Source organism: Triturus cristatus, chromosome 9, assembly GCF_964204655.1.
Source record: "Triturus cristatus chromosome 9, aTriCri1.1, whole genome shotgun sequence".
In the NCBI taxonomy this organism is placed as follows: domain Eukaryota; kingdom Metazoa; phylum Chordata; class Amphibia; order Caudata; family Salamandridae; genus Triturus; species Triturus cristatus.
The window spans coordinates 1,101,838,892-1,101,983,070 of NC_140592.1; positions in this window are offsets into that span (position 1 = coordinate 1,101,838,892).

Here is a 144,179-nt window from a genome sequence, read left to right on the forward strand (position 1 = left end):
TCGTCATGCAGTAACCACAATCATAGTGAGGTTAACTCACAAACACGCCCTAAATTAACCTATGCTCACCCTCTGGTAGCTTGGCACAGAACAGTCAGGTTTAATTTAAGAGGCAATGTGTAAAGTATTTGTACAAACACTTCAAACAGTAAAACTATGAAAACACCACACAAGAAGATTCCACACCAAGTTAGAAAAATAGCTCTTCATTTAATGAAAAAACAAGACCAAAACAAAAAAAATATTAATAAGTAGAACCTGGAGTTATGATTTTTTAAAGAATAAACAGAAATATAGTGCCTAAAAGCATAAAAGTGCCAAGTGAGGATATCTGGTTGCGCTAGGCCGGGTCAAATCCAAAAGCTTGGGCTGACCTTAATGGGGCACGGTTCGGAAACAGTGTCATATTAGTCCCGCAGAAGGTTTATCTTCTCAAGTTTTGTGGCAAGAGTCCCATTCGCAGGGTGAAGGTTGCCAGGAACAAGGAGAGCGTCACTGGCGGTGGTCGGCGTGGCACGAAGAGCAGGCCAGGCATCGCGGATGGGCAGGCTAGAGCCTCGCGGTGGCGATCTACACTGGCAGACAACACTTGCTGTGCGAAGAGACAAACTTGCGGCGGCTCACCCTGTTTCTTTGTGCGAGTGGTGTGCTTCTGGGACGAATGGGGTCTGTTCGCTTTGGCAAAGAAATCAAAGACTTGATTTAGGGATCCAAAACCACTTCCAAGGGCCGAGGGCCTTAGAAGCGCCTCTTGGGGGACAGGAGCTCATTGAAGACGGATCCAGGAGCTGTAGGGAGTCTGTTATGTCCCTGAGGCTCAGATCATGAGGCCAGCAGACTATCCCTATTAGTCATTTTGGGGTCCTGGGATCAAAATGGAGGTTGCAGGTCTAGTTCTTCTTCCCCAGGCAAGGAGGGCAGCAGCTCAGCACAGCAAGAAAGCAGTTGTTCCAGAGCACCATTCCAGCAGAGTGGGAATCCTACAGCTGCACAGCAGTCCTTCTTCCTCGCATAGTATCAACAGGGCCAGAAGTGTACTCAAGTGGTAGGGTCTTAGGTCCAGTTCTTATACCCAGGGAGGCTTTGAAGTGGGGGCGACTTAAATAAAGGGGCTTTGAAGTACACAGAGGTCATCCCTTCCTCCTCTGGCTCTAGACTCACTACAGGGGGGTATGCAGCTCTTTGTGTGGGGACAGGACAACGCCTATTCAGGTGTAAGTGTGAGGCTGTGCAGAGCTCCTCCCTCCCAGGATGGCCCATCAAGTTACACCTAGTTCCCATTGTGTGCGGTAGTCTAGGGCGAATGCACAAAGTCCATCTGTCACCCTCCCCAGACATTTATTAGAGACAGGCTGCAGGCACACATGGCTAAGGGCAGAAAAATGCCGTCTTTCCAAGAGTGGCATTTTTAAAATTGTAATGATGAACTAGACTTTGCCATTAAAGAGGATATATCATTAGAATTCCAAAAGTATTGAACATGACAGATCTAGGTGCTTACATTTGATAATTACAGCTTATTAGATGTCACAAGGAATCAACAACGTTAACCCCGTGGGAGAGGTAGACCACTCAGTAGTAAAAAACTAATTTGGGAGCTTTTCACTACCAGGACATGTAAGACTTAAAAGTACATGTCCTACCTTTTACTTGAACTGCACCCTGCCCTATGGGCTGCATTGGGCCTACCTTAAAGGTGACTTATATGTAATAAAGGGGGATTTCAAAGCTTGGCAAGGGGTTTTAAATAATAAGTCGACATGTCAGTGTAACCCCTCATTCAGGCTGTAATGGCAGGCCTGGGACATGTTTTAGAGGGCTACTTAAGTGGATGAAACAATGAGTGCTGCAGGCTCACAGGCAGCCTTTACTATATAGGCCCTGGGTATATGGTATGCCAATCTACAAAGGACTTACAAGTAAATTAAATGGGCCAAACAAATGGAAACATATTTTACCCAGCGGCACCTCCTCCGTAATTGCAGAGGAGTGCTTTCCCACTCAAAGCCAGCAGCTTAAAAATAAAATGATAATAAAACAATTTTATTATCATTTTATTTTTTAAGTGACTGACTGAGCCATGTATGTGTACTGAGGGGCGTTGCTGGGCTGGGCCATGGAAGGAAGGAAGATTGGTGGGCACTGTAAGTGCGCATGTCAATTTGGCCAGCCGTCTTAGGCCTGCCAAACAGACATGCGCACTTAGGTTTCTCCAACCAGTGTGTATTCTACAGCCAGGTGGAGAAACTGTACAGACTCCCTGTGCCTGAGCGAGCGTCAAACTAGACCGCTCAGTCCAATCCTGGTGCTGCTCTTATAGCATGAGAGCAGCATCTGGATTGGATTGGGGTCTCTCCCAGGGACTGCGGGTAGCAACAGGAGAGCAGAGGAGCACCGAGGGGTGAGGCGACCGGCAGCATAAGGTAAGTTTTTTCAAAAATGTCTTATTAATCCCTCTGTACCCCCCTGCACCCACAGCCCCACCACTGAATAACTGCAGCAGACACGCCTGACTATACCAGGTTTAGGGAGAGAGCACAAGCACTTTAACACTGGTTAGAAGTCGTAATGTGCACCGAGTCCTAAAGCCAACAAAAAATATTTCAGCAAAACGTAGAGGGACGAAGGCAAAAATGTTTGGGGGGACCATGCAGATAGGGCAATTTACAACTAAGCTAAATTAATTGGTTTATTAGTTTTTCTGCTTTCAAATGAGCTTCTATGAATTGGAAATCTGCTAGTGATATATCCTCAAATTCCTGGTGGAATTGCATACTATATATGAGAAATGGAATTGAATTCTTTTTTAATAATAAGAAGCCACTTTTTATTACGTCTTTAATTTGGAAGACACTGGATACATTTCTTAATATTAGCTAATATATTAAATAAAATAAGACTGTAATACTGTATTAGACAATTTTATATAGATAGTCCTATGTATTTTTAAATTTTTATGCTTTATGTTTTATATAGAATGCTAGTAAAGGCATTTTTACGTACTTTTGTATCAGGTATATTCTTAGATGGATGGATAACGTCTCTGGTCTCAGGGACTGCTGCTCAAGAGTCAACAATGATTCTATTTTATTAACCCAATGTCTTCCGTCTCACGGACCGCCGTGCAACAATGACAATATGTGCAACAGTTTCTGTCAAGTTCCCTTATGTAACTGAATCATGAGTAAAATAATTCATCAATCCACTTTAAGTGCACTGCTCTGGTTATCCAAAATGTTATTCGTAATGCTTGATCCTCACGATGCGTAAATTGTTACTGTCACATTGTGGAGGAAGAAACACATGGTGCGAAACCTTTCATGAGCGTACACACTGACAAGAGCTGCCTTCACGCCTTTCTGACTTATGATGAGTAAAATCACTGACCATTTGTTGTTGGTTCTTACGAATTATCTCTGAAACCAATCTCTGTCTTTCTTTCTTTGGTTGCAGGATATGAGGAGACGAGCCTGTCAAGCCTGAGAAACACGGAGTCGGGCGTGGCACAGGAACCGGGAGCTGCAAATTAGGATCGTATGTGTTGACTCATGAGTAGAAGTCTTCTCAGACCCAGAGATGAAGTCAGGCATGTGTGTGGGGCCGGCGGTCATGTAAGCTGGTTAAAGTCTCGCGGGATCTCGTGAGATCGCGCGGCAGCTGTGAAAATAATTTGGAAGGACAGGCCTGTGTTCAAGTTTTAACTGGGGGTCACAGAGATCGTGAAATAAACTGCTGATGAGCCTTAAAACCAACTAACGTAGAGGGGCAATACCAGGAACGTGTGCATGGGGGAAACACCAGGGTTTGGGCATCAAGGAGCAAAGGAGACCTGGAAGGAGGGTGCTGGTCTGGGTCGGAACAATTATAAAACTCACTAAAATATTTCGAAACCTTAATTGTCGTATGTAAAATCATGTACATTGATTTACACACTTTTATGATTTATTGTCAATGTATAATGCTTGTGTGTGTGTGTGTGAAGTACAGTGCTCTGACACCCTACATTGGGATGAGTAGTTCTATAGAAGAATTAAATAAAAAAAAACAAAAAAAGTGCTATTTGAATTATTATTTGTTAAAATACTCCTACAGGCCGTTACATCTGCCAGTCTTACAGTGCATGCATATCTTTTATATACGAAGATTGAACAAAGTCAAAAGCCTGTCTTTAAATTGTAGTTTCTCTTAAGTTACTAGTGAAGTGATAAAGGCCTGTGTGCCTCTGTTTCCCCTTCCTAGGTGTTAGGCTCCAAATAGCTCCCAGACAGGATTATACTAGATCAAAAGAAGGGCTGATAGCCCTTTAAAATCAACCTTTGTTTTGAACTCAACTGCAATCATAAATAAGAAAGCCCCCTCGCCTCCGGAGCGTTGCTGTTCCGAAGAGAAAGCAGACAACATGCAGGTGCTGCTGAATTGTATCCTGGTGTTAGAGAAATACACCATGACAAATTCAGCTTATTGTTCTGGGGCCAGGCAGATCCCCTATCTAACTCAGTAATAGCTCATGGATCCTACTAGATTCTCCTTCATTCCAGCACTAATCACCAGCAAAGAAAAACAGAACCATGTCCTGTGTCACACGGCACCTACGACTAATGCAAACACACGCTCCTTCATCCTGATGCCAGCCGCGGGATTAGTAATTATTAAGAAAAGCTGCCTGAGCACACAGACTAGGGTGATGTGTGTTCCTGAATGCTAACTCTGTGCCGTATTTTAGCTGTGCTTCACAGACATGCCACGTTGGCGACGAGGAGGTCTTATGAAGCTCACAGCCATATTAGCCAAGCGGTGGAGGCTCCAAGCTTACTGCAATCATGCGTCGTGCGCAGGCATGGACTAGAAACCCACCTGTCTTGCAGGCCCAGTTTGCCACCCTACCTAGAAAAAAATGCACCAGTAATTTGCTTATGTTTTGCAATTCTAGAACAGCTGAGCGCTGGTAGATGAAAAATAATGTGTATAAAATTGTCAGGATTAATTTTTAACATGACAATTATCCATCTGCTAACTCTAAGAATCATTCTGAAATGATTAATCAGATACTTTTAAATTGATTTCCTTATCTGTATACTGTTCTAGGTTTATGGCTCTGATGGGAAAAAATACTGTATTCCACTGCTTTGCCAAATATTTTTACCAGCAGGCACTTAAAAATACAGGCCAGACCGGTAAAAAACAGCTAGGTGGCAACAGCCATAAGGAATTGGAAGGAAAATAAAGAAAAGAAAATTGCATTTAAAGAAAAAGGTCTGCAAGTGAGTGCAGTGAGGTCTACCACAAAAGCCGGTAGCCTTGTTTTCAGCACACTGCAAGTGGCCATTTCTTCTACACATCATTTTATGCTCCATTTCTATGTTTCATCTGATTCTACCTCCAGCCCTGAGACTGTAATGGGTCAGAATGATCATGATGGGGTAGTAAATCTAATGGCATATGCCCAGGGCATGGACCTGCATCTTCCCTTGCACCACCAGAAGACAATGGCAGGAGACCTCAGAGTCAGACAGTACATCATGTAGGCAGCACCAGCAACCCACTTTAACCCTTCAGCCAGCTGGCAACACCTGTAGAGGCCGTGCTTAGATGCCGGCTGTGGATACTTTGCCTGAACAATTACTTCAAATCCACCAAAGAGCCCAACCAGGACATGATATCACTGTTGCTGCATTATGCTGGCAAATGCATTTTTCAGCTGTTTCAGAATCTCATTAATAGTGACAGGGAACATGGCTATGACTAGGCAGTGGCCACCATGGATGAATATTTCAACCCCTCCACTCAATCGTATCTGTGAGTGATTCACACTGAGACAGGCCTACCAAAAGAGGGTGAGTCCATTAATGGTTTCTATGCATCGGTTGAGGGAGCTTGTGGGTACATGCACCGAATACAACCTGACAAAAGAGGTGAGGGTACAGCTCATGCCGGTGTATTGGGTTTCTGAGCTGAGCAGGCAAATTATCATGCATCCCAAAATGAAGCTGTCTGCCTTTCTTACTCTGGTCATGTTACATGAGCTCTTGTACACATGTGCAGAAGAGATGGAATTAGCATGTGCCAAGGTTGTGATCAAAGAAGAGCCCATGGATCAATAACACGGTGGAAACAAGCAATGCTATTAGGGAGGCAGACGTCACGGGGCCCTGATCGATGATTCAGAGACTCCCAAACTGATAAGAACATCAATGAATACTACTAGATAACTGTGGCTGAGTGCCATGCACAGGGCTGGACATGAGTAAATTGCTGCAAGGCTAGTCATTTTGTGAGGTTGTACAGAGGAGAATGTTGGCCGATGGGTCCCCGAGTACAGCGCAGTTCCAATAACAACCGGTGCATGTTTGCGGATACAAATGACCATGATAAGTCCAAGAAAGGCAGACATTGAGAATGATAACAAAGGTGGCTTCCTGATCTCGTTTGCCGACAAATCAGCTTGCAAAATATGACATGAGCTGAAGTGCCATTTACAAATGCAAGCTGTAGGAAATTAGGTTATTGGTTGAGAGGGTTGAAGCCCTGCTCAAGCAACAACCAGAATCCATATCGGGGTGAGTTACAAACAATCACTAAATTACCCTGTGCTTAAACCACTGGTAGCTTGGCAAAAATCATTCAGGCTTAAATTAGAGGTAATGTGTAAAGCATTTATGCATCACAAAACAGCAATAAATTTAAAACACAACACAAGAGAAAGTCCAAACCAATTTAGAAAAATAGAGTTAATTTTTGTAAATAAAATTATACAAGAACAACAATAATCCAATCAGTAGAACAGGAGATAATCAATTGAAAATTGTTTAAGTAAGAAACACACAAAAATATGCAAAGTGCCAAATATGGTTATCTGGTTACTCTGGACCGGGACAAAGTCACATGTTCAGACTGACCATGATGAAGTGCAGTTCAGGCCCAGAATCGAGTGTGTCAAAAGATCACAAAGAAACACCTGCCTAGGTTAAATAGTCATAGGCCTAAAACATAGGTCCATTGATATTAAATCACTAACTGGAGCTGAACCCAATTGATATTCAAGCCAAGAGACCACAACCTTGGTTAACAAAAGAACATATTTCTTTGTATTAACATAGTTTTACAAGGGAAATTTTTCTTGCGAACAAGGACAATACATGGTAACATAAAAAAGAACATACACAATATTTTTCAGTGTCCCACACATCACTACTTTCATACAAATATGCATTCATTCCAACAACAACCACAATATCACACATCGGTCATGATGGTACAACTGCCAAATGATGTTAAATGGAAGGTTTATCCATGCGTCATCCTGCTGGAAAATAGGGGTAACATGGAGGGAGATACGCAGAAAATTCAAACGCTTACGCTCGTTTCGGTGTCAGACCCAACACAGGGCCCCACCTTCATCAGGGCCAAGACCGGTAGACAGTGGGGGGGACACAGAACACACCTAAGATCAATCAGAAAACATGTATATAAAATAAACATAAATTTAAATATACATATATTATATCATTAATAGTTTAGGCTTTCAAAAGATCAGCTTTAGTAGTGGACAATAAGATATGGGTTTAAGAGAATAAAAGACAAAATGCAGAATAGGTGCGCAGAACAGGAGGAGCTCAGAGGGAGTCCTTGTCAAGAGAATAGACCACACCCGTGTTGGAAAAAAAGAAAGAAAAGATTTGTGTGGATAAGATTCAGAAATAGATAGAACCCGAGATATATATCACCAGTGTTCAAGGCAACAATAAGTGAAAACAGACTAAAACGATCATAATTCACAAATGAATCCAGAATCGAGGGTGGCCTGGTGGGAGTTGCATCTTATGCCCTTGAAGTGAGGTCTACGCGGCAGTGCTTTACGAGGCTTCACATCGCTCTGCTTTGATTCAGGTGAAGCTTTCAACCGCGCAGAGAAGCTTTGCGTTGCTCTGCGTCAATTCTGATGAAGCTTTCCGTTGTGGGGTGAGTCATTGTGGGGCTTTGTGTTGCTCAGCTTTTGTTCCAATGAGGCTTTCAGCTGTGTGACAATGCTTTACATTGCTCAGCGTGGATTCCAGTGAAGCTCTCAGCTGTGCAGCAAGGCTTTGGTGGGTTTGGCATTGCTCTGCCTTGGGTCTGATTAAACTGTCAGCTGTGTGGCAAGGTTTTGTGGGGCTGGATCTGATGGAACCTTAACTGAGGCAAGGAAGTGTTCTCTCTGATGCCAGCCAAGGGGCAAGGACCTAGGTACACTTTTTAGGGATTAGGACTCGGGGATTAGGACTCGCTACATCAGAAACTAGCAGCAGGGCTCAGTCAGGCCCAGTTGCAGCAGGTCAGCTGGGCAGTTGCAGGTTGGCTTCTGAAGATTGTTGTGTCCCTGTAGCTCACACAGGAGATCAGCTAACTGACCCTTTGAGTCACTCTGAGTAGCCTGAGATGAAGGCAAGCAGGTCCAGTCTTCCTTCTTAAACTGCAAGACAGTTCTCAGCAGCAGGGTAGTCCTCTAGCAGCAGGGCAGGCCTTCCTCTGTACCTTCCACAAGTCCAGGAGTGTTCTGATGAGTGGCTCTGTTTGTCTAATACTTGGACCTGGTGCCAGCCTTTATGTGTAGGGACTGACCATCCTACCCCCACATCTGGTTCTGGAAGGTTCTTCCCCTTCCTCTGTCAAGGCTTCAAACTGTCAGGGTGACAATGGATGGGCAGGCCTAGTGTCAAATTCCTTTGTGTGTGAAGGAGGCAAAGCCCTTTGAAGTGTGAGTGAGGATGGGTACAGCTCCTCCCCAGTCATCTTGCCAGGATGGCCCATCCTACCCACAACCAGGCCTCAATTGTGTCACCCTCTGGAAGGTTACAGAAACCCCCACCAGCAGAGCCATTTACAGTCATGTGATCCAGGACAATGGGAGAAGGCATAAATGGTTGAGACAAGAAAATGGCAACTTTCTAAAATTAGCATTTTCATAATTGTGACCTGAACCCCGACATTACCATCAAAAGGGATTTTAAATTGCACTTAATTTGAGTGTAAACAGTATATTTCTATCTGCCATCAATCCAAAGTTATCAATTATGAAATGCAACACAGTAACGTAGTGTTAGTTAATGGCAGCGATAGGCCTTACAAAAGTAAAAAATACCTTTAGGAGGTTTTCACTGCTGGGACATGTACAACTTAAGTACAAATGTCCCACTTTTTAAATACAATGCGCCCTGCCCTATTCATTTAATTTACAGGACCTGGGCACATTTAGGACCAGTTACTGGGGACTTACATGTAAATTAAAATGTACCAATCAGGTATTTGCCAATTGTACCAATTTTAAGCAACAGAGCAGAAGCACCTTACCGCCGGTTATCAGGGAAAACATGCACAGAGTCCTACTGTAAATGGCAGAAGAATTAGAGTGATCCATTTTGCCTGGATCTGCTGCAATGCGGTGGACCAGCTTCTAAGGGAGTTTGATCATCTCTTCATTTCATTGGATGCCTAAAAGCATCCTCTGTCCAACTGCTCATCAATCAGTCCATCAAACCAGCAGTCCTCAGATATCATCAGTTTCATTTTGACCCAAGGCCTCTAGTGGAAGCCTAGTGGAAAATTGGAAGAGTTTGGAGTTATAGTGATACGGTTAGGCATTGATATGAGGCACCCAATAAACCCATCAAGGGAGAAAGCGATCTTACAACGATCATGAATGACCTCATCAGTGATCCAAATGTAGCCCCAATGTTCTTGAAACAGGCCCTCACCGGAGGGTACCAGCAGCTCCTACTGGATGAACAGTGCCGTTATACAACAACATTCTGAACCAATGTAGAGATGCAGTGGTATAAAAGACAGAGATTCTGAATATTGTCTGTAGACAGAATGTGACCAAAGAGACAGGCCTTGAAGAGGTCCAGATTGTAACCAATAAAGTACTAGCATACATTAGGATAGATGTGGGTCATCATTGATGCCTGAGCGCAGTTTCACAGAGACATTGAGGTTAACCTTGCACTGACAGAAGTAGGAGTTTTTTAAGACTAAAGATCTATGGGTATGTACAGAACACATCAGAGGCGAGGAGCTTCCTGTAGATCTCCAGCCGGGCAACAGTATTGGAAACTCTGAGTGGACTGACTAAAGCGGAAACCAAGTGGGATTGGAGTAAAACTCAACAAGAGGTATTCTAAACCATTAAACATTAACTTCTGCATGAATGAATAGCAAAAAGGGGGGGGTGGCCAGCTACCTAAGATGGCGGCTGCTTTCTAAGTCAGCTCCGTGTCATTCCTATGTTTATCCTGCTAAATCTCCTTGATCTTTAAACTGCTCAGACCATCGGCGGCTGTAGATGTTGGCTTAGCACTGCCAGTCTCAATGATCGGGCGGATTACATCTCCAGATCCCTCTGATGAAGCGCCGCCAGAGGAGTGGCCCCATGCTACATTGGAGCCAGGACCCTGAGACTGGTGTGCTGCTACCCTGTGCCGCCCTGCCCTGTGGCCGGGGTGGAATGTGTATCTACACTGCAGAGAGTTGGGGGCAACTGCATCTTTCCCCTCCCGAGCATCCACAACCTGGAAACGTCTTGAGACTTGTGGAGCCAAACCCACACCTGATTGGAGGATCGACATGGCAAGGCTACCAGGGGCCACACCTGGGCCCTGCGTGACGACTGGTGGTGTTGCGGGGCCCTGATCTGCAGTGTCTGGCAGACCAGGCGAGCAACTAGATTCGCCTTGGGTCCACACTCTGGTCTCAGAGTGTGGCCCACCCATCCAGCTACTGAAACAGCTCGGCGACGTCGGCGTGCCTACATTTGTGGCCTGAACGACTTTGGGGCTGCCACACACCAGGCGTCTTTGCCCGGACGCCCTACGCTCTGCCCAAGCTGAGTCCTGCACCGCATGGGCCCAGCCGGAGACCCATGGATGCTGGGCGGGGCCCTAGGGGTCATTTGGGACTAGGCCCTTGCCCACGCAGCCGCTGTGACTGCAGACGGGTTCCCCCTCCCCACTGAAGCATGAAGTCACGTGGTCCCTATAGCTTCTGCCATTCTCCCGTCTCGCAGCCGCCTGCGATTTCCTATGTACAGGTTTCCACCATGTTGGGGGGTGACTCAGGGTATCGGGCCCAGGACGCCCCTTCCTTATTCGAGCACATAGCGGGGGTCAGGGGGCTGTTCGGGCCTAGGCCCCTACTTGCACAACAACCACAAGATCGCTTCAAGGGATCTCCTTTCTACTAAGGAGTGCGCAGACACTTCAACACCAGCCCAAATTTCCAAGCGGCAGGAGTCCGCAGCTCTTTCCCACAATGGCCTGCACTGCAATTGGGGGATAGGTAGAGCCTCTAAGGTCTATCGGGCCTGGGCCCCTGCTTACTTCCTGGCTGTGCTCGCTGCCAGGTCCCTTCTTCATAGCTAAGCGGAACGGTGCAGCTTTTCCAATGCCATCCATTACCTCAGCCCATAAGGATCTGCAATCCTCCTGCGCACCTTTCTTTTCCGGAATAGGTGTGATTCGGGGGTCATGCCAGACCCAGTTTGACCCTTCCTTTGCCACTTCCTACCCCCATACCTCTCCTCACTCCACTACCTTCTGCAAGATGTGACAAACACTTGAGATGATCTACATCCTCCCAACCTTGCGCTGGCCATAACCAGTTGCACCTTCAAAACCATGGCCTATGACCTACACCAGAGCCCTGCTGGCCTACCATTGTTTGTGCATTTTTAAGCTGACCCACTCTCCCATCTAGTTTGCTTGTTGGTGCGGTGTTGTGGGGGCAGCATAAGTCTCTTCTAGTGGCACCTATCTCACCTATAACTTAAAGGCTTATCACCAGCCGTGGTCACTAGATACTCGCAAAACCTGCTGGTGTCACCTAGGACATCGTTTATCCGCTCACGTATGCCCACCACCCAAAAACTTGCCATGGGCCGCCTATGATCTAGCAACCCTCACACAACAGCGCACCAAGAAACGGGAGACCCAACACAGCCAGAGGGAGATAAGCCCCAGGAGCCTCATCACTCAACACTGTCTACCACATTGGATCCCGTCCTGGCAGCTATTGAGAAAATTGGCGTGGTTTTAAACCATACACGTACATCATTCGAGTCCAATATAGACAAAGTAGTGTCAGACTTCATGCTCCTGAAGGCCGATCACCAGAAGCTTGCCAAGAAAGTCTGAGAAACTGAACTCACTCTCTCTGACCTGCAGCTTATGACCCTCGCCCACACAGCCACGCTGCAAGATTTATCAGACCGAGTATGCACCATAGAAGACAGACTAGAAAATGCCAGGGGTCGCTCATGCCACAACAATGTGAGAGTGGTTGGCCTGTCGGAGGGAGCGAAGGGTCAGGACCAGTTCGCCTACATCGACCGCTGTCTGACGGAGCTTCTTCCTTCAGGGGCATTGTCGCCTGTTTGTGGTGGCACACTCACACAGGGTGCCTGCCCGTAAGCCTCCTCCCAGAGCGAATCCACGTCCATTCTTATTCAGGGCTGTTAAATTTCAAAGACATAGACACAATCCTGAGAGAGGCCTGCAAACTCCCTGACCTCAAAGTTCAAAATGCCCCAGTCATGCTATTCCCAGACTATACCGCTCAGGTACAAAAGTGCTGAGGCTCTTTTGGGGCTGCAAAACATCAGCTCCGTGACCGTAAAATGCGCTAGTCCTTGTTGTTCCCAGCCCACTTATGGGTGGTAACAGATGGCACCACCCAATTCTTCGACACGCCCTCGGATGCCTGGGACTGGTTGGAGGAAACGGGCTGATGACCTTCCGGCACCCAAAACAAAACAGGACAGCCTGTTACAGGGGCATAGGGGGCAGATCGAACCATCGTACCCCGTTGATAACAGCACCAGACCCAGTACAAATTCTCACAGAATGTCAAGTAGCTCTTAACGCGGCAGCAACACTCTGCACCATGAAGCCTCCCTCTCAATTGGAGATTGCATCACCCAAGTTAATACTCTATACCAGAGCTTTCCAAAGTATGTGTCGCGACACGTTACTGTGTCGCCTGACCTTCGTGGGTGTGTCGCGCAACAGGAGCCTTGGCCCTCGCAGTGAGGGCTTGAAGGCAGGGGCGCAACGGAATTGAGCTCAAAGAGCTGTCTGTGTGCGCGCGCGCCCAGGCTGAGACAGCTTCCCACACACACAGACAGCTTTGAGATTATCGCAGCCGCACCCGGGTACTTCACAGGTCTTTACAAGACCATTAACGAGGCTTTGTTTTTTTTTTCACCCCTCCATCTCCACATGGCGAAAGGGACAAATCCTTTGTTTGTCACCGGTAACCTTTGCCGACTGTCCTGCTGCGTGGATATTTCCTTTTCTATGCAGTGCAGGAGAAAAGAAGTTTGTTTATTCCTGTCACCTTTCCCGACCCCTGCAGCAGTTTATCACACCAGGCTGTGACACAGTTTGACTAATAAAGTAGGTAGGAGAATTTGTCACTATTTGTTTTTCGATTTAAAATGTGCACAGGACCAGCAGGACATATACTTTGTGCGTGCTTCATTTAAACAATTTTTTTATCATTATCATGACCGATGCAGGATAAAATAAGACAACACAACATGCCCAGATAACGCTGGTGATTAATGATCCTGCTGGAGGGCAATCGTTTGTCTGTCCGTAGTTTTTAAATGCAGATCAACAGTATTTTATGTGGAAGCTCAGTGGGTTACTGCCTTTGTCACAGAGATCCTTGTGCTACTTGCAGTTCAGAAGTTACAATCCTAACATAGGACAGTGGCCAATGAACTGTCACCAAAGAGCTGCATACAAACATGAATGGTGTAGTTAGAACTTCGCTTATTTTTGTTTTGTGATATAGTTAGAACTTCCTCAGTCTTTCATTATTCTAATGTTGCTGAAATGAGTATGTTTGGGCAGATATACATTTTTATCAGTAAAGCTGACCCCCATGTAATACTCTTTAAATCCTAAAGTTGTTTCCCCACACCAAACCCTCTTAAAATATATTGCCCACCAGTATGTATGACGTGATTCATACACCTTGTAATCCTCATTGGCTTATGTGACATTCCCTGTAGACTGATTTACATACTTGTATGACTCATTGTCTCTGTATAATGTGTGCGTGGTGTAAAGTACTGACACACACTACACTGACATGAGTAGCGCTGTACAACAAATGAAATGCATATGAGAGAGGGGCTACGTAAAGATGAGGGGCACTGTTGGAGGGTGGCAGCGAGGGAATCTGAGGAGGAGGTGGTGGTGGGAGGGGCTATGGAGCAATGAGGGGCACTGTTGGAGGGCGGCAGTGAGGGAATCCGAGGAAGAGGTCATGGGGTGGAGGGGGGGAGCTAGGGAGAGACGAGGAGCACTGGTGGAGGGTGGTAGAGAGGGAGTCTGAGGAGGAGGTCATGAGGGGGAGGGGCTACAGAGAGATGAGGGGCACTGGTGGAGGGTGACAGTGATAGCTCCCAGCCTGGATACTCCAAGAAAAGGAGACCTGATGGCCCCTTAACTTCGACCTTTGTTATAGGCCCAGCTGGAATCTGATAAGCCCCTTCCCCGTCGGTACATTGCTGCTTGGAACAAAAGCAAACAATGTGCAGGCACTGTTGAATGTGTCCCGGTGTCTAAAAATTGCACCAAGACAAGTTTACCATATTTCTGTGGGGCCCAATCTCATAGCAGGGTAGACTGCGATCACCCTGTGAAAAGAGTGGATAGACTCAGTCTACCCTCAACTTGTGGCCGGTCTACTACATAGTGCCAAGAGATGCATGTGCATCTCTTGACGCTATGTAGCAGCTATTGCTCATTTTAGTAATGATGAAGTTCACCTGTGTGCCCTAATACTGAAAAGCGAGGGCAAGAGATCTTTGCAGTGTAAGTTAGTAGATAGGTACATAGTACATTTCCTTTACAACGAACCATGAAGCGGTGTTTAGGAAATTATTAATATGCTAGTTAAAACAGGTGCATTTAGAAAACTGAGGCCCAAGCTCCTAACTAGCAGGAAGGCCATTTATTTTCTTGATCTGCGCGTAAGTGGATGAGCTCAAAGGGGTAAGTACACATCACTTACCATTTTGCTGGCTCGGTGAGTGAGGTGAATAATAAAGCCGATCTACAAAGAAAACGAATCAACAGGGTTGGGGCGGGCGGGAGGAGATGGAGTGAGTGAAAACACCAGCACTCGTGTGGAGTGCTCAAAGACAAAGAAAATAGTAGCTCCTATAACGGGAGTAGTGGAAGGACGCAAGCACTTGGTCCATGTTCAGGGGGAGGGTCAAACACAGGAAGAAGCATGACGCTTTTATGCTATGGACTAACGGGAACGACGGATATGAGAGCACGATGGAGCAAACAAGTGGTAAGGCAATGGGCGGGCTGAAGCCCACAGATTGAAAACATGCTGTTCGAGACAGCATATGCGCAGCCTAGACGGGACCTAAAAAAAAAAGGACAGAATATGACAAACAAGGCCAACATGCTTAAAGTTGATTATTATATAATAGCTCACCAGCAACTTAATATTTGGCCCAATACAGGAAATAGGTTTTCTTTTGATAACGTGGCGAAACAAAAACTCCACAACCCAACCGACAGTTGATCTAATGTACTGCCTTGTTTTTTTTAACTGGGAATTATTCTAATTTGATTCACATGTTTCTTTTTAGTATTTAAGAAGGAAGAAACGTTTGCCAAAACCAACACTCCATATGCTGTGGGGGTGCCCTTTTTGTGCTGTAAATCACTGGGGCATGTGTTGATGTGTGCATGATTATATTCTTGTTTCAGGCACAAACCTAACCTTACTCCCTGTTTTGCCAGTCACTGTCTTTGTTAAAAACAGATTCACAATTGCTTTATTAAACCTTCTTGCTTTCTCCAATTGGATTGAAAATGCACCATTTGCCCACTATTTTTTAAACCCCCCCGAACACCTCTGTGGTGATTCCGGCTCACTTGCTACGCTCGCTCGCATTACCGTGTCACTAAAGCAGGAATGTCAAAAAAGTGTGTCACCAGCATGAAAAGTTTGGAAACCTGTGCTCTATACCGATGTGGTTTGGAGACTCAGACTCACCCCACCTCCTGATCATCACTCCCCAGGCCTCTGACGACATAATCTAAGAGACATAAATGCACCACATTGTCCATCGATAACCAGTTCTACAACTTACTCTTTACTGATTTTTAGGAAACAGCTGTCATCTAGTCCTTTGCATAATGTGCAAACGGGTGGCGCAGAACTGCTCTCCTGGGCGGGCTGGAACCTGCTGGGTCTCCATCTGGACACTAATCAGCTGCCATACATATAACTAACTCATTCATATCACAGAGTATCTTTGATGTTTATCCGTGCTCAAATACAGGGGGGGTCAACCAATCACAACACCCAGCGCATCACCCCCCACAATTAATCATTGATCTACACAATTGTTGCCATGGTTAGATGTTCCAGTTTAGGTAAACTCCCTTTGCGAGTTCGCTCTCATGAAGTTAATTATTATATAATCTTGATCCCCCACTTTTTCTTATAGTTCCCCATGACGCACCACTCAGCCGCCTGTTCTCTTACCACTCATTTACATTGCTATCCACCCACAGACACTCTTACTATTTCCCATGGCATGCGTAAATGACATCACCTGGAACGTGAGGGGAATACACTCCCCTGCATGCAGATATTCCATTCATTCATACTTACAGCACAGATCCACTAACATTGCCCTGCTACAGGAAACTCATCTAACAAGTCTAGAAGCAGACCGTCCACGCTGCCGCTGGAGGGGGCATGTATATAGCACTAACTACTCCTCCCAAGCTAGGGGTCCCTTAATATGGGTGAAACCGGGATTTCCATGTGAAGTAGAGGTAGAGACCGACACAGAGGGCAGATACATATTTATCAGCCAGACCCTCCTTATCTGCTCTGTCTATGCCTCTAATGTAGAACAGAGCTCTTTTCTCTGTAAATTGTCCAGGGTACTAAAGTGCTGGAGCATCATACCCTGGCTAATGGGTGGCGACTTCAACTCCATCCTTAATGTATTGCTGGACCGTTCCTTCCTGCCCCTGTTGTGCACCCCTGCGCCATTTAAGGCACAAGAACTGGCCACATGGCTTACCCACCGGTCCCTAATAAATGTATGGCACTATCGCAACTTCAACACATGCACATATTCCTTCTACTCCCCAGTACATGGACTTCATGTGCGATTAGAGTGCATGGTAGGCTCTCCCTCTCTGCTTCCTCTGATTAAAGAAATTGAATACCTGGGTTGCACGCATTCTGACCATAACCCACAACTTTTGCAGCTTAACTGGGATGTGGGGTCTCCGCTGGTCCCCACCCAGCGTCTCCAACCAGCGGCTTTCTGGGGATCCCTGGGGACAGCAATTACAGAATACATTGCCCTTAATAATGACTCTACTGGCTCCCCACTGCTACAAAGGGAAGCTCTCAAGGTAACAGAGGCACTGTCTCTGTCTCACATGGAGCATTAACAAGGAACTAAACGACTCTATCAGCGCCATTGAACACAAGCTTCTCCGACGTGAAACTAACTCCGTTACACAACTCCGTTACACAACATGGGACCATCAGACGCCTAGAGGAATTGCGTAACGAACATGTCGATCCGCTAGACAGACTGCGATGTCACAATTACCTGGCACACTCAGCGTTTACACATTCCACATCGAACAGAGCGGGTAGACTGCTAGCATGGCGATTGCTCCAGGAGCATCCTCATCAACCCATTCATGCCATATGCGATAGCATGGGCCACATGCACTATACACAGCATGACATTCACACAGCTATGACCCGACACTACGCAGCACTTTACAAATCCTCTGGCCATAGTGACCGCAGACAACTAAGTGCCTTTTTAGACTCGGTGCAAGTCCCCACGATAACCCCTGACCAATATATGGCGCTTGAATCCCTAATTACCTCTGATGAAATACGTGATGCAATCGCGGCTTTGGCAACAGGTAAAACACCTGGACCCGGTGAGTGTCCAGCAGAATTTTATGAGGCGTATGCCTCCACGCTGATCCCAGACTTACTGCATTAGAAGAATCGACTCTGCCTGCATCAATGCGTGCAGCCAGTTTAGGCTCCTTATTGAAACCTGACAGAGAACCTACAAACCTAGGCTCCTATAGACCCCTAGCCATAATGAATATTGTCTACAAAGTCCTGGTGCAAATACTTGTGGACGGCCTGGTGCACCTCATCCCTACACTAGTTCACTCGGACCAGAATGGGTTTGTCCCCTCTCGTAGCACTTCCCTCAATCTCCGATGCCTCTTTAGGGTTGAGACGTTCAAGCCACACTGCTGGCTACATTCAGGATGCTTGATATTAGACATCGAGAAAGCCTTCGACTCCCATGAGTAGGAGTACCTGTTCGCTACGATGGCCAAATATGGTCTTGGGGCAGCATTCATCACCATGATTAAACGGCTTTACAAGCATCCAACTACTAGAGCGAAGACATGTCTGTATGTTTTCAAACCTAATGCAGTGGGTCAGAGAACCCGACAGGGCTGGCCCTTATTCCCACTTATTTTTACCCTAGCTATGGAACCCTTAGCAAAAGTCATCCTTACCCAGATAGATGTAGGAAATCCCTTAGGATCTCGCTATATGCATGTGACATCCTGATGTACTTGAGAGATATTCGCTCTATCCTTTCCTCACTAGCACGGTGGTGAGGGTGTTTGCTGATATATCAGGGCTACGGGTTAACACAGTGAAATCCTGCCTATATCCCTTTAAAGATTACTGCCAGGACCCTGTTTATCCTCAATGGAGACTTCGTGCTGTGGAATGCTGACACCTTTCGCTATCTGGCATTCGCAGTTACTGACAGGCAGTAGACCTGTTCGACGACAGCATAGGTAGGGCGTTGACTGTGATCAACTCCCAAATTTCCTTCTGGGGCACCCTCCCTTTGTCTGTCTGCGGTAGGATTGCCCTCACCAAGATGGTAATCCTTCCAAGATTCCTATACTTCTTCTCAAATCTACCCCTCTATGTCCATCCTCCCTTCTTTAATACACTGGAGAAAATGATTAGGGATTTTATTTGGGGCAACTCCCGTCACTGCTGACCATCCAAAACCTTTACTTACATGCAGGCTTTGGCGGCCTCGCGGCACCTAACATGGAGCATTACTACCTGGTGGCACAACTGTAGTGGGTAGCCCGATGGCTGGCCTCCTGCCAACTTACTGACACAGCAACATCACACCTGCCCATATGGCTTGCCTTCCTACTTCACTTATTCCACCCTTGCTCAAAACCCATTGCAATTTAATCTTTACTACTTGAAGTGGCATATAGGTGCTACCGTAGATGCTTATACATCACCCGCAAAGCAACACCATATGCTCCTGCCATACCACTCCAAGGAACACCTAGGGGTCTCGGAGTCACTGCAGCAGCTCAGCAACACAACTGGGGTGAACCAAACATTCATGACGTAGGAGACCTCTACCGGGACGGGACCCTGATACCATATGCCACGCTAGTTGAGGAGGAGAGACTACACACTGGCCACTTCTGACTCCACCGCTCACTCCTGGCAGCCGTCACATCCCGTTGGTGCGACATGACCAGTGAACCCCACACACACTTAACAGTTCAATACCTACATGTAATGGGGAGTGGAAGGCACCTAACACAATGGTTTGCTCCCTCCCTCGGACAATACGCTGCAATTACATTGTAGACAGACTGCGACGTCACAATTACCTGGCACACTCAGCGTTTACACATTCCACATCGAACAGAGCGGGTAGACTGCTAGCATGGCGATTGCTCCAGGAGCATCCTCATCAACCCATTCATGCCATATGCGATAGCATCGGCCACATGCACTATACACAGCATGACATTCACACAGCTATGACCCGACACTACGCAGCACTTTACAACCCTCTGGCCATAGTGACCGCAGACAACTAAGTGCCTTTTTAGACTCAGTGCAACTACCCACGATAACCCCTGACCAATATATGGCGCTTGAATCCCTAATTACCTCCGATGAAATACGTGATGCAATCGCGGCATTGGCAACAGGTAAAACACCTGGACCCAGTGAGTTTCCAGCAGAATTTTATAAGGCGTATGCCTCCACGCTGATCCCAGACTTACCGCATTAGAAGAATCGACTCTGCCTGCGTCAATGCGTGCAGCCAGTTTAGGCTCCTTATTGAAACCTGACAGAGAACCTACAAACCTAGGCTCCTATAGACCCCTTCCCACTGGGAGGAGTACCTAGATGGCCACCTACATGCCCTGAATGGGTGGCAGTCCTTGAGAGCCCTATATGTGTTACTTGTAACCAGCACTTCCGCCATATTCAATATTATATCACGCACAGAGCATACCTTACCCCAGCTAAAATTAATAGATACTTCCACTGCTCAGATGCGGCCTGTCCTCAGTACCAACTGGTTGACAGGAATCTTTTACATATGCTGTGGAACGGCCATTACCTCAACCGGTACTGGAACACGATAGCAGAAGCCCTCACCTGATGCACAGAATGCGACATCCCCTTTAAATGGGAGGCCTAGACCCTACACCTTTATACAAGGAATAGAGACAAAAGGTTACCTCTCGCTTTCTAGACCTAGGCCTAGCAACCGCTAAAAGGTTGATCACTAAGACATGGAGGGCGTCTTTGCTACCCCATGCCTTAGATTGGCGGTGCTCCTTACGATAGGGACCACGGCAGAGAACATTGCACTACACCAAGTGGACACGTTGGGACTTCGCAGATTCCTGATGGCCTGGGACGCAATACTAGCAGATTTGCAAAGCATCCACAGTCCCAAAGTGGGTGGGCTGCCACTAAGTGATGGGTCAGTCACTGAGCATATATAAATGGACTGACGCTTGGCTTGGTAGGACTGCGATGCAATGCGATGCCTCTAACAGTTTTGTACACAATCTGTGACTAGGCATATCCCTGACCAATTACCGAATATCTACTATCTACAATGCAGACATAAGTGGGACAGGAGGGCGGACTGGGTGGACAACAATGGTGTTCCAGTTTTAAATGCTAACCCTGCATTATGTTTTTGTTGTCCCCGATTGTTGTACTCCGCCTCCCTTGTTCAGAAATTGTTGCACAGTGAACACTTATTAAATTAATTAACAAAGTGTACCCAGTGGGCCTGAGACGTAATCCTTACTTGTACCCAGCTGCAATATACTCCTGTTCTCTCTACCTCTGTAACTCTCTCGCAGTGTTCTGTATGTGCGACATACCCCCAACACCGGTACATTCAGTGCATTATACTTTACATGTCTGTTTTATTAATTGAAAATCAATAAAAACAGATTTAAAAAATGTATTAATACTGAAACACTTGGACCTGAAATGCAAAATGGAGCTTGTCATGAATGCTAGCTACATGGGTCTACCTGCAACTGTAATATAGTAACGAGAAAATGGGGAATTTGGACCCATTGCTTTTGTACAAAGAGCTGTGTCAGAGAATGAACATAGCTGCTCCCAAATCTAAAGGGAAGCATTAGTGATTAGGTAGAGCTGCACCCAGTTCAATTTCTACCTGTACTGTCAACACTTATGTGTGATCCCTGACAACAAGCCCCTCCTGTCCCTCACCCGAATCGAAAACTGGACACTCCAACTACAAAAATACAGGTGTGGTATTAAATTATAAATTAAAGCTGCCTGAGCGCACAGGTTCAGGTGGCATGTTTCCCTGACTGCAGACTCTGAGTTTTATTTGTGCTGCACCACACAGACATGCTACAAATCCTAGAGATTTAGCACCAATAAAATGATACCTTGATTGAAACATCTCACTTGACACATTTTTAAGTCTTACATTTTTAAATGATTACCATGTTTACATATAGAGATATGAATTTACTACTCAAGTCACACTTTTTGCAGAAATGTGTCCAAATCAAAGCTCACTGTCTGCTGGACAAGTACGTATATTATGTACTTGAAAGACACTTCTTTCCATAGATTTAAAAGCCTTGGATAGATTAACAAGATATGCATCAGTGACCCATTGCCCAATTGGTATACTCGACATGAGCATGAGGAATTAGACTTGGACCTATAACCAATGCAGTCATGTATTTCAAGTTGTTAAAAGCTTATTTTGAAACTGACCTATACTCATGTGTGAATATGCTTGGGTGAATGAGAAAGGAAGTATTCAATCAGAGACAGCCTAATGTAAGCATTGTCAGAAAGACTACATCATCTTTTTTTACCTTTGATCCTAATTCTGATTGTTAGTACAGATTTAAACACCAATTTACCCACGTATTGTGGCCCGCAGCTGTCATGAGATTATGCTCTTTAAGTCGTCTGAAAAAGTGGAAATATAGTTTTAGAGTTTTGCATCTCACTCCATGTAATGGGAGCAAGCATATCAGACAGGCTGCACCAAAGTTTGTTTATGTGCACATTAATTATACTAATGACTCATTTACATACTGTTGGGAGCCCAAGTTTTAAATGGCTAAGCGATTGAGTTGAAAGACTTAGTTGTGAAAATGTCTGAAAACTAGAGATTCTATAATCTCCAATTAGTTAACTGTCTGAAAGTTAAGGTCAAAGAGACCGTACAGTAACAAAAAGGTAATTTTAGCCTTGAAATCTTTCATTAATGGAGTCGAAGATGCACCATCAAATTAGTTGTTAAAATGAGAGATTAAAACTCAGGATTACCCTATTTGATTCACAAAAGGGCAAAGATAAGGTCTCCAGTTCCAAGCACTATTGAAGGTGATGCCAAGGTACTTATATTGTTACAGCACCTTAATTTTGCTACCTTTTGTGATCCTTATTCTGATTTGTCTCCTTACCCAAATGTCAAGAGTGTTCTTGATCAGGCCATAAGCTTAACTGCACTACATCAAAGCATCAACGAATCTTTTGAATCCTACAAGTGATTAATCTAGCAGTATTGAGTCGCTGGTTTAGGCAAGAAGATAGATGTTGATACCTCCCAGACGAGGGGAAAAATATTAGTCACATTAAGGTTAATTAAACAAGAAACAAGAAAGCAGCCTTTCTTAAGACCTTTTGCATTGGTGATCTTCTTGGTTAATAAACCAGGACTGTCAAGTTGAACTTGAAACCAAGTTTCTGGATGAAGAGTTCAGGTTAATGTTAAAAAGGCTGGATCAATGCCCAATTTTATAATGTTAGCCCACAATTCTGTCCTGTCCACCCCACCAATGGCACCCCTGTAGTAAACAACACAACAGTGCAGCCTTTGGTGGGTGGATAGAGCACCAGAAGCCATCAAATATAAAAAGGTCATGTCGTCAGCAGTTGATGCACCCTTGCAAAAACTGCTCTCAACAGGATGGATTATTAGCTGCAATTCAATCATCTAGGTCGAAGACTTTATTTTCTGTGTCAAATAACACAATTAGTCTGCATTTATCAGTGACGGATCTGTGGCCTTTTTGGTACTGGCACCATAATACTACTTCAGAAGTCAGAATGATCATAGAACTAATGCATCTAATACGTTTTTAAAACTTTCAAACCAGAAAGTATGGCTCAATTTTAATAGAATGTAACAATAGGTAGGGGAAGACAAGGATCAATTGTGATCCAGTAGGGCATTAATTACCATTCACAAGAGAAGGGAATGGAAGGTCCGGCCACAGTCGTAGCCCCAGATATGAAAGCAACAAAAAGAGATGACTGGGCTCTTCCTTAGGAAAGGAAAGAGGAAAGGATCACTAGGAAAAAAGGGTTAGTGCTCAATGGAGGACAACCCTAGGGTATCCAATTTGTTGGATATAATGGCCTCACACACCCTTGCGAGTGTCATGCTTCATCATCGGCAATGCTCCACGTTGGGCAGGCGGTGCAATGCCCAACGGGCTCACCTCTAAGAGGGGCTCTTTGTCGGAGATCTTTTATCCAACTGCCTATGGGTGAAGTGGGGGTGAGGGGCCAGGACAGAGTAGATAGTGTGGGTGAGGATAAAATGTGGCCTAAAGTACGGAAAGCAATTTTTATTCTGGTGGTCCTCTGCCACAAGTAAAATCAAGGATAGCCGGTGCTCATGGGGACTATGGTTTCCCGGAATGGACCAGGGCTAGAGTGCAAATGGTGTGGTCAACATGTTTCTCGCTTCTAGTACATTGACTGCGATTCTTCAGGACCTAGTAAAAAACTACAATCTACAAAACATGACCTAATGATTAGTATCAGTTTAAATACAGCACATAAGTTGCACTACCTGTATGACACTGCTCCTACCTAGAAAGTGAAGATAAAGGAGAACATTACCACAGGTAAGTAACAACATGTGACCCTGTAGTGACCGTGAACACACTGTGAAGAAGTGACATACTAGTGCAGATAGTGACTAGTATGTGATTAAAACCAAGTTAAAAACTGGTAGCATCAGTATCCATTTGAACTACTTCACGCACCCATGGAATCGTGATACTGTTACTCACCTAAGGGTTAGAGTTATAGGGTGTCAACAGTACCCGGTGGATCTGACATCAAGGGAGAAGCCATAAAGTTTCAGGCTGGGAAGAAAAGGACAAAAGTGGGATGGTATTGAGATAAGTGGTAAACTCAAATGTTGGGCGCATATGTATCCTGCTGCCTCGGTGCAGGCGTTCTGTCTACGGGGTGGAAAGCCAAATGGTGGAATATTGGCTAAGTAGTATGCATTTGAGGCGCTACACGGCACTACGTGGGAGTAATCTAAATTTCCTCTATCCAGCCAGTAATAACCCGTTAGTAGATGGTGGACTGGGCCGGGTTTGTGGACATGTTAGGTATCTAACAATGGGGAGACGCTCCCATTGTAGTTGTATTATAAAGATATTGCAAAGATAGAGTAAAAATATAGTAAAATTAGACCCGAGTCATGGGACACTAATGCGCCGCAGTGAGTACTGGTCAACAACGGATATTAATTCCTGGTCGCTGTAAAAGCGCACAATACAAAACTGCTGTTTGTTCCTCCCAGGGCCGCTATAAGAATAACAGGAAAATAGTTAGAAAATAGTCAGGCAATAGGACCCTGCAGTGCGGTAAAGAGGTTTTAGTCATAATGGGTTGGAAATCCCTGCTGGTGTAGAAGGCGGTACACTTACTTTCTACTGCTCGTGTCAGGGCCAGTCAAGCCTACCCATCTCACCGGGTCCGTATAGTGGAAAGCCGGTCGTGTCCCTCCTCATTAAGTAGCACCCAGGGTGTGTTCCACAGGATCCCAAACAGGAAGTAGGACCCGCCCGTAGATCATGTGGTTTTCCTCGCGAATCGGGCAGCCATGATGGAGTGGGGGTAGTGTACAAAAAGTCAGTGAACACATTCAGGGTTATGTCACTAAAATGGCGGTGTAGCTCAGTGATAAGTGGGAAGTGATTTGCCTTATTAAGTGTGGTACGCCAAGGCATGTGTATTGGCCATGATAACTGTTGTGAGACCAAGCCAGCGGGTGTACACTGAACTTTGCATAGTTCGCTGGGCGGATCAGGGATGTTTTGGCAGAGATGTGTTCACAGAGCACTCCACGGTATATCCTCATTCAATCCCTGGCTGTCGGTGGACAAACGATGTATCGACCTCTGTTCCTTAAGAAAAAGACTGTGCTTGGATTTGTCTGGGGAGGATTCAAGAACTAACCAGGATAATGAGTCAGCCGTGTGGTTCTGTTCTAGGTAGTGCCTGCACATCTTGGTGTTTGTTTTCTTACAACGGAAGTTGCTTCTATGTTCAGAGATGCGGATTTTCACAGGGCGGGAGGTCATGCCTACGTACTGCAGACCGCATGGGCATCTCAACAAGTAGATGCAATTAGAAGTGTTGCAATTAGTATGGCCACGCAGTTCCCAGCAGAAGGTGTCCGTCAGGGGGATAGTTTTGTATGTGCTGGTGAAAGGGCACACACTGCAGGAGCCGCACTGATAGTGCCCACGTACAGACAGTTGTTAACCCATATGCCTTGCCTAATATTGGCTACACTACAGGTAGAGGTACTTAAGGTTCCAATCTTTTCAAGTAAAGTGCTACAGATCGATTTCCAAGAGTTAAAACAAATATCAATGAGTTTTGCCATTAAACTCACAATAATTGGCCATGGTTGCTATGGTCCATTCCTCACTAAATTCTGGAAGGTTTATAGACTGCTTTATATTTAGGTTTCACCTGAAATATATTGTATTTATTATACCTTAAAAGGGGCTTACATCTCGCCTTCACTTCTTATTGGTCCATGTGAATGTCACTTTAATAACAGACATTTCTATTGGTTGTAGGCATTCTATTTCTTGTTGTTCTATGTGTGTTTCTCTCATCAGTGCAAACACAAGGAGATGATGGACCGAGCGCTTAAACATTTTTTAGACACTCACCCCCGTCACAGATCTGGGTTGAATCCATCATCGTTCTTTAGCTAACTTCACCACCCCAGTTCATACACAGCTATATGCAAATCAGTCTTGACCCTGTGCCTCATGGGAACAGTCCAGCACGGACCTTTTTAATTATCAACCTATTTCTCTGCTTCCGTTATTGGGCAAGCTCCTGGAAGGACAAATAACACTCAACTCATGGAGTGTCTTGAAACCAATATGTTGTTAGATTCATCTGAATTGGGCTTTAGACCTATGCGCAATACAGAAACAACTTTAATTGTGGTTATTGATTTAATAAGCTGCTCTTTTGACATGAACACTCCATCACTGCGTGTGCTGTTGGATTCAGCAGCATTCGATATGGTATTCCTTCCCAGATTGCTACCAAGATTGCAGGAGATAGTAATCCATGGTACAGCATTAAAATGGTCCAAGGATTTTATAACTGGCCATACCCAGACGATTAATTTGGACCCTTATAAATCACAAACTTTACAATTAGATACGGGGGCCCCACAAGGCTCTTGTTTGAGCTTCACTCTCTTTAACATCTATGTAAACCCCCCTTGCCAAAACTGCCAGAGCTTTTGGCTTTGAACCTTTATTGTATGCTGACGACACACAGTTAAGTGTCACACTTAAGTAAAGACTTGATCAATGCAAAAGTGCATTTTTCTGTTGGTCATTACCACTTGAATGACAGAAAACTGTCTACAACTGAACGCCAGTAAGACCTAGTATATGCTCTTTAGTAAGGCCCAACAGCTCTGGACACCAGACTAATGGCCCTTGGATTTGGGCGCTACACCTAATCCAAAATTGGTTGTAAAAAAGCGACTTGATCAAGCACTCACTATGAAAGAGCAGGTTGGCACCACCATAGGTACTTGTTTTCATATGTTACGCTTGTTAAGGAGAGTTTTCACTCTTCTGCCACACTATATGAGGAATACCATAGCTCAAGCATTGATTATCACCCGCTTCGATTATTGTAATGGTGTTTCAGAACACTGCAGCCCAGCTTATTACCAATCTTCCATCCAGGTCAGCTTCTTATACTCTTTTGCGCTCTCTTCATTGGATGCCAACCCACAAAAGAATTATTTTTTAAATTTTCTGTCTGACACATAAGTCCTTAAGTGGCAATGGTCCAAGCTATCTGTCTTCAAAGCTTTTTCCTTATCGGCCAAGTAGACCATTAGGATCCAATGACAAAGCCTTGCTTACAGTCCCCCGGATAAGAAATTCTTGCTCAGGTAGAAGGTCCTTTTCCTACCTAGCCATTTTTTTCTTGGAATAAGCTCTCACTTCACTTAAGTCAATTTACTGATCATTTTTAAATTCAGGAAATTTCTCAAGACTGAGCTGTTTGTGGCCTAAGAGTCTGGCCTACCTGTTTATGTCCTGAACTGCGCCGAGATACCCCTTCCGGGGTGATTCATGCTCGTCATAAATTAAATTAACATAACATCCTCCTCTTCTCTTCTGATATAGCTTCCTTTGTCTGTTGCTCTTGACCATTATTTTCCTTGTTTAGAACGTTTTGTGACCCCTTTTAAAGCAGGCATCTGGCACAGAAAAGACTGATTCAAAAATATCAAAATAATTGTCATGAAATACTGTTGAATTGTTTAATTTAAAATAGGTAAAAGAGAAATCTGGATAATTATCTTGCTTCATTGCAGGATGAGACACGGGGACACCTCTATAAAATGCTTAAATGCTCACCAAAATTAATGTTACTGCACAAAATAAATGGCTTTTTCAATAAACAAGTCATAACACTTTTACAGCGTTTCAGTAACTTATGTTGCACAACTGCTCACCAAGCTAAAACATACAACAAAAAAACCTTATTATAAATTATATAGGCGAAACCTATTGCAGTTACCAATGCTTTTTATTTATGCAAGCATAGACTCCTATTACTCAATTGCATCATATTTGGCATGATTGACCATAGTCACTGGAATAAAAAGGGTTATTAGAGAGAGAGAATGTGATTCTTCCCAAGTAATAAGTCTTAAATCTTGCCAGGTCTAACTCACAAGTTCAATAAACAGATCTGGGCTCAACCCCTGATAACCATAGCACAGAGCAGACCGGCTTAACTTAACAAAATGTGCATTAAGTAGTTAGCAACCAAAACAATAAAAATTTCAAAACGCAACACAAAAAATGATTTTTTGAAGATTTTGAGACAAAATGTGCCAAGTAAAAGTAAAGCGCCAATCAGAAGTCACTGTTTGCTTTTGACTGGGACCCAGGTGCAATATCAGACGCTTGCACTGGTACTGAGGTTGCCCATGTGTGGCATCGCGATCAAAGTTGCTATATTTTGGCATTGACTGTTTAATGGAAATTAAAATCAACGGGGCAAGGCTGTATCCAGCGAAGTCCTTTTGAAGTTGGAAAGCTGTTGAACAAAGTCCCGCTTAAGCCATTGGTTTTGGGAGGAAAAGCTCTGAGCTGGGAAATTCAAATTTTGTGCCTGCAAAAATCTTCTAGTCAATCAGACATTTTTTACGCTTTTGCCCAGATAAGATTTATTCATTTAACTAAGGGCCTGATTGAGAGTTTGGCACATGGGTTGCTCTGCCACAAACTTGATGGATATTCTGATCACTTTATTACAAGTGAATTATATCCTATGGCACTTGTAATAAGGCAAAAAGTATATACGTCATGTTTGTGATAGATTAACACATCCGTCAAACTCTAAATTAAGCCTTTAGTCCATTTTCAGAGCTTTACATCCTCAATGAGGGCAAGCATGAAAGCTGTGTCTGACAAAGTCCTCTCAGGTTTGGACACATTTGCCGCGTTGTCCCACTTGAAGTCCAAAAGTGTTATAAGTCCCAACTTTTCAGAGTTTCTGTAGCAGACCCTCTTGGACTTTTAAAAGGCTTCCAGGACTGCAAGAGCAATCCATCCCAGTTTTGCAGCACATCCTGTTTGCCTCACCGCAAACTATCCTACAGTGCACTATTCTTAATAAAATCCAATATTTATAAGCGCTTGTGTCCTTAGAGGTGGCTGGTGTTCCAGCCAGGGTTGTGTTTAGGGAAACGTACAGCTCCCTCCTTCTTCATCTCAAGAAATTAGTCTGGTACCAGCTCCCCCTTCTTCTGGGTTGGTGTAAAGCTGACTACAGTTGGCACAGGGGAAAAAAGGTTCTCTTCCCTAGGTCTCCCTTTACACTTAACTATGAATGGTCAGGCCTCACTCTTGCCTCTTCCAAATTAATGTAGTTCCTGAGACCTCTCCAACTGCCCTACCTGAGATAAGAAGAATAACAAATCTCAAACCCCGGTCTTAATACAAAATGGTTTAAGCAATTGTTTCTGATCCTGGAGCAGTTTTCACACCTTATCTGGTAGGCTAATGCTAATAAGTCACTTGAGTCCAAGGTAGCCAAAGTCTAACTGTTTAAATGTACATATCCATATGCTTATCCAAAATCCAAATTGACCACTGATTTGGATTTTTATTTAATATTAAAACCAGTGGTTGATTTCTATCTGTTGCTCATCCCAAACCAAAGTTACCAAAAATGGTATCTTAAATGCCCTTTAGTTGTCCTCATCTGCTTCCGCTCTGTACAGCGATAATAGCTTTTTGGGGCTAGTAGGAACATGCCAACACTAGAGGCCTGATTTAGAGTGTGATAGATGGGTTACTCTGTCACAAATGTGACAGATATCCCTTCCACCTTATTATAAGTGCATTAAATCCTAAAGCACCTGTAACAAGACGGACGGTATATCTGTCACAATTGTGATTGAGTAGCTATCCACCAACCTCTCAATGAGGTCTTATGTTTTTGCATGTACCACTTTTATGAACTAGATATCCTATCTTGTGGGCTTTAAGGACTATTTGAGGGTGACTTATTTAATATTGGAAAGTAGAGTTCTTTCCTGTAAAATAACCAAAAGTTATTTTGCCAGGCTAACGACCAGGGTTAAAAGCTGCGGCAGCCAGGCTAACCAGGTAGGCTTCAAGTCGTGTTTTCTTTGTCAGCCTAGTGGGCGGCACTACATGTGCAGTTGTCCACAAGTAAAATCTAATTTTGTATAGAAAACAAATCAGAAACGTCCCTTTGACACTACAGAATCTATGTCCAGGGAGAGGAGTATGCGGGATGAATCAATCTAAACTGTTCCAAATATGGTTACTTATAAGGATGAAGAAAAGGACTCAAACCTTTTACCGACCTTGTTTGGTTGCGTTATCATTGATTTGCTCCTCATCCTGACTCCATTACTGGTATTTCAGATAGGCTCCTTTGACTTGGAGGTCTTGCTGGGGATATTTTTATGTTTTTTTGTGCACAAGAATATTACTGGGCACATCATAGATATTGTTTACAGCACCAGTGGTAGGGCATGAAATTGGAAACCTTCTTCCTCTTATAGAGTGAACATCTATATTTTTACACTTGGTCAAGCCCTCCCTAGAACAATAAACTCCTTTCCACTGAGGACCACACTAGTAACTAAGTGGCGCCTGCATATAGATAGTTTTGCCGCTCAAGGTCCTATAAATAGCAGTACCAACAAACATTTAGCCCCCAGCTAATGGTGTTACCACCCGCTAGGAACCACAGTGTGGCCTTCCTTCTATTGGTATGGTGTTCTTTGAATTATGAGATGACGTATGTCACTAAGGCTTCAGCTTAACATACCCGTCCTAGATGGTGTAACTTTCCTATAATGACCGCCGTCAGTTAACAGTTTGGTCTATACAGCATGCAAATACAATTCCAGCACACCCGACCAGAACAAAATCATACCCCCATTCTGACGGCTAGTTGTCAGCAGCCCAGCTGATACAGCATACAATTTGCTGTGTTACACTTTCCAACAAGGACTTTATGACTATGCACACTCTTGTACCTGAGCAATGTGTTCATAGTATTTGGAATTCTACTGCTCAGAGACGGATCGTAGACCATTGCACACCCCATGCTTAAGCATTTGAGCACAGCATCTCACCCAGCCATGGTATACGTAAGGCACCACTGTGATAATTATTGGGTATATTACTCTTGGTGCCTTCCCCATTCTATAATCCCTTTTAGGTCTCGCCTAACAGACAGTGAAAGCTGTTTGGTTGGGAAAGACCTATTGTGAACTTACAGTGGGCTTACAGCCCTCCCACTGCTTATCATTGGCTGGCTTTATTGTCACTTTGCTTGCTTCTTACTTGATGACTTGCATTCCACTTCTTTTGTTTTCCCTCCGATGCAGCATAGCCTCTTCGCAGCCCATTTGACTTGCTGACTTGCACCCTTCCATTGCTCACATTTAGGGAACTATCCATGGCAGTGTATGTGTTTTGTAGTGGTTTCCCTCATGTGCTGCTTGCTCCCTCAAGTAACCACCCGTGCACCGTGTTGTTCCCCACCCCTCTCTGCTTGTCATTAAAAACACAGCAGACCAGGGATATTTTTGCAGGGATGTGGCTGAAGAGCAGACTTTAAGAGTTGTTTTTGTTTTACCTTCTGCATTCCACATATTGCATGAACGCACAAACTTTGGCACAAAGGCTTTTTTGGTGCTGGGGGAGGGTCATTTGCTGCGCTTGCTCAGGTGGTGTATGGACAAAAGGTGTGCTTAACATTACACAAAAATATTGCAAAACAAATGTTGTTTACAAAAATATCTCCATCCTGCACTTAATTAACAAAACACAGATATTGTTGACCAAAATAACACAGTGAAAAATATTTATTTCTACTAATATTGAAACCAAGAATATTGGAAACAAAAATATCTTTATCTTTAAATAACTAAACAAAATGTAAAAGATATCAAAATACACAAAAATGACTACAATAATATCGCAAAAAATAAAGCCAAATATTACAAAATAAATAACTTTATTTTACTTAAAACACTTTAAACAACAAATCAAATGTATCTTAACATAAATTAATAATTTGTCTAGCTGCATTATTTAAATATGACACCATTAAAATAAACTTTAGACTCATAAAATATCATTCAAATACAAACGAAAATCTCCTATAATTTGCAAATAATCAATGACTAATACAATGAATATAATTATATAAAATAAACATTAATACATAAAATGACACCTAAAAATATATCCAAAATAACGCAAAAAGTAGAAATGTATATTAAACATTAAAACAGAAACACTAATTAGTATCCATGGTAAAATGTGATAACTGATAAAAAAAATCAAACTAAACAAACACCAGCTAATGAAAACAACTGTAAAGCAAACTAACCAATACAAATATTAAAAGATTTAAAATGTAATATGAAAGGAGCAGAACATTTCAACATTTTCCACACCAAGAACACCAACACTGCAAAACATAGACACTGATGGATTGCCAATAGATAACTAAAAGAGAGTACTGGAAGAAAATATATAACTACCTTCACCAGTGAGTAACACATATAAATTAACAAAGTGGAAACCGAGGGCCTGATTTATATATTGGCGGAGAGGGCACTCCGTCACAAGGCAATGGAATTTCCTTCCCACCAATATAGTGATCCGCCCACCCCATTTACATACAGGTGTACTTTAGGGTTAATCACGATGGAGAGTACTCTGTCTCCATCGTGATTAATCCCCTTCGATGGGGAGTAATGGCCATCAGAGAAATGGCTACATGTCTGCCCCACCCAATTTAGATGGGTGGACATTTAGTGATTTTTTACTGTTCCTTCGTAAGGAACACTAAAACCATTCTAATGCTCCCCTCTCCATGGGAGGCATCGGCCAAGTTTCTTGTAGTAGGATAATATGGTAGCAATCAATAAATGAGTCCCATTCGAGATCATTAAGCTTAGCTCTTATCCCTGAAATGTTCGAAGACAATAGGTTGATGGACTCATCTGTATGAATGCTTGACATTGTGAGAGGTTGACCTTACCCTTTGAAAGTGATGGATAAACCTGAGGAGGGAATATGTTGCCTCTGCGTTCCATACCAAACCTCTTCGAAAGTGCAGAAGGAAATTTATATGATGGAATTTTTGGATCCCTTTGGCATTGTTGCAGAGGCTCTATAGGAGCTTGAGGTAGTCAGTCTACTGCAGATAAATCGCTAGGGCAAGCAGAGGGAAAGGAATTTTTGCATAACTGCAGACATGCAGTGTTCTGCAGATGTGTGCATTTGGTTGGGGAGCACTGCAGATTGTTTGCCTTTAATCTTATGTTTGAACCATTGTTTGGCCTAAATCTATACTCTAGAGCAAGGAGTCCTTCTACAAGTTCATAGTTAGCAAGTTGAACACGTTCGTAATCAGAAGATTAATGTTTATCAGTGTAGCGAGGTACATGCAGGAGGTCCTCCCTAATAATCAATCTGTAACCTCATATCTTATGGAACCAGTGGGTAGTTTTATCGATGAGAGATTTGTGGGTTTCTTTAGGCCCTTCTGGGTGTTTAGTGATATCATGTAAATGTCAGATGGATTAGAAGAATGCTTCGATAATCTTCAGGGTTTTGGATGGACATACATACTCTGACATGTCTTGCTGGATGTGTCCCAGAGAGATGGAATTTCCACTGAGGGTTTAGGAGAATGCTGTTCCTGCTCAGGGTATTCTGGGAACTCAAGGGGTGTTTGGGTGTGTGGTTAGGAAAACTCTACTGGGTTCTATACGTGAATGAGCTAGTGGTCATATGTTATGTTATGTTATGTTATGTTAGGCACATTTGTAGTGCGCTCAGCTGCCCCAGCTAAGGGGCGTCCTGGCGCATGACAAAGTAAGACATAACTAACACTCAACAGAAAAAAGAGAACAACCAGAAAGGGAAAAGTCAAAACAGAAAAGTTTTGATAGCTTTCCGAAACAATAGAAGGTCTTCCATCAAACGAATCTCAATCGGAAGAGAATTCCAAAGCCCTGCTGCTATGACCCGAAAGGACCGGCCACCAGCACGGCTAAGCTTAAACCTCAGGACCACAGCAAGCGCTTGGCCCGATGATCTCAGAGAATGGGTCGGGACACACCAAGACAAGAGATTAGAGAGGATCTGGGGAGCTGATCCCTTCAAGATCTTAAAAGCCAAACATAGGACTTTGAAATGAATTCTTGTCTTAATCGGCAGCCAATGCAAAGATCGAAGAGTGCTAGAGGCAGTGCAGGACCTGGGCAGGCCAACTATGGCTCTAGCTGCAGCATTTTGGACACGTTGAAGGCGGATGATTTCTGCCTGGTTGACCCCTACCAGGAGTGAGCTTGCATAGTCCAGGCGAGATATTACTGTTGCCTGAACCACCAGCTGCCTGGTAGGGGGGTCAAAAAACTTCAGGACAGGTCTTAAACTCCGAAGGACCCCAAAACAACAGGCCGCGGTCTTCTTAGTGTGCCCGACGAAGCTAAGAGTGGGATCCAGCCACACTCCCAAGTTTCTCAACTCAGTTACCGGAGTTGGGGACGGCCCAAGCTCCGGAGGCCACCATCTATCACCCCAGAGTTCCATCCCCTTCCCGACCACCATGACCTCGGTCTTCTTAGTGTTGAGCTGGAGACAGTTGGAATTCATCCAGCTCTCCACCGCCCTCAGTCCACTCTGGAACCGAGGGGCATCCTGCCCAGCATCCCCACTGATAGTAACCGCTAGCTGAGTGTCGTCGGCATATGAGACCATAGTCATGCCCCACTGCTTGGCGACATCAGCCAGCGGTCTCACGTAAAGATTGAATAACGTGGGACTCAGTGAGGATCCCTGCGGCACCCCCAGGCCCAGCGGATGGAATTTGGACTGATACGGTGGTATAGCAACACAGAAGGAACGCTCGTCGAGAAAGGAACGGAACCACTGTAGGGCAAGCCCAGCAATGCCTATCTCCTCCAGGCGGTGCAGAAGGATGCGGTGTGAGACAGTATCGAAGGCGGCGCTCAGATCTAATAGTACTAGAGCCGCCGTCTGTCCCACATCCAGCACCATACGCAGATGTTCAGCCATGGCGAGAAGGGCTGTCTCCGTGCTGTGCCCGGCCCGGAACCCGTTTTGAGTAGCATCCAGAATATTGGCTCGGGTAAGATGGTCAGAAAGAACCTGATTGACGTGGGCCTCCACAACTTTTGCCGTCCAAGGAAGCAAGGAAATGGGCCGGTAGCTCTCCGGTTTTAACGGATCCGGTGAGGGTTTCTTCAGAATAGGAGAAACCACTGCCCGCTTCCATTTAGCTGGAACCGTACCCGTGGCCAGCGAGATGTTAATCAAGGAGCGTACCATGGACCGTCCCACAAAAGACTGGTCCCTGAAGAGGGCAGGTCTTAACGGATCCAAGGGTGATCCAGATTTAATTTTCTGGGTCAGCCTATCAAATCCCTCAGGAAGAAGCAAGGGAAGAGAATCCAAAATAGGGAGGCCAGGGATAATATCCAGGGCCCCCGATGATGGCCCCGTGCAGGGAAAGGCCCGGTAGATGCCCTGCACTTTCTCCAGAAAGAAAGAAGCCAAGGCCTCACAGTGAGAGGTAGAAGCCGTTGCCTGGGAGGAGATTCTTTTTGCCAAAAGATCTTTAAGAGCCTTGAATATAGATTTAGATGGGTTAATACTATTGCGGAATTCTGCCGCGTAGAACGCCACACGGGCTCTACAGATAGCACGGTGATAGACCTTAACGGAAGTCAGATACAATGCTTTCTTAGCAGTATCATAAGACCTCCGCCACTCTCTCTCGGCCCGCCTACAGCTCCCTTTCAAAGCATGAAGGGCGCTGTCATACCAGGGGCTCGACTCTCTGGAGCTAAGTTTACTAACCATGATGGGAATCAGTGAGTCAAGCGCCCTGGTAATCCACTGGCAGAACTAGTCGTAACCCGTTTCCACATTGTCCAAGGGTCCTAACGGATCTACAGCCAGAACGTGATGAAGGTCTTCCAGCCTAAGTTTATTCCAGTGCCTTCTAGGGACTAATCTAACTGGGGGAGAAGAGAGGATCTCAGGCAGAGAAACCCGGATAGCCACTAAAGAGTGGTCCGTCCACCCTAAAGGTGAGATGGAAGAGACTGTAGCTTCCGTTAGATTAGTGAAAAAGGGGTCCAATATATGCCCCCCTACGTGCGTAGGTTGTGATACCTTTTGAGACAGCTGAAGGGCCTCGAATTCAGCTAGAATATTAACAACAGCCGGCAGGCTCTGATTGTCGAAATGGAGGTTGAGATCTCCCAAGATGGAGAAATTGGCGCAGCCAATTGCCAGAGAGCTAACGGCGTCAGGGAAAGCTTCTCTGAACGCAACGTCGCTGTCTGGGGGTCGATATACCACCATCCCCGAGATCGAAAACTGGGGACTGATCGAGATATTAAAAGAGGCGCTTTCGCACCCAGCAATATCTAAAGCATTCCAGCTACAGGGGAAACTAGATTTAACAGCAAGGGCAATACCCCCTCCTCTAGATGGACGATTAAGAGTAAAGATGGAATACTCAGGGGGGAAGGCCAGATTAATAATGGCTGCATCGTCTTCCTGCAACCAGGTTTCCGTGATGGCAAATATATCTGGGGTCTCATCCCGCATGAGGTCCAAGATGGCTTGATGGTGTTGCACCAAGGACCTAACATTCAGGCTAAATATATGAAGAACATGCGCCGAGCCATTATTCCGAGAGGCGATAATAGAAGGCCTCTGACGGATATGAACGGGAGGGGCAAGTGCCCAACTCCCACAGGCACACCGATAAGGGCCGCTAAGGGGATGGATCAGTGCCTGATTACACTTAGGAATAGTCAGTCCAATGGACCACAGAGTCTCCTTGGAATAAGTGATCATCACGACACCGGTTGGAAAAATGCCAAGGAATATCACGCAGCGCCTCGCGCGTCCTAAGCGCGGACGGGCGCAGACGGGCAGGACTCTGGCTAGACTCCGGCTAAGCGACGGCGTCCCACTGCGCGACCCCGCTGCGCGGGGGGAGGGGCAACTTTAAATAGGCGTCCCGTGAGGCTGACCGAGCGCAAGATCACTCAAAATGGCGCCCGCCGGGAGAAGCAGTGCCCAACCAAAGATGTCGCCCAACCAGGACTACCCCCGTGACCCGGACCCACCAAAGCGGCGGTGATTTGCAAACTTTTAAATGCAGTGTAAGGGAAAGGGAGAGCCCAGCCTGGTCCCAATAAAAACAGGGACAAATAAAGCAAATCAACACAAATAATAAACAGGAATTTTTAAAAAGTACAAAGCGCTAGCAGCAGCGCAAACGCAGCTATGCAAATACCTTGTCCGGCTGCAGCGTCGTAAAGATCGCCTTAAATAGGCGTCCCGCGAGGCTGACCGAGCGCAAGATCGCTCAAAATGGCGCCCGCCGGGAGAAGCATTGCCTGCTATTTAGCTGGCTGGACAAGCGGTTGTTCTTGTGTTGCTAATCAAAGGAGAGATCGATACTTTAGCAGTCTCCCTGGTTATGTTGAAATTTGGGGTTAGATTTGTGACTAAGGTGGTTAGATTGACCATCTCCTCAATCAGGATTTTGGAAAGTCTAGTAACATAGGGCGAGATGTACAAAGCTTTTTTTAAGTCACAAACAGCCAGATTCGGAAAATCAGGACATTTGCCACTGCAAAAATGTATTTTTGTAATGTACAAAGCCCTATTTTGTGATTTGGTATCCTATTATCGAATCACAAAATTGGTTTGCGATTCGGTATTAGGAAGTGGCTTGTTAAGGGCGTCTCTTTGGAGTACCGAATCACATAGGTATGTGTGAATGTTTCGCGAAATACGGTCAAAAAACATTAGCATTTTACCGCCTACTTCAGGTAGGTGGTAACCCATTTTCAAACAGGAAGGGGTACCCAAGGGACCCCTTACTCTTTGTGAATGTTTGTAAAAACATTTTTAAGAGCAGGCAATGCTTTATTTTTCTTTTAGACCCCAGCAGAACACCATCCCTGTGATTTTAGCGATTTCCAATGGGTCGCAAACCGAGACCTAGCTCATGAATATCAATGAGGTAGGTCTATTTGCGTCCCACTGGGAATCTCAAAATATGTCAAAGACACATTAGTACATGGGTGTTTGGGATTACAAAATAGCGAATCACAAAAATTCACTATTTGGTAAGGGCTAAGCCAAACCTATGTACATCTGTCCCATAGTCTTTTAGGCCCATTATTCTTCCTTAAGTAAATGTATTTGAATGTTAGAGTCACTCATTGTAGATGCTGCAGAAACAAGGGTATTAGATATATTAGTTGTCTGACTGTGTATGGGTCTATTATTATCTGTGCTTCCCAAAACTTTAAATCTATTTTCGCATTCCACCCCATTCCACCCCATAATATGGCTTGTTTTTACATCTGGGCTACTTTCTGGAGCTACTGTGAATAACGACAGTAGAAGCTGTAGGATCAGTGTTGATGACCACGCTGGAGTGCGTTGAATGTGCAGGAGTGAGTGGTTTAAAAAAAAGGCCTTTTTTAGGTTTCCCTTGCCACTCATTCCTGCCTTTCTCTCTTTTTCTTTCATAGTTAAAAGGTCTTCAACCTCTTCTATCAATACATCAATTTAATCTAGTGTACAATTATCAGCTGGGTGCCTCAGCTGTTTTTTGGCATTTCCCAATTCATGCAATTTATTTTGAGATTTTCGTTTCCACATACCGAGATATAGTCTCTAGATCACCAGGAGAAGTCTCTATGAAGGAATGAAGTGATCTTCTGTTATTTTGGGCTGCAACCACCAGGATGCACATTCCGATTGAATATGGAGCACGAACACAACTTGTGGGCGACACAACAGTAGTGCAAAAATGATGTACCCAATAAGGCTGAACCCAGTCGAGAGAAAACATATGATAAATACTGCAGTGGCCAATAAATTCTTAAAGGAAGATTAGCTACAAATAATTAAGAATACAACTATATTAAGGTGAGGGAAATGAATACTATAAACCATCGTTATAAAAGAGGCTCAGGGCCTGATTATGAGTTTGGCAGATGGGATACTCCGTCTCAAACATGACAGATATCCCGTCAGCCATATTACAAGTTCTATTGGATATAATGGAATTGTAATTTGGCAGATGGGATATCTTTCACGTTTGTGATGGAGTGACCCTGTCCACCAAACTCGTAATCAGGCCCATATTAAGGTCTTATTGCATTAGGTCCAAATAATAAAAACAGGCCCAGTTAGATCAAATATCAGCAATACCTAAAAAAAGAAACCAAAAAAGTAAAACAAGAGTGTACTTAATCAAAGGCAACCCCCTCTCCTGAACTGAGGAAATATGAATTTTGTGATCAGTTATGTCCCCTATCGTAGACCCCAATGGCTCCATGTGCATGCTATAAGTACATGTATGTTCCCTCCTACTCCAGTTTTGAAGACGCAAATATATGTGCGTCCACCGTCAACATGTCCTCTTTCAGATCCGCCATGAATGGGTCAGATATTCCATTCCTAAGTATGAAAGGCCACCGACTTTATGTAGTTCACTTTCCACGTTTTACAGATTCAGGCGAGTAGGCCCTGAATTCTGTCATCAAGCCTTTTCCTGCTTTCTGCCTCTGAAAGCTCCAGTCTGAGCCTGCATCTGTATCCATGAACTTTGTCCTACTCCCTGCGCGGCTAACGGTGCCTGATCCAGCATATTGCCTGCCAAAAACTGTATTTCACCTTCAAGATTATCTACTCCGCTCCTCATCCGATGCATTCCTGTCTAGCAGTTTAGGTAAACATTCCTCCAGCTACCGTGCAAAGGGGCCAGGCCTCGCTGTCCTCATGCAAGTAATTCATAGCTCCGTTACCATGGAATATTCCTACCCCCTCGCATCTCATGTAGACACTTAGACGCTTGTACACGCACTAACAGTCAGTATAGAATAGATTCTATCCTAGAGACCTTTCCTTTTGGATAACACAGTTCTTTAAACATAGGATATTAGATATGATTTGGGATTAGGTTGACATAACCCCCAGACTTCTGTCTCCACTTGTAGATCTAAATGTCAAGTCCCCTTCACCCTCTAGTTGCACGTCAATCACACGTCATGCGGCGGCGCGCGCATCTCTGCCAAATATTTCTGCTGACATTGCAGGATTCTTTTATGGATCCACCCACTTGTGACATCATGTTTAATGACGTATTTTAGTTACACCCATGTATACGCCTTTATTAGTTACGTATGCACAGTTTATCTGTATTATCAGTTGTTACGCCTCTTGCATCTGTCTCACTGTAATGTATTTTCTATAAAACTGCTTATCTGTCAATAATGTATGCCCTTCCTTCCTGAACTTTCGTGGTGATGGAATAGAAAGCCTACAATTCGAATTGTATTCCTTTGTATAGGAATAAAGCCTTTTAAAACCTCTAATACCACGGATTCTTCCTCTTATATTTACTGAGTTATTCTTAATAGACTTTACCGCATAAAAAATAGTACCGGTAATTAAATATTTACCACATAAATTGGCGCCCGAATAGGGACACTTTCTCATCTCACGCGCCGGCGGTGCGTTGCAGGCCCGGTCTCCTGCTACAGCTGAACGGACAAAAACGCGTACCTGCAGGATTTCCTGTATCTCCCTCCGGCCAAGCGGGAGCGACTGAGGCTGCGATCAACACCCAGACGAGGCGGTGAGAAGTGCGAAGTATCCCGACCAGAGCCTAGCTGAGAGAGCAAGATCCGAGGTATACAGAGGCCCACCAGGTTCCGAAGTTCCGAGTCCAGTCGAGTCGAGTCCAGTCCGGTCCAGTTTCAGTTCCGTTCCGAGGCCTTCCGTTCCGAGCTACCCGGTGAGTACCATTACCGGGGAGGCATTTTACGTGCACATAGTCTGTGCCGGTCAAGACGGGTTTGGGTACACAAATCCGGTCTGCACTGTTTCAGCAGTGTATCTGTACTGTTTAACAGTATATATAGTATGTCTTGCATATAAATAAGTATTATCTAGTATCAGTATTATGTCAGTAACTAGTTTTCTATTAGTTATCATTGTTCGTTAAAACTGTTAAATGTTAAATGTTTTAACACATTCTATACATTGTGGTGTGAATGACTGTTCATTATTGTGTTTATTTGTATTAAGTGTGTTTAAGATTAAGTAACCAGATCTAAAAATGCCACTCTTTTCGAAATTAAGACAGATCAAAACTAGAAAAGGGGTACTCGAAGAAGCTGTTCCCATTCCACCTAGGGACACTCCAGGATACTTTATGTATCATAAGCATGGCCTAGATGCCGTATTATTTCTTGATTTATGGGTGGACTACACCAAAGAATTACCAGAGAGTCAGAGATGGCCCGCAGCGGGGACCTGGGATGCAGATTGCATCATGAGAGTAGAAGAAGAATTATGGAAAAAGAAAGCCAGACAGTCACAGAAAGATGCCATTGAATTATGGCGTAAAGAATCATATAGACGTACAGAAAAAGCACTCAGACAGGAAGAGAAAGGTAGAGAGAATTCAAATAAAACTCGAGAAAATCTATTACTTGAGGAAGGTACCCGAGTAAATTCAGAACAAGTAGATAGACAAAGAAACACTCTTATGAATGGTATGTATCCTCTTCTGGCCGAAGGGTTACCTAAGGCTACCCCGGAAATACTAAAAGATTTAACTCCTCCATTACTCCCGATAAAAGTACATCCCAAAACAGCAAAGGACGTTTTCCTTTCCTCCTATTTAGATGACGTAGCTCCCGAGTATGCTAATGCCATGCCGCACGCACCGCTTGCCGATGGTGTTCAACACCAAGAGCATCCGTCTGTATCCCCGCAACTACAAACTCCTGCACAAGTTCCCACAGGTCCGTCTGTTTCTACAGTTTTTCCTGCATCTACAATATCTATCCTACGTCCAACGAATCCTTTCGTGCCTAGCGCCTCAGATGGTGCTACAGGAGGTACGACAGACATGTTTGCCACCCCGCCGCAAAATAAACAGACCCTTAGAGATTTAGCACTCCAACGTACACCCCAACTAGCGACATCCGACATGTTTAAAGAACAGCTTGTGGATTGTAGATACGATCCAGTACCAGGTAGACAGGATAAGTTGCTCATATCATCACTACGTATAAGACGAGCTACATTATATTTAATGACAATACCAGGAATGGGTGAGCACCTAGACGAAATATATCGCTTTGTCCAAACAGGGCGAGGTCCAGAAAGTATTAACGAAGCTATGGAATACCAGAAAGTGGATGTCCAAAGACAACTACTACGTTTTTTCATAAATTGTGTAATTAGGAATCAAGACAGGCCCGGGGCAGATCACGATACCATGCAAAGACTTGTCAAATGGGGTCAGAATATATCTGAAGAGAAACATGATAGACAGGCGTGTATAATCGCCATGTGTCGAAAGATCCGCAAGGAAGTAGAACGAATACATAAAGAAAGACGAGAAACAGACAGAGTAGAATCAGAAGAGGAGGAGGAGCAAGAATCAGAACAAGTAGAAACGATAGCTTATGTAGGTAGAGGAAGACCCCATAATAATAATAGAGGTTTTAATGACCCGATACGTCCAATACGTCCAGAATATAATAGACATTTTCCAAACCCTATGTTAAATACAAAGTCCCCCGAACATCTATTCCAAGCCGCTGATAAATTACTCCGAGATCGAAGGGGGTACCATATGCTCGATTCCATGGACGAACAAGAATTAGCTAGGTCAGCAGTGCAATGGGCTGACAGTCCCAGCGATTACAATGATGATGTACTTGCACACACATTTCTGAATCTTGACCCCTACGAACAGCGTTTAGCTAGTATATACATGATTCAACACCTCCTTATATTATATAAAAGCCAACACTCCGATCCAGGACCCTTACCTGACATATTGACAGAACTACTCACGAACATATGGAGAGGGTCAAGTACTGATTTAATTAAAGAAATTCTAGAATTCCGAAACCAATATTTAAATTTCGTATGCCCAGAACACGTTCCAGTTCCCATCATAGGAAGAAAAATGTATCACATAGATAGACAGAACCCGTTACGCGAAGTCCACCCAATCAGAGGTGACGGTAATAACTTTACACGCGTGTTTGTGTACACGCCTATAACTAAACTGGAATTATTAGAAATGAAGAAAGTAGTACCCAGCCATGACAAGGACCCAGCAGGTTTCCACCGTGAAATAAAAGACATGTTACTCATGGGAGAGTATACCTACCCCGACATTATGAAAATATTAAAAGTCCTATTACCCGCCGGTGTTTACGAGAAACTCAGAGAAAAGGAATGGGAGGTGGGAGACCAAAAGATAGATTGGACAGCATTAGAAAACGAAGAAAGGGCCCGAGCTGCAGGAGCAGGACTTGGGGAAAAGACTACAGCACTAGCAGGACTACTAGTTCAGGTACTGCCACGTTTATTAACTACGAAAAAGGAAGACTGGGGTGCAATCTCAGCCTGTAAACAAAAGCCAGATGAAGACACTAGTGATTTCTATTCCCGATTTGAAAAATGTTTTGGTATAAATAGTGGTATAAAAGCCAGTAGTGAGTCATATCCACATCTGTTTGTGACAAAATTAGTTGAAAATTCTCTGCTACAAGTTAAGAATAGAGTATTGAAATTCGAAAGTACCTGGCAAGGTAATACCCCATCACAGATGTTACAGATGTTACAATATCATCACAATAGAATTAGAGAAGAACAAGAACACGAACAAAGACGTATGAAAGATACCAAAATGAAAATGCTTGTTGCTCAGTCAGTTCCAGCTGATGGTCATCAAAAGGGTAATTCCGCAGGTCCTATGAAAGGGACATGCAACTATTGTAAACAACAAGGTCATTATATACACAATTGTCCAGTCCTGAAATATAATATTGCTACAGGTAGAACCCAGGAGAGACCACGTCCACCTAGACAGGATCAGAATCAACAACAAATCCCTCAGCATGCCCAACCTAGGTTAGCTCCGCAACAACTAGCTCCGCAACAGGGAGCTCCACAACAGACCATAGCACCACCACAAGCGCAGCCTATTGCTGCAACACAAGCAACGACACAACAGATGTATCAGTATGCACAAGCAGATTATCCCGATTATCAGCGATATACATGACATAGCCTAGAGAGGGAAGTTGGCTTACCCCTTATTGAGGTTCCTGTAGACCAAGAGGGACCTTATGTACATAGTGAACTATTAGGGGAAGACAGAAAGTTTTTACTTGATACAGGGGCAAGCAGAACGACTATACGACGCAGTGAAGTTCCAGGGGCACCCCTCTCAGGCTCACAAAATATTTCCCTTGGATTCTCAGGAAAACCTATAATAAATGACGTAACACAACCTCTTCCACTTACAATTGGTCCGTTGACACGTACTACAGATTTATTGCTTACTAAATCATGTCCAGAAAACTTGTTAGGTATAAAAACATTGAAAGCTCTAGGAGCTATAATATGTTGTTCTCCGGAAGGAGTACGACTATTTCTACGTGACTTCAAAGGTCACTACGTGTCCAGAGACATGGATCACCGACTGCAGAATTTACCTACACATTTATGGGCACAAGGCCCCACTGATGTTGGTTGCATGAATATTACACCATATCGTGTCACACTAAAAACAGGAGTAATACTACCACGAATACGACAATACAAGTTACCACCCGATGCTGTTGTGGCTTTGCTGCAAATCATTGACGAGCTCATTGCACAAGGAGTAGTTGTCGAAACGGACTCCAATGTATGTAATTCCCCGATAATTCCGATTCTTAAAAGAACGGATCCAAAAGCACCACCAGTATATCGATTAGTTATTGATCTGCGCGAATTAAACAAATGTATTGTACCACAATACCCTGTGGTCCCAGATATCTCTTCATTACTCACAGCTATTGACTCAGAAGCAACGTTCTTCACTGTAATCGACCTCAAAAATGCCTTCTTTAGCGTCCCAATCGATCCGGAAAGTCAATACTTGTTCGGGTTCAGTTTAAATGGACGAAGTTTTAAATTCACACGCGCACCTCAAGGATTTACAGAAAGCCCCAGCATCTATAGCCAAGCACTGAAACGAGAACTTGACAGTATCCACATGCCAGTTAACACTGCCTTGCTTCAATATGTCGATGATCTGCTGATCACCGCCCGAAGCGAACCTGAATGCGAAACAGCGTCACTGACGGTTTTAAAATTTTTGACTGACAAGGGGCACAAGGTGTCCCCTTCTATGCTGCAATTCTGTGTCCAGCGAGTTGTTTACCTTGGGCACTCGCTGTCCAAGGAGGGAAGGCAGCTTACACCCGACCGCATCCAGTTAATCGCTAACATGCCACCACCCAAGACACAAAAGGAGGTGCGGGCTTTTATAGGCCTCACTTCATACTGTAGGCAGTGGATCCCTCAATATGCATTTCTAGCAAAACCACTCATCCAGTTGACAACACAGGAGGCAGCCACATCGACTGTTCTCCCTTGGACTCAAGAACATACACACGCCTTTGAAAGCTTAAAGAAAGCTTTATGCCAAGCACCTGTTTTAGCAACACCATGTTACAGCAAACAGTTTACACTCTTTGTTACAGAACGCGAAGGTACTGCCTTGTCAGTACTCACTCAGGAACAAGCAGGATCCCACAAACCATGCGCTTATTTCTCTAGTACATTAGATCCAGTAGCTCAGGCTCTTCCTGCGTGCCTGAAATCGGTGGCAGCAACAGCTTTAGCAATCAGACAAAGCGATGCCATAGTGTTAGGACATCAATTGACAGTACAAGTACCACATGCAGTGGAGGTTCTTTTGAACCGCACACAAACACAACACTTGACTATAGCGAGACTCACCGGTTACGAACTGACATTATTTCAGCCACACATAGAAATCAGACGTTGTAATACGTTAAACCCTGCCACACTGTTACCAGTGGGCGGAACAGATCCATTGGCACATGATTGTGTCGAAGTCATTACTATCACGACGAAACCCAGACAAGACTTGACAGATATCCCTTTGTCAGATCCAGACTTGACATTGTATGTAGATGGGTCATGTATGAGAACAAGTACAGGAGAGTTAGTGGCCGCTTACGCAGTCACAACAGACACTGAAGTCATTGAAACAAATCGTATTAACACTTTGTCAGCTCAAGCAGCAGAGCTCATCGCTCTGACACAAGCCTGTATTCAAGCCACAAATAAGAAAGTCAATATATACACAGATTCACGTTATGCATTCGGAGTCGTCCATGACTTCGGCGTACTGTGGCGAGAGAGAGGTTATTTAACTTCTCACGGTGCCCACATCCAACACGGACCCCTCATTCAAGCCCTATTAGACGCGATTCATTTACCTACTGCAATATCGATTATGAAATGCAAAGCCCATACAAAAGTTACCGATATCATTTCTCAGGGTAATGACCTAGCTGACAGAACAGCTGAACAGACTGCTCAGAATCAGACTCACATAACTGACAAGACAAAGACAATAGTTCCGACACTAACACATTGCATGACAGTTAAGGATCCCGCCCTTGATGTAATTGACATACAGACACATGCTACACCAGAAGAAATAAAGAAATGGACTGAATTAGGAGGGATCCAAACGGATCAAGGATGGATGACGAAGGAAAAATCTATATGGTTTCTTCCCGACTCTATGGTTCAAGTCATCATTAACACAATACATAGTCCAGCGCACCTAGGAGAAAAAGCTATGCTAGACAGCATTCAACACATTTGGTTCAGCAAACACTTGCGAGCAGCAGCTAAACAAAAAGTTCGTACCTGTATGATATGTTGTCAGTTTAATCCAGGTAAAAGCATCCCCGTAGAGCAGGGTGGATTTCAACCTCCCGATCATGCTTTTGAAGTCCTCCAGATGGATTATATCCAGATGGAACGATGTCGAGGATTCAAATATGTTCTCGTAGTTGTCTGTGCTCTTTCCCGTTGGACAGAAGCATACCCGGTTTCAGATTACACTGCTCCGCCTACTGCCAAACAGTTAGTTCGAGAATTCTTCCCACGGTACGGTTTACCACGTGTTGTCTATTCAGATAACGGCCAGCCGTTCTCATCCGAACTAATGAAACACGTTTCCCTTCTATTAGGCTACCAATGGAAATTCCACTGTGTCCGACATCCCGAGGCGGCAGGTCTCGTGGAACGTCATAATCAAACTCTGAAAATTAGATTGTCCAAAATATGTAGAGAAAAAGGAGTTGATTGGATAGTAGCCTTACCAGTTGCACTCTTTTACATGAGAATGGTAGCACATTCTCGAACAGGGCTATCCCCGTACGAGGTGATCTTCGGTAGACCACCAAATATGTGGGGGACGCCTATACCTCGCAAAATAACTGATGTTGACTGTAATATGCTGACAGATTACCTGGCTTCCTTGATGTCTGCACTACAATCTTGTCGTTCACAGGTAGCCGCAGCTTTTCCCGATAATACTGAGGTGAAGCCCCATGACGTGGTTCCTGGTGACCTGGTTTTGGTCAGGAATTTCGACCGAAAGACCCAACTGGATCCTAGGTGGAAGTCGCCTAAGTTGGTTCTACTGACTACAAGGACTGCCGTGAAGATTGAGGGTCGCAAAGGGTGGTTGCACTCGAGTCATATCAAGAAATTTTATGGACTACCATCCAGTGTGAATACTCAACCCTGTATTCCCTCACAGACAGACTCAAAGCTCCCCTTGGTTGAGCAATCGAAACCAGAACTGTACAAACTGAAATTGAGGTCTAGCAAGTCAGACAATTTGATTGTTTAAGTCCTCTCCAAGGTGAATCGGTTGAATTTGTCTCTGACATGTATCCTCTAGACCGGAATAGAGAAAGAAATCAACAGATGCGGCTGAAAAAACATGCGTATTGTAAATCACTTCGTAGTCACTGTACAGTAACATTATTAATTTTGTTTTTTCTAAGTCTTCTGATCATTATTTTCAGCATACTATTGCATATGTATTACCCTATTCTTAGGCGTGCTTACAATATAACTGCAGAACATTCTTTTAGCGAATTACCTCCGCATGAGTTGTCCTATAGATTTGCGCTGCGCAACAACACATTTATTAGTATGTTACATCATTCCCATCAGACCAGCAATGCCACAAATTGTTGGATATGTGGCCAACTCCCTCCCTATCAGAATTATAAGGGAGTTTTGCCCCTCTTTCCCTATCCGTTCACACACAATGGCTCCTGTGGAGCATGGTTTAGTTTGATTAATTCCCTAGATTCAAATTCCGCAGTTAATCAAGACAACTGGGTATGGGGAAACCTGAACCTAGTTTTGCTTAAAGTCTGCTACCCTAACAAGGAGGGACTTCCCAAAAGAACAGGAACTGATCTAGAAAATGAAGTATTTGGATTAGGTAATTTTACACTTAACCTCATGATCCTGAACGTTGAATCTGAAGCTACACCAATCTTGCCCGCCATGTCAGTATTCCCAGTAAAAGGGGAATTATGTATAAGAAAGAATGGTTCCATACATATGGGCCATAGTAAATGCACCACTGTAATAAAATTCAGTGATCAAGGCAAGTCTACATTTGGAGCTTCCCATCATTCCTACTTCATATGTGGCCAGACCGCATATATATGTCTACCTCTAGATTGGGATGGTACCTGTTACATAGCATTCCTTCTGCCACCTGTTTTCCTAGCTCCTCCTGATTATCATAGAAATACCCATTTAGTACACAATAGACAACAGAGAGATCTCCCAATTGTCGATTACACTGAAACAGCATGGGAAAAATACACAGATTTCAATAAAGGATTCTTTCCCTATATAGGTACAGTTACTAATAGTAAGCTGATACGTAGATTAACCAGAACCCTTGAAGCAGTAGTGAACGAAACTATTTCCGCCTTAGGCAATTTAACAGAAGAGCAGTCTGCTATGCGGATTGTTGTGCTTCAAAATCGTCTTGTCCTTGACGTCATCCTGGCCGATAGGGGCGGAGCTTGTAGGGTCATCGGATCAAGTTGCTGCATTTTCATACCAGAAAATTCGCCGTCAGTATATAAAGCCATAACCCGCCTTCATAAGATTATAAGCCAGATACACCAGAGTCCAGGCACCTGGACTTGGTCCGGTTGGTTCTGGGGCGTGTTGTCAGCCTGGGGATGGAGAATCCTATCCTTCCTAGGTATTGGCTTTCTCATACTATTCAGTTGCTGTTTATGTCTACAATGTGGGCCAGCGATTTGTGGTCTGTGTGCCACATCGTGTATCCCACATCCAAGTTTTCGTTCAAGATCCCGGAAGAAGAAAGAAGAACAAATGATGCTATATGAACAGATCGATGGATTGATGAAGATCGATATCTCCTGAGGGTCCGTAGGGGACAAGGAGGGAATGAGGAAATATGAATTTTGTGATCAGTTATGTCCCCTATCGTAGACCCCAACGGCTCCATGTGCATGCTATAAGTACATGTATGTTCCCTCCTACTCCAGTTTTGAAGACGCAAATATATGTGCGTCCACCGTCAACATGTCCTCTTTCAGATCCGCCATGAATGGGTCAGATATTCCATTCCTAAGTATGAAAGGCCACCGACTTTATGTAGTTCACTTTCCACGTTTTACAGATTCAGGCGAGTAGGCCCTGAATTCTGTCATCAAGCCTTTTCCTGCTTTCTGCCTCTGAAAGCTCCAGTCTGAGCCTGCATCTGTATCCATGAACTTTGTCCTACTCCCTGCGCGGCTAACGGTGCCTGATCCAGCATATTGCCTGCCAAAAACTGTATTTCACCTTCAAGATTATCTACTCCGCTCCTCATCCGATGCATTCCTGTCTAGCAGTTTAGGTAAACATTCCTCCAGCTACCGTGCAAAGGGGCCAGGCCTCGCTGTCCTCATGCAAGTAATTCATAGCTCCGTTACCATGGAATATTCCTACCCCCTCGCATCTCATGTAGACACTTAGACGCTTGTACACGCACTAACAGTCAGTATAGAATAGATTCTATCCTAGAGACCTTTCCTTTTGGATAACACAGTTCTTTAAACATAGGATATTAGATATGATTTGGGATTAGGTTGACATAACCCCCAGACTTCTGTCTCCACATGTAGATCTAAATGTCAAGTCCCCTTCACCCTCTAGTTGCACGTCAATCACACGTCATGCGGCGGCGCGCGCATCTCTGCCAAATATTTCTGCTGACATTGCAGGATTCTTTTATGGATCCACCCACTTGTGACATCATGTTTAATGACGTATTTTAGTTACACCCATGTATACGCCTTTATTAGTTACGTATGCACAGTTTATCTGTATTATCAGTTGTTACGCCTCTTGCATCTGTCTCACTGTAATGTATTTTCTATAAAACTGCTTATCTGTCAATAATGTATGCCCTTCCTTCCTGAACTTTCGTGGTGATGGAATAGAAAGCCTACAATTCGAATTGTATTCCTTTGTATAGGAATAAAGCCTTTTAAAACCTCTAATACCACGGATTCTGCCTCTTATATTTACTGAGTTATTCTTAATAGACTTTACGGCATAAAAAATAGTACCGGTAATTAAATATTTACCACAGAACAACTGTCTCCTGTTGAATGGGGTGCCCCACTGGTGGTAACAACCAAGTATGAGTGGTCTCAACAACCTGTGCCCCAGTGTTACAATACGTTTAAGAGTGTTCAAACAGAGGTAACCCTAGTTTATCAGCAAGCGGGCGATGCCCAGTCGCAAACCCAAGGGAGGTGGCCCTGCCCTGCATTTACCTGGCATTGATGGGCACAGGTTTGGCCTGCCCTTTTCCCGGGCTTCACCCCAGGTGCATCCCACACGTGAGTATAACAAACGTGCTTAAGAGCTCCAACTGCAGCAGAAGATGATGTGGGCAATTTCAGGGCCTCCTCCTCGGCCCGCGGGATCCTGGGACCAGTAGTCCCTACTTGCTGTTACCAGGAAAAGTGTCCCGCGCTGCGGGTGTAACAAATGTACTTTATAGCGTCAACTGCAGCAGAAGCAGGTGCAGACAATTTAAGAACCTCCTTCTCCACCCTGCGGGATCCTGGGACCAGTAGTCCCTCCTTGCTGCTACCAGGAAAAGTGTCCTGCGCCGTGGGTGTAATAAATGTGCTTTATAGTGCCAACTGCAGCAGAAGCAGGTGCGGGAAATTTCAGAGCCTCCTGCTCAGCCCTACGGGATCCTGGGATCAGTATTCCGCTACTACCCATTGCAATTACACACACAAGCTTAGTAGTAAACATGCACCTACGTTAACAAGGGTCCATGACTATTGGTTTATGGCTAGTTCACTATAGTGGTTTGGAGGCTGCATTCACGTGCTTGAATGCTGCAGTGGGATGGGAACTATAGCTATTGTGGTGGGGCACTGTGGTGGGTGTGAGAATTATAGCAACTGGGTTTAAGTCCAAAGTGTTGAAGAAACCTGTAGCTGAACTTCCAGTATTGTGTGGAGCATTTCGTTTTGCTGTGCTATTAAAGTATTTGTTTATAAGACAAGCACTACACTGGATAATGTATAATTGTGTCTGTTATTTGACTATTACATTCTGAGTCTCTGCCCTCCACATTACCTCCCTAAGAAAGCTTTGAGTGTTCACCTTCGCTACCCTGAGAGTCAAGTGCAGAAAGGATGTACCTGGTTCACTTCGCAGGGCATAGTAGAACGGACCCTATGCCACCAGAGGCAAATGGCCCATCCACCATGGTTGCGGCTCAGAAGTTCCTGTCTGCACTGTGCATCCCCAAATAAAGCCTGAGAGCAGGTATTTGGGAGGATGGTATGGGACGGTGATTGGTCTTTTCTTTCCTGTTACCTTTATTTTGTATTCTCCTTTCAATTACACTCACTCACTTTCATCCAATGAGGTATATTATCTCACTATCATTTGTCCTCTCCTTTCCTTCAATTCACATACGTCCTACAATTGCCTATCTTATTTGAACTGTTCATGGAGAAGTGCTGGAGAATGTATACTTCCGTAGTCCAAAGTCCAGCAAGGTAAACAAGAGTTGCTACATTTTGCTGTATGCTGCTGTGATATGGCAGGGTGGGTTACGTGGTTTAATTCCGCAAAATACTGCAGGGTGTGTTGTTTAGTGATGAAGGGTGCAACAACTGCTATAAAGAAGAAAACTGCAACTGTCTTAAATAAACAATTACTGTGTCTTGCACTTCAAGAAATTACAGCAGTGCATAAAGCCAACATGCCTACTAGCACAGATGCCTTCAACATCACACACCAAGAAGTGTAATCATAGCCTTTAAGATAACGGCGCCGCAGGTATTTTCCACAGGTTTAGGTGCCCCTTGCATTCCTTGGCATGACTCATCATAAAATGTCTACAAACGTTCCCATTGCAGATTATCTTCTTGTTTGTTTTCAAGTATTGGCCATGCCAATGTTTCTGGCTTTGGTGTATTCAAAATTTGTTTGGAACCTTGATTAATAGATAGGCGAGGTAGCAGAGGGGCAACTGTAGCAGATGGCCATTTCCATCACATGGGAAATCTTTCGGTCCTGCTGCACGTTTTGTTCTCTGTTAGTGAGGGAGGAACGCATGGGACAATGGGGAGCACAGACTGCAAGGGACAGTATAAGGTACACGGGTGAAGCACAAGGCGCAAGAAGGATCAAGGATGGAAGGGTGGAGAAATCTGTCTGCAAGGTGGAGAGAAGAGCAAAGGAGTAGCCAGCACGGGGAGCCCAAGGCGCAAGGGGGTACAGATATATCACAGACAGCAACAGTGCCACAGCCCAATGTGTTCTTGGACATGGTGGCATAATGAGAGGGCCCTCGTTACCAGCAGTGCGTTTCAGAAAGGCCGAGCCTTGATGCTACTGACCGTCACACCCAAAGCTTGAGCCGTGTCTTCTGCAGTACTTTACGGGGTCAGTAGAGATGGCTGGGGTGGGGGTATCGTCATGCACATATATGGCTTTCTACGCAATCTTCAATTAAAGGCGCAGGAGATATGGTCGCACTGCACTTACTTGACTGCTGTAAACCGCTGCCGTGAACCGTGAATAAGCCGGACACAGAATTTTGATGTTAAAAAAAATATTCTCTTTCTTTGACCAAATTCAGCTTTGATCTCACTACTGGTAAATTAGGATGGCACAATAAAATGTATTTGAAAACAGGAACAATGAGTCAGCCTTATGCATGCAAGAGAGATATTAAAAACACGCCTTTTGTTAATCCAAGGGTCATCTGTGGCTGCCTCCAGGGGATGCTATTTTGAAAAAAAAAATCTCAGTGAAGATAACAACCTATCCAGATTTTATGTAAACGTGCAAGCTTCTCATTTTGCGAGCATATATGTAAAAATTTTGAAACAAAACAAGGTTCATTCCAATTGGAAATATTTAGATGTCTGCTTCGACACATAACCCGTGGAATTTGAAGTGCGCCCAGCTTTGGTTTTTGAAAAAGGGACAGTGCGTTTGAGTGAGTGACTTCTCTCTGTGTCAGCTGTCCACACCCCAACTTCCCGTCACAACTGTGTTTTGTCTGTTGGAAATCAGCCTATTTGAGTGGTAACAGGAGGACACAGCACTGACCCACCCGAACCAAACCCTATACTGGAGCTTGCTTTCTGGGGGCTGACTACGCCAACTGTGCCTGCACAGGGGCTGACCACAACGTTAGCCGGGAGCTACCTGCATGGAGGTTGCCCACAGCATCAAAATGGGAGCAGCCTGCACAGAGGCGGCCCACAGCATCAGCACAGAGCCGCCTACACAGGGGTTGCCATATCGAGCAGCTGGGTCCACTGGAGATGCTTGCACAGTGGCTGTGTGAACAACCTGGGCCAAAGCAGTGCACTGTGGAACTGCTTGCATTGTAGCTGCAGAGTGAATGTCTGTTCAAGGGTTTCTTCACCATTGAAACAAACAAAAGGGACTTTATCTACCTCCTCCTAAAGCAACAATAAAATAATTATCATGCTCGACTCCACTTTAGCATCAAAACAGAAAAAATACTGCATCCATACTTCCTTCAGGATTAAAGAAAGGTCATTACTACTTTACCCTCTCCATCTGAGAGTACAAATGCACTATTATGAACCCATGACCTTTACCACCCTTAGTTAAGTTTCTATGGGTGTGTCTGTGTATCTGTGTGCATAAGTTATATGTATGTGTGTGTATATATATTCACTGAAAAAACAAAGAATAAAGTAACGCTATAGTTAGGTGAAGTTCCCAGTGACAACATTAATGTTTTGAACTAATAAAAACACACTAATTCAGCAGTTATAGTTAGAAACACTAACTTTAACTTGTGCCCCATGCACTGCTTATGACCTCACAATAACTTCACTCATGACATGTTCTATGACATCATTTATGAAATCACTGATGACATCCCAAATGACATAAATGATGACATCATGACATCATCCAATGAGTGTGCTAGTTTGTTTGATAGTTTACATAGTGACGGGTAACTTTCACATTACCTTTTTACCTAATTTTGTACAGCTTGGATTTAGGTAATTCATGTAAGTGTTTTCAAAATGCATGTGCGTGTAATGCACCGTGGCTGTGCAGAGGTATTGAACACAGTATAATTATTTTTCATTCAAGAGTAACTCTGTGTGCAGGTGATAGTTGACTTGTGTTCATTAAGCTTTAGACAAGTTTTTTGGTTCTACAAAGAAAGATTTATACATGAAAAAGATTCTACTTAGTATATACTAACTTTGGTTAGCTGGCTTGAGTTATTAGAGAGAATCTTGCCAGCATGATAATTTATGTTTAAAATAGAACACTGCGTCTTCCACAAACTAAGATATGCAGAGGTACTATTTTTGCTAGAAAAAGATGAGCTATCTCTAAAGTTTTCACCACAGTGTGAAGGGTGCAGGTACTATGTTTCTTAGTACCTTCAGATTGTGGTTATTTTTAACAAATAGTGTGTGAGAAAAGGTGCTTCTGACCATCTGATCCTCCTGGATTTTTTGCTTTTGGATCACCTGGTTTTTGACCTTTTACTGTGGGAGAGTCTCATAAACTGTGACTCACCCACGATAAACTCATGGTAAAATGGACTGCAAGTGTTTACCACCAGTGTCCGCCTTTTAAGATAAGGCCGCTGTGACTAACCAGGTTAAGGGGTACTTGGTTGGTTACACGTGAACACATGTGCACATGTGTGTGCACACGTGAGAGGGCTGCGCATGGAAGACTCCTGTCATGCACAGCTCAGGAACTCAGCACAGGTAGAATGGCACAGAAGGGATTATTAAAAGTTGGGTAGTAACCTGGAATAGGCCTTATAACGTGGTTGTAAACATGTAAGGAATAGTCTGTGGTTCACTGCCTTTTAAAGTAGTTACACTCCATTATACTCCTATGGGAAAGGCTGTATTAGGGTGCATCTCCAGTTCTCTTTGGGTAGAGACTCCAGAGTTGCACCATTGTGCATTGTAACCTGTGTGGAAAAAACAATACTGTTCAGTCCAAAAGCTTATGAGTCATCCAGGATCAGAACCCAGGCCTGTTGTCACCCTGATGGGCTGGGTTCATTATTTTTCTCTCCACCAACAGGAGCAACAGCCTCCCCCAACAAAAATAACAATTACCCTTAATTAGGTCAGCTCCTCAGAAGGAAGGGGTGGGGTGAACTGCTCTACATCAAACAGCCAGCTGTCATACTGTGCCAGGTAAAGGGCTGGTCCAAGCCCATTCCACAAAGGAGGGATTCCAGACCTCTGGAGCCAAACCATAGGGGGGTCTCCTCTGAAGATTTGCCTGAGGCAGGCCCTGGCAGTGATGCCAGTGAGGGGTGGAGCTGAGACACCCCCAAAGCGCATGTGGCAGGTGACTCCTGGGTGATGCCATTTTGAGCTACCCCAGAAGACTTTGCAGGAAGGTTGGAACAGGGCCGGAGAGATGATGTGGCACATCAGAATAGGCCAGGGGCACAGCCCTGCTGGTGCCCGCTGCCCCTACTTAAAAGGTCTTGCACAAGGGAGAAAGCTCTCTCTTGGTTGTTCTTTTCTGCTGGACACTGGACTTGGAGGCTGCCGCCATGAACAATTGGAAGGAGGAACCCACTGACTGCCATCTGGCCCCAGAACTCTGACTCTGATCGACCTGAGGACCAGTTGGGGGGAAAGACTGGGCTTCTGCCCTAGGAGGAGGAGAGGACCAGAGAAAAAACAAGTGAAGCAGGTAGGCAGTGAGACTAGCTCACTGCAAAGTTCATCACCTTTGGAGGCCTGAAGAAGTGGTCCAGGTAGCTAGGGTTTGCCACTAGGAGCAAAATGACACCAAAAGCATCAAAACTGGCACAACAGGACCAGAATTATAGTCGTTTGAATGTAGTGGACCTTTGCAATTTTGCCGAGCAGGCGAGGAAGCACCTGGGGCTCCGCAACCATCACCAGGCTTGCCTCCAGGGTAAGCTAGGGCCCTCGGAGGCCGCCCCAAAGCAAAAGAAATATGGGAAGCGCCATTGCACTTTCCCTGCAAGAAAAAAAGAAAGGGACTCAGTACCCCATCCCTGGGCCCTTTGACAAAGATGGATCGAGGGATCACTGTCACGCCCCCTCGCAATGTGAGAACAGAGCCCAGGACCCCATCCCTGGGCCCTGTGGAGAACCTAGACGAGGGAGTACTGTCGCACCCCCATGCTATGTAAGAAAGTGACCCAGACTAGAATTGAAGTGCTGGCTCCCATGGCTGCCTGCACGCAAGTGTGCTGGCCGTGCGGGGAGCCGGCGGGAGCAGCTAGAGGTGGGCTCCTCGAGTTACTCTGCAATGCCATAAGTGCACATAGGATACCTGGGTGGGTATATCCAAATCTCCCCCCTCGAGATATCTGGTTGGGCGACCAGAAAGTGACTTGGAGTGCAGAGGCTCCCCGATACCTCGGGATCCGTCTCTACCACTCCCCGACCGACATATTTGATGGCAATCACCGCAAAGCACTGGCCGGCATCAGATCAGCGGTGGGATTCTGGAAGAACCTTCCGTTGGCCCCGATTGACCGAGTTGCTATAGCCAAAATGATAATAGTCCCACGGTTGCTGTACCACTTCACGAATCTACTGATCATACCACCCAGAGCATTCTTCCGAGACTTAGACTCTCTCCTTAGTTAGCTAATATGGGGAACAGGCAGATGTAGGATAGCACTAACGAAGTTACAACTGCCTACCACACAAGGAGGACTGGGCGCTCCGTCATTCGAATCCTATTTCCTGGCAGCACAATTACAGTGGCTCTCCTACTGGACAGCAGGCAGACACATAGGGGAAACATACACCACATCCAGCCAAGTGCCCACCCCAGAACTATGCCGCCTATTACTACCAGGCACTAAACCAAGGCGCACATATCCCATACATGTAGCAGTGGCACGCAAGTGCATGCAAAGGATACACCGTATGTCGACGGGGAAAACTTCGTACTCTCCTCTGTTGCCGCTGGTCCACACATGAACACTATTACACCCCTAACATGCTCCACATATGGACGGCCTGCGGCTCACCGAAATGGAGTCCCTACTTGAGGACGAACAGCTCAAACCGTTCCAATGGCTTATGGATGACTACGATCTCCCTCCTGGACAGTTCCTACTACACCACCAACTCCTCAAAAGCTATCGCTCACACCACAACCTATCGACGGGAGAGGCCACCACTCACCCGGTCATCCACACAATCTTACATATGGGAGAGGGGCGACACTTGACCACGTGGCTCTATAAAGCCATTTGAGAACTTACAAACAGACCCCTAGAGGCCCTACGAGTTACCTGGGAGGACGAATTAGGGCGCCCACTGCATGAGAAAGAATGGGAGATGGCCCTTGAATACCCCAAGAAGGTGTCTAGAAATGCACGTTTTAAAAATATACAATTCTATATCCTACACAGGGCTTACCTAACACCAGCACGTCTCCAAAGATTTTCCCCCGACACCCAGTTCCTTTGTCCTAGATGTCACTCACAGGTAGCAGGTTTTCATCACATGTTTTGGAGCTGCCCCACATTGCAACCATATTGGCACAATATTCACAAATCACTCGGAGATCTTACAGGGCCTACACATCTGAAGACGTGGGAGGCCTGTGCGCTGGGTATTTTCCGGAAACGAAAGCCACACAAAGTGCCAACCTGATTTGACTCACTAGCAATTTTGTTAGCCAAAAGGAGTATAGCCATGCACTGGTGATCACCCATAGGCCCACCGATCGTGGCATGGGCGGAAGCAGTATGCAAATGGGCAATAGCAGAGGAGGAAACACTAAGGGAGGAGGAGGTGAAGGGAACATGCAAACACCCCATTTCTATGGAATGGGCCATGCTGTTGCACCAATTCAAACAGCCACCTACTCACGACGACCCAGATGACCACCCGCACAACTCGACGGACACACAACCACAAGCCTAAATCGCAAACATGCGCACTAGATATCCTCCTGCAGCACGCACGTAATGTCGCTCACGATTCTTTACACTCACCACATGACACTCGAAGGCCAGACACTGGAGCAAGGCCGACCTGATCTCCCCCCACTCCCAGAGACATACAGACACACTACCTAGTGAGACACATATCGCCCCGATACCCCACTTAACATTAGTTCCCAGGATTCCATGAACACCCCCCCCCCCCCCAGTTCCGCATCCCAGTTCTCCGTAGAAATTGTTTGATGCTAGACCTTAATAATGGCAGAGTACATTTCCATCTATTGTGTAATTACCAATGTATAATGGTATAAAATGCAAAGAACGCAAGTAATTCAAATGTATCCTAACACTCCATGTTTTTGTACATTACAAATGCCAATAAAAACATGTTTAAAAAAAAAAAAGGATACCTGGGTGAGACCGAGTACCCAGAGGAAAAAGAAGCTGTGGTGCTAGACCGTGCAAAGAAATGCAAAGCCACTTCCCAGCTCAGCAGGAGAGCCACGGCTAAGAAATTAACCCTGCTCAGGTAAAGCTGCCCCATAATGCTTTGTGGAGCTTGCACAGGCCAATCTGTTTTTGCCCCATTTTTGGCTTGTGGTGACACCAGGAGGATAAGGTCACCACCAAGGTATTACACAAGTGCGGGGGAAGCTGCAGGAGCAGCACAGCCTCCCCCTAAGAAAGTGACACTTTATGTTTTTTGGAATGCTATGAAGAATAACCCCTCAAAGGTTTCAAGAGTTTTGTAAGCTTTCCCCCAGTTGGAACTTTTGTTTAGTAGTGGGGAAGGCTGCACCCTCTTTGGATGAAAAGCATGACTGCAACCAATTGCTGCCTGAGAGTGATTAATGTAAATAATCATATTGACAAACACCCTCTATAGGTGAAATGTGGTAACTGCATTTGTGTGTATTTGCAAGAGAGATGTACTTTAAGGGCTATGTTTGAAGTGCAGAGTTTTGAGTTGAATGTTTCTAAACGTTCATGCTGCTGTAATCGCATATTTATTTATTTATTTATTTAGTAGTCTTATAACGCGCATAGCTGCCCCAGCAATGGGGCGTCCCAGCGCGATCAGAGACGCAAGAGAGAAGCTAGGCAGGTAGGCATTATGCCATTTGGGGGTAGAGCCAGGTCTTAATTGCTTTACGAAAGGTCAGATGAGTCTGGATTTCTCGAATTGACAGCGGGAGTTGGTTCCAGAGGGTCGCCGCAAGGCAGCGGAATGATCGCCCCCCGGCTTTTGCTCTTGCAACCCGAGGGACAATTGCCAGCATCTGATTGGCCGATCTAAGAAGTCGCTGAGGCAGATACGGTTGCAGCAGCTTGGCCAAGCCCAGAGGGGCCTGTTGGGTAAGAATTTTATGAGCGACACAGAGGGTTTTAAATTGAATTCGTCGCTCAACCGGCAACCAATGTAGTTTTGGTAGAATATGGGCAACTGATGCCGATCTCGGGAGTGCAACCAGGAGCCGAGCTGCGGCATTCTGAGTCCGCTGCAGGCGCCGGATGCAAGATTTATTCGCCCCAAGATACAAAGAGTTTCCATAGTCTAATTTGGATAGTATTGTTGCTTGGATGATGGTCTGACGAACTTTGGGGGGAAAGAAGCCTAATATCGGCTTCAGGCCGCGCAATAAACCAAAACAGGTCCCGGCCACAACTTTAGCTTGGGTATCAAACGTCAGCCTACTATCAATCCAGAACCCCAGATTTTTAACTGCCTCTTTGGGTACCGGGGCAGGCTTGAGATTGTCTGGCCAGCATTGGTTGTCCCACATGTCCCGGTCTTTTCCCAGCAGCAACACCTCCGACTTACTGGAGTTTAATTGCAGGTAGTTTTTGGCCATCCAGTCTGCTACCTCTAGCAGATCATTCTTGAACCTGCCTAGATTGGCATTGTTCTTCTTAGAGTAGGCGATCACCAATTGGGTGTCATCAGCGTATGACACCATTGACAATCCCCTGCTACGCGCCACCTGAGCCAGAGGTTGCATATATATATTGAACAGGAGGGGGCTCAAAATAGAACCCTGGGGTACTCCCTGTTGTAAAGCATACCTCTGGGATTGAAAAGGTGGCATCCAGATCTGGAAGGTTCTTCCTGTAAGAAAAGCTCGGCACCAATCTCACGCAAGATCCCTCACCCCGATGTCATGCAAACGTTTCAGCAGGATTTCATGGGAGACCGTATCGAAGGCGGCACTTAGATCGAGAAGAACTAAGGCCGCCGAATCCCCAACATCCAGGATCCCTCTAATTTCCTCCGTTACTGCCAGCAAGGCAGATTCCGTGCCATGACGGGCTCTAAAGCCATTCTGGGACGGGTCCAAGATTACATTCTGTTCGATGAACTCCGTCAGAGTAGTATGAACGTGTAATTCCAACATTTTCGACAGAAAAGGGAGCTGCGAGATGGGGCGATAATTGCCCGGCTCGGCTGGATCCAAAGACGGTTTTTTCAACAGTGGGATCACTTTGGCGTGTTTCCACGCAGCAGGTATTATGGCGGAGGACAAAGAGAGATTCACCAATTCCAGGTATACTGGCAGGAGCGTTGGCATGACTTGGCAAAAGAGCTTAGGAGCCAGTGGGTCTATGGGTGATCCTGATTTGATTTTCCTACATATGATCTCCAACCCTGCTAAGGACATTTCTGGAAATGATAGCAAGCTGTTGAGTCCTTGGGGAAGCGGGACAGCAGACCCGATCTTCCCATCAGAATTAACCCTTGGGGGGAGGTTTTGATATATTTTCTCCACTTTATTAATGAAATAGTTGGCCAACTCATTGCATTGACTATTCGAGGAGATGGGTGAAGTCCTAGAAACATCACCATTCTTCATAGTCTTAAGTAGTGAAAATATAGTTTTCGCCGGATTGGAGCTCGCTAGAATTTTATTGCCCACATACTCAGCCCTAGCTCTGCGGATTAGCTTGTGGTATTGGTTAATGGCCGCTCTATAATTTAGTTTACAATCTGCATTGTACGAGCGTCTCCACACGCGTTCTAGTTGTTTGCAGTGCTTTTTAGCTTTAGAGAGCGACTCATTAAACCAAGGTTTGGATTGATCCCGACTTATCCTGGTCAGCTTTGATGGAATACAGCTATCCAGACCAGATGTTACCCAGTCTTGTGTGGAAATGTGGATTTTCCTGGTCAAGTTATGTCCCCTATCTTGGACCCCAACGGTTCTATATGCATGTTACAAGTACATGTATGTTCCCTCCAGTTCCAGTTTCTAAGACGCAAACATATGTGTGTCTACCGTCAACATGTTCTCTGTCAGATCCGCCATCTATGGGCTGGATATTCGATTCCTAAGTATGAAAGGCCACCGACTTTATATGGCTAAGTTACTCCATTTTTACAGTTCAGGCGAGTAGGCCCGATTCTGTCCTCAAAGCCTTTCCCTGCTCTCTGTCTCTGACAGCTTCAGCTTGAGCTCGCATCTGTATCCATGAACTTTGTCCTACTCCCTGTGCAGCTAACGGTGCCTGCCTCGGCTAGTTTTCGCCTGTCTGCCAAGAAGTTGTATTTCACCTTCGAATTATCTATTTTGCTCTTCAGCCGATGCATTCCTGTCCAGTGATTTAGGTAAACATTTCCTTTAGCTCACAAGCAAAGGACTCAGCCTTTCCGTCCTCCTGCAAGTGATTCATAGCCCTGTTGCTATGGAAAGTTTTCTGCCCCTCGCATCTCATATAGACACTTAGACGCTTGTACACGCACACAGTCAGTATAGAATAGATTCTGTCCGAGAGTCTCTTCCTTGTGGATAACATAGTTCTTTAAACATAGGATGTTAGATATGATTTGGGATTAGGATGACTTGACCCCAGACTTCTCGTCTCCACATGTAGAGCTAAATGTCAAGTCCCCTTCACCCCCTAGTTACACGTCAATTACACGTCATGCTGCCGCGCGCGCATCTATGCCAAGTATTATCTTATAGATCCACCTATGTCTGATAATTCTAACCAATTATGTTTCTTTTATTCTTTATTACGCCTAGTTTCGATTATGTCACTGTCACGTCATTTTTTCTTATCAAATGTTACGCCTTCTACATTCGTTTCATTGTAATGTACTTATTATAAAAATACATGTCTGTTAATAAATTATTGTACTTCACTTCCTGAACCTTCGTGGTGACGGAACCTGAGGGCCGCGACTCGAGTCGGCCATTTTGAATGGAATAAAGCCCATTAGAAACCTCTTATACCACGGATTCTGCCTCTTGTTATTTTGAGCTATTTACTTTAATTTAAGATTCCGCATGAAATTCAGTCCGGTAATATTTATTTTATTTACCACATAATGGCGCCCGAACAGGGACACTTTCTCATCTCACGCGCCGGCGGTGCGTTGCAGGCCCGGTCTCCTGCCACAGCTGGACGGACCATAAACGCGTACCAGCAGGATTTCCTGTAAGCTCCCTCCGGTCAAGCGGGGGCGACTGAGGCTGCGATCAACCCAGACGAGGCGGTGAGAAGTGCGAAGTATCCCGACCAGAGCCTAGCTGAGAGAGCAAGATCCGAGGTATACAGAGGCCCACCAGGTTTTCCGAAATTCCGACGTCCAGAGGGTCCGATGTCCGCAGTTATCGAGTCCTGTCCATTCTCTGAGGCCTTCCGTTTCAAGGAGCTACTCGGTGAGTACCATCGCCGGGGAGGCGTGTTGACGCGCACATAGGTTGTGCCGGTCAAGACGGATTTGGGTACACAAATCCGGTCTGCACTGTTTAGCAGTGTATATGTACTGTTTAGCAGTATATCAAGTATTCCGAAGTATTCAGTTATCGTCAAGAATTCAGCGTGGTGATTAGTTAAGCAGACTGTCATCATTGTCGACCATTATTAAATGTTTAATGTTTAAGGTTTAAAGTATTCAGAAAATGTCTTGCATATTGTGGTATGAATGACTGTTCATTGTTCACTGTTCATTATTGTGTTTCTCGTATTAAGTAAGTTCAAGAGTAAGTATCAGATCAGTTGTCAATATGCCGCTCTTCTCGAAGTTAAGACAGATTACTACCAGAAAAGGGGTGCTTGAAGAAGCAGTTCCTATTCCTCCTAGAGACACTCCAGGACATTTCATGTACCATAAACATGGCTTAGATGCCATATTGTTTCTTGATCTATGGGTAGATTATACCAAAGGATTACCGGAAAGTCAAAGGTGGCCCATAGCGGGAACCTGGGATGCAGAGTGCATCATGAAAGTGGAGGAAGAGTTATGGAAAAGAAAGGTCAGACAGTCACAGAAAGACGCCGTTGAGTTATGGCGTAAAGAATCTCATAGACGAACAGAAAAAGCACGTAGACAAGAAGAGAGGAGTAAAGAAAGTTCAAATAAAGTTCAAGAAAATCTCTTAATTGAGGAAGGTATCCGAGTGAAATCAGAACAAGTAAATAGACAAAGAAATGCTCTTATGAATGGTATGTATCCCCTTCTAGCCGAAGGACTACCTAAGGCTGTTACGGAGGTGCCAAAAGACTTGCCACCCCCGTTATTTCCAATTAAGGTACATCCAAAGGGGCATCCCAGAACCGCAGAAGATGTTTTCCTTTCCTCATATCTAGACGATGCAGCCCCCGAGTATGCTAACGCCACACCACATAGACCGTCTGGCGGAGGGGTTCAACGTCAGGATCAGGTATCTGTCCCCGTGCAACAGCAAGTCCCGATACAAGCATCGGCAAGCACATCTGTTTCCGCATCTGTTTCCGCAGTCGACTCTACAGGGGTATCGACACCCATAGTTGCTGTATCACGTTCGACGAACCCTTTCACACCCGACGCCCCAGATGGGGCCACGGGAGGTGCTAGCAGTATTTTTACACCACCTAGAATAAATAAACTTGTTTTTCAAGAGTCAGCACATTCACGTACACCTAAGTTCGTAAATGAACGTACGCTTAAGGAACTTCTTGTAAATTGTAGATATGACCCAGTGGTTGGTAAAGAGGACGAAATGGTCCTGGCATCATTACGTATCAGACGAGCCGCAGAGTATTTAGCAAGGTTACCAGGGATGGCTACGCATCTAGATAACATATATCATTTTGTTCAAACAGGACGAGATCCAGGATGTATTAACAGAGCTATGGAATTCCAGAAAGTAGAGATACAAGGGGAACTGTTACGTTTCCTCATAAACTGTGTGATCAGAAATCAAGATCGTCCGGGGGTAGACCCGTATGCAATGCTTACTCTTACAAAATGGAGTCAGAATATATCAGAAGGGAGACACGATAAGCAAAATTGTATAATAGCCATGTGCCGAAAAATACGTAAAGAAATAGAGCGTATTCATGAAGAGAGATTGGGAACAGACGAGTTTGAGCAAGATGAAGTGTCCGAATCAGGGGACTCTGCAAGACAGTCAGAGACCATAGCCTATGTAGGCAGAGGAAGATCTTGTGAAAATACTAGATGTTTTTCTGATCCAATACACTCTGTATGTCCAAATAATAGCAGAACGTATCCAACGCCTGTAATAAATCTGAAGTCTCCTGAACATTCGTTTCAAGCCGCAGATAAAATACTACGAGAACGAAGGGGTTATCACCTCCTCGATTCCCTGGATGAGCAAGAATTAGCCAGATCAGCCGTTCACTGGATTGTTAGTCCTGAAAAATACGGTGATGAGACCGTAGCACACACGTTTCTCAACCTCAGTACAGATGAACAACGTTTAGCTGGAATCTATATGATTCAGCAACTCCTCATATTATATAAGAGCCAACATGCTGACCCTGGTCCTTTACCTGATATATTAACGGAACTACTTACGTACAGATGGAGAGGTTCTAGTAACAAGCTAATTAAAGAGATATTAGTGTCACGTAAGCAGTACGTCCTTTTTGTAAATCCAGATTCTCTCTCCCTGCCCCCCAGAGAAAGAGCACCGTACTACATGGATAGACAAAATCCTCTACGAGAAGTGCACCCAATAAAAGGCGAAGACAATGAGTTTCACCGTGTATTTGTTTACACACCCATATCAAAAATGGAATTATTAGAAATGAAAAAAGTAGTGCCCAGTCATGACAAAGACCCAGCGGGTTTCCACCGAGAAATTAAAGACATGTTACTGATGGGAGAGTACACCTTTCCTGATATTATGACGATTTTAAAAGTGCTTTTGCCTGCTGGCATATATGAAAAACTGAAAGAAAAAGAGTGGGAAGTGGGAGACCAAAAGATAGACTGGACAGCATTAGCAGAGGAAGAAAGGGGCCGAGCCGCAGGTTCAGGGCTCGGGGATAAAGTTAAACTATTACCAGGTTTACTAGTACAGGTACTGCCACGTTTATTAACTACAAAAAAGGAAGATTGGGGTGCAATCACAGCCTGTAAACAAAAGCAAGATGAAGACACAAGCGATTATTATGCTCGATTTGAAAAATGTTTTGGTATAAATAGTGGTATAAAAGCAAGTAGTGACTCATATCCACATTTATTTGTGACAAAATTAGTGGAAAATGCATTGCCTCCAGTGAAGAATAGAATATTGAAATTCGAGAGTACCTGGCAAAGTAACACTCCGTCGCAAATGCTACAAATGTTACAGTATCATCACAATAGAATTAGGGATGAACAAGAACACGAGCATAGACGCATGAAGGATACAAAAATGAAAATGCTAGTTTCTCAGACAGTACCAGCAGATGGTCACAAAAAGGGTGTGACACATTCTGGTGATTCTGCAGTTCCTGTAAAAGGAACCTGCAATTACTGTAAACAACTAGGCCATTATGTACATGATTGTCAAGTCCTGAAACGAAATATAGCTACAGGTATTGCAAAAGAGAGACCACGATTAGTTAGACAAGATCAGAATGAAAAAGGAGCTATGCAGCATGGACAGTCCGTGCCAGTTCAGCAACAGTCTATGCCAGCCTCACAGCAACCCATACAGTTTGTGCCAGCTGCACCACCGTTGCCTACTACTGCCACACAAACCACAACACAACAAATGTATCAGACTGCACAGTATGAATACCCTGAGTATCAGCGTTACGCATGAACCAGCCTAGAGAGGGAAGTTGACTTACCCCTTATCGAGATTCCAGTAGATCAAGAAGGACCTTATGTCCATAGTGAATTATTAGGTCATGACAGAAAATTTTTACTCGATACAGGGGCAAGTCGAACAACCATAAAAAGTAGTGAAGTTCCAGGGGCACCCCTCTCAGGCTCTCAAAATGTTTCCCTTGGTTTTTCAGGAAAACCTATTGTTAATGAAGTATCACAGCCACTTCCACTTACGATAGGTCCCTTGACACGAACTACAGATTTATTGCTTACTAAATCATGCCCAGAAAATTTGCTAGGAATTAAAACTCTGAAAGCACTAGGAGCCATAATATGTTGTTCTCCGGAAGGAGTAAGGTTGTTTTTGCGTGATTTTAAAGGTCACTATGTGTCTAGAGACATGGATCCCCGACTACAGATTTTACCAGTACATCTATGGGCACAAGGCCCTACGGATGTTGGCTGCATGAACATTACACCCTATCGAGTTACATTGAAAGCAGGAGTGGTATTACCACGAATGCGACAATACAAGTTACCGCATGATGCTGTAGTGGCTTTGTTGAAAATCATTGATGAGCTAATTGCCCAGGGAGTAGTTGTAGAAACAGACTCCAATGTATGTAATTCACCGATAATTCCGATTCTTAAACGAACTGATCCTACTGCTCCGCCAGTATACCGATTGGTTATTGATTTGCGTGAACTAAACAAGTGTATTGTACCACAATTCCCTGTGGTCCCTGATATATCATCATTGTTGACAGCAATTGATTCCGAAGCAACATTCTTTACTGTAATTGATCTCAAGAATGCCTTTTTCAGCGTCCCAATAGATCCGGAAAGCCAATACTTGTTCGGATTCAGTTTAAATGGGCGCAGCTTTAAATTCTCACGCGCTCCCCAAGGATTCACAGAAAGCCCCAGCATCTACAGCCAAGCACTGAAACGAGAACTTGACAGTATACACATGCCCGTTAACACCGCATTGCTTCAATACGTCGATGATCTGCTGATCACCGCACGAAGCGAACAAGAATGTGAAAAAGCTTCTCTGACAGTTTTACATTTCCTAGCCGACAAGGGACACAAGGTGTCCCCTTCTAAGCTGCAATTCTGTGTTCAGCGAGTTATTTATCTTGGTCACTCGCTGTCCAAGGAGGGAAGGCAGCTTACACTTGATCGCATCCAGTTAATTGCTAACATGTCAATACCCCAGACACAAAAGGAGGTGCGGGCTTTCATAGGCCTCACTTCATATTGTAGGCAGTGGATCCCTCAGTACGCATTTCTAGCAAAACCACTCATTCAGTTAACCACACAGGAGGCAGCCACATCGACTGTTCTCCCTTGGACTCAGGAACATACACAAGCTTTTGAAAGCCTAAAGGAAGCTTTATGTCAAGCACCTGTTTTAGCAACACCATGTTATAGCAAACCTTTTACACTCTTTGTTACAGAACGTGCAGGTACTGCCTTGGCGGTACTCACTCAGGAACAAGCAGGAGCATGTAAGCCATGTGCTTATTTCTCCAGTACATTAGATCCCGTAGCTCAGGCTTTGCCTGCGTGTCTGAAATCAGTAGCAGCGACAGCTTTAGCAATCAGACAAAGCGATGCCATAGTATTAGGACATCCATTGACAGTACAAGTACCACATGCAGTAGAGGTTCTTGTGAACCGAACGCAAACACAACACTTGACCATAGCAAGACTTACTGGTTATGAACTGACATTGTTTCAACCACACATAGAGATCCGACGGTGTAATACATTGAATCCTGCTACACTATTACCTGTAATTGGAACAGACCCACTAGCTCATGATTGTGTTGAAATCATTGAAATAAAGACGAAACCTAGACAAGACTTGACAGACGTTCCATTGTTAGATCCAGACCTGACGTTGTATGTAGACGGATCATGCATGAGAGCAAGTACAGGAAATTTAGTTGCCGCATACGCAGTCACCACAGACACTGAAGTTATTGAAACAAACTGTATAGATACTCTGTCAGCCCAAGCAGCAGAACTTGTTGCTCTAACACAAGCCTGTATTCAAGCCACGGACAAGAAAGTCAACATATATACTGATTCACGTTATGCATTTGGAGTCGTACATGACTTCGGAGTGCTTTGGCGGGAGAGGGGTTATTTAACTTCTCATGGAACACATATTCAACACGGGTCCCTCATTCATGCTCTGTTAGACGCGATTCATTTACCGACTGCAATATCGATTATGAAATGCAAAGCACACACGAAGGTTACTGATATCATTTCTCAAGGCAATGATTTAGCTGACAGAACAGCCAAACAGACTGCTCAGACTCGTACATCCGACATGACAAAGCCAATAGTTCAGACACCAACACAGTGTATGACAATTAAGGATCCCACACTTGATGTAATTGACATACAGACACATGCCACAGCGGAAGAAATAAAGAAGTGGACTGAACTAGGAGGGATCCAGACAGATCAAGGATGGATGACGAAAGAGAAATCCGTGTGGTTTCTCCCTGATTCCATGGTTCAAGTCATTATAGCTACAGTTCACAGTCCCGCACATTTAGGAGAGAAGGCTATGTTAGACAGCATTCAGCACATTTGGTTTAACAAACATTTGCGAGCAGCTGCTAAACAAAAAGTTCGTACCTGTATGATATGTTGTCAGTTTAATCCAGGAAAGAGTGTTCCCGTAGAGCAGGGTGGATTTCAGCCTCCTGACCATCCTTTTGAAGTCCTCCAGATGGATTATATTCAGATGGAACGTTGTCGAGGATTCAAATATGTCCTCGTAGTTGTCTGCGCTCTCTCCCGTTGGACAGAGGCGTATCCCGTATCAGATTACACTGCCTCGACTACTGCCAAGCAGCTAGTTCGAGAATTCTTCCCACGGTACGGTTTACCACGTGTTGTATATTCAGATAACGGTCAGCCTTTCTCATCCGAATTAATGAAACATGTCTCACTCCTGTTGGGATATCAGTGGAAATTCCACTGTGTCCGACACCCCGAAGCAGCAGGTCTCGTAGAAAGACATAACCAGACACTGAAAATCAGATTGTCCAAAATATGTAGAGAGAAAGGTGTCGACTGGATAGTAGCATTACCAGTTGCACTCTTTTACATGAGAATGGTAGCACACTCTAGAACAGGGCTATCCCCGTATGAGGTGATCTTTGGTAGACCGCCGAATATGTGGGGGACGCCTATACCACGTAAAATAACTGATGTTGACTGTAATATGCTGACAGATTACCTGGCTTCCTTGATGTCTGCACTACAATCTTCTCGTTCACAGGTAGCTGCAGCCTTTCCCGACAACACTGAGGCGAAACCCCATGACGTGGTCCCCGGGGACTTTGTCCTGGTTCGGAATTTTGATAGGAAAAGCCAATTGGATCCTAGGTGGAAGTTGCCTAAGCAGGTCCTGCTGACGACCAGAACAGCTGTGAAGATCGAAGGACGGAAAGGATGGGTGCATTCCACCCATATAAAAAAATTTCATGGACTACCTTCAGATATAGACAATGTGCCCTGCACTCCCTCACAGACTGATTCAAAACTTCCTTTTGTTGAACTGAATGACTCTCAGTGCTATAAACAGAAACTCAGGTCCAGATCTAAACTGTCGGACGATTTGATTGTTTAAGTCCTCTCCAAGGTGAAGCGGTTGAATCTGTCCCGACATGTACCCTTTAGGTCTGAATGATGTAGAGTCCAGAATCATAATGAAACGACATGCTTATTGTAAATTACTGCGTAACCACTGTATTGTGACTTTATTAATTTTGTTTTCCTTGAGTTTTTTAATAGTTACTGCAAGTATATTGTTGCATATGTATTATCCTGTTTCTAAACGTGTTCTCAATATAACTGATGAACATTCTTTTAGTGACCTACCGCCACATGAATTATCTTATAGACTTGCGCTGCGCAATAACACATTCATTAGTATGTTACATCATTCCCATCAGACTAGTAATGCGACCAATTGTTGGGTGTGTGGCCGACTCCCTCCCTATCAGAATAACAAAGGAGTTCTGCCTTTCTTTCCACATCCGTTCACACGCAATGGCTCCTGTGGAGCATGGTTTAGTTTATTAAATTCCATAGACCCAGACACAGCAGTTTATCAACAACATTGGATATGGGGAAATCTGAATCTAGTTTTATTCAAAGTCTGTCACCCTAATAAGGAGGGTCACCCCAGTAGAACAGGAACTGATTTAGAAAATGAAGTGTATAGATTAGGTAATTTTACACCTAATCTTATGATTCTGAATGTCAAATCCGAAGTTGAACTAATTTTGCCCACTATGTCGGTATTTCCAGTTAAGGGTGAATTATGTGTAAGAAAAGTTGGTTCCATACATATGGGCCATAGCCAATGCGTTACTACAGTAGAATATAGTGATCAAGGCAAATCTTCATTTAGAGCTTCTCGCCATTCCTACTTCATATGTGGTCAGACGGCATATATGCGTCTGCCTCTAGATTGGGATGGTACCTGTTACATAGCATTCCTTTTGCCACCTGTTTTCCTAGCTTCCCCTGATTATTATCGAAATGTTCATTTAGTACACAATAGAGAGAAAAGAGATCTCCCAGTTGTCGATTATACTGAGACAGCATGGGACAAGTATGTAGATTTCAATAAAGGTATCTTTCCCTATATAGGTACTATATCAAATAGTAAGCTGATACGCAGACTCACCAAGACTCTTGAAGCTGTAGTGAACGAGACTATAGCCGCCCTAGGCAATCTGACAGAGGAACAATCAGTGATGAGAATTGTTGTTCTCCAGAATCGTCTTGTCCTTGACGTCATCCTGGCCGATAGGGGCGGAGCTTGTAGGGTCATCGGATCCAGCTGCTGTATATTCATACCAGAAAATTCGCCATCTGTATATAAAGCTATAACACGCCTTCATAAGATTGTAAGCCAGATACACGAGAATCCAGGCACTTGGACGTGGTCCGGGTGGTTTTGGAGTGTGATATCAGCCTGGGGATGGAGAGTTCTATCCTTCCTAGGTATTGGCCTTCTTATGCTCTTCAGTTGTTGTCTATGCCTGCAATGTGGACCAGCGATTTGTGGTCTGTGTGCCACATCGTGTATTCCACATCAAAGTTTTCGCTCAAGATCCCGGAAGAAGAAGGAAGAAGAAATGATGCTCCATGAGCAAATCGATGGAATGATGAAGATTGATGTCTCGTGAAGGGCAAGAAGGGGACAAGGAGGGAATGTGGAAATGTGGATTTTCCTGGTCAAGTTATGTCCCCTATCTTGGACCCCAACGGTTCTATATGCATGTTACAAGTACATGTATGTTCCCTCCAGTTCCAGTTTCTAAGACGCAAACATATGTGTGTCTACCGTCAACATGTTCTCTGTCAGATCCGCCATCTATGGGCTGGATATTCGATTCCTAAGTATGAAAGGCCACCGACTTTATATGGCTAAGTTACTCCATTTTTACAGTTCAGGCGAGTAGGCCCGATTCTGTCCTCAAAGCCTTTCCCTGCTCTCTGTCTCTGACAGCTTCAGCTTGAGCTCGCATCTGTATCCATGAACTTTGTCCTACTCCCTGTGCAGCTAACGGTGCCTGCCTCGGCTAGTTTTCGCCTGTCTGCCAAGAAGTTGTATTTCACCTTCGAATTATCTATTTTGCTCTTCAGCCGATGCATTCCTGTCCAGTGATTTAGGTAAACATTTCCTTTAGCTCACAAGCAAAGGACTCAGCCTTTCCGTCCTCCTGCAAGTGATTCATAGCCCTGTTGCTATGGAAAGTTTTCTGCCCCTCGCTTCTCATATAGACACTTAGACGCTTGTACACGCACACAGTCAGTATAGAATAGATTCTGTCCGAGAGTCTCTTCCTTGTGGATAACATAGTTCTTTAAACATAGGATGTTAGATATGATTTGGGATTAGGATGACTTGACCCCAGACTTCTCGTCTCCACATGTAGAGCTAAATGTCAAGTCCCCTTCACCCCCTAGTTACACGTCAATTACACGTTATGCTGCCGCGCGCGCATCTATGCCAAGTATTATCTTATAGATCCACCTATGTCTGATAATTCTAACCAATTATGTTTCTTTTATTCTTTATTACGCCTAGTTTCGATTATGTCACTGTCACGTCATTTTTTCTTATCAAATGTTACGCCTTCTACATTCGTTTCATTGTAATGTACTTATTATAAAAATACATGTCTGTTAATAAATTATTGTACTTCACTTCCTGAACCTTCGTGGTGACGGAACCTGAGGGCCGCGACTCGAGTCGGCCATTTTGAATGGAATAAAGCCCATTAGAAACCTCTTATACCACGGATTCTGCCTCTTGTTATTTTGAGCTATTTACTTTAATTTAAGATTCCGCATGAAATTCAGTCCGGTAATATTTATTTTATTTACCACACTTGTACTAGCATATCCGCAGTCTCAATATCCTGCGATAGTTGCGGCCTATGGTTAGACCAATAGGTGGCCAGTCTGCTGCTATCTAGCTTATGCCAAGGTCGCTTTAGAGCAGAGATCGGACGGTGCTCCCTCGGCTGGCCCCACCATCGTAGTGTAAAAATCACTAGAAAATGATCTGTCCAACACTGTGGGGCTGGGGACCCCATCGTTAGCCCGATGAGATTGGAGAATAAAGGGTCTAGTACATGCCCAGCTACATGTGTCTGTTCCTGCACCCACTGGACCATTTGGAGCGCTTCAAGATCGGCCAAAAAGCTAGCAATTTCAGCCTTCTCTGTGTTATCACAGTGGAGATTCAAGTCTCCTATGATGCTGAAGTTGGCCGCTTGACTGGCATGCAGCGCAGTCTTATTTATCAGATCCTCTCTGAAAGCACCTGAGGGCCCAGGCGGGCGATAGATGAGGAAGCCAGAGATGGTAAGGTTGGGATTCAACTTAATTTTGAATAAGGCACTTTCACAGCCCAACACATTCTCTCTGCTGAGACTGCACGCATAGAAGTTCTTAGTGATGATTGCAATGCCCCCCCCTCGTTTCCCAGGTCTGTTTAAATTCTTCATACTGAAGCCTGGGGGAAGAGCTAGCCAGGATTCGGTGGTAGAATCCTGGGTTAGCCAAGTTTCAGTTAGAAAGAGGGCATCGGGGGATTCGTCTTCTAAGAGATCAAACACCTCAGCGTGATGTTTCGGCAGTGAACGGCAGTTCAGATTCATGAACTTAAAGTCTGTATGGCCAGAAGGGCAGGTCTCCGGCAGTATCCCACTGAGTTGAAACGCGCACCTTTTGCATTTGATAGGGCCGACTAGAGGGTGCCAGGCGAATGGCAGGCAGTTGGATTGCAGCCCCAACAGCTCATCCCGTGAGTAGTTTTGGCGTATAGAGGGAGACAGGACAGGGGGGCTGGCGCCTGGCGGCGACCCGGCGCGGACGGGCGCAGACGGGCTTGCCTTTGGCGCGCCTTCGGCGCGCCGCCGGCGCGCCCGCTGCGCGCGTCCACTGCGCGGTCGCGTCAGTGCCCCCTGATGTAGCATTCCCTCCAGGCGCACTAGAGCGCTGATGCAAAATTTCCCCCAAGACGGCGGTCGCACCTTCGTCCCTGCACTTCCCCAAAGCCAACTGCTCCTTCCTGCCCACACCCTCACACAAGCAAAGCAGTCTATCGGATGTTCAGCAGTGAGTTAATCAGTGGACAACAGAGTGAAAAACAGAGTGAGTGCTTTTAAAATCATAGATGTCAAAAACGGCACAATTAAAAATAGCAGAACAGTATTTTACACATACAGTGGAGCTCGCTAACCTGACTCCCGGCTCACGCCTCAAGAGTCTCTGATGCTGCGCGGTCGCGTCAGTGCCCCCTGATGTAGCATTCCCTCCAGGCGCACTAGAGCGCTGATGCAAAATTTCCCCCAAGATGGCGGTCGCACCTTCGTCCCTGCACTTCCCCAAAGCCAACTGCTCCTTCCTGCCCACACCCTCACACAAGCAAAGCAGTCTATCGGATGTTCAGCAGTGAGTTAATCAGTGGACAACAGAGTGAAAAACAGAGTGAGTGCTTTTAAAATCATAGAGGTCAAAAACGGCACAATTAAAAATAGCAGAACAGTATTTTACACATACAGTGGAGCTCGCTAACCTGACTCCCGGCTCACGCCTCAAGAGTCTCTGATGCTGCGCGGTCGCGTCAGTGCCCCCTGATGTAGCATTCCCTCCAGGCGCACTAGAGCGCTGATGCAAAATTTCCCCCAAGATGGCGGTCGCACCTTCGTCCCTGCACTTCCCCAAAGCCAACTGCTCCTTCCTGCCCACACCCTCACACAAGCAAAGCAGTCTATCGGATGTTCAGCAGTGAGTTAATCAGTGGACAACAGAGTGAAAAACAGAGTGAGTGCTTTTAAAATCATAGAGGTCAAAACGGCACAATTAAAAATAGCAGAACAGTATTTTACACATACAGTGGAGCTCGCTAACCTGACTCCCGGCTCACGCCTCAAGAGTCTCTGATGCTGCGCGGTCGCGTCAGTGCCCCCTGATGTAGCATTCCCTCCAGGCGCACTAGAGCGCTGATGCAAAATTTCCCCCAAGATGGCGGTCGCACCTTCGTCCCTGCACTTCCCCAAAGCCAACTGCTCCTTCCTGCCCACACCCTCACACAAGCAAAGCAGTCTATCGGATGTTCAGCAGTGAGTTAATCAGTGGACAACAGAGTGAAAAACAGAGTGAGTGCTTTTAAAATCATAGAGGTCAAAAACGGCACAATTAAAAATAGCAGAACAGTATTTTACACATACAGTGGAGCTCGCTAACCTGACTCCCGGCTCACGCCTCAAGAGTCTCTGATGCTGCGCGGTCGCGTCAGTGCCCCCTGATGTAGCATTCCCTCCAGGCGCACTAGAGCGCTGATGCAAAATTTCCCCCAAGATGGCGGTCGCACCTTCGTCCCTGCACTTCCCCAAAGCCAACTGCTCCTTCCTGCCCACACCCTCACACAAGCAAAGCAGTCTATCGGATGTTCAGCAGTGAGTTAATCAGTGGACAACAGAGTGAAAAACAGAGTGAGTGCTTTTAAAATCATAGAGGTCAAAAACGGCACAATTAAAAATAGCAGAACAGTATTTTACACATACAGTGGAGCTCGCTAACCTGACTCCCGGCTCACGCCTCAAGAGTCTCATATGGATATAATTATGAAGGGGATGCCCATTAGGGGCTGTGGTTAAATTGTGTATTTCATGACAAAAGTAAGTTTGATAGCACAAATCATTCAGACATGCCTATACATTTTACTTGCACCTGTTTTAATGTAATAATGAGGCTGGCAGCCACTTGTCATCAAGGTTTGCATGCTTTATTGCCAGTAGTCAGTGCTCTCACCCAAAGTTACGCTCAAGTAATGCCGCTGCATACAAGGGAATGCTTTCTTACATGTGATTTGTTGGTCTAAATCTCCCTTTGGGAGAGACAAGAATGATTACGCAGTGTCATCCAAAAGTATTTCCATCAGCTTGTGTACATTTGTAAATAGTTGCATAGTATTGAGTAGTGTGTGTGCAATAAATATACTTTTTCCTTTTTCAAAAGAAAGAGCACAGACTGGACAATCATTTATTGAGTGTTATTATTGTGTATCTGTGAGTGGTGATTACTCGCCCATACCACCTCCCTTGAGTAGGCCTTTGACTGCTGTGAGAGTCAAGTGCTATAATGGGGTGTTTTGTTCCCAGGGGAGGCCAAATGTGGACCCATTACTTGTACAGGCCACACAACTAATGACCCATTTTTTAACAGTATCGGTTTTTGACAACTGTTGTATAGAGTTTACACTGTTCTTAGGAGATTTTTTTAAATACACAGTGGTGCATTTCTCATGAGAGGTTCGCTATCTGCGAACAGTGTGATACAAATTAAACTCTCTCTGAAGTGAAAAAACTGTTTACAGTAACTTCTTTTTGGCTCACATCAACTCCATTCTTCAATCTAGGTTCGGTGAGTGTCAAAGGTTTGATACAGATAAAAGCTGTCCAATGTAGGGCATTTGTTTTTAAACTTGCATTCACTATTTTTACTTTCTGTCAACAATTTTATTGATATTGACCACTGTAATGAATGAGTCTTTCTCGTATATCTATGGTCAATGGTTAATTTAATCTATGTTACCAGTAAAGTATATGCAATTGGCTCAATGTTGCATATATTACTTGTTTTCAACATTTAAGTGAGTTGTTTGTGTGGTGGCAGTAGTAATGGGGTATTTTCGCCTGTGTTATTTTGTACCTACTGTCAGGCCTCTAATTTATAGAGCAATATGTGTGAAAGTGAAGTTTGGATGATGTCATTAATGATGCCATTTGAAATGTCATGAGTGATGTCATAAATCATGTCATAGAACATCCCATGAGTGATGTTGTATGTGAGGTCATAGCAATGCATGGTAGGGCACAAGTTATAGTTAGTGTTGCTAACTATTACTGCTGAATGTCCGTTATTTTTTATTTCAAAACGTTAATGTTGTCACTGAGAAATTCACCTAACTATAAAGTTACTTTAACCTTTGTTTTATTCCGTGAATTTTTAAGGTTTCTTTCAAAACAAAAGTAGATCTTTTTATCACACCTAACTATAACGTTAATTTCATTTTTGTTTTTTTCAGGGAATGTGTAGGGGTTTTTCAAAAGTAAATTCATATTTATGTACTTGTATGTATGATAGAATAACTGAATAAAATATCCTTTGTGCAGACATTATTCAGAAAAGGAGTTTCTTTTGCATTTTAACTTAAAAGGAAAGGGTGCACACTTTGCAAAATGTTTCTAAAAAATAATGTTTGAGTATACAATGTTTGGGTTGTGATTTTCTATCTCCTCAGTTCTTTTGACTCTCATTTTGAGACATTTTCCCAGCAAGTTCATTCATATTGTAATAGCATATTTTTCATAGTCTTTGTATGTGATTTCACATTACAGTTGTACTTTATAATTCAAAAATAGTTTTTTTTATATTGTATTGTTTCTTTAAATAAGTCTATTTTTAAGTGTGATTGCTCACTAGAGTTCCATATTTTGTTTTAATCCTCTGTTTAGAGTTCTTTTTCATATTTTCAGTTATTTTTTAATATTAATCTGTAAAAAGAGAGACATTAAAATATGGTTGTAATATTCATTTATTTATTTATTAAAAAAGGTGGTGACTCTTGCAAGATGCTCACAGGAGTTGAACACACAATACCCTGTGTGGACTCTAATGTGGATGTACTTCCTGGTGGACTCTCGTGTACACGAGATCATACATTTGAGATTAAGCTGAGAACAGTGTTTTCCTGTAATTCAGAAGAAAGTAACACATTACCGAAGTTGATTATGTTAGAAACATTGATTATGATTTGTTCAATTGAATGTATAAAGAGCGAGAAGCTTATGGAAGTCGAACACACAATCCCCTGCATGGACTCTGAGGGGGTATGTACTTCCTGTTCAGCTATCACAATATAACCATGAGCTCATGCATTTGGAATTAGGTTAATAACTGTGTTTTCTTGTAATTCTGAACAAATTAAGATGTTAGAGATTTAATTAGCTTGGACAACTTGAATATGAATTGTTCCATGAATATATATAAAGCAATAATATTTTTATAATCTTGCAAGACACTTATGTGAGTCTCGCGAAAAGCCCAGGAGAGGAACACACCCTATGTAAGGATGTAATTAGTTCATATGGGTACCTATTTTTTAGAAGAAGAAGATTCCATTTGTGTTACTTTATTTTGCTATTGGATTTTGGTGAGCGTATTCATATTTGACTTGCTCTCCTTTCCTGTTTGCCTCTGTTCAAAAAGATGTCTTCATCAGATTCAGTTGAACAGCCAGGGCCTTCTACACCAGCTCAGCCATCTTAGCAACTCAAGGAATTCTTGGTGTGGCCATTCTTTGAAATGAGGCCAGATAGGAAGAAAGTTTCTGAAAAGTACATAACCTGTAAACTTTGCAGCAAAGAGTTCAGCTGGGGGACCAGAAATAAACAATATAGCATGAGTACCATAGGAATGTGATGACACCTGAGGTCAATGCATTTGCAAAGGCTTGCATGGGCAGAGTTGGCTAGTGCTGCAGAGCTATACAACTCTACAGGGGCTTCAACATTATTTGCTCCAAAGATACTATGCCTACACAGGGTCTAAGTGCATAAGCGGACAATAACCCTGTTTTTTTTTAAAGCACTACTTGGCTGCTTATGTAAGCAGATCATTTTTTCATTTGAGACAAGCAGGTCTCAGGAGAAACGTGTCCAAAAGCACAAGTGCCTCCCTAGGTAGTAGTTTTTTATTTAACAGTTTCTCTCCTTATTGTTTTTAAGGCAATGCTGTTAGTGTTTGTTTAACAGTTCAAGTTCTATGGTTTTGCCATATCCTTTTAAAGATAAAAAAATACCAAAAGGATTTTAAAAATGTTCGAAAACACTATTTTTTTAATATTGTTTGAAAAATGTTAATAAAAACAGCTCTTTACAGAGCTACCATTTAGTTTCATGCTCTATATTGTTTCTAGTATGATTCCCTTTTTTTCTCCTCTTCTAAGCTCTTGCAAGACTCTCAACGAGAGCCAGGGAGGGAGGCAAAGCCGGGGCAGTGCTTCCTGGTTTGCTCTTGTGAGTTTCTCGCGAGATTGTCCTTTTAATAATAGACTTTGCATTTACACTGAATATATCCTGTTGTACTATGCATAATTTATGTGCACCAGAGTAGTAACAGTATGTTTAGCTGAATGAAATGGATTAGATTATATAAATGTGGGAAAAAACATCACTTACATTTATGAAAAAACACATTTTCACAAATCGACATTGGTACATAGCACACATTGATATTCATCTATTTACTTTAAGTCTATTTATTATTATTAAAATAAGTTAAATCACTACTCTTTTAATGATCACATGAGAGTCTCACGAGATCACAAACTTTGTTTAGAGGAAGAATTTACTTTCCTTTATTAGAGAACTTATGCCCTATGGTCCAAATTAGTAGGGAGTGGGGAGAAATTTGACTCTCAAATCTGTCTTTTTCACAGTAAAAAAACAGTGCACAGTAGGGTATAAGGAGACACTGAGGTCTCACTGACACCTCTCCACAACTGTGCATAGTAGACTATGGGGGGAGACTCACCTCTCCAGGGAGACCTTGCATGAAGGTAACCAGTGTGTAAAGTAAAGTAGGGTGTAAAGATACACTGCCTTTCCACTTACATCTTTCCCCAGTCTCAGCAGTATGCATAATAGGGTGAGAAGACCTTACTATTTTATAGTAAGTATAACAAGTACTGACCTCACCACTGAGACCTCTCCACAGAGAAATAACCATAAATATTAGGGTGTGGAAATGGATTTGACTGTCCAGTCATAGCTCTCCCCAGCATGCCAGACATATGCAGTACTGTGTGGGGACACAATATCCTCTCCACTAAAACCTACCTCCAGGACTACATGGATGAGCAGTATGGTGTTGGCAAGCAGTGGCCTCTTACTGACACCTCTCCCTAGAGCAACAGGGAAACATAATGGTCTCTGAGAAGGGAATGACCTGTATGCTAACACATTTTACTGGGTGAGATTTGTCTGTAGTAGGCTTTCAGAAAAAGTTAACTCATTGCTCATACCTCTTCTGATGCTGACAAGTATGCATAGTTAGCTGTAGGGAGAAACTGCCCTGTTTGCTGACACACGTCTCTTGCATGATAAGTCTGCGGGAGTAGTCTCCTGGTACCTGTGCCTTGGATAATGGCTGTGCAAATTAGGGTGTAAAAAGACCCTTAACTCTCTGGTCACAGCTCTCTCCAAGACGACAGATGTACAAGTAAGGTGTGGGGATGAAATTACCTGAATGCTAAGAAGTCTGTCTTGCATACAGCTATACAGCTATACAGACTATGATTTGGAAAAAACACTGCTTTGTCAGCTGAGACATCTCCCTAGAGTAAATACATGTGTAAAATAGAATGTAGGTTGAGACTGCTCTCTCTGCATATACCTCTCTTCATAATGATGAATGTCCATAGTAGAGTATAAAATGGAGTATCATCTTTGTTGAGAACTGTCAGTTTTAATCAATGTTGCAATATAATAATATTGACATGAGTGATGAACAAAAAAGAAATCAAAAGTACCTTTAAACCTTTTTATTACAACAAAACAACGTATCAACAATACAAAACTACAACAACTATATTAACAAACTATATCAACAACTATTAAACAAATAAGTATATATGTAAAAGAAAATTCTAACGCTCATCAGCAGGCGCTAATGAGTCCGGCCTTTTTGCTTCCTTCGTCCATTGGGTTTTGATTTTCGTAGCAGTCCTTTAGCCACCTTAGTCTGCCAAAGTCTTCAGTTTCCTGGCATATCAAAGCAGGCTAGGGGGCAAGAAAGTCACAGCAAAACAGCATATCTTTTAATTACAGTTCAGAAGACCAAAGTCATGGAGAGTTAGCTCAGGCTGCTGAACTGCTCAACTTTTCAGGTGCTTCCTCATCCTACCAACCTGAATACACAGTGCCTGAAGAAGTAGTTATTACTTAACAGCACACTAATCCTGCTTGTGGTAAAAAGGCTATTTTTTGCTGATTATTTAAGCTCATAATTATTTCCTCAGAGACACGTTTCCATTTTCCTCCTAAAAAAAGACAAAACAACCAAAAAGATAAAAGTTACATACTGATCAATATTTGATAACAATGATACATCACTATACTGTCTAAGCTTTACTGCATTTTTCACCCACAGTCATGTATTAATATCTAGTACACCAGTAACTTGTTATTCCTTTCTCCTGAAAATATTCCATAACCACTCTATATTCATATTTTCGCGATTAAATCATAACATACCATGAACTCGGCTTGCATAACAGTTTGTTAAGTAACACATTCATCTTCACACACCTTTGCTAAAGCTCACCACAGTATTTCATACTAGAAATGTATTAACACATTTCACAATCTTTCTTTTACAATTTGAGAAACACTACTTCGTATATTTACAAGTACATACAGTTGGAACACTTTATTTTTCAACACAATCTGCTAACCTTGCTCAAATCTCTCTACGTTATAATATGTACCTCTCAAAAGACACATTATGACAGTGGTACCCACACTTTTTACGACTCACGACTTCCTTGACCTTTTGCCCGTGGCTCCCCTTAATGTTACTTTTTTTTTTGACGAGTGGGGGGGGTTGTACTGGCTTCAGAAATCTACTTGCCCACTTGCATCTGCAAGTAAAAATGTATCAGGTCAAACTATTTTTGGCACCTACTAGTCCCATCTGGCGAGGGAACTTAGGCTGGAAAGGAAAAGGTGTTCTGTTCATTCAGAAAGTGAATTAGCAACAACGATTCCATTAAATCTTGTTTTTATCTTGACACATTTGCTGTCTGTTCAAGGAAAGATGTCATGTCAGTTTGTCTTTTAACTAATTGTTGCTTGGAAAATGAGGTTTATTTTTATCTCTCTCAGAGGTTTGTGTCAAGTGAGCTGTCTGAAGATGTCAGCTATTTTTCTCTAACACATAACATTTAAATAAATCGCCTGTAAGTTAATATTAAAAATATTTCAAAATATATCAGGAATTACAAAAACACTTTTTGCAAAAAAAGAGTTAAATAGGAGCAAAAAAACCAGATCACTTTACTTGGTGATGTGCAAATGACACATGTTTGCAGAAAATCTATTTCCAAGCTTTATTGTTTGTACACTATATAGTTTTATCAGTTAAGCCACATGTCAGTGGGAAAGTGTGCTGCCATTTCAATTTAAAATCTGCTGATTACAAATGACAGTGTGTTACCACTTCATGCTTTAGGTATGTATTTATTAAAAGTGATAGTTTCTAAACATGATTTGAGAAACATTCCCGCCCGCCCTGATGAAAATACTGTTAATGAACTAGGAGCCAAGTCAGAGGTCATGTGTATCCTATATGTGGCTAGATTTGTATCATATATGGAAAAAATGTTAGTCTATTAAATCAAACAAAAGAGTTTTTTGTACAGCAGACATACTGAACTTGCACATTTGAAGGTGCTCTGATATGTGATAATGAAGAAAACAGCGGCTCAATTAATTAAATTATTTGCCCACGATCATATCATTTGAAACCAGTTTATGGGTCAAGAGCATTACAAATAGGTTGAGTAGATTATTTAAGTCAATAGACCTGCAAGTCTAGTAAAATTTTTATGATTTTTCGAGGCCTGGTGTATGCCCAGCCTTGGGAGTACTTCTATTTTTCTCCCTGAAAATAATTGGGATGAAGCAGATGAAGGTATTTTAATCATAGATGTAATCTTATTGTGGCCTGAAAGGCTAGAAACATGCTCACTGCCCCGGAATTACGCTCACAAATCTAAGATACACCCACAGGGAACTAGCGTCTAGTGCTGTACAGGTCTGGCCGACAGGCTGAGGAAGTAGAAGCCAACAGAGATCCATTCTGTGGCTCTTGGGATAGTCGTCCACCCAGGCCTGCTCCTATTAAATGGGCCATCTTCTGAAAGTCATTGGTGTTTACTTTTTAGTAGTAGTACTGTAAACACTATATCGCTTACTGTCCCTGACGAGGTGTTGAAGTGTTTTTTAAGTGCACAGTAAAACCATGGGTTAGCGGACAGGCTTGTTAGAGGCTAAGCCAGACTGGAGCAGACTTGAAACTGAGGAGAAGAAGCGTTCTAATAAAAGTAGATGAGGAAATGAGGAGAGAGCATGTGGCATTACAGCCAGAGCTGCTGACTATGGACCTGGGAGCGAGGTTAGAGTCTAGGCCTCCGCTCAACATCCTGTGATTCTAGTCAAATTACTTAATCTCCCCGTGCCCACAATGAATGTGTCCTTGTTTAACGTAATTGGTGCTCATGTAAAACTCTCCAATGCCTTTGAGTTGAGTTCGCACTGCAACACTCCTAACTGCTGCAGTAGCACATGAAGCTGCTCCCGCACGACAAGGAACCATCTGAGAGAAAAAGGAGCCGGGAATTAAGCTAAGATGCTGCAAGTCTTAGATTTGTGTGCAAAAATGTATTGAGGTGACAAATATGCAGTTATACACGGGTTACGACAATTCAGAACTCGAATCTGCGTAGTGTTGTGTATAGGGGTGTAATCACACACGTGTGTCAAACTGTGAGTGTGAAACCCATCAGTGATTTCCGAACTATATAGAGAACTTTTATCTTTAGCTGAAAATTGCTTTAAAATATTACTTTATTCTAAGCTTTTGCTTGAAACATCTGGAGCAGAAAGTGGGAATTCTTGAGTGAGCATTGGCATACCTAATCATATTGTTTTTTTACCTGGTACTGTGGTGGAAATCATGCTGTGGTTACCAAACACTCTGCTTGGTGTATGGCCCCCCTGGATAGTTTCAATAGCGCATTGAGGTGTTGCGTTGCACAGATTGGGAACCAGTGCATTGAGAAATCTACACCTCCCCAACAGCTTTTCACTCTGTAAATATGGTGTAGAATAAGTGTGTGAACATTAGTACACTTATTGACAGTTCACAACAAAGTTTATAAAATATATTATGAAATAAGTGAGCTTGAGGTTCTTTCTTTAATACAGATGAAGGCACCAGTCTTCTTTAATTTAATATAAATTCACTTTTGCTAGGCACAACTCAAACAGACTTCCTTCTCCTCCAAAGCCTCATTCCTTGAAGCTTGCGCTCGACTCTCGTAGGATCGGAACACAATTGCAGGTAAATAGAATTATATGGTTAGCACTAGCCTTTCCACTATAAACCCACTGTTGGTTAATGGGTATGCATACTGGAATATGAGAAGCACTGCCCTATGCTTTCAAACCTTTATCGCTATGCATTGTAGAGCCTGTGCAGGGATTGACCTCTCGGTTGAGACTCCTCTCCTTCATAGTGGGTGTACATAGTAGGGTGGGTCGTGGGACTGGCCTCTTGTTTCAGACTTGTCTCTCAGATTACAGACAGGAGCATAGTAGTCAATGGGGAGAATTGTCCTCTCCTTTCAGAACTCTCTCTCAGATGACGCTGTGGATAGCAGTGAGTGGGGAGGAACTGCCCTTTTCTTTCAGACCTCTCTCTGAGATGACGGGTGTGCATAGTAGGGAGTAGAGAGAGACAGCCCTCTCCTTCCAGACCTCTCTCTCAGATGATGGGTGTGCTTAGTAGAGTGTGTGGGCAGAGACTGGCCTTTCTGCTGAGACCTCTATCTTAGATGATGGGTGTATGTAGTAGGGTTTATAGATGGACTGCCCTTTCCTTTCAGAGCTCTGTCTAAGACCACGGGTGTGCAAAGTAGTGTGTGGAGAAGTACAGGGCTCTCATGTCAGACCTCTCTCTCAGATGACAGATGTGTGTAGTAGAGTATGTGCAGAAAGACTGGTCTCTCTGCTGAGACTTCTCTTTCAGATGACGGGTGTGCATGGTAGGGGGTGTGGATGGACTGGCCTTTCCTTTCAGAGCTCTGTCTCAGATGGCGGGTGTGCATAGTAGGGTGTGGTGAGGGACTGGTCACTCCATTCAGATCTCTCTCTCAGATAACAAGTGTGTCTGGTAGAGTGTGTGAAGAGAGACTGCCTCTCCGCTGAGATCCTTCACTTGAATGATGGGTGTGCGTAGTAGGGTGTGGAGAATGACAAGCCTGTCCTTTCAGACCGCTCTTTCAGATGACAGATGTGCTTGGTAGGGTCTGTCGAGAGAGACTTGCCTCTCTCCTGACACCTCTCTCTTAGATGATGGCTGTCTATACTAGAGACTGGAGAGGGACTATCCTCCCTGCGAACACCGTTTTGTCTGATAATAGGTGTACACAGTAGGGTGTGGGAAGAGACTGTACTCTACTCGCAACTCTTACCAAGCCAATACATAGTACACTCTGATAAACACCATCTCTAATAATACTCCTTTCTACAGTAGCAAGTGTATATACTACAGTACTTGCAAAGATCACCTGCGCCTTTCTACTTTTCACGATCTCGCAAGAGTCTCGTGAGACTGTAACATTTTTTGAAAATAAGAATGAACTATTTACTCATCACAGAACTAATCTCTTACACACATCCTCTCAAAAACAAGACCACAATATGCATTTCTACTTATAGAGTGAACTGAGAACTCATCTACTCCTTTTTAGTATGCACAATCCTGTGAGAGTCCTATGAGCTCATAAACATTTGCTAAAACAAGTTGTTATCCTTTAGACACCTCCTCTCTAAATCTAGGATGACAGCTTGCCTTTCTGCTGCCCCCATATGTAGCATTTTTACTTCATTTCCACTATACACCTCCAATTTTTCTATGTAAACAGTAATGGTGGCCATTTAATTTTAAACAACCAACCAATCAGAGTGCTCACTCTTGTGGGACTCGCGAGAGCCGCTCCCTCTTGTGAGAGCATGAAACCTCAAGGGAAAAACAGGCCTCTTGACCTTGTCTAAAGAAGTCCATGGAAAATTCAAGGGGACTTTGCATTTTCGGACCCCCCCCCTTATTTTCAGCCCCCGCTGGACAGACCACCCTGAACCTTTCCAGGAAGGAGCTGAAGGGAATTAACTTTGTTTGGCATGTTTCATGAAGATTCATCAAAAGGGACAAAGTTATTTGCAAACCAAAAAACTCTCTGTCTATGAAAAAGCAGACCTAACTATAACTACCTACTAGCGACTGTCAGTAGGATTTATATATATATGTGTGAACAAGCCCAGTGTGGTGGGCGAAACTCGTCATCTGGTCATGTTGTTAAAAAACAGAAAACTGAGTTCAGCACAAACCTCAGAGTCTGTGTCCCATTTCTGCAAGGAAGTGCAGTGGGATTTATCTGTGAATATATATATATATATATTCACTGAAAAAACCATAGGTTTCAGACATGTTATAGTTAGCGGAAATTTTACTGATAAAAAACCAATGAAATTCCCCCGTTATAGTTAGTGCAGGCAACTATAACTCACGCGACCGCAATCCTCTGCTGATGCTAATACTGTATTTAGACACTTATTTGCCCATGTCTTCTTCCATAAATTTTTAGCTATACATATATTAGAAATATTTTTTTTTCATAAAGACACATATGTCATCAGCAGAAGATTGCGGTCGCGTGAGTTATAGTTGCCTGCACTAACTATAACGGGGGAATTTCATTGGTTTTTTATCAGTAAAATTTCCGCTAACTATAACATGTCTGAAACCTATGGTTTTTTCAGTGAATTTGCAAGGTTTTTTAAATGCTAATTCCTAACTATAACGTGTGTGAAACCTATGGTTTTTTCAGTGTATTTGTACGGTTTTTTAAATGCTAAGTTACTTTACGCCATTTGTGGCGTGCACGCCCACTTAACGCAGTTCGTTCCGTGCGCGCACGGTGCGCTTCGCGTACCGTGCGCGCACGGTGAGCACGCGGTGCGCTTCGCGCACCGCGCGCCCACTTTACGCAGTTAGTGCCGTACACGCAAGGTGGGCACGCAGTGCGCTACGCGCACCGCGTGCCCACGTTACGCACCGTGCGCACATGGAGGACATATTATGCGCTTCCTTGTGATAGGTAATCTGTTAAATTTAATTTGTAAGTGATGACAATAATATGCCATGCACAGAGAGTTTTTTTTTTTTATTAAATTTTTTAGCGTAAGCGCACTGTACGCGTACGGTAAGCGTAATCGGCGAAATTTTCAAAAAATAAAAATTTACCGTTTTTGGCCTTTGAGGACTCAACTAACATGGCTATGTGCATGGGCGCTGTCTAAACAGCCCCTTTATATGTTTTTTGCCTTTATTTACTGCCCCCCCCCTCAGAGTGCGAGAGAGAAAATGGCGGCCGCCGCTTCCTGGTTTCGACCGATTCGAATGTTTACTTAGATGTAACAGCCAATCAGAATCGCGCTCGCGCACGCCACCGTACGCGTACGGTAAGCTTACGGTAAGCGTACCGTAAGCTGGCTCAGATATATATATTGATTTAAAGGCTATTTTCTCAGAATCTACTGAACAGATTTACACCAAACCTACAAAAGGCACTTCCTTGACCTGAGGACTACCTCTCTGCCAAATTTCTAGTAATTCTGTTCAGCCGTTCGGGCTGTAGCCCTGTCTAAAGGTCCTATGGAAAAATGCATGGGAAAAACGCGTTTTGGGACCCCCCTTTTATCTCAGCCCCCGCTTGACGAATCCCCCCGAGACTTTCAGGGTAGGAGCGGAGCGTAGCGCCCCACCTATTTTGAGAAATTCGCGAGGATTCGTCGACCGGCGCCAAAGTTATTCAAAATAGAATGTTGCGGATTTCCTATGGAAAAGGGGTCCTAACTATAACTACCTACTGGCGACCGCCAGTAGGTAATATATATATATATAGTGAGCAAGGCGGACTTGTTCCGCCGAAACGCGTCTGGCTACATTGTTATGAAATAAATCTTTTCCTTTGAAATCCCACGGTGTCAGCGCCTGCTTCAGATCACAGAAACTCAGGATTGGATCTAATATATATATATATATATATATATTTTTTTTTTCTTTACCTCAGGTTACAGGGGCATTATAGTTAGGCTGAAATTTCACTTATAGAAAACCATAGAAATTCGGGATTTACAGTTACCTGAGCTAACTATAACTTACGCCCCTGCAATGCACTGCTTATGGCTTTTAATAGTACATCACTCATGACATAGGGACCGTGTGGGAGCCTGAAGGCTGGGGCTGTGGGGGAAGCCATACAGAACCGCACAGAGGACTTACTCGGTCACGTGACACCCCTCCTGGAACGATTTCAGCCTCTGGGACCCCATCCCCCATGGCCCAGCCTTTACACTATGGGGAGGGAGTCCGTTCTCTTTATTACCCAGTGACCTGTGTTGGGGGTCGCAGGGGAGCATCACGGCCCCGCAGTCCCTGCTGGCTCCCCGCCTCCTGTGGGACTTGGCATTGCTGTGACAGATAGGGTGCTGCTGAAAGGCAGCACCCTGTCTGTCAATCAATAAGGTGGCGACTACAAGGCACTGGGGGGGCTGCTGGTCCATCGAAGGCGATGTAGTTCAATCGAAGAGCCAGGTCTTTAGGTCCTTCCTGAATTGAGACAGTGACAAAGATTGCCTGGGGTGGAGAGATAGGTTGTTCCAAAGCAGGCAATGCGTGTGGAAGTTGGATGATGAGACAGGGTTGATCTGACAGCTCATAGTGAGCGAGGATTCCAGGAGGATGCTAAGGGCCACAAGTTGTCCCATGCGGAGGGGGTGGAGCCCATGATGAGGATTTAGGTGTTCTCTGAGATGAGCTTGAGGCAGCTGTTCTTCATCCAGGTGGCGACAGCCTTCATCCCATCGTGAAAGTTGTTCTTGGCGACTGTGGGTTGCTTGGTGAGGGAGAGAATCAGCTGGGTGTTGTTGGCATAGGAGAGTATGTTGAGTACGTGGTTCCTGAAGAAAGCTGCGAGCTGGGACATGCAGATGTTGAAAAGAGTGGGGATCAGGAAGTAGCCATGAGGCACTAGGCAGCTGATTTCTGTTGGTTCCAAGAGGAAAGGAGGTAGTCTGACTCTCCTTGTTCAGCCAGTGAGGGAGGAGCGGATCCATTCCAGGGCTTTGTCACTGAAGCAGCCTCGTGGAATCTTGTGCATATGGTACAGTGAGAGACAGTATCAAAGGCAGCCAGAAGGTCCAGGAGGACGAGGACTGCAGTTTCTCCTCAGTCGAGGAGGGCGTGGACGTCATCTGTGGCGGTGAGGAGGGTGGTCTTGGGGCTGTGGATGCTTCGAAAGCCGAATTGGGAGAGGTCCAGGATGTAGTTCACTTCGATGAACTCAAAAAGTTGGGCGTTGATGGTTTTCTCGATCGTCTTGGCTGAGAAGGGGAGAAGAGAGATGGGTCTGAAGTTCTTGAGGTCCATTGAGTTGGCAGAGGGTTTCCTTACCAGGTTGTTGATCTCTGTGTGTTTCCAGTCTTCCGGGAAAGTGGCAGAGTTGATGGAGCAGTTGATGGTGAGGCAGAGTTTGGGGGCGATGGTGGTGCTTGCTCTGTTGAAGATGTGAAGCGGGCAGGGGAACAAGGGTGCTCCGGAGTGGATGCTCTTCATGAACTTGAGGGTGTTGTCCGTGGTGAGGGGAGTCCAGCTGAGTAGGTACTGTTGGGGTCCAGCGTCGTAGGGTGCGGTGGTTGTGGGTGGGGTGGGGTTTTTGGGTATTGAGGCTGTCAAAGCTGTCATATATCACCTTGATCTTGCAGTGGAAGTAGGTGCTGAGGTTGTTGCAGATGCTTGGGAGCGGGGGATGTCTGCTGTCTCTGTGTTGGGTCTGGCAAATTCTTTGACCACAACAAAACATTATTTACTGTTGAGTGCGTTGCCATTGATCCTTTCTCGTAGGGCCACTTTCTTCGTTGTTCTGATGAGGTGCCCCCCCTTTTTTATATATATATTGCCCCGGGGAGATGGTGGTCCCTGGGGTTGCAGGGGAGCCACACAGGTCCCTCTGTATTCATTTCAGAATGGGTGTCCCCAGGGCTGCGGGGAAAGCCGTATGGGCCCGCATTAATTTCATCTTTAGGCCCAGGGAGGAGGCGGTCCCCAGGGCTGCGCCATTAGTTTTTAAACATTTGCCCCGTGGAGGTGGTTGTCCCCATGTGTCCCCCTCCTATTTCAATCTCATGCTCCCGAGACCTGACTCACCCGGGGGTTAATCAAAAACAAGCGCGGGAGACTGCTCTTTTTAAAAAACCTTTAACTGAAAATTCAAGAATATTGTGATTTTGTGGTATTTACATTTTAAAAATAGTTTTTTGGCCTGTCGGGGTCCCTCTGGGATCCCAGAACCAACCTTATGGGGTCAGGGTTTTTCTATGCTGCTCCCTTTTCTTTCTTGTTTAATTTTGTTTGGGACTTGGCTTAAGCTGAGTCCCAAGATGGCTGCCAACAGGGCTCTGCATTTCCCTGCAGGCGCTTGTTATTGTTCTCAAATCGTCGCAACCACAGATATCACTAACTCTATTTTGTTAAATTTCTCAACAGCTACTGAATGGATTTACACCAAATAAGAAAAAGTGGAATTTGCATAACCAATTCTACCTTTCTGCCAAATTTGGTGTAATTTTGTCCAGGAGTTCGGACTATAGGCATGTTGACAAGTTCTATGGGAATTAACATGAGAAACGCACCTATTTTGTGGGCCCCTTTATCTTGGCCTCCCCTTGAGGGATCACCCGCAAAACTTTCCATGTGCAAAAAGAATCACCGGCGCAATTTATTTAACAAATTTCGTGAAAATTTGTCAACCCATGCTTAAGTTATAGGCAAGTCAAAAAATGTCCTAACTATTAATACCCACTGCCGAACTCCAGTAGAATATATATATATATATATATATATATATATATATATATATATATATTATCTACTGGCGGTCGCCAGTAGATAGTTATAGTTAGGACCGTGTTTCCATAGGAAATCTGAAAATTCTATTTTGAATAACTTTGGCGCCGGTTGATGCATCCTCGCGAAATTTTCAAAACTAATGGGGCGCTCCGCTCAGCTCCTACCCTGAAAGTCTCGGGGAAATTCATGAAGCGGGGGCCGAGAAAAAAGGGGGGTCCCAAAACGCGTTTTCCCCATGTTATTTCCCATAGGACCTTTAGTCGAAGGTACAGCCCGAACGGCTGAACAGAATTACTTGAAATTTGGCAGAGAGGTAGTCCTCAGGTCAGGCATGTGCCTTTTGCAAATATGGAGTCAATCTGTACAGTAGTTCCTGACAAAATTGCAGTTAAAAGTACATAAATAACTATAGCCGCGCACCGTGCGCGCACGTGTGTGCACGGTGCCGTGCGCGAGCGTATTTCTGATTGGTGGTTACATGTCAGTCAACATTCAAATCGGTTGAAATCAGGAAGTGTTGTCCGCCATTTTGTTTGTTTTGGGTGCGACACTGAAAAAGAGAGGTGGCGAATGTGAAAAGGGGGCAGGGTAGAGAGTTCCTGACCCGCTAGCCTTTGTCAGGGGGTCCCTGAAGGACCCCGAAGGGTGAAAAAAACATTTTTTTTCTTTTTTTAAAATCATGGGGTGCGCGCACGGTGCGCGCACGGTGAAAAACCTTAAAAAAAATATATAATAATACATACATAACTTAGCATTTAAAAAACCGTACAAATTCACTTAAAAACCATAGGTTTCACACACGTTATAGTTAGGAATTAGCATTTAAAAAACCTTGCAAATTCACTTAAAAAACCATAGGTTTCACACATGTTATAGTTAGGTGGACATTTCACTCGTAAAAAACCAATGAAATTCCCCCATTATAGTTAGTTCAGATAACTATAACTCGCGCGACCGCCACTCTATCACAAGGATGATGTCATCAGTGATGTCATCAGTGATGCCACTGACCATGTCATTAGTGATGTAATATGTGACGTCATGAGCAGTGGATTGCGGGCGCGCGAATTATAGTTATCTGAACTAACTATAACGGGGGAATATCATTGTTTTTTTACGAGTGAAATGTCCACCTAACTATAACATGTGTGAAACCTATGGTTTTTTAAGTGAATTTGCAAGGTTTTTTAAATGCTAATTCCTAACTATAACGTGTGTGAAACCTATGGTTTTTTAAGTGAATATATATATTGGATTCAGAAGATGGAGATTCCACAAATACTACACCAATACAAACAGCGACAAACTACTCACCTTCAGAAGAATTGGGTTTTTTAATAGAGGACAGACGACAAACCTTAAGGCCGCGGATACAACAAAAAGATGCATCAGCAAAAATGAGCGGCGCAAACAAAGGCGGAAATGCAAGAGGGCGAGGCTTCGCCAAGAGAGGCAGGGGAAAGAAGTGGTAAACATTAACTCTATACCCTCAACCCCGGATAACACGGTAATAAATGTATCTGATATGGAGCTATCTAAAGCAGAGTCCCAACTTCTATCTCTGGGTTTGTCCTACTGTCCCCGCAACAGCTTTAACTACATACAAACAAGAATTGATGTTTTCAAATTTATTCGAAAATTAAAACTACAAAAATACTTCAAGCTCAGTAAAGTACAAGAACAAGCAACTAGTATTTCTCTAATACAACAACCCATAAAAAAATTTCAAGCAGCAGATGTTGGTATTTTGAAAACTATACTTGCCTTATCTACAGATGATGTAAACAATATAAGCACTACTCAGGAGAATCTAACATCCATGGGCATAACTAGCAACCTACCATGTAACAGCCATTTTAAACCTCCTTCAACATTTATACCACTAATGCCTAAAGACGCTATTGACACTTTCAACGATATAGTAGTAGAAGAATTGAAAACACTGCAAATCATGTCATCTCGCAAACAAAGGAGATACAAATATATGGAAGCACAATATGCGAAGCTTATGAAAAAATTAAGAAACAATTCTAATTTAATCATCAACAAGGCCGACAAAGGAGGCAACATTGTTATCTGGCCACGTACACTCTACATGGAAGAAGCAAGAAGACATTTGGAAGATACTTTATGTTACAGAAAAAGTTCAGCTATGGATGTGAGGAACTTAAAAGAAAATGTGTTCAAAGAATTAAATCAGTGGAAAAGAGAAGGCCTTTTAAGCAAACAAGAATTGGGTTACCTCAAGAATGAATTTCCAATTACACCGACTCTCTATTTTATCCCTAAAATTCATAAGCAGGTAGTGCCGGTTCCAGGGCGACCGATTATTTCGGCTCAAAGGAGCCTCTTGGAACCCGTATCGAAATATGTAGATCATTTTTTGCACGAATCAGTGGAAAATTTACCTTCTTTTATAAAAGATACAGGACATTTTTTATCCAAGTTAAAGGAAGTAAAATGGGAAGACGATTATGTGTTAGTAGTCATGGACATATGTACCCTATATACTAGTATTTATCACACTGATGGATTGAATGCTGTTAAACATTTTTTGGACAAGCGAAGCATTGATTTTTGCCAACACAATGTTATGATATTGCGTATGATACAAATATGTTTAGAGAATAATTACTTCCTATTTAATAAGGAGATTTATCAGCAACAGAGAGGAGTTGCCATGGGGGCTTGTTTTTCCCCATCATATGCCTGCCTACATGTTGGATGGTGGGAGGAACAGGTCCTCAGAGGTACCCACAAAACAATTTTTGACACTAATGTGATTGAATTTTGGCGGTTTATTGATGACATTTGTATGATATGGAAGGGTACTGAAGAATCTGTGACCTCCTTTATCAATGTATTAAACCAAAATAATTTGAACCTGAAATTCACTGCTGATATTAATAAATGTTCTGTCCAATTTTTGGACGTGGAAATCTACATTAGGGATAACAAAATTCAGACCAGGCTACATAGAAAGTTAACAGCAGGGAACTCAATCCTCCATGCCAGTAGTGCTCACCCAGGTCACCTTATAAAAAGTATACCTTACGGTGAATTCCTACGCATGCGTAGAATCTGTAGCTCTGATGAAGATTTGAAAAAATGTCAAGATGAGGCTGAATTGAGATTTTTAGCTCGAGGCTACCGCTTAAAAGAGTTAATTCAGGCTAAAGATAAGGCGAACAACCGTACTAGAGAAGAGTGTTTGAACACAACTGCTACCTCCAAAAAAAAGAGACAAATAAATACGGATGAGGATTTACCGATTAACCAAGGTGGAGTCAGACTTATTACAACTTACAATGTAGAAGAAAAGAAAATAAGGGGTATCATAACAAAACATTGGCCACTTTTGAAAACAGACATAACTTTAGCTCCCCTAATTCCGAGCAATCCTCTCATTACCTTTAGAAGAGCGCCCTCAATGAGAGATGCACTAGTCAAATCTAACCCTGAGGTAACTACTTCCACCAATTGGTTATCCAACAAATCGGGGTTCCACAAATGTATCTCATGCAGGGCATGTAAGTTTGGCATTAATACCACTGAATACACTAGTGTTTTTGAGAAAAATCCCATTAAAATTCAAAGTCTCTTTACTTGCCGCACGGATTATGCAGTATACGTGTTGGAATGCACCTGTAAAATGAAATATGTGGGCAGTACTAAGCTACAGGTGTTTAACCGTATCCTGCAACATTTGAGAACGATAGTCAATTCTGACGATACTTATCCGGTAGCTCGTCATTTTAAATTAGTACACAATAAAAATTTAAATGACCTATGCTATTATGTAATTGACTCCGTGAAAAAGAATATAAGAGGCGGCAATAGAGAAAAACAACTCAGGCAACTTGAATCCAAATACATCCTTCTCTTGGATACTAGAATTCCGAAAGGATTAAACACAGGAGAGGATTTACATAATTTTTTATGAGAGTATCTGTTATGAGAGTAATTGTTTTTGAGATATTTTATGATATTATGGAATATCTTACTCTTTTTTGTGCATCCTTTTATCTGTATTCACTATGGAGTTAACCTATTTTTAAAGATTTCCAAAAGTTTTTTAACATCATGAACCTTAGAACTGGGGGATCTTATCTGTTTACATATTCGTGATAGTTTTTCTTGAATGTAATGCAACGAATTTCATCCAACTAATAGACCATGTTTATTGATTTAGGAATAGTCATTTTTAGGCATCAAAAAGATAATATTTGTTAAAGTTTTAGTCTTTTTTCTCACTCTTTTTAGCACTTATTTTATCAGTATCGTGATTTGGGATGTTATATAGAATATATTTTTTCTGTATACACTGTTTGCACTTTATCTCACTGTGAGACAATATTTTATGCATTTGAACTTTATAGTGACCAGTTACGACTTATTTTTTGGAATAACATGTATTAGAGCAGTATTCATGCAATAGGGAACTTATCGTGTCACTACGGCACTGATTAAATATCAGGGGACGATTATACAAATCCCAGTATAAAAACCCTATTATGTAGGCTTTTTTCTTTCATTTTAAGGTCCTATATATCAAATGATATTTTTTGAATGAAATTTTATCATATTATTGGTGATTATATATTTAACTATGATGACGTTTTAGTTATTTATGTATTTATGGATTTTAACAAGTATTTCTAATGTCGAAGTATTTTGTTTAGCTCTACTGCTTTTCCAAGAACAAACGTAATTGTAACTGATTAGGATCCAATCACGACCTGTATATATATCATGTGCGTCACTGGGGGGTCATGTGATCAAGGCTGTGTGTCAACAGCCGAAACGTTATGCTGACCGTGGAAGAATAAACTAGCACGCTTTATTTACTTGGCACTGTGTGGTCTGTACCTGTTTGACAAGGAAAGAGACGGGATTGCTGAAAGTTATATATATATATATATATATATATTTTATCTAATGGCGATAGCCAGGAGGCAGTTAGGTATAGTTAGGACCAACTTATAGATGACATGCTTTTTTGTTTTGCTAATAATTTTGGCGCCAATTGACACATTTTCACAAAATTTTTAAAACTGCTGTACAACTTGTTCCAGCTGCCATTAAGTAACTTTAGCCCATGAGTTATAGTTTCTTAACATAAGTATAACTAAAAATATGACTCTAACCACTGAATTTATATGATTTGTGTGGATAAAAGGTCAACCTAACTATCACATCCCTGTAACCTTTGGTTTTTCACAGTTAACCGCGGCGAAAAACCCGCCGCCGTGCGGTGCTTTGATCAAGTGGGCGGGGCCGCGTCGGCCAATGGACTTGCGCAGCACTACGGAGGTAGTGCTTGCGACGGCCGTTGGCTGACAGAAGCAGCGAAGGCGTTAATATATGTATATTATCTACTGGCGGTCGCCAGTAGATAGTTATAGTTAGGACCGTGTTTCCATAGGAAATCCGCAACATTCTATTTGGAATAACTTTGGCGCCGGTTGACGAATCCTCGCAAAATTTTCAAAATAGGTGGGGCGCTCCGCTCCGCTCCTACCCTGAAAGTCTCGGGGGGATTCGTCAAGCGGGGCTGAGAAAAAAGGGGGGGGTCCCAAAACACGTTTTCCCCATGCAATTTTCCATAGGGACCTTTAGTCCAAGGTACAGCCCGAACGGCTGAACAGAATTACTTGAAATTTGGCAAAGAGGTAGTCCTCAGGTCAGGCATGTGCCTTTTGCATATATGGTGTCAATCTGTTCAGTAGTTCCTGAGAAAATCAAAAGTAAAATCACATACATATCTGGGCGGAGCCTAACCACACATCTCATCGTGAGATCTGATTGGCTGTCAGTACTTCATCCAAGAAGTGTTGGCAGCCATCTTGGGACCAATATACATGATAGTACCTCATTAAAAAGCATTGCAGTTAATAGAAGGTTTTAAGACTTTAGTTACATTATAAATCATTTGTTGATGGTACCATACTCATTTTAGGAATTGTGGTGTGTTCTAAGGTGATTTTACCATGTGAAAAAGCCTTCTGCTGTGATATCACGAACCATGTTTGAGACAAAACTATTTTCTCATACTTTTCCCACAGAGGTTTGGAAGGTGATCTATAAGCTAAACTGAGAGCATATTTTCTGTAAATTCACATTATCTTTCTCAGTCATGTAAGAATGAAGTCTGATATTCTCAGTAAAACATGTACATCCAACAAGGGCAGAGACTGTCAGTTGATTCCTTTGTGTTCTACTGCAGCTTTCCAGAGTGCTCTAAAGAACAACTAGAGCGCTAACAGTCTTACTTATGACAAAAGTATGGCACACCTGAAGCCATCTTGATTGGAATAAAGTGGTAACACTTAAAACATTTAATTTACAAAGGAACAAAATGAGGGGGTTCATTTTGCCATATAAATTATGATTAGTGCTGCAGAAAGAAAAACTAGGGCACATTTTGACTTCTGAAATCCTCTTTTATTTCATAAAAACATTCTGACATGCAGACTGAAACATGCACTTTTAATACCAGCAGCAGACTTTTGTGCTGAGCAGTAGCTTTACTACAGTGATCTAATGAGCAACTAGAGTGCTAACATTCAGAATTTATAGCAAATGTGTGACATATCTGAATACCTTCTTGATGGAATCAAAGTAAAAAACTGAAAGCATTTCCTACTGAGGAGACTGCAGTAAATGAGGAAATTAGGAAACTTCATAACAAATAAATCTCCTAAAATTTCCACCAGAGACAAAAGAGCCCAAATGTAGCCCAAATATCACCCAGATGTAGCCCAAATGTAGCCCAATGACAGAAGTGTGCAAAACACTTATTTTTTGTGTATTTGCAGTTTTATATAGTGCAGACTTGTCAGGTATTGGAGTGCTTTACATGAACATTGTTACATCACACAAGATTAAATTCATGTTGGTTGTAGACATGGGGAGATTAAGTGATTTGACCAGAATCACAGAATGTTGAGCTGAATCAGAAACTCCAACCTGGTTCCCCAGTTGCAAAGTCTGCAGCTCTGGAAGTAACACCACACTCTCTCCCCTTGGATGCAACATTTAATCAAGTGGTCAACTGGATAAAAAAACTAAGATTACAAATAATTTAAAAGTTCTTTGTCGCTATTTGAAAACTCAGAAAATATGTCCTCATTTTAGTTTTTTAGAGCACTAACCATAATTGTGATGCAAATAAGACCCTCTCATATATGTAATTTCTAAAGGAAATGCTCTAGGCATTACAGTTTTGATTACATCAAGATGACGTCAGGCATTCCACACTTTTGTAATAAATGTAGAATGTTAGCAATCTAGTTGTTCATTGTGATACTGTTGAGAGGCAGAGGCCAGGGGCACGGACTCTGAAAATTGAAGGCAGGTAGGAGAGTGCAGAGGCAACAATTTGACCACACTAGGCAGGCAGGAAGGGCAGTGGTAGCACAACAGACTATGGAGGGCTGTGGAAAGGGGGGCAGGGGCAACAAACCAACAATATAGGACTGGCAAGAGAGGCTGTGGCAATATAATAGACCATTGTGGGCAGAAGGAAGAGGCAGTGGTCATACAACCATACATGCCAACAGACCCGTTTCAGCCAGGAAATGTCCAATGTTTTTAAGCTCAAATGGGCTTTACTTGATCTGTTTCCTGTCTACAATCTTCTCTTTTTCAATGTAACTCAAAGGGGAAAATCAATACCCCAGTTTTATTTCAAAATCTCCCTCTTACCAAGTTCAAAATGTTCGCAAGTATGGTACATTGGATCATGGTAGGCAGGAGGAATTGGGGTAGGGACATGGACTCGGATAACAGAGGACAGGAGGGACATTGAGAGGTGCACCAAACTGACCCTACAGGGCAGGCATCAGGGTTTGCAGCAGCACAATACACCACACAGGGCATGCGGGACGGGAGTGCAGCACAACAATCCATAGAAAGCAATAGGGAGGGGATAGGACCATGCACATGGACAACAGACAACAGAGGGGAAAGAGGCAATGGTAGCTAGCTGACCATAATGGACAGACAGGAGAGAAAGCTGCAGCATAACAGACCAGAAAGGGCAGGAGGGACGGATCAGGGGCATTACAATGGAACCGACAAGCCAGGAGGGAGGGAATAGGGGTCTGCACATGGAAACAGAGGGGCAAGGGGGCAGGGCAGGAGCAGCAAGATGACCATGGAGGTCAGGCAGGATGGGCACTAGAAACAAGACACACCATGGAGAGCAACAGTGAGACTATGATGGCATACACACAGACCATGGAGGGAAGGTGGGAGGGGGTCAGGAGCAGCTAGCTGACCACACAGGGAAGGTGGGAGGGGCCATGGCAGCACAGAAGACCATGCATGGCAAGCGGGAGGGTTAGTGGCAGCACAATGGCTATGATGGGCAAGAAGGAGGGTGCAGGGGCATGTACAAAGGACCATGGAGGATAGAAGGGAGGGTCAGGACCTGGGCACAGACAAGAGAGTTCAGGGGAAGGGGCCTCACAACAGACCGCGCGGGGCAGGCAGGAGGAGCAGTTGCAGCACAACAGACCAGGGAGGGCAGAAGGGTGTGGCAGTAAAATTGACCATGGAGGACAGGAGGAAGGGGATAGGGGCATGGCATGTGGACAGGCAGGGTGGAGGTGGCAGGGGCAGGTTACAGTCATCTGACAATGCTAGGCAGGTGGTAGGGGAGTGGCAGCTCAACAGAACACTCAGAGTAGATAGGAGTGGCAGGTCCATGGAACATGGTGGTCAAAAAGGATGGGGCAGGGGCATGCACAAAGACATCGGAGGGCAGGGGGAAGGAGAATAGGGGCAGCAAGCAAAGCACAGAGGCTAAGCAGGAGGTCAATGATGGGCCATAGAATTGGGCAATGGAGGGCAGGATGAGTGGACTGGTACATCATGCTAAATGCAGGGCAGTGGCAGCACATCAGACCATGCATGGCAGGAGGGAGGAGGCTAGTCCATGGATTCAGACAACAGAGGATAGGGAGGAGGTGGATGGGGCAGCAAGCTAACTGTTCATAGAAGGTGGGTATTAGGAACTTTATTGTTTTTAAAATGTGTGTCTGTGCGAACTACTTAAAATATGAACAAGTATGCAGCATAATCTCACTTTTATTCAGGAAGAAGAGGACGTTTGGGACTGTGACTCCGGGCTCACTTGGCAGAAACATCCCCTGACCCTCCACCCCCCATCGCAAAATGTAATGCCCGTGAAAAGGGTAGGTGGACGCAGTGTTATATAGAACATAGTCCTGAGAGCACGATTGAAAATGAAAACTAGATATAGTATATGGTATAAACTATGCACCAAAAAGTGTGATATAAGATGAACCGGGGCGTGAAATATAATATGCAATACAGTGTGCGCTATGACAGATTCATTGGAGAGCGCGAGATAGCACAGGCACTAGCGCTTGCTATGTGATATGCGCCTTGGAGTGTAATATGCACAGGGCAGTGTTGTGTAACCTAAGTAGTCTCTAAAGTTGTAATATAAAATATGTGCTGGGTAGTGTAACATTGTATATGCACTGTGACAAAGATATGGATCTCAGATTGTAATATGTATGGCATAGCGCTGTGCTTTATAACATAGGCATCGAGGAAGGCACGTTAGATGGGGCAATATAACCCCTGCGAAGGCAAGTGTGGCATGACATATTCACGGGGTGGTGTTACAGTGCACATGGGCTAGAGAGTGTCATAGCATACGCACTAGCTGGTGGAATACAACACAGAGGTGTGTGGCACTCGGCGGGCACTGGTGGGTGTAACACAGCATTGGGCTCAGCCAGGAGCACGCTGTGACTCTCAAGTGAGGTTTGTCGCCTTTCCAGAGAGTAAAATAAAAAGTATTACACATCCGGCGGTGGATGTGTGTTTTATTAACCGTGAGGGGGTTTCTTGCATAGTTTGGTCGAATTTTTGTCGAATCCCCTTTGAATGGCTTGGTGTGCATGTGTATTAAATGTGCCCGTCAATAGCTACCCATGTTTGTATAAATAAACAACAAGGGTGTCTACTTGGAGAGTACCCACCAGCGGGGGCGCCGGGATTAGGCACCGTAGGTTCTCAGACATGTCAGAACTTCACTAGCGGTATGAATACATTCTACGTGGATTCATTGTATTCATAGTCGCCTTCGCAAATCGTCATGGTGATAGGTACATACGGTTTGTCCAGCATGTCCTAGGTGTTTCTATAAATATATATATATTTTTTAAAATAAAAAACAAAGGCCGGCCCCGGGGGATGGGGTCCCCGGGGCCATAAGTGGCCTGAGGAGGGGGGCAACACAGCCCCCCTCCTAAAGAATAAAAACATTTAAAAAAGGCCATGACCTGGGGTTGGTGTCCCCGGGGCCGATTAAGGCCTTGGGAGGGCCAAATTAATTTTTTTCAACAAAAAAAATTAGGGTGCAGGCCCTGGGGGATGGGGTCCCCAGGGCTAATAAATTAGAAAAAGAAAGGGGGCCACACAGCCCTCCTTCTTAAAAATAAATAAATAAAAGACCGGCATCGCACCGGAGGCCACGCCCCCTCTTTGCAGCACTCTGCAAACGCGCCTCCTGGCCAGTTGTAAGTTGAGGAATTAATTCCCCTTCAATACTGAGGGTCCCTGAGGGCCAACTAGCCCAACAGGTATCTCCAGTATGCGCCAGGGAGGTGCGTTGCTGACAGGTGTTCTGAGGCCACGCCCCTTTTTACACCTCCATGCAACGCAGCTCTGTGGCGCTTACTGGAGGTATCTAGTGGGCTAGTTTGACCCCAGGGACCCTTAGGATTCACGGGGACTTAATCTCTCAACTCAGAACGCCCACAGGCCCTGTGGCGCATTTTTAAGTTGGGGAAATAATTCCCTTTCAATCCTGAGGGACCCTGGGGTCCAACTAGCCCACCAGGTGCTTCCAGTAAGCACCACTGCTCTGCGTTGCAGAGAGGTGGTGCAGGCCGTGCCACTTTTTACACCTCTCTGCAACGCAGCTCTGTGGCGCTTACTGGAGGTACCTAGTGGTCTAGTTGGACCCTAGGGACCATCAGGATTCAAGGGGACTTAATCTCCCACCTTAAAACGGCTACAGGGCGTGTTTACACAGTGGGGAAGGGAGGGGACGGGGCATGAGGTGACGTGTTCAAACACGCCCTGTGGTGCGTTTTAAGAGGTAGTTTTAATCCCCTGCCCTATTATACACTAGGGGCCTACAGAGGAGGTCATGCTAATCACAGGGGGACCCCAACACATAGTGTGCCCTAGTGTATGTAGGTGTTTTCACTGTATTCTGAGTGTCTTTTAACATAGCAGTGGCTCTAGGACTGGTTAGTCAGACTCAGTTACCACCAGTATCCGTCTGAAAAAGTTGAGGGTACAGGATGATTTTGCAACAAGGCTTGTTTCTGCTCTTCTGTTTGTTCTTTCTGCACGTTATACTTCTTCCTGCACTTTTCTTCGTCTTTGAGGACTTCTGTTGCTTCTTTCTGCATTTCTTTTTTTTCTTTCTGTGCGTTTTTCCTTCTTTCTTCACATGTCCTATCTCTGTAGGCATAGCTAGAAATTAGCATTTAAAAAACCTTTGAAATTCACTGAAAAAAACATAGGTTTCAGGCACGTTATAGCTAGGAATTAGCATTTAAAAAACCTTTGAAATTCACTGAAAAAACCATAGGTTTCAGGGGCGTTATAGTTAGCTGGACTTTTCATTCGTACAAAACCATTGAAATTCCCCTGTTATAGTTAGTTCGGCTAACTATAACTCGCACGCCCGCAATGCACTGCTGATGACGTCACATATTACATCACTCATGACATGGTCAGTGACATCACTCATGACATCACTCATGACATCACTGATGACATCATCCTTGTGATAGAGTGGCAGACCTCCTCTCCCCCTAATATAACCTTTGATACACACATTCAAAAATAGAAATTAAAATTTTCAAAACAATGGACATACCAATACCAGTTACAACAACCTATTCAGTAATTGTAAGATCCACATCCACATCCACTCATTCACCAACAGTCCTATACAGTCACTCATACATGTACTCATACACCTATACATCCTGTTACACAACGCCACTCATCCATAAAGTTACTCACACACATAGTCACTCATGCTAATAAAGAATCAAACATCCATTTACCTGCATATACAGTTAAACACACACCACCACACTTACTTCTACAGAAACTTACACATACTTAGCCTTTTTAACAATCACTTATAGAAACACATACTTATTCATACAGGAACTCTTTCAATCTCTCACTCTCAAATATACTCACTTATATACACCAATAGTCACATATACTAGTTTAAAACATATGTAGTTACTCATAGAGACACTATTGAGACAGTCATTCACTCACTAACACACCCATGCACACACTCATCCACCCATACAGTCCTGCACACATGCTGTCTTCAACACATACAAACAGTGAGTCACTCATTCATGCACCTATGCACTACGTAATACCCCCACCGAACCATACAGACATCAGACACTTATACTGATACTCAAAAAACCAACTAATAACCTATATAGACACTCATGTAGCTACTCACCAACCCATGCAGCCACTTATACACAAAGTGAGAGACTGATGCAGATATTTACATATTTAAACATTACTCACTAAGCCATGTATTCACTAAGATACACTTAATCAGTCAGTTATACAATCAATTTTTCAAAAACAAATCATTCATTTAGACACTTATATACCCATTTATTCTTCCATCGACCTTGAGATATACATATGTAATTTTCTGAAAAACACACATTCACTGGATGATGTCATCAGTGATGTCATCAGTGATGTCATTTGAGATGTCATCAGTGATGTCATGAGTGATGTCACTGACCATGACATGAGTGATGTAATATGTGACGTCATCAGCAGTGCATTGCAGGCGCGCAAGTTATAGTTAGCTGAACTAACTATAACGGGGGAATTTCTATGGTTTTGTACGAGTGAAAAGTCCAGCTAATTATAACGCCCCTGAAACCTATGGTTTTTTCAGTGAATAAATATAAATACACTTTTATATATAGATATAGATATTCAGCAGTTATAGTAGGTAGCACTTACTATAACTTGTGCCTCGCCATGCACTGCTTATGGCCTAACATATGACATGTTCTATGACATCATTTATGGCATCACTGATGCCATCATTGATGACATCACTGATTACATCACAGATGACATCATCCATGCTTTTTCTGTACACATTGCTCAATAAATGGTTATAGCTTTAGAGCTCTAAATGTAAGTGCAAAATAACGCAGAAGAATATGTGCTATGATAAATGCCATCACAGAAACAGCTCCCTTAGCTGTAGAAAGTATGTGTTGCGTACCACATTGACTCTATACCATACACTTCACTGGTAGCATACTTGACATTACCAATCAACCACAGATATAAGAGAAACCCTCACTGGAAATGGTGTTCAATCTGTGAACCTCTGTTCAGAGCAAGCCAAGTTCCTAAAAATACTGAACATCTCTTCCAAAAATGATGCCCTTTTACAGACAGATTTTATCTGTATCAAACCCCTGATAATCCCCAAACCTACATTGAGAAAAGAAGTTGAAATGAGTAAAGAAGTGAATACTGTAAACAGTATTCACTCTATGGATAGATTTTATTCTGTATGTATACAAAACAGTGATGGATGGAATGGTTGAACTAATTTCAGCCACTGGTAATCACTCAGGCTGCATCCCAGTCCATCGTTATTTTGCATAACATGCCACCTCAGTTTGGACCCAGCTATATGCAAATCAGTCTTGACCCTGCTCCTATAGGGGCAGTCCAGCAGCATGCCATCCATCACCTTGTTCCTTGTTGTTTTTGCAGTTGCCACCTTAAGTGTGTCGAGTAATGCCCAGACATGCGTCCCGGGCTCACTGTGCCACTGGAAACAAGCTTTACCTTGCTGAGGAGCCCCAACTTGGGGGAAACCAGTCCTAGGTTGATTTTGTTCTGATTTAGGGAGGACCTGGCCTGCCAGTTTGGACTGGACTATTCCCATGAGTAGCAGGGTTAAGACTGATTTGCATATGGCTGGATCCAAATGGAGGTGGCATGTTATGCAAAATGTACCTTTTGGGTTTTGCTGTGGTTAGATCTTTTTGACTAGCCCTGTGACATTACTGATTTTGTGTCTCCTGAATGTCATCCTATGATTCAAATGAGAAACATACTGCTGGTCCTTGAAATATGCCACCTCATTCACCAAAGGAGTCCTTGGTGTGGGAATTTTTTCAAAGGAGACCAGGTGGGAAAAAAGTATCTGAGAAATATGTGATTTGTGAAATATGCAAAAAGAAGTTCAGTAAGGGCAGCCGGAACAAGCAATACAGCATGAGTAGCACTGGAATGTGACAACATTGAGGGATATGCAACCTCAACGTCTTGCCCAGGCTGAGTTAGCCCAGGCTGCAGAGCTTGATAACTCAACAGGGGCGTCCACATATTTTCAACCTGGTGACACTGTGCCTGCCCAGTTGCTCACTGCTCAATCAGATAACAACTCTGCTTATCGGAACAAAGCTCTTTTTTGCTGCATATGCAAGGAGATCATGGGTGCATGGAACAGGCTTGTCCTGGATCATAAGTGCCCACCTAGGCAGTAGGTTTATAGTAATTTAAAGGTGGTGTGTTAAGTTAAAATGTAAGTAATAAGTAACACTGTGTACGTAGGTGCGCGACTTACATTAATTTGAAGGTGGCGTGTAAATTCTAAAATAAAGTTATAACTATAACTTTAGAATTTCCAATGTTTATGTAGTTTAAGTGTGGTTTGTTTGGGAAAATGAACCATTTTTTTCCAACTATAACTTATCCAGTACTTTTGTTTTTTAAATCGAATATCTTTTTTATTGTTTTTAATGAAAATGTGTTTCAAATCATAGTGGTATTTATTAACGTCACATTAATTGGAGTGTCGTATAGTAAAATGAAGGAGAGTGTCATATAGTTGAGTATCATAGAGTGGAGTATTGTATAGTGGAATTGAGTGCAGTGTAGTAGAATGCAGTGGGGTACAGTGGGAAACCATGTAGTAGAGTGTTGTGGAGTGGAGTTGCATAGAGTTGCATAAAGTATAGTAGTGTGTTGTACAGTGGAGCTGCATGGAGTGGATAGTTGGGCAGTGGCATACAGTGGGGTACAGTCTCATACAGTGGAGTAGAGTTCAGTGGAGTTGCGTAACATAGTATGGAGTAAAGTATAATACAGTGTATTTGTATGTTGTAGTAGATAAGAGTGTTGTACAATGGAGTGTTCGGCATAGATTTAACTATAGAGTTAGACAGTAAAATGTATGTGGCTAGATTAAAATAGAGTCTCGTAGAGTGTCCTAAATTGCAGTGTAGTTTTATAGAGTACAGTTCTAGAGAGTTGAGGAGAGTGTCCTACAGTATACTTGTGTAGAGAGCAGTGTCATATACTGTAGTCTTTATAGTGTACATTGAAATACAATACAATTAAATGGCGTACAGTGGAGTGTAGAAGAGTCAATTGTCATAAATTGGAATAGAGTACAGGGCAGTGGAGTACAGTGAAGTGGCATACAGTGGATTAGCATACAGTGGAGTGTCATACAGTGCAGTGGCATAGCCTATACTGGTGTACAGTGCAGTGTGATAAACTGAAATACCATACAGTGGAGTATCATACAGTGGAGTGGAATTGAATAGGGTAGAATGGAGTGTCGTAGAGTGATTTGGCATCGATTTGAGTGACATATAGTGGAGTGCCATACTGTTGAATAGCGTAGAGTAGCGTGGCATTCTGTGGCTTGGCAAAATTGCAATGTCTTACAGTGGAGTGGTTGCAGTGGAATAGCATATAGTGGAGTGCCATCCAAGGAAATAGCGTAGAATGGAATAGGGTACAGTGGAGTGATGTAGAGTGGAGGGGCATACAGTGAAGTAACGTTCTTTGGAGTTCCATACAGTAAAATAGGGTAGAGTGGAGTGCCTTAGCGTGCAGTGGCATACAGTGGAATAGCATAGAGTAGAGTTTTGTAAAGTCCTATGCTTAAAGACTTTGCTGTACAAATGGCAAAAGACTTTGTCCTTTTCTATCTCGGCGTGGATGGCATTGTGCTAATCCTATGCTTAAAGATTTTGATAGAAAAACAGACATTTGAGGTGAGCCGATCTAGAGTGTCGCTGGTGTTGAGAGTGCTCCATACAGGAGCTGCTTTCCACCTAAACTTGAGAACTACCCAGAGTTCTCTGCTTCTTTTTTGAATAATTTATTCGTCACTCTATGCCTGAAAGGGTATTTCTTTGACTTATACTGGGTGCTCCCTTGTGTCTGGACAAAGCTATACCTCTCTGAAGAGCTCTAATTAGAGCGAAACACTGTTTCAGGGGTTGCTTTTACTCATTTCAGGTTGGCTTGATTGGTATTTTACCAATTCAAAGCTGTAATACTGTGCCTGGAGTGGTAATTGGCTTTTGTCATTTTACAGCTCGGCAAGGGCAGCACTGTGCTAGTCCTATGCTTAAAGACTTTGCTGTACAAATGGCAAAAGACTTTGTCCTTTTCTATCTCGGCGTGGATGGCATTGTGCTAATCCTATGCTTAAAGATTTTGATAGAAAAACAGACATTTGAGGTGAGCCGATCTAGAGTGTCGCTGGTGTTGAGAGTGCTCCATACAGGAGCTGCTTTCCACCTAAACTTGAGAACTACCCAGAGTTCTCTGCTTCTTTTTTGAATATATGTATATATATATATATATATAAAGATTATATATATATATATATATATATATATACACACAGTAGAAAGATTCCCCGAACACGTCAGCTCCACTCCTGTCGGGGCCGGTGCGAGTTCCCTGGTTCGGGTCCCGGTATATATTAACAGAAACTCCTCAAGGCTGTATCCTAGAAAAGGAATACTCGCACTCCAAGGCTCGGTCATTCAGAAAAGAATTTATTGGCAACTCGTTTCGAGCAGACGCTCTTCGTCACTAGCCACCATTGAAAATCACTCTTCCACCATTTCTAGTGTTTACAAAAACATCAAAAGAGGACTGAATGTTGCTCGTACCCCGAGCATAGCAATAGAAACGAGACTTTACAAAACACTCACAGTGAGAAAGAAAAAACATATAGTTCTTTTTACATAAATTGCAAGTGCACGGTTTATAATTTGATAAAGTAAGAGAGTTTTCACTTATTACTGTGAAAAGTTCAACAATTGACATTATTGTTGCCCAGTGGCATTAACCGATACTAATTCATTATTTTCACAAAAAGAGAAATACTCTCAAGGATCAAGTCAAGTGACCTAAGGCTGTCCTATTATTGAAAACATCAGAGTGAAAAAAACATATTAAATTAAGTATTTACACAAAGTTCTGAACACAGCTTGAAAGGAGGTAGGGGAAACCAAATAGCAGATACCAAATTTCGATAATGACAATTAATCATTGTTAATTACACAAAAATATATAATAATGTTCCAGCTACATTTATGAAACATCATATATGGACAAAAAGCTCCTCATCCTCATTGAGGCCAAAAGGGTTCCTGGACTCAAGCAAAATGATATATTGTGACTCCAGAATTCTCAAACGTTTCTCACGATCTCCCCCTCTGGGGTTTGCTGGCACCCTGTCAATTCCAAAAAATGAAAAACAATTAACATCCTTATTATGATACCTCAGCCAGTGCCTAGCAGTTGAGTAATTCAAGTCCACATTCTTAATCGCTCTAAGGTGTTCAAGAATTCGCTTTTTCACAGGAAAGATTGTGCTCCCAACATACAATTTTGCACATGGGCATTTGATGGCGTACACGCAAAAATCAGAATTACAATTCATAAATTTCTTAATCATGCCAGTTTTCCCTGTTGGTAAGGGGTAAGATTTCACATTCTTGCTGGTGCCACACGCCTTACATTTCCCACACTTGAAAAAACCATTCTGCTGTTGTATCCATGTCAACTTTTTACTTGTTACTAAGTAACTTCTCACAAGCATGTCCCATAAGGAACGTGCTTTGCGATAAGTTATCTGAGGATATGCATTGACACTTGTACCCACAATTGGGTCACCTTTGACCAAATGCCAGTGTTTGTTCAGCGTGTCACTAACAGCCTTTGCTGCTACACTGTAGGTAGTAATCATCCTGATGTTGTTCACCCCTTTGTCAGGGAAAGGTCTTTTAATTAATAGTGTAGCTCTACTCTTTTTGGATACTTGATCCTTAGCACTCAAAAGAACATCTTCCGGGTAACCCCTCTCTCGGAACCTTTGTAACATAATCTCCTGTTCTTTTTCAAAACTACTCATGGAGCTGCAATTTCGTCTAGCTCTTAGTAGTTCCCCGTAGGGGATACTCCACTTGAGTTTAGGGGGATGGTGGCTCCTGGCATGTAGAATGCTGTTCCCAGCTGAGGACTTCCTGCATAGGCTAGTAGTTATAGCCCCATCCTCAATCCTAACTCGGACATCTTGAAAATCCCTCTCATCCTGCGCAACTTTATGTGTGAAACGAAGATTAACATTATTGCTATTAAAAACCTGAAATAACATATCAAGGTTAGATCTAGATCCCCCCAGATTAAAAAAATATCATCAATGAATCTGGTGTAGAAAACAATATCTTTTGTTAAATGTTCATTAGCATCCGTCCACACAAGTTGCTCCTCCCACCATCCCATCATCATGCAAGCGTAGCTCAGCGCAAAGCAACTTCCCATCGCCGTGCCAATCTCTTGCTTAAACCATTGATCTTCAAACAAGAAAAAATTGTTATTCAAACAGAACATCAGCATGTCTAGAAGCATATTTGTTTGATCATATAAAAAGATGGACCTGTCCCTGAAAAAATGTTTGCACGCCTGTATTCCATCAGAATGCCTGATGCAGGTTTACAGCGATACCACATCCACCGTTGCAAGCCAAAAATTCTCTTGCCACAATATACCCTCAATTTGATTAATAAAATCTGTGCTGTCCCTACAGTATGAGGGGAGGGTTAGTACGTAGGGGGAAAGAAAAGCATCAAGGAAAGTTGAAGTATTTTCGAGAAGACTACCTTTAGCCGAGACTATTGGTCTGCCTGGGGGGGTAACTGGGTTCTTATGGACCTTTGGTAACATATAAAAACAGGATGCTACCGGATGTTTCACATAGAGAAATCTGTATTCACTGTCTTCTAAAAGGCCTTTCTTTCTCCATTCCCCCAATTTGTTGTAATAAATATTCATTGCCCGAGTGTAGTCTTCCCTGCTTGATTTGACATAGTTGCCAGACAGAATCAATTGTGTATGAGCCTCTTGTTTGTACAAGTTGATGTCCTATAGGACAACATTGCCCCCTTTATCCGAAGGCTTAATTATAAACCCCGGATCACTGTTTAAAGTGCCCAGTGCCTGTCGTTGTTCGGGTAATAGGTTATATGCGTGTCTGTTTTTAGTCGTGTCCCAGATGCGCATCAAGTCCCTCACAACTACCTCATGGAAAGTGTCGAGGGAATCATGTGGGGTTTTGGGATTGAAGGTCGACTTAGGTTTAAATTTCGTAGAAACTTTCCCTGTTAGCTCCAACCCCATCTGTTCCAACAGAGCCCGTTCATCAACAATTGATTCCCCGCAAAGTTCCATTACAGATGCCATACCCTCTATATCTCCCAAACATAGATTCTTAGACATCAAGACACTCGTATCAGTTTCAGCAGTAACCGATTCCACCGAATGCTTATTGATTTTCTGCATGAACATCTTGAGCAATTTCAACTTGCGAACAAAGAGAAACACATCAATTCGAGTTCTAGCATAATCAAAGTTTGCCATTGGACAGAAAGTCAAACCAAGTTCAAGCAGAGACTCCTCTGCCTCGGTTAAAGCATGGGAAGATAAATTCAAAACTGTCAGATTTTTCTCACCCATTATTTCTGCTTGGATTGCCGTGTTTGTCTCCCATGCGGCATTGTTACCTTGGCGCTTCCTTCTGCCTCTCCTTGTTTTCTTCCCTTTGCGGTTACGCCTCTTCCTCTCCCTTTTCCTGGTACTGACTCTGGGGGTCGAGATCGCAATGTCATGTTTGTTTGTAAAAAACGATACTCTTCAAAGGGCCTGAAGGTGGGTGCTGATTCATCGACTGCAGCTACAGGTGCCTCCTCCAAATCTGAATACATGTCAGATCCTGATTCAGATGTTACAATTTCTGGTTCTTTACTGAATCTTCCCATTTGTTTAAACTGCCTAATTGCACCGTCATATCTTTTGCGAAAAGTAAGGATCCTTCCGCTGGCATAATCAAATTTGTCTCTTAGAAATTTTCGTTTCTTCTTCAACTTAATTTCTTCTTCATATTTATCCAGCCTAGTCTCCATTTGCTCAAGTGCAACTTTAATTTCCTCCTGTGCAGCATGTTGGTCCAATTCTTCTTTCAACTTTGCAATCTCTTTAAGCACCTGTTCGAATTCAATGGCACACATATATATATTTGTGTGTGTGTGTATATATAAATATATAAATATATATATATATATATCTGCAACAACTCGCCCTCACTTTCCTTTTTGAAGAAACGAACGAGCGTGGACCCAGTATTTCTTGTGCTATTTTCTTTATTTAGCCAATTCCGCCATTACACGTTTCGGGCGATCCCGCCCTTGATCACATGACATCTCATTAGCTTCAAACCACATTATTTAAAGTGCAAGTGCAATGGCTTGGTTCATGGACACAGTAGAAACACTACAATATATCGAGGAGGTGTTAAAAAAGGATCATAAATAATTACATAAATATAAAAGTTCAGGTCACAATTTTTTATATATATACCCCAGGATTATAAAAAAGAAACTGTTTTCTTATGTTTTTTTAAAAATTTCCACTGTTTAAAATAAACAGGTACTAATAGCAGCATAAATGCATAAATAATTTCTATATTTCACTGTGTCCTTACTTTAAAACCATCAAAGTGCTTACCAAAATATAATAAAGTGCTACTTATAATAAAACTTAAAAACAGAAAAAATATGTAAACACTACACAGTTTCAGGTGACACCAAGGTGACCAATCAAATTCACATATTACTTCAAGTATCTTCAATGTGAGTTGAAAGATTGTGCAAAACGCAAGAGTATTCTAAAGTGCAAACAGTTTTCAGGACAACAATAAATATCTTAAATATAATAGGTAGATCCAACTAGAAACCATTCCATATATGTGGAAGCATATAGTATGCTTTCCCTTACTGATTTCTAAAATCAATCCTAAAACATCATAAATATATAAATACCATCCTAAAATTTGCCTTAAAAAATTCTTGTCTAGTGGAGATTGTTGACGCACATCTCTAAAGGAAGACTGCCAATAGATGAAAAATCATTTGTCCTATATATTATGCTTGAGTCCCCAAGGATGTTGCTTATTAAATGATAAAATGTTATAGAAATGTGTATAAGTCTTTACTGTTATTTAAACCCCTCGGATGTTTAGAATCAAATTGCAGAATATAGGTTGTTTCCAGCCTTCTCAATTTGGATTCCCTATCTCCTCCTCTTCTTTGAGGGGTAACAGTGTCTATAACATAACATAACAAGGATGTTACTTAACCAGTTGCCAGACACTTTGAATCCTACCATCAAAGCAACAGAAATCTGCTCAGCTTCTTCTGTCTGGACCAAGTATCTCATGATGTGAGAGGTGGGGACAGAGAGTTAAAGCTTCGTAGATTGGAATCAAGATACATAATTAATTTACAAACAAAAGCACCCAGGGGTTTGAACAGTAGTGAAGAACTGGGGGTTCACTTGTAAAAGATGACATAACATAATAATTAGCAGTTTGTGGAAGGGTCACCGCATACACAAATTATAGTTATGTATATCAAAGCCCATATAGGCCAAGATATGTTGAGTTTCTTAAAATTGCCCATCTGTGGGCAAGATAGCAAGTAACAGAGCTCCTGAGATTAGGGGATGATAAACGTGTAATAATAGCAGAAGTATATGAAATAGTGCAATAAAAGCCCATGCAGGCTGATTGATGTAAGAATGCCCATCTGTGGGCTTAATTGTATGGAATGGTAGCCCCTGATGACATGAGATAAAACACTGTGAAAATGACAACATCATTAATTCTAAATGATATATAAAATTTCATGAATTAAGGTAGCACTGTTTTAATAGGAATTGTAAGAAACTCACTCATATATTGAGAAACAAATGGATTTACATGCTATAAGATGGTGCTGTATTTTGCTAAATCATGAAGTCTGTCTTAGTGTTGTTAATATGATGCAATTAAGTTTGTTTGTATACAAAAGAGAAAAAAAAGGCTGCCACCAACATTGAAAAAGGCATTTAGCCGGAACGCATCGGTGAGTGCACGAATTATCCAATAAAAAGGATATTCTTTCTCCTGTGTGTGCTGGTCAAAGTTTTCGTTTGGAGCGTGCAGGCAACTATAACTCACGCGACCGCAATCCTCTGCTGATGACGTCAGATATTACATCACTGTATTTAGACACTTATTTACCCATGTCTTCTTCCATTAATTTTTAGCTATACATATATTACAAATATTTTTTTTTCAGAAAGACACATATGTCATCAGTGATGTAATATCTGACGTCATCAGCAGAGGATTGCGGTCGCGTGAGTTATAGTTGCCTGCACTAACTATAACGGGGGAATTTCAATGGTTTTTCACGAGTGAAATGTCCAGCTAACTATAACATGTGTGAAACCTATGGTTTTTTAAGTGAATTTGCAAGGTTTTTTAAATGCTAATTCCTAACTATAACGTGTGTGAAACCTATGGTTTTTTCAGTGAATTTGTACGTTTTTTAAAATGCTAAGTTATGTATTTTTTTTAAGGTTTTTCAACGTGCGCGTACCGTACGCGCACGGTGCGCTTTGCGCACCGTGCGCATGCTGTGGGCACGCATTGCGCTTCGTGCACCGCGCGCCCACGTTACGCAGTTCGCAGAATTTTTCCGTTTCTACCGTACGCGCACGCTACGGAAATTTTGGCCCTTGGGGGTCCTTCTGGGACCCCCTGACAAAGGCTAGGGGGTCAGGAACCGTCCACCCTGCCCCCTTTTCATGTTCTCCACCTTTGTTTTTCACCCCCTCAGACTGCGAGAGACAAAATGGCGGCCGACACTTCCTGGTTTCGACCGATTCGAATGTTTACTAAGATCTAACAACCAATCAGAATCGCGCTCGCCACGGCAGCGTGCGCGTACGGTAAGTTTTACCGTACGCGCACGGTGCGAGCTTATAGATCTATATATGCTTTTAAATGCTATTTTCTCAGGAAATACTGACCAGATTTACACCAGACCTGCAAAAGGCACATCCCTGACCTGAGGACTACCTCTCTGCCAAATTTCAAGTAATTCTGTTCAGCCGTTCGGGCTGTAGCTTGGACTAAAGGTCCTATGGAAAAATGCATGGGGAAAACGCGTTTTGGGACCCCCCCTTTTTCTCAGCCCCCGCTTGACGAATTCCCCCGAGACTTTCAGGGAAGGAGCGGAGCGGAGCACCCCACCTATTTTGAAAATTTCACAAGGATTCGTCAATCGGCGCCAAAGTTATTCCAAATAGAATGTTGCGGATTTCCTATGGAAACACGATCCTAACTATAACTATCTACTGGCGACCGCCAGTAGATAATATATATAAATATATATATGTATATATATATATATATATATATTACCTACTGGCGGTCGCCAGTAGGTAGTTATAGTTAGGACCCTGTTTCCATAGGAAATCCGCAACATTCTATTTGGAATAACTTTGGCGCCGGTCGACGAATCCTCGCGAAAGTTTCAAAATAGGTGGGGCGCTACGCTCCGCTCCTACCCTGAAAGTCTCGGGGGGATTCGTCAAGCGGGGGCTGAGAAAAAAGGGGGGTCCCAAAACACGTTTTTCCCATTTATTTTTCCATAGGACCTTTAGACACAGCTACAGCCCGAACGGCTGAACAGAGTTACTTGAAATTTGGCAGAGAGGTAGTCCTCAGGTCAAGGAAGTGCCTTTTGTAGGTCTGGTGTAAATCTGTTCAGTAGTTCCTGAGAAAATAGCATTTAAATCAATATATATATCTGTGGCAGCTTACGGTGCGCTTACCGTGCGCTTACGGTAAGCTTACCGTACGCGTACGGTGACGTGCGCGAGCGCAATTCTGATTGGCTGTTAGATCTTAGTAAACATTCGAATCGGTCGAAACCAGGAAGCGGCGGCCGCCATTTTCTCTCTCGCACTCTGAGGGGGGGAGGAAAAACAAAGGGAATAAACATGTAAAGGGGCTGTTTAGACAGCTCCTAACCACCTAGCCTTGATGAAGCTGTCCCCAAAGAACCCCCAAGGGCAAAAAGTCCCAAAAATGTTTTTTCGAAAACTCGCCGATTACGCTTACCGTACGCGTACGGTAAAAAATATTTAAAAAAAAAAAAATTAACCATACTCTCCCCACCCCGTGTGCAAATGGTGCCCGAATGGCACCATTTGTACATGGCATAGAACACAGATGATAAAATAAATGTTTAAAAAAAAAAAATTAACCATACTCTCCCCACCCCGTGTGTAAATGGCGCCCGAAGGGCAACATTTGGGCATGGCATATATAAGCAATGAAAATGTAAAAGTTTACCTTGCACAACGAAGCGCATAATATGCCCTCCATGTGCGCACGGTGCGCGAAGCGCATCGTGCGTACATGGCCCATCCAGCGTAACGTGGGCATGCGGTGCCCACCGTGCGTGCACGGCACTAACTGCGTAAAGTGGGCGTGTGGTGCGCGAAGCGCACCGCGTGCTCACTGTGCACACACGGTGCGCGAAGTGCACCGTGCGCGCACGGAACGAACTGCGTTAAGTGGGCGCGCACGCCACGAATGGCGTAAAGTAACTTAGCATTTAAAAAAACGTACAAATTCACTGAAAAAACCATAGGTTTCACACACGTTATAGTTAGGAATTAGCATTTAAAAAACCTTGCAAATTCACTGAAAAAACCATAGGTTTCACACATGTTATAGTTAGCTGGACATTTTACTGATAAAAAACCTATGAAATTCCCCCATTATAGTTAGTGCAGGCAACTATAACTCACGCAACCGCAATCCTCTGCTGATGACATATGTGTCTTTATGAAAAAAAAATATTTGTAATATATGTATAGCTAAAATTTAATGGAAGAAGACATGGGCAAATAAGTGTCTAAATACAGTATTAGCATCAGCAGAGGATTGCGGTTGCGTGAGTTATAGTTGCCTGCACTAACTATAATGGGGGAATTTCATAGGTTTTTTATCAGTAAAATGTCCAGCTAACTATAACATGTGTGAAACCTATGGTTTTTTCAGTGAATTTGCAAGGTTTTTTAAATGCTAATTCCTAACTATAACGTGTGTGAAACCTATGGTTTTTTCAGTGAATATATATATATATATATATATATATATATATATATATATTCACTGAAAAAACCATAGGTTTCAGGGGTGTTATAGTTAGCTGGACTTTTCACTTGTACAAAACCATTGAAATTCCCCCGTTATAGTTAGTTCAGCTAACTATAACTCGGGCGCCCGCAATGCACTGCTGATGACGTCACATATTACATCACTCATGACATGGTCAGTGACATCACTCATGACATCACTGATGACATCTCAAATGACATCACTGATGACATCACTGATGACATCATCCAGTGAATGTGTGTTTTTCTGAAAATTAAATATGTTTTATATATGTATATATCAAGGTCGATGGAAGAATAAATGGGTATATAAGTGTCTAAATGGATGATTTGTTTTTGAAAAATTGATTGTGTAACTGACTGATTAAGTGTATCATAGTGAATACATGGCTTAGTGAGTAATGTTTAAATATGTAAATATCTGTATCAGTCTCTCACTTTGTGTATAAGTGGCTGCATGGGTTGGTGAGTAGCTACATGGGTGTCTATATAGGTTATTAGTTGGTTTTTTGAGTATCAGTCTGAGTGTCTGCATGGTTCGGTGGGGGGTATTACGTAGTGCATAGGTGCATGAATGAGTGACTCACTGTTTGTATGTGTTGAACACAGCATGTGTGCAGGACTGTATGGGTGGATGAGTGTGTGTATGGGTGTGTTAGTGAGTGAATGACTGTCTCAATAGTGTCTTTATGAGTAACTACATATGTTTTAAACTAGTATATGTGACTATTGGTGTATATATGTGAGTATATGTGAGAGTGAGAGATTGAAAGAGTTCCTGTATGAATAAGTATGTGTTTCTATAAGTGATTGTTTAAAAGACTAAGTATGTGTAAGTTTCCGTAGAAGTAAGTATGGTGGTGTGTGTATAACTGTATATGCAAGTAAATGTATGTTTGATTCTTTATTAGCATGAGTGACTATGTGTGTGAGTAACTCTATGGATGAGTGGCATTGTGTAACAGGATGTATAGGTGTATGAGTACATATGATGAGTGAGTACATGTATGAGTGACTGTATAGGACTGTTGGTGAATGAGTGGATGTGTATGTGGATCTTAGAATTACTGAAGAGGTTGTTGTAACTGGTATTGGTATGTCCATTGTTTTGAAAATTTTAGTCTCTATTTTTGAATGTGTGTATCAAAGGTTATATTAGGGTGAGAGGAGGTCTGCCACTCTATCACAAGGATGATGTCATCAGTGATGTCATCAGTGATGTCATTTGAGATGTCATCAGTGATGTCATGAGTGATGTCACTGACCATGTCATGAGTGATGTAATATGTGACGTCATCAGCAGTGCATTGCGGGCGCCCGAGTTATAGTTAGCTGAACTAACTATAACGGGGGAATTTCAATGGTTTTGTACAAGTGAAAAGTCCAGCTAACTATAACACCCCTGAAACCTATGGTTTTTTCAGTGAATTTCTGAGGTTTTTTAAATGCTAATTCCTAACTATAACGTGCCTGAAACCTATGGTTTTTTCTGTGAATTTCAAAGGTTTTTTAAATGCTAATTTCTAACTATGCCTACAGAGATAGGACATGTGAAGAAAGAAGAAAAAATGCACAGAAAGAAACAAAAGAAGTGCAGAAAGAAGCAACAGAAGTCCTCAAATACGAAGATAAGTGCAGGAAGAAGGATAACGTGCAGAAAGAACAAAAAGAAGAGCAGAAAGAAGCCTTGTTGCAAAATCATCCTGTACCCTCAACTTTTTCAGACGGATACTGGTGGTAACTGAGCCTGACTAACCAGTCCTAGAGCCAGTGCTATGTTAAAAGACACTTAGAATACAGTGAAAACACCTACATACACTAGGGAACATTATGCGTTGGGGTCCCCCTGTGATTAGCATGACCTCCTCTGTAAGCCCCTAGTATATAAGAGGGCATGGGGATTAAAACTACCTCTTAAAACAGGCCACAGGGCGTTTTTGCACACGTTAACTCAGGCCCCGTCCCCTCCCTTCACCACTGTGTAAACACGCCCTGTGTCCATTTTTAGTTGGGAAATTAAGTTCATTTGAATCCTGAGGGTCCCTGGGGTCCAACTTGCCCACTAGGTACCTCCAGTAAGTGCCACAGAGCTGCGTTGCAGAGAGGTGTAAAAAGTGGCACGGCCTGGACCACCTCTCTGCAATGCAGCTCAGTGGCGCTTACTGGAAGCACTTGGTGGGCTAGTTAGCCCCCAGGGGCCCTCAGTATTGAAGGGAAATTATATCCCCAATTTAAAACGTGCCATAGTGCGTGTTTGCACACGTCACCTCAGGCCCCGTCCCCTCCCTTCACCACTGTGTAAACGCGCCCTGTGGCTGTTCTAAGTTGAGAGATTAAGTCCCCTTGAATCCTAAGGGTCCCTAGGGTCAAACTAGACCACTAGGTACCTCCAGTAAGCGCCACAGAGCTGCGTTGCAGAGAGGTGTAAAAAGGGGCTTGGCCTCAGAACACCTGGCTGCAGCGCAGCTCCCTGGCGCATACTGGAGATACCTGTTGGGGGCGCGTTTGCAGAGTGCTGCACGGAGGGGGCATGGCCTCCTGCACGATGCCAGTCTTTTATTTATTTTAGTTTTTTAAGAAGGGGGGCTGTTTGGTTCCCCTTCTTATTCTAATTTATTGGCCCTGATGACCCCATCCCCCAGGGCCAGTCTCCTAATTATATTTTTTTGACCCCAATCCCCAGGGCCGGCCACTGTTTTTTATTATTTTTAAAAAATATATATTTATAGACACACCTAGGACATGCTGGACAAACCGTACGTACCTATCACCATGACGATTTGCGTGATATTCATTAAAAGGCGACTATGCATGCAATGAATCCACGTGGAATGTATTTACACCACTAGACTAGTTAGGTTACACAACACTGCCCTGTGCATATTACACTCCAAGGCGCATATCGCGCTCTCCAATGAATCTGTCATTGCGCACAATGTATTGCATATTATATTTCACGCCCGGTTCATCTTATATCACACTTTTTGGTGCATAGTTTATACCATACACTATATCTAGTTTTCATTTTCAATCGTGCTCTCAGGACTATGTTCTATATAACACTGTGTTCACCTACCCTTTTCACGGGCATTACATTTTGCGATAGGGGGTGGAGGGTCAGGGGGTGTTTCTGCCAAGTGAGCCCGGAGTCACAGTCACAAACGTCCTCTTCTTCCTGAATAAAAGTGAGATTATGCTGCATACTTGTTCATATTTTAAGTAGTTCGCACAGACACACATTTTAAAATCAATAAAGTTCCTAATACCCACCTTCTCTGAACAGTTAGCTTGCTGCCCCATCCACCTTCTCCCTATCCTCTGTTGTGTGAATCCATGGACTAGCCTCCTCCCTCCTGCCATGCATGGTCTGATGTGCTGCCACTGCCCTCAGTATGATGCACCAGTCCACTCCTCCTGCCCTCCATTGCCCAATTCTATGCCCCATCATTGACCTCCTGCTTAAACTCTGTGCTTAGCTTGCTGCCCCTATTCTCCTTCCCCCTGCCCTCCGGTGTCTTTGTGCATGCCCCTGCTCCATCCTTTTTGCCCACCATGTCCCATGGACCTGCCACTCCTATCTACTCTGAGTGTTCTGTTGAGCTTCCACTCCCCTCCCACCTGCCTAGCATTGTCAGATGACTGTAACCTGTCCCTGTCACCTCCACCCTGCCTGTCCACATGCCATGCCCCTATCCTCTTCCTCCTGTCCTACATGGTCCATTGTACTGCCACACCCTTCTGCCCTCCCTGGTCTGTTGTGCTGCAGCTGCTCCTCCTGCCTGCCCCGTGTGGTCTGTTGTGAGGTCCCTTCCCCTGAACTTTCTTGTCTGTGCACAGGTCCTGACCCTCCCTTCTATCCTCCATCGTCCTTTGTGCATGCCCCTCCACCCTCCTTCTTGCCCATCATAGCCATTGTGCTGCCACTAACCCTCCCACTTGCCATGCATGGTCTTCTGTGCTGCCATGGCCCCTCCCACCTTCCCTGTGTGGTCAGTTAGCTGCCCCTGACCCCCTCCCACCTTCCCTCCATGGTCTGTGTGTATGCCATCACAGTCTCACTGTTGCTCTTCATGGTGTGTCTTGCTTCTAGTGCCCATCCTGCCTGACCTCCATGGCTATCTTGCTGCTCCTGCCCTGCCCCCTTGCCCCCAGCCCTACTCCCTCCCTCCTGGCTTGTCTGTTCCATTGTAATGCCCCTGATCCGTCCCTCCTGCCCTTTATGGTCTGTTATGCTGCAGCTTTCTCTCCTGTCTGTCCATTATGGTCAGCTAGCTACCATTGCCTCTTGCCCCTCTGTTCTCTGTTGTCCATGTGCATGGTCCTGTCCCCTCCCTCTTGCTTTCTATGGATTGTTGTGCTGCACTCCCGTGTGGTGTATTGTGCTGCTGCAAACCCTGATGCCTGCCCTGCAGGGTCAGTTTGGTGCACCTCTCCATGTCCCTCCTGTCCTCTGTTATCCAAGTCCATGTCCCTATCCCATTTCCTTCCATGATCCAATGTACCATACTTGCGAACATTTTGAACTTGGTAAGAGGGAGATTTTGAAAAAAAACTGGGGTATTGATTTTCCCCTTTGAGTTACATTGAAAAAGAGGATATTGTAGACAGGAGACAGATCAAATAAAGCCCATTTGAGCTTAAAAACATTGGACGTTTCCTGGCTGAATCGGGTCTGTTGGCATGTATGGTTGTACTACCATTGCCTCTTCCTTCTGCCCACAATGGTCTATTACATTGCCACAGGCTTGAAGGAGGGTAGATTTTGTATCACAGGGGGCCCCTGGCCCGTTCTGGCCACACCTGAAGTATGAGACCCTTGTCCTTGCCCTGCCAGCTGCATTTGTAGGCCGTATTAAATTGACCAGCGGGTCCTGTGTTGCTATATAATTATCCTGAGACATCCTTACCACTCAGCCAGTATAAAACCCCTGTGTAGGCCCTTCTGTTCAATATGTAGGCCTCTTTGTTAAATTGACCATAGCTCTGCAATTTTAGTGTATAGCAGTCTGAAGGCAGGTCTGCGAGGCCTTCTGCTCCAAACCAGTAGCCCCCACCCTACCCGAGTGCTCCGTGCTCGGTATCAAAGTTCAACATCCCCCTGAAGCTGTCGACATACAGTAGGCTGCATCCTGGACTGGTACTTGCTTCCTGGGCAGGTTTCCCGCTTTTAAGGAAGTGGCAACCGCAGAGCGTCAAGTTAGGAGAACTGAGGAGATTTTATACATGAATATATTGAATTCCCGTACAATACCCATTATTTTCTGCTTGCTCTATGGAACTTACGATAAGCGATTGGCCTGAGAGACTGACCTTTTCACCCAGTCCATTGTCAGCATTAAGTAGGTAAATGACGAAATGTCTGGTAAAATCTGCAGACGAAGCTTTTGGGTAGCATACGTAGGTAGATGTAGCGTGCAAAGGAGCCCACAAAATGATATAAAAAGGGAGCACCCACAGATATCGACGGACTACCTCGCCGTCTGTATGTAGGTTAACAGGCAGTGCAGGTTTTCTCCAAGAGCTGGGAGCTCTTGTCTTCCTTTGCTTAAAATGTCTTGCTCTGCTTTGCTTGAAGTATCTTATTCTATTTTACCTATATGAAATGTCATGTTATGTTTAACCATTGTTCTCTTTACTTTTGCATTTAAAAGATTTTGTATTGTAATTGCAGGAATGCTTGCTCTAAGAGTAAACGTGAGTGTTCCTAGGTAACATTTTCCTTGGTGTAACTTGTTTCTCATGATGCATTTATAGATGTGTTTTCTCTCTCTCTCTGTCAGTACATTAATTGAGATACAGAGAATATCATGACAGCTGTATGATTATCTGGATTCTGTATTTTGTACTTTATGTCTCTATTCTGCGGTTTCTTTGAAGTTGCATCTTCTCAATAAACTGCCATTGTATTCTGCCTCCAATTCCATGTCTCATATGTCTGTTTTCTTCATTTTTGGAGCAAGCGTTCCTAGGCACCCCGGCTCAAATTAAGGTGCCCCTTTTGTCCCTGACTCACTCTCCTGCTCAGTTCTGTGGTGGCTCCCGGGGATCTGGGGACCGCCCCTAGCTTCCTTGACCCGTAATAGATCTTGCCTCCAACAGCCTCTCTTGCAAGTCCTGTATTGTTGGTTTGTTGCCCCTGCCCCCCTTTCCACTGCCCTCCATAGTCTGTTGTGCTTCCACGGCCCTTCCTGCCTGCTCAGTGTGGTTAAATTGTTGCCTTTGCACCCTCCTACCTGCCTTCAATTTTCAGAGTCCGTGCCCCTGGCCTCTGCCTCTCAACAGTATCCTAATGAACAACTAGATTGCTAACATTCTATATTTATTACAAAAGTGTGGAACGCCTGACATCATCTTGATGTAATCAAAACTGTAATACCTAGAGCATTTCCTTTAGAAATTACATATATGAGAGGGTCTTATTGGCATCAAAATTATGGTTAGTGCTCTAAAAGGCTAAAATAAGGACATATTTTCTGAGTTTTCAAATAGCGACAAAGCACTTTTAAATTATTTGTTATCTTTATGTTTTTTTATCCAGTTGACCACTTGATTAAATGTTGCACTTAGGGGAGATGATGTGGTGTTACTTCCAGAACTGCAGACTTTGCAACTGGGGAACCAGGTTGAAGTTTCTGCTTCAGCTCGACATTCTGTGATTCTGGTCAAATCACTTAGTCTCCCCATGTCTACAACCAAAATGAATGTGTTCTTGTGTGATGTAACCAATGCTCATGTAAAGCACTCCAATACCTGACAAGTCTGCACTACATAACACTGCAAAAACACAAAATAATAAGTGTTTTGCACACTTCTGTCATTGGGCTATATTTGGGCTACATCTGGGTGATTTTGGGCTACATTTGGGCTCTTTTGTCTCCGGTGGCCATCTTGGGAGATTTATTTGTTATGAAGTTTCCTAATTTCCTCATGTACTGCAGTCTCCTCAGTAGGAAATGCTTTCAGTTTTTTACTTTGATTCCATCATGAAGGTATTCAGATATGTCACACATTTGCCATAAATTCTGAATGTTAGCACTCTAGTTGCTCATTAGATCATTGTAGTAAAACTACTGCACCATGGAAGTCTGCTCCTGGTATTAAAAGTGCATGTTTCAGTCTGCATGTCAGAATTTTTTTAATGAAATAGAAGAGGATTTGAGAAGTCACTCAAAATGTGCCCTCATTTTCTTTCTTCAGCATTAATCATAATTTCTATGGCAAAATGAACCTCCTCATTGTGTTCCTTTTTAAATTAAATGTTTTAAGTGTTACCAGTTTATTCCAATCAAGATGGCTTCAGGTGTGCCATACTTTTGTCATAATGAAGACAGTAAGCGCTCTAGTTGTTTTTAAGAACATTCTGGGACATTCTGTCATTGGGCTATACTTGGGCTACATCTGGGTGATATTTGGGCTACATTTGGGCTCTTTTGTCTCTGGTGGCCATCTTGGGAGACTTATTTGTTATGAAGTTTCCTAATTTCCTCATTTACTGCAGTCTCCTCAGTAGGAAATACTTTCAGTTTTTTACTTTGATTCCATCAAGAAGGCATTCAGATGTGTCACACATTTGCCATAAATTCAGAATGTTAGCACTCTTTTTGCTCATTAGATCACTGTAGTAAAGCTACTGCTCACCAGGGAAAACTGCTGCTGGTATTGAAAGTGCATGTTTCCGTCTGCATGTCAGAATTTTTTAATGAAATAGAAGAGGATTTGAGAAGTCACTCAAAATGTGCCCTAATTTTTCTTTCTGCAGCACTAATCATACTTTTTATTGAAAAATGAACCCCCTCATTTTGTTCCTTTTTAAATTAAATGTTTTAAGAGTTACCACTTTAATCCAAGCAAGATGGCTTCAGGTGTGCCATACGTTTATCATAAGTAGGACTGTTAGCGCTCTAGTAGTTCTTTGGAACACTCTGGGAAGCTGCAGTAGAACACAAAGGAATCAACTGACAGTCTCTGCCCTTGTTGGATGTACATGTTTTACTGAGAATGTCAGACTTCATTCTCACATGACTGAGAAAGATAATGTGAATTTACAGAAAATAAGCTCTCAGTTTAGCCTATAGATCACCTTCCAAACCTCTGTGGTAAAAGCATGAGAAAATATTTTTCTCTCAATCATGATATCCCAGCAGAAGGCTTTTTCACATGGTGAAATCACCTTAGAACATACCACAATTCCTAAAATGAGTATGGTACCATCAACAAATGATTTATAATGTAACTAAAGTCTTAAAACCTTCTATTAACTGCAATGCTTTTAAATGAGGTGCTATCATGTATATTGGTCCCAAGATGGCTGCCAACACTTCTTGGATGAAGTGCTGACAGCCAATCAGATCTCAGGATGAGATGTGTGGTTAGGCTCCGCCCACATATATATATGCTTTTAAATGCTATTTTCTCAGGATCTACTGAACAGATTTACACCAAACCTACAAAAGGCACTTCCTTGACCTGAGGACTACCTCTCTGCCAAATTTCAAGTAATTCTGTTCAGCCGTTCGGGCTGTAGCTGTGTCTAAAGGTCCTATGGAAAAATGCATGGGAAAAACGCGTTTTGGGACCCCCCTTTTATCTCAGCCCCCGCTTGACGAATCCCCCCGAGACTTTCAGGGTAGGAGCGGAGCGTAGCGCCCCACCTATTTTGAAAAATTCGCGAGGATTCGTCAACCGGCGCCAAAGTTATTCAAAATAGAATGTTGCGGATTTCCTATGGAAACGTGGTCCTAACTATAACTATCTACTGGCGACCGCCAGTAGATAATATATATATATATATATATATATATATATATACATATATATATATTTGTGTGTGTGTGTGTATATATAAATATATATATATATATATATATTATATAGTTATAGTTACAACCTAGTTTCCATAGGAAATCTGAAAATTCTATTTTGAATAACTTTGGCGCCGGTTGACTTATGTTCTTGAAATTTTCTAAACTAATGGGGCGCTCAGTTCAGCTCCTACCCGGAAAGTCTCGGGGTGATTCATCAAGCGGGGGCCAAGAAAAAAGGGGGGTCCCAAAACGCATTTTCCCCATGCATTTTCCCATAGGACCTTTAGTCGAAGGTACAGCCCGAACGGCTGAACAGAATTACTTGAAATTTGGCAAAGAGGTAGTCCTCAGGTCAGGCATGTGCCTTTTGCATATATGCTGAAAATCCGTTCAGTAGTTCCTGTGAAAATCAAAAGTAAAATCATATACATATCTGGGCGGAACCTAACCACACATCTCATTGTGAGATCTGATTGGCCTGTCAGCACTTCATCCAAGAAGTGTTGGCAGCCATCTTGGGACCAATATACATGATAACACCTCATTAAAAAGCATTGCAGTTAATAGAAGGTTTTAAGACTTTAGTTACATTATAAATCATTTGTTGATGGTACCATACTCATTTTAGGAATTGTGGTATGTTCTAAGGTGATTTTACCATGTGAAAAAGCCTTCTGCTGGGATATCATGAATCATGTTTGAGAGAAAACTATTTTCACATGCTTTTCCCACAGAGGTTTGGAAGGTGATCTATAAGCTAAACTGAGAGCATATTTTCTGTAAATTCACATTATCTTTCTCAGTCATGTGAGAATGAAGTCTGACATTCTCAGTAAAACATGTACATCCAACAAGGGCAGAAACTGTCAGTTGATTCCTTTGTGTTCTACTGCAGCTTCCCAGAGTGTTCCAAAGAACAACTAGAGCGCTAACAGTCTTACTTATGACAAAGGAATGGCACACCTGAAGCCATCTTGATTGGAATAAAGTGGTAACATTTAAAACATTTAATTTGCAAAGGAACAAAATGAGGGGGTTCATTTTGCCATAGAAATTATGATTAGTGCTGCAGAAAGAAAATTTAGGGCACATTTTGACTTCTCAAATCCTCTTCTATTTCATTAAAAAGTTCTGACATGCAGACTGAAACATGCACTTTGAATACCAGCAACAGACTTCCATGGTGAGCAGTAGCTTTGCTACAGTGATCTAATGAGGAACTAGAGTGCTACCATTCAGAATTTATGGCAAATGTGTCACATCTGAATGCCTTCTTGATGGAACCAAAGTAAACAAGCATTGCAATAGGTCTCGCCCTCGTTTAAGTTAAAGCAATTCTGTTTATAATTAGGTGGCTTTTTAGCTTTGCTTTTAATAGTGTTTTTCAAAATTTCATATACATACCATGCAAATGTATGCATATATGTACATGTATATGTTTGCATGCATTTATATTTATATAGATATGCAGATTATATGTTTATATATGTATATATATATACACATACATATATAAATGCATATGCATATATATGCATATATATATGTGCATATGTGTGCATGTACAGGTATAGAGGTAGAGGTGTATAGGTAGAGGTGTAGAGGTAGAGAGGTATAGAGTAATAGAGAGAGAGGTAGAGAGGTAGAGAGTAGAGAGTGAGTAATAGAGAGTAGAGAGTGAGTAGTAGAGAGTAGTAGAGAAAGTATCAGAGAGTGAGTAGTAGAGAGTAGTAGAGTGAGTATTAGAGAGTAGTAGAGTGAGTATTAGAGAGTGAGTAGTAGAGAGTAGTAGAGAGTGAGTAGTAGAGTGAGTAGTAGAAAGTAGTAGAGAGTGAGTAGCAGAGTGAGTAGTAGAGAGTAGTAGAGAGAGAGTAATAGAGAGTGAGTAGTAGAGAGTAGTAGAGAGTGAGTAGTAGAGAGTGGTAGAGAGAGTAGTAGAGAGTGAGAAGTAGAGAGTAGTAGAGAGTGAGTAGTAGAGAGTAGTAGAGAGTGAGTAGTAGAGAGAGAGTAGTAGAGAGTAGTAGAGTAGTAGAGCGTGAGTAGTAGAGAGTGAGTAGTAGAGAGTAGTGGAGTAGTAGAGAGTGAGTAGTAGAGAGTAGTAGAGAGTGAGTATTAGAGTGAGTACTAGAGAGTAGTAGAGAGCGAGTAGCAGAGAGCAAGTAGTAGAGAGTGTGTAGTAGAAAGTGAGTAGTAGAGAGTGAGTAGTAAAGAGAGTAGTAGAGAGTGGTTGAGAGTGAGTAGTAGAGAATCAGTAGTGGAGAGTGAGCAGTAGAGAGTAGTAGAGAGTGAGTAGTACAGAGTGAGTAGTACAGAGTGAGTAGTACAGAGTGAGTAGTAGAGAGTAGTACAGAGTGAGTAGTATAGAGTAGTAGAGTGAGTAGTAGAGAGTGAGTAGTAGAGAGAGAGTAGTAGAGAGTGAGTAGTAGAGTAGTAGAGAGTGAGTGGTAGAGAGCAGGAGAGAGTAGTAGAGTGAGTAGTAGAGAATAGTAGAGAGTGAGTAGTAGAGCGAGTAGTAGAGAGTAGTAGAGTAGTAGAGAGTGAGTAGTAGAGAGTGAGTAGCAGAGAGAGTAGTAGAGAGTAGTAGTGAGTGAGTAGTAGAGAATGAGTTGTAGAGAGTAGTAGAGAGTGAGTAGTAGAGAGTGAGTAGTGGAGAGTGAGTAGTAGAGAGCGAGTAGTAGAGAGTGATTAGTAGAGAGTGAATAGTAGAGTGAGTAGTAGAGAGAGAGTAGTAGAGAGTGAGTAGTAGAGAGTAGTAGAGTGAGTAGTAGAGAGTGAGTAGTAGAGAGTGAGTAGTAGAGAGTAGTAGAGAGTAGTAGAGAGAGAGTAGTAGAGAGTGAGTAGTAGAGAGAGAGTAGTAGAGTAGTAGAGAGTGAGTGCTAGAGAGCAGCAGAGAGTAGTAGAGTGAGTAGTAGAGAGAAGTAGAGAGTGAGTAGTAGAGAGTGAATAGTAGAGAGTAGTAGTAGAGAGTAGTAGAGAGAGAGAGTAGTACAGAGTGAGTAGTATAGAGTAGTAGAGTGAGTAGTAGAGAGTGAGTAGTAGAGAGAGAGTAGTAGAGAGTGAGTAGTAGAGTAGTAGAGAGTGAGTGGTAGAGAGTAGGAGAGAGTAGTAGAGTGAGTAGTAGAGAATAGTAGAGAGTGAGTAGTAGAGCGAGTAGTAGAGAGTAGTAGAGTAGTAGAGAGTGAGTAGTAGAGAGTGAGTAGCAGAGAGAGTAGTAGAGAGTAGTAGAGAGTGAGTAGTAGAGAGTGAGTAGTAGAGAGTAGTAGAGAGCGAGTAGTAGAGAGTGAGTAGTGGAGAGTGAGTAGTAGAGAGCGAGTAGTAGAGAGTGAGTAGTAGAGAGTGAATAGTAGAGAGTGAGTAGTAGAGAGAGTAGTAGAGAGTGAGTAGTAGAGAGTAGTAGAGTGAGTAGTAGAGAGTGAGTAGTAGAGAGTGAGTAGTAGAGAGTAGTAGAGAGTAGTAGAGAGAGAGTCGTAGAGAGTGAGTAGTAGAGAGAGAGTAGTAGAGTAGTAGAGAGTGAGTGCTAGAGAGCAGCAGAGAGTAGTAGAGTGAGTAGTAGAGAGAAGTAGAGAGTGAGTAGTAGAGAGTGAATAGTAGAGAGTAGTAGCAGAGAGTAGTAGAGAGAGAGTAGTACAGAGTGAGTAGTATAGAGTAGTAGAGTGAGTAGTAGAGAGTGAGTAGTAGAGAGAGAGTAGTAGAGAGTGAGTAGTAGAGTAGTAGAGAGTGAGTGGTAGAGAGTAGGAGAGAGTAGTAGAGTGAGTAGTAGAGAATAGTAGAGAGTGAGTAGTAGAGCGAGTAGTAGAGAGTAGTAGAGTAGTAGAGAGTGAGTAGCAGAGAGAGTAGTAGAGAGTAGTAGAGAGTGAGTAGTAGAGAGTGAGTAGTAGAGAGTAGTAGAGAGCGAGTAGTAGAGAGTGAGTAGTGGAGAGTGAGTAGTAGAGAGCGAGTAGTAGAGAGTGAGTAGTAGAGAGTGAATAGTAGAGAGTGAGTAGCAGAGAGAGAGTAGTAGAGAGTGAGTAGTAGAGAGTAGTAGAGTGAGTAGTAGAGAGTGAGTAGTAGAGTGAGTAGTAGAGAGTAGTTGAGAGTGAGTAGTAGAGAATCAGTAGTGGAGAGTGAGCAGTAGAGAGTAGTAGAGAGTGAGTAGTACAGAGGGAGTAGTACAGAGTGAGTAGTACAGAGTGAGTAGTAGAGAGTAGTACAGAGTGAGTAGTATAGAGTAGTAGAGTGAGTAGTAGAGAATAGTAGAGAGTGAGTAGTAGAGCGAGTAGTAGAGAGTAGTAGAGAAGTAGAGAGTGAGTAGCAGAGAGAGTAGTAGAGAGTAGTAGAGAGTGAGTAGTAGAGAGTGAGTAGTAGAGAGTAGCAGAGAGCGAGTAGTAGAGAGTGAGTAGTGGAGAGTGAGTAGTAGAGAGCGGGTAGTAGAGAGTGGGTAGTAGAGAGTGCATAGTAGAGAGTGAGTAGTAGAGAGAGAGTAGTAGAGAGTGAGTAGTAGAGAGTAGTAGAGTGAGTAGTAGAGAGTGAGTAGTAGAGAGTGAGTAGTAGAGAGTAGTAGAGAGTAGTAGATAGAGAGTAGTAGAGAGTGAGTACTAGAGAGAGAGTAGTAGAGTAGTAGAGAGTGAGTGCTAGAGAGCAGCAGAGAGTAGTAGAGTGAGTAGTAGAGAGAAGTAGAGAGTGAGTAGTAGAGAGTGAATAGTAGAGAGTAGTAGTAGAGAGTAGTAGAGAGAAAGAGTAGTACAGAGTGAGTAGTATAGAGTAGTAGAGTGAGTAGTAGAGAGTGAGTAGTAGAGAGAGAGTAGTAGAGAGTGAGTAGTAGAGTAGTAGAGAGTGAGTGGTAGAGAGTAGGAGAGAGTAGTAGAGTGAGTAGTAGAGAATAGTAGAGAGTGAGTAGTAGAGCGAGTAGTAGAGAGTAGTAGAGTAGTAGAGAGTGAGTAGCAGAGAGAGTAGTAGAGAGTAGTAGAGAGTGAGTAGTAGAGAGTGAGTAGTAGAGAGTAGTAGAGAGCGAGTAGTAGAGAGTGAGTAGTGGAGAGTGAGTAGTAGAGAGCGAGTAGTAGAGAGTGAGTAGTAGAGAGTGAATAGTAGAGAGTGAGTAGTAGAGAGAGAGAAGTAGAGAGTGAGTAGTAGAGAGTAGTAGAGTGAGTAGTAGAGAGTGAGTAGTAGAGTGAGTAGTAGAGAGTAGTTGAGAGTGAGTAGTAGAGAATCAGTAGTGGAGAGTGAGCAGTAGAGAGTAGTAGAGAGTGAGTAGTACAGAGGGAGTAGTACAGAGTGAGTAGTACAGAGTGAGTAGTAGAGAGTAGTACAGAGTGAGTAGTATAGAGTAGTAGAGTGAGTAGTAGAGAGTGAGTAGTAGAGAGAGAGTAGTAGAGAGTGAGTAGTAGAGTAGTAGAGAGTGAGTGGTAGAGAGTAGGAGAGAGTAGTAGAGTGAGTAGTAGAGAATAGTAGAGAGTGAGTAGTAGAGCGAGTAGTAGAGAGTAGTAAAGAAGTAGATAGTGAGTAGTAGAGAGTGAGTAGCAGAGACAGTAGTAGAGAGTAGTAGAGAGTGAGTAGTAGAGAGTGAGTAGTAGAGAGTAGTAGAGAGCGAGTAGTAGAGAGTGAGTAGTGGAGAGTGAGTAGTAGAGAGCGGGTAGTAGAGAGTGAGTAGTAGAGAGTGCATAGTAGAGAGTGAGTAGTAGAGAGAGAGTAGTAGAGAGTGAGTAGTAGAGAGTAGTAGAGTGAGTAGTAGAGAGTGAGTAGTAGAGAGTGAGTAGTAGAGAGTAGTAGAGAGTAGTAGAGAGAGAGTAGTAGAGAGTGAGTACTAGAGAGAGAGTAGTAGAGTAGTAGAGAGTGAGTGCTAGAGAGCAGCAGAGAGTAGTAGAGTGAGTAGTAGAGAGAAGTAGAGAGTGAGTAGTAGAGAGTGAATAGTAGAGAGTAGTAGTAGAGAGTAGTTGAGAGAGAGAGTAGTACAGAGTGAGTAGTATAGAGTAGTAGAGTGAGTAGTAGAGAGTGAGTAGTAGAGAGAGAGTAGTAGAGAGTGAGTAGTAGAGTAGTAGAGAGTGAGTGATAGAGAGTAGGAGAGAGTAGTAGAGTGAGTAGTAGAGAATAGTAGAGAGTGAGTAGTAGAGCGAGTAGTAGAGAGTAGTAGAGTAGTAGAGAGTGAGTAGTAGAGAGTGAGTAGCAGAGAGAGTAGTAGAGAGTAGTAGAGAGTGAGTAGTAGAAAGTGAGTAGTAGAGAGTGAGTAGTAGAGAGTAGTAGAGAGCGAGTAGTAGAGAGTGAGTAGTGGAGAGTGAGTAGTAAAGAGCGAGTAGTAGAGAGTGAGTAGTAGAGAGTGAATAGTAGAGAGTGAGTAGTAGAGAGAGAGTAGTAGAGAGTGAGTAGTAGAGAGTAGTAGAGTGAGTAGTAGAGAGTGAGTAGTAGAGAGTGAGTAGTAGAGAGTAGTAGAGAGTAGTAGAGAGAGAGTAGTAAAGAGTGAGTAGTAGAGAGAGAGTAGTAGAGTAGTAGAGAGTGAGTGCTAGAGAGCAGCAGAGAGTAGTAGAGTGAGTAGTAGAGAGAAGTAGAGGGTGAGTAGTAGTAGAGAGAGAGAGAGTAGTACAGAGTGAGTAGTATAGAGTAGTGGAGTGAGTAGTAGAGAGTGAGTAGTAGAGAGAGAGTAGTAGAGAGTGAGTAGTAGAGTAGTAGAGAGTGAGTGGTAGAGAGTAGGAGAGAGTAGGAGAGTGAGTAGTAGAGAATAGTAGAGAGTGAGTAGTAGAGCGAGTAGTGGAGAGTAGTAGAGTAGTAGAGAGTGAGTAGTAGAGAGTGAGTAGCAGAGAGAGTAGTAGAGAGTAGTAGAGAGTGAGTAGTAGAGAGTGAGTAGTAGAGAGTAGTAGAGAGCGAGTAGTAGAGAGTGAGTAGTGGAGAGTGAGTAGTAGAGAGCGAGTAGTAGAGAGTGAGTAGTAGAGAGTGAATAGTAGAGAGTGAGTAGTAGAGAGAGAGAAGTAGAGAGTGAGTAGTAGAGAGTAGTAGAGTGAGTAGTAGAGAGTGAGTAGTAGAGTGAGTAGTAGAGAGTAGTTGAGAGTGAGTAGTAGAGAATCAGTAGTGGAGAGTGAGCAGTAGAGAGTAGTAGAGAGTGAGTAGTACAGAGGAAGTAGTACAGAGTGAGTAGTACAGAGTGAGTAGTAGAGAGTAGTACAGAGTGAGTAGTATAGAGTAGTAGAGTGAGTAGTAGAGAGTGAGTAGTAGAGAGAGAGTAGTAGAGAGTGAGTAGTAGAGTAGTAGAGAGTGAGTGGTAGAGAGTAGGAGAGAGTAGTAGAGTGAGTAGTAGAGAATAGTAGAGAGTGAGTAGTAGAGCGAGTAGTAGAGAGTAGTAGAGAAGTAGAGAGTGAGTAGTAGAGAGTAGTAGAGAAGTAGAGAGTGAGTAGTAGAGAGTGAGTAGCAGAGAGAGTAGTAGAGAGTAGTAGAGAGTGAGTAGTAGAGAGTGAGTAGCAGAGAGCGAGTAGTAGAGAGTGAGTAGTGGAGAGTGAGTAGTAGAGAGCGGGTAGTAGAGAGTGAGTAGTAGAGAGTGCATAGTAGAGAGTGAGTAGTAGAGAGAGAGTAGTAGAGAGTGAGTAGTAGAGAGTAGTAGAGTGAGTAGTAGAGAGTGAGTAGTAGAGAGTGAGTAGTAGAGAGTAGTAGAGAGTAGTAGAGAGAGAGTAGTAGAGAGTGAGTACTAGAGAGAGAGTAGTAGAGTAGTAGAGAGTGAGTGCTAGAGAGCAGCAGAGAGTAGTAGAGTGAGTAGTAGAGAGAAGTAGAGAGTGAGTAGTAGAGAGTGAATAGTAGAGAGTAGTAGTAGAGAGTAGTAGAGAGAGAGAGTAGTACAGAGTGAGTAGTATAGAGTAGTAGAGTGAGTAGTAGAGAGTGAGTAGTAGAGAGAGAGTAGTAGAGAGTGAGTAGTAGAGTAGTAGAGAGTGAGTGATAGAGAGTAGGAGAGAGTAGTAGAGTGAGTAGTAGAGAATAGTAGAGAGTGAGTAGTAGAGCGAGTAGTAGAGAGTAGTAGAGTAGTAGAGAGTGAGTAGTAGAGAGTGAGTAGCAGAGAGAGTAGTAGAGAGTAGTAGAGAGTGAGTAGTAGAGAGTGAGTAGTAGAGAGTGAGTAGTAGAGAGTAGTAGAGAGCGAGTAGTAGAGAGTGAGTAGTGGAGAGTGAGTAGTAGAGAGCGAGTAGTAGAGAGTGAGTAGTATAGAGTGAATAGTAGAGAGTGAGTAGTAGAGAGAGAGTAGTAGAGAGTGAGTAGTAGAGAGTAGTAGAGTGAGTAGTAGAGAGTGAGTAGTAGAGAGTGAGTAGTAGAGAGTAGTAGAGAGTAGTAGAGAGAGAGTAGTAGAGAGTGAGTAGTAGAGAGAGAGTAGTAGAGTAGTAGAGAGTGAGTGCTAGAGAGCAGCAGAGAGTAGTAGAGTGAGTAGTAGAGAGAAGTAGAGGGTGAGTAGTAGTAGAGAGAGAGAGTAGTACAGAGTGAGTAGTATAGAGTAGTAGAGTGAGTAGTAGAGAGTGAGTAGTAGAGAGAGAGTAGTAGAGAGTGAGTAGTAGAGTAGTAGAGAGTGAGTGGTAGAGAGTAGGAGAGAGTAGGAGAGTGAGTAGTAGAGAATAGTAGAGAGTGAGTAGTAGAGCGAGTAGTGGAGAGTAGTAGAGTAGTAGAGAGTGAGTAGTAGAGAGTGAGTAGCAGAGAGAGTAGTAGAGAGTAGTAGAGAGTGAGTAGTAGAGAGTGAGTAGTAGAGAGTAGTAGAGAGCGAGTAGTAGAGAGTGAGTAGTGGAGAGTGAGTAGTAGAGAGCGAGTAGTAGAGAGTGAGTAGTAGAGAGTGAATAGTAGAGAGTGAATAGTAGAGGGAGAGTAGTTGAGAGTAGTAGAGTGAGTAGTAGAGAGTGAGTAGTAGAGTGAGTAGTAGAGAGTAGTTGAGAGTGAATAGTAGAGAATCAGTAGTGGAGAGTGAGCAGTAGAGAGTAGTAGAGAGTGAGTAGTAGAGAGTGAGTAGTACAGAGTGAGTAGTACAGAGTGAGTAGTAGAGAGTAGTACAGAGTGAGTAGTATAGAGTAGTAGAGTGAGTAGTAGAGAGTGAGTAGTAGAGAGAGAGTAGTAGAGAGTGAGTAGTAGAGTAGTAGAGAGTGAGTGGTAGAGAGTAGGAGAGAGTAGTAGAGTGAGTAGTAGAGAATAGTAGAGAGTGAGTAGTAGAGCGAGTAGTAGACAGTAGTAGAGTAGTAGAGAGTGAGTAGTAGAGAGTGAGTAGCAGAGAGAGTAGTAGAGAGTAGTAGAGAGTGAGTAGTAGAGAGTGAGTAGTAGAGAGTAGTAGAGAGCGAGTAGTAGAGAGTGAGTAGTGGAGAGTGAGTAGTAGAGAGCGAGTAGTAGAGAGTGAGTAGTAGAGAGTGAATAGTAGAGAGTGAGTAGTAGAGAGAGAGTAGTAGAGAGTGAGTATTAGAGAATAGTAGAGTGAGTAGTAGAGAGTTGTTGGACCCGGCCTCGTGGCGTGGTCCTGACTTCCCGGGGGTTGGGCCCGTTCCCCGCCCTGGCCTCCACGGGCTACCCGTTCGGGCCGCACGAGGTCACCTACACCTCGGGGCTCCACCATTTTGTTGCCTGCCACGTGACCCTGCACACCAGTCCACATGACTCCGCTCAACCCGGCCTCGGCCCCAGCAAGGCCCAGACATTGAGGCACCAAGAACTGGCCAGGGGGTATCACGTGAACACCTCATCGCCCTGGCGGAGGGCGGTATCGATGGGACCCCCAACCGTCCCCACACACCGAGGTGCGATCGGCCTCCATCTCTCCTGGGCCGGGCGCCTCTCCTGCTGGGCGTCTGGCCGCTCCCAACCCGGCCTCTCCGCCCCCCGGGTGCAAGGGTCCAGACATCAAAGGGCTCCAGGCCTATATCTGGGGCGACCCCGCCACAGACCGGCAGTTGTATCCCGGAGTCGAGAGCCCTGCTGATTGAATCGCGGCCGACCCTACGGAGAAGAACTCTTGCTTGAAACCACCACGAGCCCTGCAGACTGCGTCGCGGCTCCTTCTTGCTGAAACCTTGAAGCCCCCCGGAACATCGGGGCCCTGCTGACGCTGTCGCGGCCCAACCTCGCTGACACCTCCCTCGGAGCCCTGCTGACGACGTCGCGGCTCGAGCTGAGCAGAAACCATCTTGAGAGTCCTGCTGACCTGGTCGCGGCTCCCCACGAACTGAACGCCAGAGCCCGGCTGACGCCGTCGCGGCTCGACCCCTCCGAGACCCGGAGGTCCTCCAGCTTGAGGATAAGAACTGGGCCCCAGGTACCCTCGTACCAAGCTCCTGCCAAAGACTGTCCCGCTACCCCTTCCCTCCTACAAGAGACACTGAGACTTTTGCGGATCCCTTGATCCCCTTTTTGTGTAAATATTGAACCCGTAACCTTTTAAGTGCTGATAAAGAATTGCTCGTCTTGAGACAACCTCCTTGAGTCCGGTGTGGTGGTGTTACTGTGCTAGTACATAATAGGAGAAGGATCTCCCAGGAGGCTTCTCCGCAGCGCTCGGCTACTTCGTACAGTGTGGGGGCCCCCCCTGAGTGGTCTCGCCGACTCCTCGGGGTCCGCCTTCCAACATTTGGTGGCCAGCGACGAGATCCGAGCCGAACGCAGTACGTACCAGCCAGTAACCCACTAGCTACCCATCCAGACAAACGGAAGTCATGAGCAACCAAGAAAACAACGCGACCACGGAGTTCCAGCCCGAACGGTTGGAGGAATACACGCACAAAGAATTGAAACAGTTCTGCAAGGACAAGGGCATTGCAACCACCGGCCTAGGTACCAAAGAGGAGATGCAGAAAGCCCTGAGGACCTGGCTAGAGGCCGAGGCAGGCCCCTCCCAGGACGAAGGTCCCCTGCCCCTGACTGTGGCCACATCAACCGCACCGACTCCGGCAACCGGAGGAAGAAACAGCCTAGAAACCGGCCTCTCCGAAGAGGAGATACGAGAGCGGGAGAAGGTCCGGAACCACGAACTAGAGCTCGCACGACTGCGGCTGGACGGCGAACTCCAGCTGGCGAAAAAAAAACTGGCCCTAGAGCAGCTCCGGCTACAAGAGGAAATAGAAGAGAAGAGACGGCATCGAGAGTTGGAGGAAAAAAGACTGACCCTTGAGCACGAGCGAAGTCTCAAAGAGCTCGAGATCAAGGCAAAGAAAGGGGGGACCGACACCCCCAGTTATAGAGACACCCTACCGCCTGCCGAAGCCAAGGTACATATCCCTAAAGACGTCGTCAAGGAGTACTATAAGAATGACGACATACAACAATGGTTCAAGGCATACGAGGTGGCCATGACCTCCCATCGGGTGCCCCGAAAGGACTGGGGCGCCGGCCTGTGGGGTCGGTTCCTTAGTGAAGGTCGAGACACACTGCTCCAGCTGCCAGAGGAGGTGATGACCTCCTACGACCACATGAAGGAGGCCCTGCTCACCCGCTACGGGCTAACCGCGGAAATGTACCGCCAGCGGTTCAGAGACTGCAAGAAGATCCCGGGTACTACCTGGGTGGAATATGTGGACTTTTTCAGCCGGGCCCTAGAAGGATGGATCAAGGGTGGCAAGGTCACCACCTACGGGCAGCTGGTCGACCTCATTGTTTGGGAACATCTCTCCAACAATTGCTTCGTGGAGCTAAGGCAACACCTCCTCGACAGCAAGATGACCGACCCACGAAAACTCGCCGTCGAGGCCGATCGATGGGTCAACACCCGAGTCCCCCGGAACTCGATGGGGGAGTACCAGAGGAACCCCACCGGACCTCCCCGCCAACGCGGTGGAGGGGGAGGGCTGAACCGGAACCGGGACCCCCCCCCCGGGGCCCCCAGTAGCCCACCTCGAGGGCCGCCGCAGCAACACCTCTCCCCGAACCTAGCCCGAAGAGGGGCGACCCCAGCCAGAACCGGATCACGGCCCCCAGTAACCTGCTACGGCTGCCAACAAACCGGACACTATGCCAGCGATCCGGTCTGCCCCCTGAACCGAAGAAGCGGGGCCGGCGGGCCCCCGCCCCGACAGCTGGCGGCCGCCGCCCTGGGGGAAGGAGAGGAAGAAGAAGAAACCCTCGACCGAGGAACCACCGAATGGGAGCCAGCGGCCATGTCCCTGGTCTGCCTGGGCAGCCGAGAAATGGTGCCCCGCACACCCATCCCAAGCAACACCCAGAAGTACCAGCAGCAGGTCACCATCAATGGACGACGGGCCGAAGCCCTTCGTGACACCGGCGCCAGTGTCACCGCTGTCCGCTGCCACCTGGTGACCCCCGAACAAATCCTACCCAATGTGCTGTGCCCCGTCCGGACGGCCGACAACAGCGAAAGCCTGTGCCAGATGGCCCTGGTCCCCTTCGAGTGGGGAGGGGTGACAGGCCTACTAAAAGTGACTGTCCGCGACGACGCACCAGTAGACTGCCTCCTGGGGAACGACCTAGAGAGTTCCCCCTGGGATCAAGTGGAGCGACGAGAGCACCTCCGAATGCTGGGACTATCCGAATGGGCCTGCGCCATCACCCGGTCCATGGCCGCCCAGGCCCCCCGCTCATCCCTGGCCCCCGGTGCCGCCCAGCCCGAGGGGCTCGCACCACCCCCCGCCTGCAGCGAGGGGGAGGCAGACACCGACACTGGACCTACTGAACCCTCCCCCGAAGAGATTGCTTCCCTCGGCGCCCTACCAGAACTTGCACAATGGCGCCACGAAGGGGTCCCACACGAGAGCAGTTCCAGCAAGAACAGCAGTCCTGTCCCTCTCTCGAAGGGGTCCGACAACAAGCGTCCGCACAAGCCAACGGTGACCAGACCGGCACCCACTGGGTCTACTGGGCCGAGGGCCTATTGTACAGTGAACAGAAAGTGGCAGAACTCGGGGCCAGCCGCGTGTTGGTGGTCCCCCTCCGCTTCCGGGAGTTCCTTCTCAACCTGGCACATGACGTGCCCCTCGCCGGACACCTAGGGCAAGACAAGACTTACAGCCGTCTGGTGACCCACTTCTACTGGCCCCGGATGCGGAGAGACGTGGACAACCACTGCCGGTCCTGTCAGACCTGCCAAGCCAGCGGGAAGACCGGGGGGCGGGTCAAGGCCCCCCTCCAGCCCTTTCCAGCCGTCAGCACCCCGTTCGAACGGGTCGGGATCGACATCGTGGGGCCCCTGGACCCCCGGACCGCCCTGGGCCACCGCTTCATCCTGGTCCTCGTGGACCACGCCACCAGGTACCCGGAGGCTGTCCCGCTAAGAACTGTAACGGCCCCCGTGGTGGGCCGGGCCTTAATGGGAATCTTCTCCAGAGTGGGATTTCCCCGCGAAGTGGTGAGCGACCGGGGCACAAACTTCATCTCCAAGTACATGCGGTCCCTGTGGCAGCAGTGCGGGGTCACGTACAAATTCACAACCCCCTATCACCCTCAGGGGAACGGGCTGGTCGAGCACTTTAACAGAACCCTAAAGGGGATGATTCAGGGCTTGGAAGAGCCCCTCCGGCGGAGATGGGATGTCCTACTACCATGCCTCCTGTTCGCCTATCGGGAGGTCCCGCAGAAGTCCCTGGGGTTCAGCCCGTTTGAACTATTGTACGGACATCTGGTCCGCGGACCCCTCAGCCTGGTCAAGGAGGGCTGGGAGACGAAGCTCCAAGGCGCCCCTCCTGACGTCTACCGATACCTCCTGACCCTACGAAACCAGACCCGCAAGTTCCGAGCCATGGCCGAAGCCAACCTCGAGGCCAGCCAGGTGGACATGAAGCGGTGGTACGATCGGAACACCTCTACAATCGAGTTCGAGCCAGGCCAGCGAGTCTGGTTCATGGCCCCTGTTGAGCCCTGCGCCCTCCAGGACAAGTGGACCGGGCCCTTCAAGGTGGTGAAGAAGAAGAGCCCCGTCACCTACCTAGTCGACCTAGAGTCCCCCCGGAACCCCCTCCGGGTTCTACATGCTAACCGGCTCAAACCCCACTTTGCCCGGACTGAACTGAGCCAGCTGCTGGCGACCGACGAGGGGGGCGAGGACGACTCCGAACCCCTACCCGACCTCTTGCAGAACGACGTCCACGACGGATCCATCAAAGGTGTCCAACTCGCCTCCTCCCTGACCCCGGAACAGCGTATCGACTGTCAACAACTGCTGCAGGACTACGCAGCCCTCTTCTCCCTCACCCCGGGGGTGACCCACTGGTGCGTCCACGACGTCGACACCGGGGACAGCCCCCCCATGCGACACCGAGCCTACAGGGTACCCGACCGAGTACGGGCATGCATCCAGGCCGAAGTAGCGAAGATGTTGGCCCTCGGGGTCATCGAGCCCTCCGACAGCCCGTGGGCCAGCCCTGTCGTCCTGGTACCAAAGGCCGCAGCCCAAGGCCATCCCCCGGAGTTACGATTTTGTGTAGACTACCGAGCCCTGAATGCTGTGACCAAGACGGACGCCCATCCTATACCCCGGGCCGACGAACTCATCGACCGCTTGGGGTCCGCCTGCTACCTGAGCACGCTGGACCTCACCGCCGGGTACTGGCAGATCCAGCTCACCCCCGGCGCCCGAGAAAGATCCGCCTTTTCTACCCCTGATGGGCATTACCACTTTCGGGTGATGCCCTTCGGCATGAAGAACGCCCCGGCCACTTTTCAGAGACTCGTAAACAAGGTTCTGGCCGGGCTCAAGGCCTTCAGCGGATGACATTGCCGTGTACAGCAACCACTGGGCTGAGCACCTAATTCACCTCAAAGCCGTCCTGGCCGCCCTCCAAAGGGCCGGGCTCACGATCAAGGCCAGCAAATGCCAGATCGGCCAAGGATCGGTGACCTACCTGGGCCATCAGGTGGGAAGCGGTCAGGTGGCCCCCCTCCAGCCAAAAGTCGATGCCATCCAGGCATGGGAACCCCCCACTACCCAGACCGCTGTGCGGGCCTTCCTGGGCCTCACTGGATACTACCGGCGGTTCATCCGGGACTATGGGAGCATTGTTGGGCCTCTCACAGAGCTCACCTCGAAGAAACAGCCCAAGAAGGTGCACTGGACTCCCCGCTGCCAATCAGCTTTCGAGACTCTCAAGGCAGCGATGTGCACTGCCCCTGTGCTCCAGGCCCCTGACTACAGTAAAGAGTTTATCGTACAGACAGACTCCTCCGAATATGGGATCGGGGCCGTCCTGTCTCAGGTTGATGAGAAGGGACTCGACCGCCCAGTGGCCTTCATCAGCCGACGGCTGCTGCCCCGGGAGCAACGATGGAGCACCATCGAGCGCGAGGCCTTCGCCGTAGTGTGGGCCCTTAAGAATCTCCGGCACTATCTCTTCGGTACCCACTTTCGGGTCCAGACTGACCACCGGCCCTTGCGGTGGTTAATGCAAATGAGAGGCGAGAATCCCAAGCTGCTGCGGTGGTCCATTGCCCTGCAAGGGATGGACTTTTCGGTTGAGCACCGACCCGGCAATGACCACGCCAACGCTGACGGCCTGTCCCGCTTCTTCCGCCTTGACGAGGAGAATCCCCAAGAAGATGGGTGACTCTCCCTGCCTTCGGCTGGGGGGGACGCCTGTTGGACCCGGCCTCGTGGCGTGGTCCTGACTTCCCGGGGGTTGGGCCCGTTCCCCGCCCTGGCCTCCACGGGCTACCCGTTCGGGCCGCACGAGGTCACCTACACCTCGGGGCTCCACCATTTTGTTGCCTGCCACGTGACCCTGCACACCAGTCCACATGACTCCGCTCAACCCGGCCTCGGCCCCAGCAAGGCCCAGACATTGAGGCACCAAGAACTGGCCAGGGGGTATCACGTGAACACCTCATCGCCCTGGCGGAGGGCGGTATCGATGGGACCCCCAACCGTCCCCACACACCGAGGTGCGATCGGCCTCCATCTCTCCTGGGCCGGGCGCCTCTCCTGCTGGGCGTCTGGCCGCTCCCAACCCGGCCTCTCCGCCCCCCGGGCGCAAGGGTCCGGACATCAAAGGGCTCCAGGCCTATATCTGGGGCGACCCCGCCACAGACCGGCAGTTGTATCCCGGAGTCGAGAGCCCTGCTGATTGAATCGCGGCCGACCCTACGGAGAAGAACTCTTGCTTGAAACCACCACGAGCCCTGCAGACTGCGTCGCGGCTCCTTCTTGCTGAAACCTTGAAGCCCCCCGGAACATCGGGGCCCTGCTGACGCTGTCGCGGCCCAACCTCGCTGAAAGCTCCCTCGGAGCCCTGCTGACGACGTCGCGGCTCGAGCTGAGCAGAAACCATCTTGAGAGTCCCGCTGACCTGGTCGCGGCTCCCCACGAACTGAACGCCAGAGCCCTGCTGACGCCGTCGCGGCTCGACCCCTCCGAGACCCGGAGGTCCTCCAGCTTGAGGATAAGAACTGGGCCCCAGGTACCCTCGTACCAAGCTCCTGCCAAAGACTGTCCCGCTACCCCTTCCCTCCTACAAGAGACAATGAGACTTTTGCGGATCCCTTGATCCCCTTTTTGTGTAAATATTGAACCCGTAACCTTTTAAGTGCTGATAAAGAATTGCTCGTCTTGAGACAACCTCCTTTAGTCCGGTGTGGTGGTGTTACTGTGCTAGTACATAATGGGAGAAGGATCTCCCAGGAGGCTTCTCCGCAGCGCTCGGCTACTTCGTACAGTGTGGGGGCCCCCCCTGAGTGGTCTCGCCGACTCCTCGGGGTCCGCCTTCCAACAAGAGTGAGTAGTAGAGAGTGAGTAGTAGAGAGTAGTAGAGAGTAGTAGAGAGAGAGTAGTAGAGAGTGAGTAGTAGAGAGAGAGTAGTAGAGAGTGAGTGCTAGAGAGCAGCAGAGAGTAGTAGAGTGAGTAGTAGAGAGTGAGTAGTAGAGAGTGAATAGTAGAGAGTAGTAGTAGAGAGTAGTAGAGAGAGAGAGTAGTACAGAGTGAGTAGTATAGAGTAGTAGAGTGAGTAGTAGAGAGTGAGTAGTAGAGAGAGAGTAGTAGAGAGTGAGTAGTAGAGTAGTAGAGAGTGAGTGGTAGAGAGTAGGAGAGAGTAGTAGAGTGAGTAGTAGAGAATAGTAGAGAGTGAGTAGTAGAGCGAGTAGTAGAGAGTAGTAGAGTAGTAGAGAGTGAGTAGTAGAGAGTGAGTAGCAGAGAGAGTAGTAGAGAGTAGTAGAGAGTGAGTAGTAGAGAGTGAGTAGTAGAGAGTAGTAGAGAGTGAGTAGTAGAGTGTGAGTAGTGGAGAGTGAGTAGTAGAGAGCGAGTAGTAGAGAGTGAGTAGTAGAGAGTGAATAATAGAGAGTGAGTAGTAGAGAGAGAGTAGTAGAGAGTGAGTAGTAGAGAGTAGTAGAGTGAGTAGTAGAGAGCGAGTAGTAGAGAGTGAGTAGTGGAGAGTGAGTAGTAGAGAGCGAGTAGTAGAGAGTGAGTAGCAGAGAGTGAATAGAAGAGAGTGAATAGTAGAGAGTGAGTAGTAGAGGGAGAGTAGTAGAGAGTAGTAGAGTGAGTAGTAGAGGGTGAGTAGTAGAGTGAGTAGAAGAGAGTAGTTGAGAGTGAGTAGTAGAGAATCAGTAGTGGAGAGTGAGCAGTAGAGAGTAGTAGAGAGTGAGTAGTACAGAGTGAGTAGTACAGAGTGAGTAGTACAGAGTGAGTAGTAGAGAGTAGTACAGAGTGAGTAGTATAGAGTAGTAGAGTGAGTAGTAGAGAGTGAGTAGTAGAGAGAGAGTAGTGGAGAGTGAGTAGTAGAGTAGTAGAGAGTGAGTGGTAGAGAGTAGGAGAGAGTAGTAGAGTGAGTAGTAGAGAATAGTAGAGAGTGAGTAGTAGAGCGAGTAGTAGAGAGTAGTAGAGAGTGAGTAGTAGAGAGTGAGTAGCAGAGAGAGTAGTAGAGAGTAGTAGAGAGTGAGTATTAGAGAGTGAGTAGGAGAGAGTAGTAGAGAGCGAGTAGTAGAGAGTGAGTAGTGGAGAGTGAGTAGTAAAGAGCGAGTAGTAGAGAGTGAGTAGTAGAGAGTGAATAGTAGAGAGTGAGTAGTAGAGAGAAAGTAGTAGAGAGTGAGTAGTAGAGAGTAGTAGAGTGAGTAGTAGAGAGTGAGTAGTAGAGAGTGAGTAGTAGAGAGTAGTAGAGAGTAGTAGAGAGAGAGTAGTAGAGAGTGAGTAGTAGAGAGAGAGTAGTAGAGTAGTAGAGAGTGAGTGCTAGAGAGCAGCAGAGAGTAGTAGAGTGAGTAGTAGAGAGAAGTAGAGAGTGAGTAGTAGAGAGTGAATAGTAGAGAGTAGTAGTAGAGAGTAGTAGAGAGAGAGAGTAGTACAGAGTGAGTAGTATGGAGTAGTAGAGTGAGTAGTAGAGAGTGAGTAGTAGAGAGAGAGTAGTAGAGAGTGAATAGTAGAGTAGTAGAGAGTGAGTGGTAGAGGGTAGGAGAGAGTAGTAGAGTGAGTAGTAGAGAATAGTAGAGAGTGAGTAGTAGAGCGAGTAGTAGAGAGTAGTAGAGTAGTAGAGAGTGAGTAGTAGAGAGTGAGTAGCAGAGAGAGTAGTAGAGAGTAGTAGAGAGTGAGTAGTAGAGAGCTAGTAGTAGAGAGTGAGTAGTGGAGAGTGAGTAGTAGAGAGTGAGTAGCAGAGAGAGTAGTAGAGAGTAGTAGAGAGTGAGTAGTAGAGAGCTAGTAGTAGAGAGAGAGTAGTAGAGAGTGAGTAGTAGAGTAGTAGAGAGTGAGTGGTAGAGAGTAGGAGAGAGTAGTAGAGTGAGTAGTAGAGAATAGTAGAGAGTGAGTAGTAGAGCAAGTAGTAGAGAGTAGTAGAGTAGTAGAGAGTGAGTAGTAGAGAGTGAGTAGCAGAGAGAGTAGTAGAGAGTAGTAGAGA